The 144,179-nt window shown below is 40.7% G+C and overlaps 1 protein-coding gene across 1 annotated transcript; it reads right to left on the bottom strand.

The window, feature by feature from the left end:
- Nucleotides 1–70,841: 70,841 nt before the first annotated feature.
- Nucleotides 70,842–143,246, bottom strand: LOC124605191 (aspartate aminotransferase, cytoplasmic). Its single transcript, XM_047136707.1, has 8 exons — nt 143,068–143,246; nt 137,971–138,152; nt 137,768–137,876; nt 116,822–117,039; nt 97,845–97,995; nt 88,725–88,890; nt 86,430–86,572; nt 70,842–73,547 (listed from the first exon to the last, which is right to left on the bottom strand). The coding sequence occupies exons 1-8, from the start codon at nt 143,177–143,179 to the stop codon at nt 73,396–73,398; spliced, it is 1,233 nt and encodes a 410-aa protein (XP_046992663.1). The 5' UTR covers nt 143,180–143,246; the 3' UTR covers nt 70,842–73,395.
- Nucleotides 143,247–144,179: the final 933 nt, after the last annotated feature.

Genomic DNA, 144,179 nt, shown 5'->3' with positions numbered 1-144,179 from the left:
AAACAGGCAGTGTTTGTATGTTCCTATTCATCAATATAAACTTAGGAAAAGATTCCGATTATTCATTCTTTTGATTACTTGTGTGGGTATTAAGAACATTCAGAATCCTACCAAAATGGAAAATACCCTTCGTACACGTTTTTGGAAAGTATTTTATTGACTCCAATTGATCGTTTATCCCCTTCCTACTTATTATCAACTGAAGCATCTAAAGCGATCGACAACAGATGTAAACAACTGTTCTCACAGCAAGTATGTTGGGAGCTGCTCTCAGTGTCACACAACCGCGATCTTTCTCAAAAAATAAACTAGCCAACGCACTTTTTTAAAACAGGTTCAGCAAATAAAAAAAAAAACAGTTTTAAAACAGCTATTTTTGTCTGTAATTAGTCACATCACGAAATTTCTCAATTAAATATGAAATAAAAAATCAGACATATCTCTCATAGACACGACGTGTACCCGTTCAATCCACAGGATTCTTTTTCCTTGAGCGTAATTGTTCAGCCACCACTACGAATCGGGTTGCTGTCAGTCAGTCGTGTTGTATATGATGAACCCGTAGTATTCAACCTGCTGTATTATTCTTGTTATAGTTAGGATCCCAAACTAACCAGACTTGGAAAAGTTCCAACAAAAAAATGTTACTAACAAGTATTCCCATTCATTATTATATTACTCCTTTCGCACAGTCCATTAACTAAACAACAAATGACAGCCAAAAAGCTAAGCACGATAAAGCAAAGAGTCGATGGTTTGTAATACGTGAGCTTTGGTTTTTGTTTCGCCTGAGAAGGTGTACAAAATATCTTCTGTTGAGGCGCGTAGGTTTGAAATTTAGCTCAAAGTTACCCATAACCTTCCTTTGTAACCGAGTATGAAAGCGTAATGCCTTGTTACGTCACCCTCAGACTCGGCGACGCTTCAAACATCAAGGTGTCGACACATACGAGAAAAAGACCAGAGCTCAGACGTTCACGTGAGGTGTAATGTGGTTAATGACGTAACATTGGTACCAAATTGCACCATAGTTGTGCCCAACCCCACCACAGACGTGCCACATAATGGGAAGGTCGTCACATCCCGTTTTACCCATACCTCACCCCTTACCCTGACGCCTCTGCAATTGAGGTCCGAAACGCGATGCCCAGCTTTGAAATCACGCGGTTTCCTACTGAGTGGAAGAGGAAAACATTTCAGACTCACTGCTCAGCACCAAACGAAAAGGCCTCAGGAGACTGACATTAAGGACGCCAGTCTGTCAAACAGGGCGGAACCACTACGGACCGTTCAAAACCATTCGACGAGATCCGAAAGTGATCCGAAAGGTATTTATGCTTTTCCAGCCCTCCTATTTCGCGCCCTCCTGTGGCGTGATCAAGTGTGGGAAGAGGCAACATTGACACATGAGTGAATAAAATGGCAAAGGGTCCGAGTGAAACCGCCCAATACGGTAACACCCTCACCGCCAACCCTCAATGGCACCTGTATACTTTTGTTGCTCACTTAGCCACCAATTCACCTGCACTATGTGATAAAAAGTATCCGGACACCCCAAAAAACACACGTTTCTATATTACGTGCATTGTGCTGCCACCTACTGCGAGGTACTCGACATCACCGACCTCAGTAGTCGTTAGACATCGTGAGAGAGCAGAATGGGGAGCTCCGCGGACCTCACGGACTTGGAACGTGGTCAGGTGATTGGGTGTCGCTTGTGTCATACGTCTGTACGTGAGATTTCCACACTCTAACACATCCCTTGGTCCACTGTTTCCGTAGTGATAGTGAAGTGGAAACGTGAAGGGACACGTACAGTACAAAAGCGCACAGACCGACCTCGTCTGTTGACTGGCAGAGACCGCCAACAGTTGAAGAGGGTCGTAATGTGAAATAGGCAGACATCTATCCAGACCATCACACGAGAGTTCCAAACTGCATCAAGATCCACTGAAAGTACAATCACAGTTAGGCGGGAGGTGAAAATGGTTCAAATGGCTCTGAGCACTATGGGACTTAACATCTGAGGTCATCAGTCCCCTAGAACTTAGAACTACTTAAACGTAACTAACCTAATGACATCACATACATCCATGACCGAGGCAGGTTTAGAACCTGCGACCGTGGCGGTCGTGCGATTCCAGAATGAAGCTCCTAGAACCGCTCGGCCACAACGGCCGGCACGGGAGGTCAGAAAACTTGGATTTCATGGCCGAGCGGCTGCTCATAAGCCACACATAACGCCGGTAAATTCCGAACGACGCCTCGCTTTGTGTAAGGAGAGTAAACATTGGACGATCGAACAATGGAAAAACGTTGTGTGGAGTGACGATTCACAGTACACAATATGGCGATCCGACGGCAGGGTGTGGGTATGGCGAAAGCCCTGTGAGCGTCATCTGCCAGCGTGTGTAGCGCCAACAGTAAAATTTGGAGGCGGTGGTGTTATGGGGTGGTCGTGTTTCTCATTTCGGGACCTTGCACCTTTTGTTGTTATGCGTGGCCCTATTACAGCACAGGCCTACATTGATGTTTTAAGCACCTGCTTGCTTGCCACTGTTAAAGAGCAATTCGGGGATGGCGATTGCATCTTTCAACATGATCGAGCACCTGTTCATAATGCACGACCTGTAGCGGAGTGGTTACATGATAATAACATTCCTGTAATGGATTGGCCTGCCAGAGCCCTGACCTGAATCCAACAGAACACTTTAGGGACGTTTTGGAACGCCGACTTCGTTCCAGGTCTCATCGACCGACATCGATAACTCGCCTCAGAGCAGTACTCCGTGAAAAATGGACTGCCATTCCCCAAGAAAACTTCCAGCACCTAATTGAACGTATGCCTGCGAGAGTTAAAGCTGTCATTAAGGCTAAGGGTGGACCAACACCATATGTTGTTGAAGAATGAGATTTTCACTCTGCAGCGGAGTGTGCGCGGTTATAAAACTTCCTGGCAGATTAAAAGTGTGTGCCTGACCGAGACTCGAACTCGGGACCTTTGCCTTTCGCGGGCAAGTGCTCTTCCATCTGAGCTACCGAAGCACGACTCACGCCCGGTCCTCACAGCTTTACTTCTGCCAGTATCTCGTCTCTTACCTACCAAACTTTACGGTATGTTATTGTTGTTGTTGTTGTGGTCTTCAGTCCTGAGACTGGTTTGATGCAGCTCTCCATGCTAATCTATCCTGTGCAAGCTCCTTCATCTCCCAGTACCTACTGCAACCTACATCTTTGGTCTCCCTCTACGATTTTTACCCTCCACGCTGCCCTCCAATGCTAAATTTGTGATCCCTTGATGCCTCAGGATATGTCCTACCAACCGATCCCTTCTTCTAGTCAAGATGTGCCACAAACTTCTCTTCTCCCCAATCCTATTCAATACCTCCACATTAGTAACGTGATCTACCCATCTAGTCTTCAACATTCTTCTGTAGCACCACATTTCGAAAGCTTCTATTCTCTTCTTGTTCAAACTATTTATTGCCCATGTTTCACTTCCATACATGGCTACACTCCATACAAATACTTTCAGAAACGACTTCCTGACACTTAAATCTATACTCGATGTTAACAAATTTCTCTTCTTCAGAAACGCTTTCCTTGCCATTGCCAGTCTACATTTTATGTCCTCTCTACTTCGACCATCATCAGTTATTTTGCTCCCCAAATAGCAAAATTCCTTTACTACTTTAAGTGTCTCATTTCCTAATCTAATTCCCTCAGCATCACCCGACTTAATTCGACTACATTCCATTATCCTCTTTTTGAGTTTGTTGATGTTCATCTTATATCAATCTTTCAAGACACTGTCCCTTATATCATCCTTTCAAGACACTGTCCATTCCGTTCAACTGCTCTTCCAAGTGATTGGTGTCTCTGACAGAATTACAATGTCATCGGCGAACCTCAAAGTTTTTATTTCTTCTCCCTGGATTTTAATACCTACTCCGAATTTTTTCCTTAATCTTCCTTCTAAGATAAGTCGTAAGGTCAGTATTGCCTCACGTGTTCCAACATTTTTACGGAATCCAAACTGATCTTCCCCGAGGTCGGCTTCTACCAGTTTTTTCATTCGTCTGTAAATAATTCGCGTTAGTATTTTGCAGCCGTGGCTCATTAAATTGATAGTTCGGTAATTTTCACATCTGTCAACACCTGCTTTCTTTGGGATTGGAATTACTATATTCTTCTTGAAGTCTAAGGGTATTTCGCCTGTCTCGTACATCTTGCTCACCAGATGGTAGAGTTTTGTCAGGACTGGCTCTCCCAAGGCCGTCAGTAGTTCTAATGGAGTGTTGTCTACTCCCGGGGCCTTGTTTTGACTCAGGTCTTTCAGTACTCTGTCAAACTCTTCACGCAGTATCGTATCTCCCATTTGATCTTCATCTACATCCTCTTCCATTTCCATAATATTGCCTTCAAGTACATCGCCCTTGTATAGACTCTCTATATACTCCTTCCACCTTTCTGCTTTCCCCTCTTTGCTTAGAACTGGGTTTCCATCTGAGCTCTTGATATTCATACAAGTGGCTCTCTTTTCTCCAAAGGTCTCTTTAATTTTCCTGTAGGCTGTATCTATCTTACCCCTAGTGAGATAAGCCTCTACATCCTTACATTTGTCCTCTAGCCATGCCTGCTTACCCATTTTGCACTTCCTTTCGATCTCATTTTTGAGACGTTTGTATTCCTCTTTGGTTGCTTCATTTACTGCATTTTTATATTTTCTCCTTTCATCAATTAAATTGAATATTTCTTCTGTTACCCAAAGATTTCTACTAGCCCTTGTCTTTTTACCTACTTGATCCTCTGCTGCCTTCACTACTTCATCCCTTAGAGCTACCCATTCATCTTCTACTGCATTTCTTTCGCCCATTCCTGTCAATTGTTCCCTTATGCTCTCCCTGAAACTTTGTACAACCTCTGGTTTAGTCAGTTTATCCAGGTCCCATCTCCTTAATTTTCCACCTTTTTGCGATTTCTTCAGTTTTAATCTACACTTCATAACCAATAGATTGTGGTCAGAGTCCACACCTACCCCTGGAAATGTCTTACAATTTAAAACCTGGTTCCTAAATCTCTGTCTTACCATTATATAATCTGTCTGATACCTCTTAGTATCTCCAGGATTCTTCCATGTATACAACCTTTTTCATGATTCTTGAACCAAGTGTTCGCTATGATTAAGTTATGCTCTGTGCAAAATTCTACCAGACGGCTTCCTCTTTTATTTCTTAGCCCCAATCCATATTCACCTGCTATGTTTCCTTCTCTCCCTTTTCCTACTGTCGAATTCCAGTCACCCATGACTATTAAATTTTCGTCTCCCTTCACTACCTGAATAATTTCTTTTATCTCATCATACATTTCTTCAATTTCTTCGTCATCTGCAGAGCTAGTTGGCACATAAACTTGTACTACTGTAGTAGGCATGGGCTTCGTGTCTATCTTGGCCACTATAATACGTTCACTATGCTGTTTGTAGTCGCTTACCCTCACCCCTATTTTTTTATTCATTATTAAACCTACCCCTGCATTAGCCCTATTTGATTTTGTATTTATAACCCTGTGTTCCACTTGACCAGAAGTCTTGTTCCTCCTGCTACCGACTTCACTAATTCCCACTATATCTAACTTCAACCTATCCATTTCCCTTTTTAAATTTTCTAACCTACCTGCCCGATTAAGGGATCTGACATTCCACGCTCCGATCCGTAGAATGCCAGTTTTCTTTCTCCTGATAACGACGTCCTCCTGAGTAGTCCCCGCCCGGAGATCCGAATGGGGGACTATTTTACCTCCGGAATATTTTACCCAAGAGGACGCCATCATCCTTTAACCATACAGTAAAGCTGCATGCCCTTGGGAAAAATTACGGCTGTAGTTTCCCCTTGCTTTCAACCGTTCGCAGTACCAGCACAGCAAGGCCGTTTTGGTTAATGTTACAAGGCCAGATCAGTCAATCATCCAGACTGTTGCCCCTGCAACTACGGAAAAGGCTGCTGCCCCTCTTCGGGAACCACATGTTTGTCTGGCCTCTCAACAGATACCCCTCCGTTGTGGTTGCACCTACGGTACTGCCATCTGTATCACTGAGGCACGCAAGCCTCCTCACCAATGGCAAGGTCCATGGTTCATGGGAGGGGGGGGGGGGGGGGGAACACCATATTGAATTCCAGAATTACCGATGGAGGGCGCCACGAACTTCAGTCAGGTGTCCAGACACTTTTGATCATGTAGTGTAAGTGGTGCTACAGTGCTGCTCTGGCGCCCGAGAGCAGCCATGCGTAATCTAAGGGGTATCAAAGGGGTTGCCTGCCTTTCAGGCGAAGTGCCCCTCAGGTGAGCGAGTGCAAAATCTATGTACAGGTACCGCTTTAAACTGTGCAGGTGGCATCGACGGTGTTACCAGACTGGGAGTCTTGTGAGACAATTTTCCGTTTAATTCTTAATTCACACTTGTGTCAATGTTGCACCCCGTCCTCCACCGTTATCGTGCCCCAAGAGGGCTTGAAACAGGAGCTCTGAAAAATCATCAGCACCCTTTGCTGCTTCGGATTTCGTTTAGATTTGTCGAATGGTTTGGAATGGTCCCTGGTGGTTTCACCCTGTTTACCTGCCTAAAATCTATGGTCTTTTACATTTCCAGAGGGGTCAGATTACGCTGAATGTGGTTGCAGTGTCACAATGTCTTTACAGAAGGATTGATGGTTTGGGCGAGGGGGATGGTGGGGGGCGTATCAGCATTGTCAAACGTTGTCAAGAACGTCGTCCTCTTCCCATCACAATGCAAACAGTCGTTTCCGACTGCGAAATATGTAGGAATCAACGCACCAAGGCAAGGTGTGGTTTCACTGACGATCTTTATGCCACCTCCTGGGACCTTTTTGTGTTGATTCTGAGCGGCGGTATGTCTAAAATGTTTTTCTGTGCCACTCATAAAAAAACCATCTGATTTCAAAGTGAATGCCACGGTTCTGACCTCCAGAGGCAACAAAAGAAAGAGTCAAATGTGGGTAAGAGGAAGTGTAACGACCTTCCCATTGTCTGACACGTCCACCGTTGCATTGGGCAGAATTTTGGTGAAATTTGGCGCCAGTGTAATATCAATAACCCACCTTGCACCTCACATGAACTTCTGAGCTCCGGCCTTTCTTTTTTTCGCATCTGCCGACACCTTGCCGAGCCCGAGGTTGACGTCGCTGGACGCCACGCTTTTGAACCAGTACATACGAGGGCTGTAGACACCTTTCAACCAAATTTGAAACTTATGCGTCTCAATAGAAGACAATTACGGGGTTTCGAACAAGGTGATTCTTTAATTCCGTTGCCCAGTGGACATACACTTTACCTTCCACAGTTATTTTAGTCATTGTAAGATGAGTGATACAAGTTAGACTGTATGTTAACTCTAATTCATAAGTTATTTTACTCTTCCATGCATCATGTTCACCATATCTCGCTAGCATGTGCAACATATCGTTTCTAAGCTCGCATGTCGGTGAAATATTAATAAAAATACCCTCCAGACATGGAAATTCTGGAATTTCATTGTGATGGCGTTTTATCAAGGTTTTCACGAGTGAACAGTTTCTGTCCCCGTCTGTGTAGCTGCCAACGACGGCCTGTTGCCTGCAATGGGAGCTCACAAGGAGACTGTACGAACTTCCTCTCGCCGATTTTAATCCTATTCACATGGTGTGCAGGACACGAGTAGGACCTCAACAAATTACATATTACGTAAACAGGAAGACGCTGCTCTCGATCGTTTTCGAGAAAATCGAGTTGGAAAATTGTATTCTTGAACAATCGCTAGTATTCAAGAAGTCTGAAGCCGCTTGAATAAGCGCCTAGTTTCATAAGCACGAGATCTCTGGACTGATTCTCGTTGCTAGTACTGTTTTTCATTACCACATAAGTCTAAAGAGAGATTTATTATGACTGTGCAAATTATCAGTGTCTAACGAATCATGTATTATGTTCATTATCTTATTTCGTAAGGAGACTGGAAATAAATAGATGATACAGAAGAATTTACAGCAAAATCGGTATAGTAATTTTATTTATATTATTGTATCTACGTTTGTGACAAATATGATGTGTAGTCTACGGAGTACTGCACGAATCAGAAGGACACTGGTTGTAAGAACATGGAAAAAATAATTATTGCGACTTCAGCACATGAAATGAACGCCGAACTGTGGCATGTGCGTAGCTTTTCAATGCGTCTCTTGCAAAAGAAACTTGGCTTACATTCATAAAACGTTCTCGTCCATCACACAGTTTCTTGGCGTACCATGCCTATCGAAGCATATCAGCGAATATTAGTGCAGACAGCTGATGGTGTATCAGTGAATATTAGTGCAGTCTTCACTACAAATTCTCTCTTTATTCTGTTCAATGGTTTGTTTTGTAGTCATTTTATAAGGTTGATAACCTGCGTGTAAAGATTAACGTCGCAAGGCCGCACCATAGGTGTACTTTTTGGAGGAATTGCTTTCATACTGTACGTTGGAAGACCATCTCCATCTTGAAAACTTTACGTGGGGATGGTAAGCAAAAACACTACCGACGGCGAGATTCGAATCAAGAATCTCACGCGTATGAAACTAGGCGCTTACTCGCACGGCTACGGACTCTTTGAATACCAGCGACCATACAAAGTATATAAGCACGCCTAAAAGTTACAAACTACATTTTCCGAAAACTATTGAGAGTTGCGTCTTCCAGTTTACATATGGCGATGTGCCAGTCTTGCCCTACGCACCTGTCAATATGAATCAAATCAGGGAGGAGAGTTTCGAACCGTCTCCTTGTCAGCCTTTAACCTCTCTGCAATTCACTTCACTGCATGATGCGTTGTCGTCCACGCCATCCTGGCGTATGTAAATGTCAAACAACGCCGTGAAAATCTCACTGTACCAGAAAGTCCTTTTAGCAAATTCATTTCAATTTTTACAGTCTCAGCTCTTTCATCTTCAGTACATGAGTCCTATTCCTTCTATATCATACAATCGTTAGTCATTCCTTCAAGGCCCTCGTCCAGTGACCGAGGCTTCGCATTTTAAAGGCGTTCATTTTTCATTTTCCTCAACTGAAAACAGAGTACGCAATACCCGTGTCAGGCTGTCTGTGGTAGGAAGGATAGGGCCAAAGGGGGATTGAACATCATATGTGTTGTGAACATTCTCTTCATTTTAACAGAACGTACTAAGTCAGATTTATTAAACGTTTATTGGAAAAACATCTCCGGTGGTACTGACTACTAAGAAACAGAATAATTTACAATCACAATACTGTACCAGGCTGATTAACAGCAGTCAGGTTAAATATAATAATAAAAACTGTAGCAGCACATAGTATAATCCGCAAGTAAGCACCATATAAGAAAATCACTATACCACCATATAGCAGAGGTGCGAAAGACACGCAAGAAAAATAACCACACGAAATTGATGTTAAATATTGCGTCCAGAATGACACATATAGTCAGTGGGAGCCTTCATGAAATTAACATACCTTAAATCTCCCAGTGTTTGGCCAGTTCAAAAACCAACAGTGCATACAAGGAGTAAGACTGGTAACCATTCAGTTGGCAGAACAACACTTGCATAAACAAATTCAAGTAGATAAATCTAGTAATTACTCAATCAGCAAATTAGCTGGTTAACATTTCAACAATTTACATGAGCTAGAAATTAAAAAAAAATGAAAAGGAGAGCTGCAGTAGGCGCGCAATGATTAAGACGCAAACAAACATTATGAAGTGCTGCACAGCCCTATCTTCTCAAGGCGTAGTGGGCTTTGAAAGATTAAATGGTGCACGACCTCCCGCAACTGGCTGGCCGTTCGATCGAGCACGGACTTCGCTCCGCTTTCGGAGGCTGCCCCTGCTCTATCAGCCAGGCAGATTTCAGCGAAGTTGCACCAAAATAAACGCAAATGGTAGTTAAATTAACAGAGAAATACAGAATTTTGTACAGGAATTGGGCCAAGCCTCTACTATAGACCAAACGCCGCCGCACGACACTCAAAATTACAGCAAAAAGAAAAACAAGTAAATAATTTTTCAATGAGTTAACGGAGTCAAATCAATGAAATATGTAGGGTAGCCTAAATCTAAAAGCAGTTTCAAATACAGTTACCGAGCGGGAAGTTCGATAGACAACCACAAATTATACCAAATTTACGCCACGTGGGCGAGGGTTATCAAGTAACCGCCACGCGGAGCAGAACACTAAACCACAATCTAACGATTTTGGCTAGCAAACGAACACCTGACTAACATCAGATGAAAAATAACGTATTGAATAGCATTACAGCCGCGTATGAGATAGTAGTAACAAACGAAAAATATAGTCCTTACTGAGAGAGAGACTTAATAATTAAGTGGCCCCTACTTAAAAACAATTAAAAAAACGCAGTCAAACTTGGTAGTATAAACACCAGTAAGAAAACAGATGAACTTGTGCGCTACAGTAATAGTACATGCAGAGAGTGGCACATGAAATGAACCCACTTAATATATAAATGTGGGCCGCCACAAATCCGACGTCTTACACCAACCAACTAGGAAGTTGAGACCGAACTTCGCAAATAACAGTCAGATTGGAGCATTAAAGAGAGAAACACATTCATCTGTTTTATAGGAGTGCACAAGCAACTTTCCTGCCTAGAGACAGAAGAGGGATCAATAACCAATAGTCCGATACGGAACCGGACGTGAACCTCGGATAGACAACCATAAAACTTCCGCACTTAACAGTTTCAGTACTGGTACAGGGAAAGGCAGTTATAATTATGGTTACTGTCGAAGCTCGGCTCACGCGCATCCGATAAACCTAACCGGAAGCTCACCAATCATTCCCGTACAAGGGTCCAGGAAGGACGGCTTGGAGCAGACACACAGCATCAACACGGCAACGGTCCGCCGTCCGCTTGCAGGTCCGGTCGGTCGCTGAAGCACGCAGCACGCCCCCTCCCTCGGTATACGTTCTACACGTCCAGTGATTTGCAGCCAGCGGCAAACGAGGTAACAATGGTTCGCAATCCAGGAACCCCCCTGAGTGTCTCTTCCTGATATCGAAGCTACGCTTAGAGCAGATGACTATTAACTGCCAAACCTGTACTAGGCCTCAACTGCTGGCACGCTACTCGCCTCGCAGCCAAGTTCCAACTCGGCCGCCTCACCCCGAGAGAATGTTTCACCTGCCTTGTCTCACTGCCACTGCCCTCGCGCCTCCGATCTCCTCGCGAACCACGCCCTCCTAAGGCAAAGATTTTCTAGCGGAGACCGTGGTGCTACCTATCGATTGCATAACTGTTCAAACAGCTTGCCTAAAACTAGTACTGCAAAATCAATTAAATTATTCATCACTGGAATACACTCTTTGAAATTCTGAAGTTATCAGAAATAAAATGTAGCAAATGACAGGCTAGTTACAACTTATACAGAAACTAGACTGCAGTCACAAGAATTAATAAAATTTTCTCGGGCTTCCAGCCGCGTCAGGTGGCTAAAATCTCACGAGCTTTCGACCGAGCTCTCCTCAGTCATTGTCAGTTGGTAAGACTGACTGCTGTGTCGCCGTGGCCGCGTCTTTATATAGCCCCACTGCTGGCTGTGACGTCACTGGTGCTCTCTTCCTCACCATATATGGTAATGTTTTCATCCCGCGTCCGTCGCGCCCGTTTTAACCTCGCGATGGCCGGGTCCCAGGCTGTACTGAGCTGCAAACCGTCGTCCTTGTTGATGGTGTTTTCAGAGGTTTTTATTTCAATAGCTTCTTTTATGACGCTATCCCAAAATCCCTTCGTCCTCATAACGACAGACGTTTCGTCGAATAGAAAAATGTGTGAAATCTCATGGGACTTAACTGCTAAGGTCATCAGTCCCTAAGCTTACACACTACTTAACCTAAATTATCCTAAGGACAAACATAGACACCCGTGCCCGAGGGAGGACTCGAACCTCCGCCGGGACCAACCGCACAGTCCACGACTGGAACGCCATAGATCGCTCGGCTAATCCCGCGCGGCTCGTCGAACAGAATTCGGTGTCCATTTTCTAAGGCGTGTCCTGCCACGGTTGATTTTTCTGGATAGCGAAGGCGTAAGCACCTCTCGTGTGCTTACCACTTGACAATGACTGAGGAGACCTCGGTCGAAAGCGCGTGGGATTTTAACCACCTGATGCGGTTGGAAGCCCGAGAAAATTTTATTAATTCATATCGCCGCGAAACCATCCATTCATACATGCAGTCACAAGAATTAACGAAAGTGACACGGGGGCACTAGTTGGGAACGGAGTGAGACAGGGTTGGAGCATATCCTCCATGTTATTCAATCTGTGCAAAAATGGAAGAAGAAAAGGAAACCAAGGGGAAGGAATTAAAGTTGTGGAAGGGGTAATAAGAATTTAAAGTTTGCCGATGACATTGCACTTCTGTCAGAGAGGGCAAAGGTCTTGGAATTGCTAGTTTCTTGAAAAATGAGTATAAATCAAAGAAAAACAATAAGAACAAAACAAGGTAAGGAAGTGGAAAATGGACGATAAACAGTACGGATATGCGGTACCACAGAAGAATGCTGAGGATTAGATTGGATAAGAGGGACGTCCAAAAGGGTATCATCATTGGCTTTCGGGTAACGGGTGGAAGCATTTTCAAAAAGTTTGTAAACTGTTCGCGTGTCGCTGTGTTCAAAGGATACCGTGCGTGGCAAAATGGCGCTCTCCAAAACCGGCGCCGAGGCTACTGTGGTGCACCACGAGCCATAGATAACTGGAGTGAACAACGGCTGCGGGGATGTGTACGGGCGAATGGAAGTGCAGCTGTCGAGCAACTGAGCGCCCAGATGGTCCAAGGAGCTACCAACAGTGTTTCCTCAACGACTCTTCAGCGAAAGTTGCTGTCTGTGGGCCTCCGCAGCAGGCGCCTGGTTCAAGCACCCATGCTGACTGCCGTTCAGCAGCGGCGAAGGCTGGAATTTGCATTCCAGTAACACACTATACGACCACAGGGTGGCGACATGTACCCTTTCGAGATGAATCACATTTTAAACTCCATCGGAGAGATGGCCGTTGACGTGTACGGCGTGAAACGTCTAAAACCAAACATCCTACAACAATCGTTGGAAGGATCCAGGTTGAAGTAGGGGGGTTATGGTCTGGCGAAGGTTTTCATGGCATTCCCTGGGTGATCTCATTCCGAAAGACACAATGGATCAACATAAGTATACTTCTATCCTTGGGGACTATGTCCACCCCTACATGCTGTTTGTTTTTCCTCGGCATGATGGATCTACCAGCAGGACAATGTGAAGTGTCTTGCAGATCGCAGGGAACGAGCGTGGTTCGAAGGGCACCAGTATGAGTGTAGCGTACTCCGCTGACCACCAAATTCCCCGGATTTTAACCGAATCAAAAATCTGTGGTACAACCTCGATCGGGCTGTTATCGCCATGGACCCTCAATCGACAAACCTAGCGCAGCTGGTTATTGACGCTTTTGACAGGTGCTCACATTAATGCACACACTGTAGCTGTTAGGGCGTTATCGCTGCATCAAGAGGCTATGAACTTTTTGTGGTAGTACTGCAGAGATAAAAGTACTTCCCTGGGATAGACTAGCGTGAAGAGTTATATCACACTAGCCTTCATGCTGAAGACCACAACAACATCAAATAATTTGTCAAAACTCTCAGTATCAAGGGTTATCGACAAAAGGATAAGTGTGCATTCTGGAAGGTGAATGATGCAAAGCTAGTGAATTTAGCGAAGACCTCGAACCAGCTGGCTGCATGTGCAGCTTTGAGGAAGAGGCAGTGGTGCCGTCCAGTCAGTAAGAGGAAAGGACACAGCAGGAAGAGCTTAACATCAGAAGAGGAGGAATGTGTGGCAGTTATATAGATGACGGAATCAAGCACGAATCCCAGACGAGCCAGCTGCAGCAAACGCGCCGGATGTTGAGGTCGCCAGTCAGACGTGAAGGGCCACACAGGAAGCATGACGTAGGGGCGCGCCTGCCGCAGCTCTCGGCAGAGTTGTGGCGTCTCAGCGTATGTGAGGGAGTGATGGACGTTAGAATGGTACTGGTTGGGTTTAAGGGCATCAGTCTGTGTTTTCTTGGGTTCAAAGACTGGGATTTGGTCCACAGTCTGGCGCTGTAGGCGTTTTTGGGTATTCTTGACAGTAGATGGCGATTGTGAGGCTGTAGGTGGGAGACTGTGTTGGTCCTGTGTCTGTGTAGTTGGGTGGTTCTTGGCTGGTGAAGTTGCCTACAGGACCGCTGTTGCTGCACATGCTGTTTCTCGAGGTAGTGGCAATGGATGTGGATTCATACGAAGCATTTATGGCTCCTAGTCCACTGATATTGCTGATGTTGGTGTGGATCAGGGAGGAGCAGGGACCCTATGAACTCTTTAGGGAGGAGGGATAGTACCTTGTCACAAAATGTGGACTGTTGTGGTCTTCAGTACAAAGATTGGTCTGATGCAGCTGTCCGCAATAATTTATCCTGTGGAAGCCTCTTCAACTCTTTGTGACTACTGCTCCTACATCTATCTGAACGCACCTACAGTATTCAAGTCTTGATGTCCCTCTGTGATTTTTACCCCCCACACTTCCCTCCGCTACCAACGATCCCCTGACGCTTCGGAGGCCAGAAAGGTATATAATCAACATAGACTATTTACGAGTTACAATGCTCTGGGTGGCAGCAACAAACAAGTCTGGCCGCCGTATTTTGTACGAGGGATATTCAATATGTAAGAACACTTTTTTATGAAACTAGGTTGGTTTTATTCAGGATCCAGTACATCGTATTATTCCCCACTCTTTTGCCTACAGAACCCTATTTTCAACATAATCTCCGTTCAATGAGGCTGCCTTGCGCCACCTTACTGGGAGGACCTGTATGCTCTACTGGTCGACGTCAGAACCTACGTCTTGCTGCTTGAATAACATCATCCGCGTACAGCTTCCCGCAAAGTGCATCCTTCGCCAAGCAGATGGAAGTCGGAAGATGCGAGATCCAGGGAGTAGGGTGGATGAAGAAGAACGATTCAATGGTTTTTCGTGAGCTTTTCTCTGGTGAGCAGACTTGTGTGAGGCCTTGCGTTGTCATGGAGAAGGAAAGTCTGTTTGCATTTTTCTGGCGACGATCACCTCGAATGAGAGTGTACGAACATTCTAACATTGCTGGATCCTTAGCCGTTTTCCGCTGGCCGGTACACGGGAGGCCGGGCAGGTTTGTGCAACTTTGTTGCAATGATGACTGACGCCTCACCCAACGACTCACCGTGCTTTTGTTCACTGCCAGTTCTCCGTTGACATTCTGCAAGCGCCTGTAATACTAGTGACGCTCTGGTTTTCCGCCAAAAATAATTCAACGACAGGTCTCTGCTTGGAACGCACCTTCGTTACAAACGCCATTTGAAGGTTACGGTTAGCACCGCTACCTTATCGGAACTTCAAGAGACTGTAGAGGCTAAAGCAGGAATGTTGCGCGATGTCCAACGAAATTGTCAGAGTAAAAAATATGTTACGTTAATTATTGCACGTCTCTCTCAGCATCGGACACATCAAATATTTAAGTTGAGCAGGTCCAACATATGCTGGAAAATCAAATGCTTTTGTGATCGAAATATAATATTGACCACAAATCAAGACCATTGTATGTTCTGTGTACAACTGTATTAATCGTAGTAACGGAAGTGCAGCAGTGTTGTACTTTATCTAAGTATCGGTATATTTTCACTTCTAACATTTCTTGTACGTATCTGTCGTATTTGCTAAATTTCTGCATCGTATTTTCTGGATCCTCGTGGTTATTTGGGATTTCAGGCAGATGACTTTAGTAAAGTGCACATCTCTATTGCATTTAATGTGCCTCAATGTATCGACAATACATCCGTTTGTCCGAAGTAAAATTACATGTTAAACAATAACTAGAATAGGCATATAGACTATGTACATATATATATACTCTAATGAGTTTAATCTTTATTTTTAGGGTACCGTATCTCAGTCGGTAAAAACAGAATCCTTATAGGTCTGTGCCGCTGAGGTTTATAGCCCATTGTCGGTGTAACAAAAATTAAGCTTTAAGTCAATACGGTCAAAAGATGTGACCACTTATGTCATACATTTTGACACTAGCAAACTTACTCGTCAAAACGTACAGGGCACTCCCGTTCGCCTAGAATCATGAAACTTGGCAAGAAGCAAGGTTTCACAGTACAAATAAAGAAAAAAAATCCGAAAATTAACAACTTGTAACTATACCACACTAACAAAACAATTTTTGTCATTTGTTATCCGTCTGCCGTCCGTCCATCTATTAAGACCCCTTTCTCGAGCCATCGGGCAGGCGAATGGGGTTTAAATTTATGTCACATACTAAAGTCTTCGTCCCTTGGCTATGCAAAAAGTTTAAGCTTCTGCGTCAATTCAGTCAAAAGATCCGGCCGTTTATGTGACATATTTTGATATCTTCCCAGTACCGATATCGATAGAAGGCATAAATTGTAGAAATTCTCGATTTCCGAGGTGGATGAGCTATCTGTATACATGGTTAAGTTTGTACGGACCCCTCGGTGCACGAGTGTTATTCGCATTTATCCATGCTTTTTTGTACAGAATTCCTTTGAAAAACAGTGAGCTATTATAAAGATGGGTAACCACTGTAAGTCAGGAGCAAGTGGCGGCAACCTCAGGATAATTATGCATACTCCTGTCTTGGCGGTTTTGGTACTTTCATTTTTCCGAGAAACAAATATCCTAACGTAATTTGACATGAAATTTGACTGTCCTATATTCCAGTAGAACCGTCGAAAGCCACACAAAAATCATTACGTTAGATCAAAAAACAATAGGCCATTTATCTGGAATTCTAGACAAAAGCAACGATAATTAGGCGTTTGATCACGCTTTACAATATTTATTTTTATCTACCGTCATTTGCATTCTCAGTAAGTACCAGCGACCCATATAAATATACTTATTTGATAAATATGTAAGATAGAACTTCCTAGCGTGAAACATGCGAAACGTCATTCACGTCGAAGGTGTAATAGCTGGAAGTAAAAGTTATAAACAAATTCGTCATTAGCTACCGAGGAAGATAAATCGGTAAATACACATATGGGCACTATTCCGTTGTAGTAAACTCCCCAGTACCAGAATAATGCAGCAGCTCGCACATCGCAAACATCACGCTCGAGAAGCCAAAGTACACGAAAAACGCATTTCATATTGAGAATTATTTCCCGAAACGACTAGTACCGGCAATGAATAAAGAAAAATCGCGAGTAAAGGCAAAAGAAATGTTGTTCTGGAACAAACAGAACCTTATGATTCCGCGCCACCACACGATCAGTATCAGTCTACTACAAGACATTGCAAAACCCGGCGGCCAATTTCCACCTTGCGTGAAACATGGCGGCGCCTTGGCTAGTCTATGTTGTTTACGTTAGTCGTTGTATCACCTGATCCCTTCATTTAGCCACATTGAGCCACAAATTCGTTTTTTCTCCAGCTCGAGTTAGAACTTCCTCATTAATTATTCGACCTTCCCATCTAACCTTAACTATGTGACTCATGTTTTTCCCGCCTCGCCAAACCTGGAAATGAGAACAAATAATACGTATTTTATAGTTTTAAAAATTTGTATGAAGCCTAATAACGGGTTTTTTGCTTTGCTTTCTTATGTTTCATGTCTACTGAACGAGATTGCTTCCTGCGTATTTAAGAGATAGTGGACGGAGTTGGTCTTTGTATGAAGGCGCAGTAGCAGTTTGCAATCACAAGAAGGTCGACTTCCGCCAACTATGTCGTCAGAGGATATTATTAATTCATTGTTGCGAAAATGAAATTCAGTGGGTCTTTTGTACTCATAACCGTTTTCGGTAGAGTTGCTTTTCAGTAGTGATACAAGCAAGTTAAGTTGTATTTCAGATTGTTACATTTAGCTATTATAACCAATGCTGAAAGATTATTCATTAAAAGTGATTTGTTATTTATTGAAAGTGTGAATGCAAAATAAAATATTTTGAAAAATTGTATATATAGAAGAAACTCTTGTACCTTGGTACGCTTTTCAAACTTTTGCCTCTACCCAACCCTGTAACAGAAGTTTAATATATTTTCTTATTTGATTTTTAAATGATGGTGTTCACTTTTTACGTGCTGCAGTTTTTTCCTGAAATTACAAAAACTACTCTGGAAAATTAAAGTTTCTCTAAATCTTGAAATCATATTCCAAGGTACATCATGATTATGTATCTAGAAATAAATATTCGACTGAAATTTTAAAGCGTTGCAGCCGTGAAAATCTTGTCGTTATTGTATTTAATAATCTACCTATTACATTATTCTTTTACTATACACAAATGATCAGTAAGTGAAATAAAATATAGTGAAGACAGAGACGGGTAGGCCCAAAAAGAAAGAGGAACAGAGAGCTCTAAAAATAAATGAGACATTGATAACAAGTGCACGTAATGTTGCAAACCACGTAAACAAGTACTTTGTTTTTGTTCCTGACAGCTTGGGGTCATCAGGTTCAGTAAACAGTGCAATGGAGTATCTGAGACCAGTCTTTACAAATAGCTTCAGTAAAATGGAAATGACACTCACGTCTTCCAAAGAAGTAACATTTAAATATTCTGGTTGTTATGATAACTTATCAACGAAGTTGATCAAAGAGTACTCATGCAAGTTGAGGTCTGTCTTAAGTTATTTGTGTAATCAATCTCATATCAGAGGAACATTTCCAGACTGGCTAAAATACGCTGCAGTTAAGCCTCTGTACAAGAACAGGGATAAAGAGATGCCATCAAACTATCGACCAGTTTCAACTTTGCCGCCTTTCTCAAAAATATTTGGAAAGACTGTGTTCAAGCGTCTCCTTAAGCACTTTACTGCAAATAATATACTGTCAGAAGTAATAGTTTGGGTTTATTAAGGGTTCTGATATAGAGAAAGCCATTTATACCGCCAATGAGAATGTACTTCATTCATTAGATAAGAAATTAGAGGCTACTGGCATTTTCTGTATCCTGTCAAAAGGTGAATCACAGCATTCTCTTAAGTGAATTAGAATATTAAGATGTCACCGGCAGTGCTGCGAAATGGTTTGAGTCTTATCTAAGAAAAAGGAAACAAAGGGTGTCTTCGCTAAATACATGTGCAGTGAGCAGTCAGTCTTCATCTGGCTGGGAACTGATTAAAAAAAATGGTTCAAATGGCTCTGAGCACTATGCGACTTAACTTCTGAGGTCATCAGTCGCCTAGAACTTAGAACTAATTAAACCTAACTAACCTAAGGACATCACACACATCCATGCCCGAGGCAGGATTCGAACCTGCGACCGTAGCGGTCGCTCGGCTCCAGATTGTAGCGCCCAGAACCGCACGGCCACTCCGGCCGGCGGGAACTGATTACATGTGGTGCTCCCCCATGTTCAATCTCGTGTCCGTTCCTTTTTCTTGTATACGTTATTGACCTCTCGTCTGTTACATTGCTGGATGCACAGTTTGTTTTGTTTGCATGTGAAGCAAACATTGCAATAAATAACGAGTCAAGTACACGTTTAGAAATGGCTGCTAATCAAATTTTCACTGACATTAACAAATGGTTTAAAGTTAAACATTGAAAAGACTCACTATATGCAGTTCAGAACCTGTAAAAGATTTCCTTCCAGCATGTGTATAACATGTGAAGACATGTAGATCGAAGAGGTTGACAGTGTTAAATTTCTGGGATTACAAAAATTCAAATGGCTCGGAGCACTATGGGACTCAACTGCTGAGGTCATTAGTCCCCTAGAACTTAGAACTACTTAAACCTAACTAACCTAAGGACATCACAAACATCCATGCCCGAGGCAGGAGTCGAACCTGCGACCGTAGCGGTCTTGCGGTTCCAGACTGCAGCGCCTTTAACCGCACGGCCACTTCGGCCGGCTCTGGGATTACAACTCGATAATAAATGCAGTTGGGAAGGGCATACCAAAGAATTGCTGAAGCGCCTAAACAAGTCTGTATTTGCAGTGAGAATGATGTCAGAGGTAGGAGATATAAATATTAAAAAACGTGCATACTTTGGTTACATTCATCCTATTATGTCATACGGGATCATATTCTGGGGTAACTCGTCAAACCGGGCAAAAGGTATTAGCGTGCAAGAACGTGTGATAAAAATCATTTATGGTGTAAATTCGAAAACACCATGTTGAAACCTGTTCAAGAAACTTTGTATTCTAACCACTGCTTCTCAGTAAATTTATTCCTTAATGAAATTTGTTGCAAGTACATATCTCTATTTCCAACAAATATCAATATTAGGAATAATAAAAACAATCTACATAGGGACCTAAAACGGGTCCAATATTCAGGAAAACACGTTTTCAAGAAATTGTCAGCAACCATTAAAAACTTGGTTACAGATAAGCACCGTTTAGACGGAGTTTGAAGGACTTTTTGATAGGTAACTCTTTCTTCTCTGTAGATGAACGGCCTTGCAGGAACTGTTAGACCAGCTTAACACTAAAAATTTTCAGTTTTGGTAGCACTTGGTCACAACAGTCAAGATAACGTATTTTATGCGTGATAAATTTATTAAAAGTTCATAACTATGTTTCATTCTGATAGTGTATTAATTCTGTAAATATTGGCAGTTCCAGTTTACTGTAATGTATTCAGATATTTTGACGATCTCCAGACAAACGATGAGGGTAGTGAGTATTGTATTCAAATTTTTTTATGTTTTTTGTGTTTTACTTTCTGACTTCTTCTACACCCATCTCGGTTTTGGTTTATGGAACGAAAACTGAATATAAGCTAATCTAAAATTTAGCAGAAGTGCATCAAAAACAAGTCACAAGTTAAATACATTTTGAAACAGAAGCTATGGTGGATCCATTTTCGAGCCAGGTAAAAGACTTTCTTCTGTTTCTGATTACCTGTCCACATGTTATACAAATAGTTCTAAAAGCATATAACATTTTACTCACCACATAATTCTGACCCTGAAGAATTAACAATGTATGACAAATAGCTTTAATATATTATATAACACTTAAATGTTTAGAAAGCGAAATACTCACAAATGCTGTGTAAAATACAACAACAAATACTGTAGAAAATTACGGTAACTACTTACGGTAGTCTCTAATCCGCATTTCTTTATGTGATTCTAAAATCAGTTACTAGACTGAAGTATCGGCCAACAAACATCGTGTGTTCCCAGGTACGCTATCCTCTAGGTACAACACTCTCCTTTACAGTTTCAAGAAGAAGTTTATCTGTTTCAAGATATAGATTCACAATGATCTTGAAGCTATAATTTTTTAAATGATGAAGCGAAAACACAACGGCAGAGATACTGCAAAATGTTCGTCGTCGTTTAACCAGCAATAAGCGCTAAAAAACATACCCTATTAGAATAGTGATGACTTCGTACTCTGTAGAAGTGCGCGCTATCGAATGTGGTCGATTAATTAAATTAATTTGGAAATTTTAATCTTAAAAGAATAGTCGACGGATAAGTACTTATCATTACCAACGGTATCACACAGCTTTATAGAGAATCCCTGAAAGAGAGAAACCACAGTGTAATTTTTGTGAGACATGCAAGTGCAATGTTTCAGTATCGAAGAAAATTTTTACCTCTTTGAAGCTAGAACGAAATGAATACTTAACAGTTTTTAATGAATTCGTTGCGGGTTACCAGCCTAAAGCAGTCTTATAACATTGTTTACACATAGCTTCGGAATAAAGGTATAACAAATGCACTGCACATGGTTTGTTATACTACTACAGGACCAATACTTCTACTGGCTGCCTGAAATTAATATTTTATGTTAAGACAATATCCCAGCGTAACTCAGCAGTAGGTATGTGGTAATACCGGTCTGAAAGTCTTGAAGGTGAGGAGGATTGGTGCCCTCTATGGGAGGAAAGTAAGGTGCGTGTTATGTTCAAAAAATGTTCAAATGTGTGTGAAATCTTAACTGCTAAGGTCATCAGTCCCTAAGCTTACACACTACTTAACCTAAATTATCCTAAGGACAAACACACACACCCATGCCCGAGGGAGGACCCGAACCTCCGCCGGGACCAGCCGCACAGTCTACGACTGCAGCGCCTTAGACCGCTCGGCTAATCCCGCGCGGTGTGTTATGTTAAACTTAGTGTAGATTACGGGTGCAGATGACGGAACAGTATATGCAGTAGTAATGGCATTCGGAAGATCTGTTCACGAGACTAAAAGGGAAATATGTTGGACATCAGTAGTGTAATAGCAGTTAGATGTAACCGTGTAGGTAGGTATGACCTGGTAACTACAGCAAGGCAGAAAGACGTCTGAAGGCCTGCTACGACAATAACGACAACTAACGTACTTCCTTAGGAATGCAGGTGACGATGTCAATGATGAAAGAGACGGACATGCTCGAAAAAGTATGGAACGTGTTTGATATCATCGAGATGTTTGTCGTGAGTCTCATGGAGCGCACATTGAAATTTGTGGGAAATAAATTAAAATTGTTGTCCTACGCGTAATTTTAAAAAAGTATCTCAATGTTGTACGTGCATACATGTGTAACGGTAATTTTAGAATTAAAATTGTGTGATGCTTTGTGTACGCTAAAACTCGCCACAAGTTTCTATCTTCATCCATGTAGAAGATATAGTGTTGTGAAATCGAATGAATCTTTTGAAACAGACTATTTTTCTGTAGTGAAACGTGGACGATGAACAGTGAAGACGAGAAGACAGTAGGTAAAGTCATGTGGCATGAGTGAGTGGGAGACCACGAAGAGCAGGTTTAGCCACCTGAATTGGAAAGATCTTTTCTACCATCCGCACCCGTGAGCGAGTTCTGTTTCTAAGTGTAACTGTGAAGTGTGGGTGACCGCAACGGGTGCGTGCCTAGTGCGGTGTCATGTATGTGTTGAATTATGATGAGAGTAGAGAGAGGATGGAACTCGTTGCCGGCACATAGCCTTCTCCTCTCGCGTAGCAGCAAGGGGACCGCCGAGTTTGACGTCCCCAACCCACGGACGGATGACCTTCACTTCATGGGGCGCTGCGGAGGGGTTAAGAAGCTAATCCGGAACATTAGCGCTAAGTCTGGTGATCATAGAGCTTTCCAAATGTGGTGCTAAAGAATAATTCTTAAGATTAGATGGGTAGGTCAAATAACCTATGAAGAGCTCCTGCAACAGAGTCTACAACAGCTCCAGTAGCAGCCCCTGTGTCTGTAAACAGTGTTTATTTCTAATCTTCATTTTACGTGTTCCTGTGAAGATTTAAATAGTAACTGTTCATTTATGTGTCTTGAGTTGCGGTTATTAACTTTCAATAAGCGTCTGCGTATTTTTTCGAGCATTAGCATTTGCATGAGTAGCTTCTCGTCACTATAAGCGCTGCTGTCGCCCGAATCACTTTGAATTTTGCGACCGCTGAGACGGTTGAAAAATTTAAGTTCACAACCATTGGGATGTGGCCATTGCGGGCATGTGATGAAGGAATTGCCCATTGTCCACCAGCTCCATCTGACTGCTACAGATTTGGCTGGTGATGTAGTGGCAGAGCAGCCTCACATTGAGAAGGCGCGGTGGGAACACCAGATTCTTTTTTGCTGTAATGGTTCGCAGAAAACCTCGGTCTGGTACCAAGAGGCAACTTGATAGAGGCTGGTGGAAAGCGTTTCATATGGAAGAGTGATACCGCGTTCCTTGACTGCAGGAAGGCATTTGACACCGTCCCGAACTGCCGTTTAGTGAAAAAAATATGAGTTTATCGAGTATCGGAGCAGATTTGCGACTGGACTCAAGACTTCCTCGCGGATAGAACTCAACATGTCGCTCTTAAAGGAACAAAATCGACGGATGTAAAGGTGATTTCCGGAATACCCCAAGGAAGTGTGATAGGACCATTACTGTTTGTAATATACATAAATTATCTAGTAGGAAGCGTCGGATGCTTTTCAATGCTGGTCGCAAATGATGCAGTTGTCTGTAACAAAGTAGCAACGCCAGAAGATGGCAACTATTTGAAAAATTACCTCGAGAAACGATGATGGTGCAGACTCTGGCAGTTGACACTGAACGTAAATGAATGTAACATATTGTGCATGCATAGGAAAAGAAATCCACTACTGCACAGCTACACCATTGATGACAAATCGCTAGAAACAGTATCTGCCTCAAAACATCTAGGAGTAACTATCCAGAACGACCTTAAGTGGAATGACCACATAAAATAGATGGTGGGAAAAGCAGATACCAGACTCAGATTCAAAGGAAGAATCTTAAGGAAATGTAACTAATCCACGAAGGAAATGGTTTATATAGCGCTCCCTCGACCGATTCTTGAGTATTTTTCATCTATCTGGGATCCCTACCATGTAGGACTGGTAGAAGAGATGGAGCAGATCCAACGAAGATCGGCGCGTCTCGTCATGGGCTTGTTTAGCTGGCGCGAGAGCGTTGAGGATATGCCCAACAAACTTCGTTGGCAGACGTTACAAGAGAGACGTTGCGCATCACGGGAGGTTTACTATTGAAATTTCGAGGGATCACTTTCCGGGAAAAGTCGGACAACATATTACTTCCTCCACACACGTCTCATGTAATGACCATGAGGAGAAAATTCGAGAAGAGGCTGACCGACAATCACTCTTTCTATGCACTATTCGCGAATAGAACAGGACTGGAGGGCTCAGTTAGTGGTACGAAAAAGTATCCTCCACCACGCACCATTAGAGGCCTCGCGGAGTATGACGTAGATGTTGATGTTGTATCTGGCTAATGGTGACAGTCTAACCCCACACCTCTAACGAATAGGTTCGAGGCATTACTTCCCGCTCTTAGTGTGGTAGAGACAGTGGGCGTTGTCTCTCATACCTTCCCCTCCTGCATTATCTCTCCTGTTAGTGCAGCGTTCTCTTCTCTGTTGCAGTCAGTGTATCCACAGAAAGGAAACAAGAGGTCGTTAGTGGCAGTCACTTTCAATGTTAGGTGCGTGATGGGTCCTCTGAGGCGAATAACATCAATAGAGGGAAACAAACCAAATGTGTACTCAGGAGAGAAATTGATCTCCAGGTTGAAGAGGGCACCCCCGAGCAATTGACAGCACAAGTTGCAGTCAGCTGCAGGTCGTCATCCACGTCGTCACCAACGAAGCCTATTGTCAGAGATCTGAGACAATTCTCGGCTCTTTCTGGAGACTGACAGACGTGGTGAAGACAGCTACTCTCAATCGTGAGGTGTCTGTCAGCTGTCGATTTGCAGCATTGTTCTCAGGACTAACAAGGACCCTCCAGTCTCGAGCTGAGAGGAAGGCCTAAACCAGAAGATTCATGTGCTCTGCGACGAGATTGACGTAGACTCCTCAAAGTGCGCTATATAGCGAAGATTTGTTAAGTCGTGGTGTGCACTATGCACTGGAAACGGCCAATCAGGTGGCAGAGTTGGTATGGAATATATATATATATATATATATATATATATATATATATATATATATATATATATATATATATATATATATTAATTTATTTATTTAATTAGAGCGAGGCAGAGGTTTAGAAATGAGAGTGTAAGATGCCCAGTAATATGACAGTGTTGGAATGCCTGATTTTAAATTCTGTACTGGAGTTCCCCCTTAATACTGCACTATCCTCACGAAGCACTGCTTTGATATCACGCAACGGATTATGTAATGCTAAGTAATCTGAATCGGTCATGGCAGCTGGTGTAGAGTTGAGACCTTGTCATAAATTAATAAACAATCAATAATATTCCACAATAATTTGATTAAAAAATTACTAAGTAAAATGAGGTAAGGCTGGTCCTGAAATAATAGAGTATTTCAATATCACAAATAGTTTTCTTTAACTAGAAACACTGGTATGAACTGCTGTTGAAACATAGGTATACTAAGACACAAATTGAATGAGTGGCTATCAATAATTGAAGATCAGTAGAATGGTAAATTGGCAATATTGCACTAAAGGCCTACTTTTTGACTACGCTACACTGTGCCACCTACTGTGGACAAGACGTTAACACTATCTAACTGCTTTATTATCATTTCTCGAGACAGTGAATGAGTACGAGAAGAGCGTATTACTATGGTGCATGCAAAGAAAGATCTTCTGCTGCCACTAAGCGCATAACGGGACGCACTCAGTCCTTGCACTCAGACGAACTGAGGAGCTACTTGATTGAGTAGTAGCAGCTCCGGTCTCGTAAACTGACATACGGCCGGGAGAGCGGTGTGCTGACCAAATGCCCGTCTACATCTGCTTCCAGTGACGCCTGTGGGCTAAGGATGACACGGCGACTGGTCGGTACCGTTTAGCCTTCCAAGGCCGGTTCGGACGGACTTCAGTTTTACCAAACGCATGAATATACTATTGAGGGTGGAGGACGAATTCGACAAAGTTCCCTATACGTCAGATCTTCCTGTATATTACCATATACAGATGTTGTCATGTGTGGACCTCACAGATAGCGCTGAGTAAATCTGGAAGTTGGTGGTCGGATCGGCTGGCCTGTCTCGAATAACAGACTCTGGCTGAAGTCTGCACTAGAATCTCATCTCAAAAAAATAAACTAAGTTGTCTGTCCAGTGATCTGGATCGCAATACTCTGACCTACTGGTCCGGTGGTCTGGACTGGAATACTATAATACTAAATCTCGCGTTCTGAACACAACATCCAAAACTTACACCACGACCTGTCAGCCAAAATTCAAAACGATCAATAGCCGACGGAAGGATTTTTTGTCAGCAATCGTATGAACAAACCACCGTGCAGTTCCTCCTCCCAAAAGATGGGCAAAATGCACTTCCCCAATTGGGCAGCTGGTTGCCAAAAATTAGTGGTATCTCGCTACGTCAACTGACGTCGCAGTCTGATCTCCGACAAGAATGCATGCGTGGGCGCACTGCTACATCCCTCCTCTCTTCCACAGGGCAGGCACCACAGGTGTCGGTGCGCGATGTAGGAGGACTACACCGGCTGGATCGCTGCTTGCGGAAGGTCGAAATGGGCGAGGAAGCCACCGAATCCGCTCAGGTGATCCGACGACCATGACAGTGGTGAAAGCAGCAGCGTAATGGCAGCTGCACAGCGGCAGCGTTGGCTTCCGTCGGTTCATCAGCATCCGAAGAGGGGTCACCCTCGCAGAGATTGGCCCTCAGCTGTCTTCAGCTCAGCAGGGTGTATGAGTGAAAGTGGTCCGGACGATGGTGTGCTGGCCGTTGTGATGGTCCCACACATGGGGACTCTGTGGACATGTGGTGGCAAGAGGCAAGGGAACGTCCGCCGATGTTCTGATAAGTGGGCGGCATCTTATAAGCCCCGTCAGACACTAGCTGAGGTCTGGGGAGGCAGTGGCTCCATCTGCATGTCGTCGACACTCACAAGCGCATCCAGGGAAGGAGCATCCATGGCGCCTAGCCCCTGGGAGGGGGCTGCTCCTGCAGGAGGACCCGCCAACGATGCCTGCTGTGGCTGCGGTCGGTCGTTGCCCCACCAAGGGCGTAGATAACACCGATGACGGGAGAATGACGCCCCGCCAGCGTCCAATGTGAACATTCGCCGGCCGTGCATCTCTTGTGCAGCGCCCATCCCGGCCGCTGACTGAAGCTGCACGTCCTGTGTGGATCATCCACAGCATATTGTGAAGGATGTGGCTGCGCCAAAGGGTGTTGCACAGGATGGAGCAGGTGTAGCAGCGTCGAGATTTTCAGCCATGGAGAAACTCTGCCAGGCTGTGGCCATTCAGCAGGATGATCCTGGAGATTCTTAGGAACACAGGCAAGCGAGTCTGCCAAGCACTTCAATCTATGCAACATATGTTGCACATCACCATTCAGTTGGGGGCGAATTGGTGTGGATGTGAGGTAAGCAACACCATTCCAGATGCAGAAATTGCAAAACAATGCAGAAGCAGTCTGTGGGCCTTTACCTGAGACGACAGTATGTGGCAACCCTTTTATCACAAAAATATGCCAAGATGGGGCGCATGTGCGTGGCATGTGGGTAATTTGACGGTGCATCCGCCATTGCTAACCACATGAAATGACAGAAAGGACCCGCAAAATCGATGTGGACATTGTCCCACGGCCACAGAGCTGAAGTTCATGGTGGGGCTGCCTGATGCTCGGCACACTGTTTACACCCACAGACTAGGTTCTCAATCGCTGAATCAATGCTAGACAAGTAAACAAAACGCCTCGCTAGCAGTTTGATGATGGTTATGGCCTGATGGCCACAGTGCAGAAGCACAATAATCCGGAACCCCAGGACCAGCGAGACGACAATGTGGACTTCCTCCAAATTCATACTAAGGAGGAGTGTTCCATCAACCACCGCCAGCCAATTACAAAGAAGAAAAAACTGCTAAGTGGGACTGACTTCTTAGTGGCAGCCATTTGGGCCAACCTTTCAACATAAAATGAGACACCTGACGGATCACCAGATCTTGCTGAGTGGCTTTCTCTGTGCACTTTGCTGTAACTGAAAGCCTAGCCAACTCCTGCTTCATAATATCATCGGTTTGGAAAAAACAACTTTCGTTTTTCGAATTCTGGGTCAGGAGCAATGGGTAAGCGCAACAGCGTATCTCTGTTGGCATGACTAGCAGTGGGACGATAATGAACCTCTTGCTGATTCGCGCTCAGAAATCAGGCCCACAGCTGAAGTTTTTGTGCAGTCCTGTCAGGAAGAACGGTGGCCGAAAAGCACCACTAGTGGTTTCTGGTGAGTGATGAGATGGAATTTGTTTACATAAAAGAAAACGTGGAAATTGTAGACCAAGTAGACGATATACGGCACTTCCTTTCCTATTTTTGAATATTTAAATTGGGCCGCTTTCACTGTCCTTGAGGCATATACCAGAGGTTGTCCAGATCCATCAGCTTCCTTCTGAGACAGAACCGTCCCATATCCATACTGGGACGTTTCTGTGGCAAGAACCAGCTGTTAACCCAGTGTAAAGTTATGGAGACACGGGAAAAACTTAAGCAATGGCTTGATGTGGGCGAACCAAACAAAAGAACACCTTTCTTCCACAAGTTGTTTGAGGGATGAATGACATCCACCGGATTGAGGGTAAATCTTGAACAGTTACTGACTGCTTTGAGTTCTTTCGGGCTTCGTGGCTAGAGAAGGTTGACAATAGCAACTAGATGATGCTGTCTGGGACAGACTTTATCCTACAAAAGAAGATGAGCCAAATATTCTACTTTAGTCTGAAAAAACCTTGACTTCCGCAGGTTGCACTTAACGCCTGCCTCTTGCAGTTTAATGAAAAAAGTCTGAAGGTTGTCAAGATGTTCTTGCCATTAGGACCCTGGTGACGATAATGTCGTCTAGTTAGTTTACACAGCATGGGACATCACGTATTAACTGCTCTAACACGCACTGAAAATAGCAGGCGGGGCATTCACAATGCCAAGAGATGAGAGCTTGAAACGGTTTGACCTGAACGGGATGTTGATAACCATAACCTGTTGGGAAGTGGAATCCAGACAAACTTGTAAATACGCCACCGCCAAATCAATTTTTGAAAAAATGTTCACCATGATCCAGTGCCGCCAGAAATTCGTCGGTCCATGGAAGAATCCACTGCCAGCTGAGTGTTAATGGTGTATTTGGAATCTCCACATAAACGAAGCGCCCCTGAAGGTTTGCGAATGACACCCTATGGTCGCGTCCATTGGCTATAGGTGACCAGTTCAATGATAACCACGCCCTGCAACTTATCAAGTTCCTCCTTGACTGCCGGTCTCAGGGCGAAGTGGAGAGGCCGAACACGACAAAATTTAGAGATAGCCATTGGTTTGGGCGTGATATATGCCTCGAAATCCTTTGAGACCACCAAACCTGTCGAAAACAGGAGAAGAAAGTCATGGGAGAGGTCGCCCAGTTTCTGGAACGGAATACATATACAGTGTCTCGAATCTGAAACTCAAAGACAATAAATGCACCGAGACCAAAAATGTTCTGCAACGTCCTCCGACATCGCACTGTCTACTGTCAAAAACGTAATCGCCATCGTGACGAGCTGACACTCGACGTCAATCGTGGACCTTCAATTAACAAGAATGGGCTGATTTCTATAAACAAGCAAACGACGATTTGTGGAGAAGAGAGCAGACCGACCCTGACGATGATATAGACACAGAAGACACGGTGTCGACCTGGAAACGGAACGGTCGTTGCTGAATCAACAGCATGATGTAAATCTTGCTCGCGGCCAAGGACTGGCGAAGCACCATGCACTTCCGTGAACTCCACATCCGCTTCCGAGGCTCGGCTGTGCTGGGAGTTACAACAGACCGCGGTCGCATGGCCTTGTTTACGGCACACGGCACACACCGCTCGCTTATGTGGACTGCGAAGCCGAGAGTGTACACGGAAACAGTCGGGACATGACCGAAAACAGCGGTGGAAAACAGCAAAAAAAATGGCTCTGAGCACTATGGGACTTAACTTCTGCGGTCATCAGTCCCCTAGAACTTAGAACTACTTAAACCTAACTAACCTAAGGACGTCACACACATCCACGCCCGAGGCAGGATTCGAACCTGCGACCGTAGCGGTCGCACGGTTCCAGACTGTAGCGCCTAGAACCGCTCGGCCACTCCGGCCGGCAAAAACAGCAATTTCCGATTTCAACCCGAATGAATTAGAGGAGGAAATCAAGGAAGTCGCCAGAGAATGCTGCAAATGAGCCAACAAAGGCACTGACTCAACGTCCATGACCTCCATAAAGTGTTCAGCTGGAGCTTGTGCCACTTCGAAAGCCTTGGCGACAGCCAAAACCTCGTGAACCGTTGGATCGGCTAAAGATAACGCCTCCCGACGGACCTCTCCGTCCGGGATAGAACGAACAACGTAGTCACAAATCAGACAATCGGTATAGGAATGTCGGCAGTGAACACAGACAAATTGACACTTCCTACTTAGCCCACGGAAGTCAGCTACCCACGCTTGATAGGACCGGCCTATTTCCTGTTGCTGCTGGTGGAATTCCATATGGGAAACAAATGGAAATTTGTGGTAAGCACTATGGGACCAAACTGCTGAGGTCATCGGTCTCTTGGCTTACGCACTACTTAATCTAACATAAACTAATTTACGCTAAGGACAACACAAACACCCATGCCCGAGGGAGGGCGCGAAACCGTGACAAGACGCCCAAGGCCGCACGGCTACAACGCGCGGCTATGGGCAACAATAACGTGAGTTTATTTAAGATAGTAAGCACTAAGCAAGTCACACATTTCAGAAAATGACAACGCTGATGGCTCTTTCAATAGGGTAAGTTTTCCATGCAAATGAGATGTTTCAGCCGCAATCCACGGCAAGAAAAAACCTGTTGAATGACCAATTGAACATGCCAAGCAATTCATTATTTACACTAATAGATAAAATAATAGAATAACGTTCGCAAAAAGTGTTAATATAATAATACTATCCAATATAATAATAATAGAACACAACATCTTTACACTCACTCATCCATGAACCCCTGCACAGATTGGCAACAAATAGATAAACATACCAAAGAAGATCAAACACGTAATGCAGTCGCAATATTCATGCAGTGTACGACGAAATAGTTGTATCGAGTGACAAAAGAACAATAGTCCACTACAACTACAAAAAAGAGTGAGAAACATGGTGAACAGTGTGTGGAAGGCGGGAACACAAAGATGTGGTTATATGGCAGTGATAAAAGTGTTTCGCGTCCGTCGGTCGTCGTAATTTAATATATTATTATTATTATGTTGATTGTTGCCGACTTACGTGGTGGGCCTTAATAAAAATAATATTTCATTTTATTTTGATTTACAATTAAATGCTTTTGTGAAGTTCTCTTTCTTTAACAATTTAATCTTCAGTATAATTTTTTTTTTTTTTTACGTTAATGAACGTTAGGCTCACTGAATCTTAAAGCATGAACATGTAAGTTCGATAATGGAATAAACTTTTCATATTAATTTCCTCGGCTAGTCAGCACACTTTAAAGCAAAAAATCTTTAGTTATTAATTACAATTGCGACCACACACGCGCGAGAGTATTTCTTCTTACCTTCGTTAACCATTGCATTGTAGTCGGAGTCCTGTCTCTGGCTCTCGGCTGTTGTACTGATAATAAGAATCTTAAAGCTACGTATTTTCTGTAACGTCGGGCGGCTGTGGAGAAAAATGTATATTATGTTAATAGCGGGCGAGTTTTTCGCTTTGCGCTAATTTTTTATAAGTTAATATCGCCACATAATGGCGTTGTTGGCTGCATCGGCCGCTGCGATTGTTGAACTGTAAATTACTCGAACGCGGGTTAGTTCAAGGAAGGCGGACATGAAATCGGGATCACCTCTTACAAATTAAAAGTGAACAATGATATTAAATCAATATATTATCTGCTTAATTAGTACAAATATGCTTACATTTGCCAGCACTCGCAAGATGTCCGTCTACACACAACCAAGACAAGAGAAGAAGTGAAGACGACTAAAAAATTAACAAAAGAGCGTATTTTGTCTTCTCTTTAGATCATTTTGTTATATTTCTTTGCACTCGAAACTTACACAAGGAAATTACTATCTTGCGGGTACATGATAAAAATATATATTATTCAATTTTTAAATGTCTCTTCTTTATAAATACTGTTTTCTAAGTCTTTTCGTATTATTTCAGTGGGGACGCTATAAGTGGTAGTGCGACCTCCAGACGAGATGTGAGAAAACGCAGATCAGCAATCCGTAAGTAATTTGTACAACAAAACTGTGTCATTGTAGATCCTACTGATGATGCCTTAGAACGGGAGAAGGCGAAACGCGTATGGGATAAATAAAGTAACTAGCAGCAGGAAAAGGCAGTTTTATTTACAAAATAAGTATTTATATGCTTGCTGCGGAGGATGGCCACACAAACAAACTTGTTAAGAAAAAAAACCTTTTTGGGACGGTGGATCCTCTACCTGAAATGCTGCTGCTGCAGACGTCGTACGTATGTGTCCCAACTTTCCCTTGCTTCTTAGAATGGTGGAAGAACTTCGGCGGGCAGGGGTGGGGGGGTCGGGGAGCGGATACTTCAGTAAGTGGAAGTGGCTGTGGGACCGGTACTCCCAGCGAATAACTCTGCTAGTGTTGTTCAAATTGTTGCTGATGTAACAATTGAGCCAACACCGGACCCACTTCACTCGCGATAGACACGAACTACCTCGTCGCCAAAATTGCTGTATCTACACTCTTTATTAACAACCACTACATACACACACATTGATGTTGTTGTTGTTGTTGTTGTTGTGGTCTTCAGTACTGAGACTGGTTTGATGCAGCTCTCCATGCTACTCTATCCTGTGCAAGATTCTTCATCTCCTAGTACCTACTGCAACCTACATCCTTCTGAATCTGCTTAGTGTATTCATCTCTTGGTCTCCTTCTACGATTTTTGCCCTCCACGCTGCCCTCCAATACTAAATGGGTGATCCCTTGATGCCTCATAACATGTCCTACCAACAGATCCCTTTTTCTAGTCAAGTTGTGCCACAAACTTCCCTTCTCCCCAATCCTATTCAGTACTCCTCATTAGTTATCTGATCTACCTATCTAATCCTCAGCATTCTTCTGTAGCACCACATTTCGAAAGCTTCTATTCTCTTCTTGTCCAAACTATTTATCGTCCATGTTTCACATCCATACATGGCTACACTCCATACAAATACTTTCAGAAACGACTTCCTGACACTTAAATCAATACTCGATGTTAACAAATTTCTCTCGTTCAGAAACACTTTCCTTGCCATTGCCAGTCTACATTTTATATCCTCTCTACTTCGACCATCATCAGTTATTTTGCTCCCCAAATAGCAAAACTCCTTTACTACTTTAAGTGTTTCATTTCCTAATCTAATTCCCTCAGCATCACCCGACTTAATTCGACTACATTCCATAATCCTCGTTTTGCTTTTGTTGATGTTCATCTTATATCCTCCCTTCAAGACACTATTCATTCCGTTCAACTGCTCTTCCAAGTCCTTTGCTGTCTCTGACAGAATTACAATGTCACCGGCAAACCTCAAAGTTTTTGTTTCTTCTCCATGGATTTTAATACCTACTACGAATTTTTCTTTTGTTTCCTTCACTGCTTGCTCAATATACAGATTGAATAACATCGGGGAAAGGCTACAACCCTGTCTCACTCCCTTCCCAACCACTGCTTCCCTTTCATGTCCCTCGACTCTTATAACTGCCATCTGGTTTCTGTACAAATTGTAAATAGCCTTTCGCTCCCTGTATTTTACCCCTGCCACCTTCAGAATTTGAAAGAGAGTATTCCAGTCAACATTGTCAAAAGCCTTCACTAAGTCTACAAATGCAAGAAACGTAGGTTTGCCTTTCCTTAATCTAGCTTCTAAGATACGTCGTAGGGTCAGTATTGCATCTACATCTACATCTACATTTATACTCCCCTAGCCACCCAACGGTGTGTGGCGGAGGGCACTTTACGTGCCACTGTCATTACCTCCCTTTCCTGTTCCAGTCGCATATGGTTCACGGGAAGAACGACTGTCTGAAAGCCTCCGTGAGCGCTCGAATCTCTCTAATTTTACATTCGTGATCTCCTCGGGAGGTATAAGTAGGGGGAAGCAATATATTCGACACCTCATCCAGAAACGCACCCTCTCGCAACTTGGCGAGCAAGCTACACCGCGATGCAGAGCGCCTCTGTTGCAGAGTCTGCCACTTGAGTTTGCTAAACATCTCCGTAACGCTATCACGGTTACCAAATAACACTGTAACGAAACGCGCCGCTCTTCTTTGGATCTTCTCTATCTCCTCCGTCAATCCGATCTGGTACGGATCCCACACTGATGAGCAATACTCAAGTATAGGTCGAACGAGTGTTTTGTAAGCCACTTCCTTTGTTGATGGACTACATTTTCTAAGGACCCTCCCAATGAATCTCAACCTGGTACCCGCCTTACCAACAATTAATTTTATATGATCATTCCACTTCAAATAGTTCCGCACGCATACTCCCAGATATTTTACAGAAGTAACTGCTACCAGTGTTTGGTCCGCTATCATATAATCATACAATAAAGGATCCTTCTTCCTATGTATTCGCAATACATTACATTTGTCTATGTTAAGGGTCAGTTGCCACTCCCTGCACCAAGTACCTATCCGCTGCAGATCTTCCTGCATTTCGCTACAATTTTCTGATGCTGCAATTTCTCTTTATACTACAGCATCATCCGCGAAAAGCCGCATGGAACTTCCGACACTATCTACTAGGTCATTTATATATATTGTGAAAAGCAATGGTCCCATAACACTCCACTGTGGCACACCAGAGGCTACTTTAACGTCTGTAGACGTCTCTCCATTGATTACAACATGCTGTGTCCTGTTTGCTAAAAACTCTTCAATCCAGCCACACAGCTGATCTGATATTCCGTAGGCTCTTACTTTGTTTATCAGGCGACAGTGCGGAACTGTATCGAACGCCTTCCGGAAGTCAAGGAAAATAGCATCTACCTGGGAGCCTGTATCTAATATTTTCTGGGTCTCATGAACAAATAAAGCGAGTTGGGTCTCACACGATCGCTGTTTCCGGAATCCATGTTGATCCCTTCAGAGTAGATTCTGGGTTTCCAAAAACGACATGATACTCGAGCAAAAACATGTTCTACAATTCTACAACAGATCGACGTCAGAGATATAGGTCTATAGTTTTGCGCATCTGCTCGACGACCCTTCTTGAAGACTGGGACTACCTGTGCTCTTTTCCAATCATTTGGAACCTTCCGCTCCTCTGTTAGAAGGGTGGGGGGTGGGGCAAGTTCTTTTGCGTACTCTGTGTAGAATCGAATTGGTATCCCGTCATGTCCAGTGCACTTTCCTCTGTTGAGTGATTCCAGTTGCTTTTCTATTCCTTGGACACTTATTTCGATGTCAGCCATTTTTTCGTTTGTGCGAGGATTTAGAGAAGGAACTGCAGTGCGGTCTTCCTCTGTGAAACAGCTTTGGAAAAAGGTGTTTAGTATTTCAGCTTTACGCGTGTCATCCTCTGTTTCAATGCCATCATCATCCCGGAGTGTCTGGATATGCTGTTTCGAGCCACTTACTGATTTAACGTAAGACCAGAACTTCCTAGGATTTTCTGTCAAGTCAGTACATAGAATTTTACTTTCGAATTCACTGAACGCTTCACGCATAGCCCTCCTTACGCTAACTTTGACATCGTTTAGCTTCTGTTTGTCTGAGAGGTTTTGGCTGCGTTTAAACTTGGAGTGAAGCTCTCTTTGCTTTCGCAGTAGTTTCCTAACTTTGTTGTTGAACCACGGTGGGTTTTTCCCGTCCCTCACAGTTTTACTCGGCACGTACCTGTCTAAAACGCATTTTACGATTGCCTTAAACTTTTTCCATAAACACTCAACATTGTCAGTGTCTGAACAGAAATCTTCGTTTTGATCTGTTAGATAGTCTGAAATCTGCCTTCTATTACTCTTGCTAAACAGATAAACCTTCCTCCCTTTTTTTATATTCCTATTAACTTCCATATTCAGGGATGCTGCAACGGCCTTATGATCACTGATTCCCTGTTCTGCACTTACAGAGTCGAAAAGTTCAGGTCTGTTTGTTGTCAGTAGGTCCAAGATGTTATCTCCACGAGTCGGTTCTCTGTTTAATTGCTCGAGGTAATTTTCGGATAGTGCATTCAGCATAATGTCACTCGATGCTCTGTCCCTACCACCCGTCCTAAACATCTGAATGTCCCAGTCTACATCTGGTAAATTGAAATCTCCACCTAAGACTATAACATGCTGAGAAAATTTATGTGAAATGTATTCCAAATTTTCTCTCAGTTGTTCTGCCACTAACGCTGCTGAGTCGGGAGGTCGGTAAAAGGAGCCAATTATTAACCTAGCTCGGTTGTTGAGTGTAACCTCCACCCACAATAATTCACAGGAACTATCCACTTCTACTTCACTACAGGATAAACTACTACTAACAGTGACAAACACGCCACCACCGGTTGCATGCAATCTATCCTTTCTAAACACCGTCTGTGCCTTTGTAAAAATTTCGGCAGAATTTATCTCTGGCTTCAGCCAGCTTTCTGTACCTATAACGATTTCAGCTTCGGTGCTTTCTATCAGCGTTTGAAGTTCCGGTACTTTACCAATGCAGCTTCGACGGTTTACAATTACAATACCGATTGCTGCTTGGTCCCCGCATGTCCTGACTTTGCCCCTCACCCTTTGAGGCTGTTGCCCTTTCTGTACTTGCTCGAGGGCATCTAACCTAAAAAAACCGCCCAGTCCACGCCACACAACCCCTGCTAATCGTGTAGCCGCTTGCTGCGTGTAGTGACTCCTGACCTCACGTGTTCCAATATTTCTTCGGAATCCAAACTGATCGTCCCCGAGGTCGGCTTCTACTAGTTTTTCCATTCGTCTGTAAAGAATTCGCGTTAGTATTTTGCAGCTGTGGCTTATTAAACTGATTGTTCTGTAATTTTCACATCTGTCAACACCTGCTTTCTTTGGGATTGGAACTATTATATTCTTCTTGAAGTCTGAGGATACTTCACCTGTCTCATACATCTTCCTCACCAGACGGTAGAGTTTTGTCAGGACTGGCTCTCCCAAGGCCGTCAGTAGTTCCAATGGAATGTTGTCTACTCCGGGGGCCTTGTTTCGACTCAGGTCTTTCAGTGCTCTGTCAAACTCTTCACGCAGTATCGTATCTTCCATTTCATCTTCATCTACATCCTCTTCCATTTCCATAATATTGCCCTCAAGTACATCGCCCTTGTATAGACCCTCTATATACTCCTTCCACCTTTCTGCTTTCCCTTCTTTGCTTAGAACTGGGTTTCCATCTGAGCTCTTGATATTCATACAAGTCGTTCTCTTTTCTCCAAAGGTCTCTTCAATTTTCCTGTTGGCTGTATCTATCTTACCCCTAGTGAGATAAGCCTCTACATCCTTACATTTGTCCTCTAGCCATCCCTGCTTAGCCATTTTGCACTTCCTGTCGATCTCATTTTTGAGACGTTTGTATTCCTTTTTGCCTGCTTCATTTACTGCATTTTTATTTTTTTCTCCTTTCATCAATTAAATTGAATATTTCTTCTGTTACCCAAGGATTTCTACTAGCCCTCGTCTTTTTACCTACTTGATCCTCTGCTACCTTCACTACTTCATCTCTCAAAGCTACCCATTCTTCTTCTACTGTATTTCTGTCCCCCATTCTTGTCAATTCTTCCCTTATGCTCTCCCTGAAACTCTGTACAACCTCTGGTTTAGTCAGTTTATCCAGGTCCCACATTATGTAGGCTAATTATGTAGGCTAATAACTGCACGCCAAATAATGTCAAGGTTTTCTCCTTTTTTTCCCTGAGTGATCAGTCATCTGACGGGTTTGATGCGGCCCTCGCCGTTAGAGGCGCTATGTCACCGATTGCGCTGCCCCTCCCGCCGGATGATCGAGTCCTCCCTCCGGCATGGGCGTGTGTATTGTTCTTAGTGTATGTTAGTGTAAGCTGGATTAAGTAGTGTGTTAGCTTAGGGATCGATGACCTCAGAAGTTTGATCCCTTAGGAATTCACACATCTTTGAACATTTTGATGCAACCCGCGACGAATTCCTCTCCTGTTCCAACATCTTCATCTCAGAGTAGCACTTGCAACCTGCGTCCTCAATTATTTGCTTGATGTATTCCAATCTCTGTCTTCCTCTACAATTTTTCCCTTCTGCAGCTCCCTCTAGTACCATGGAAGTCATTCCCTGATGTCTTAACCCATGTCCTCTCATCCTATCCCTTCTCCTTGTCTGTGGTTTCCATCTATTCCTTTCCCCTCCTATTCTGCGCAGAACCTCCTTATCAGTCCACATAATTTTCAACATTCGTCTGTAGCATCACACCTCAAACGCTTCGATTCTCTTCAGTTCCGGTTTTCCCACAGCCCATGTTTCACTACCATACAATGCTGTGCTCCAAACGTACATTCTCAGAAATTTCTTACTCAAATTACGGCCTATGTTAGATACTAGTAGACTTATCTTGGCCAGGCACGCCCTTTTTGCCAGTGCTAGTCTGCTTTTGATGTTCTCCTTGCTGCATCCGTCAATGGTTATTCTGCTGTCTAGGTAGTGGAACTCCGTAACTTCATCTACTTCGTGACCATCAATCCTGATGTTAAATTTGTAGCTGTTCTCATTTCTGCTACATTTCATTACTTTAGTTTTTCTACGATTTACTGGCAATCCATATTCTGAACTTAATAAACTGTTCATTCCATTCAGCAGATCATGTAATTCTTCTTTACTTTCACTCAGGATAGCAATGTCATCAGCGAATCGTATCACTGATACCGTTTCACCTTGAATTTTAATCCTACTCCTCAACCTATTTCTGTCATTGCTTCTTCGACGTGTAACGCCGGAAATGCATATCCTCCTATTTCCATCTATTGTACTATTATTTTTTTTTCCTTGTTTTGTTACCTCAAGATATGACATTTCTGTCTCTTTATATATTGTAACTGTTTTACTGTTTGTATATATATATTTATGCACTTATGTCGATGTAGAATTGGTTTGTTTCGTAAATATTATTTGTATTTTTACGCTGGGTCTTGCCTAGGGAAAACTGCTATCGAACGATTACATCGATAGGTCGTGTGAAGAATCAAAGTGTGTAGGATTTTTGGTAGTGTTAACTCTGCCGCGTGGAGCGCGGGCGGAGCATGAGGGAGTCTGGCTGGAGTAGCGAGTGGAGCAGGTATGTTGTGTGACGCTCCCGCGTGTTGCCGCGCTTTCGGGATTTGGCAGCATGTAATTGCGCTTGACTTGCGATGATAGTTTCTGACATGGTGTCGCGGACGGGAAGCATTAGCTGGCGCACATCAAGAGCCCGTTTGTCTGGTGACCGTGTCGAGAAGAAGGCGCGCCAACATCCAGCTTCTGCAACAGCGACGGCCGACAATGAGTGACTGTCGCCACCTCCTCGATCGACGACTTCAAACCTTCAATCAACCAACAAGGAAGACTAAAAGCACGTAAAGTTTCAGAACTGTATGGCAGACCTCAGCTTTTCAAACTGTTCCATTTGCCTCGCAAAATTACAGCAACTTAGCATGAACTTTTGTTGCTCATTGTCCCAATTGCATTACCAAGCAGGGTCCCTTCCTTTTCCGAAATGAACCCGAGTGTCGTTGAAATTCAAACGCCAGCATTAAAATAATATAATTATATTTCACTGCTTTAATTTCAAAGTTCAGTTCAAGTATTCATAGCTGGCTACAATATTTAGAGTACACGAGCACAAATTAAGAGTGCGAGTTTTGTTAGCATATTTTAGCTTACCTGTGGCTGCAGCTCAGCTTGGTACGTACTAAATTTTACTATTGTTAATTGTTCAGAATCATTTAATTCAAGTTCAAAGTTAAATCTCTTGTTTCTAAATTGCGTAGAGTCAAGTTGCTTTTGAAATGATTGTTGAGGTAGTCCAAGTCTAACCGTATTTTACTGAATTTCGATGTGCTTAAGAAAGAAAGCTTCTTATTAATTTCAGTCACTAAATTAACTTTCGATTTTCCGGTTGTATTAATTCTTTTGCTAAATTAAGTCAGAGTGTAGCGAGATTTATTACTTCTGACAAACTTTCAGTTTTCACACTACACGTGTCAACCTTCAGTTGCCACGCTTCTAGTGCTAATTATATGTGTAATAACCTTTCTTTTTCAGTTACTATAGTAATTGTCCTTAGGACTGGCGACCGTAATTTCCCCCAAATCTCAAATATCTAATTACCGCTAGTTAATTGTTAACGTAACGGCCGCACATTTTCTTCCTTTATTAACTTTACCCCTTTTCAAAATTAATTTCCACCAGTTTCATTTGCATTTTTCCTTTCAATTAGATGTAACCCTTTCCTCCCTCTTTACCGACAGATTAACTTCGGTGACGATTGCTTTTCCCAAATTTCCATTAGGTACACGCGGTTTAATTTTTCACTGTCATTAAGGTCGATAAGTGAGGGGGAGGTTACAGATGTACAGACTGAACAGTAGGGGACAAAAGACTACATCCCTGTCTTACACCCTTTTTAACCTGAGCGCTTAGTTCTTGGTCGTCCACTCTTATTATTCCCTCTTGTTTCTTGAACATACTGTATATTGCCCATATCTCGCTTTAGCTTTCCCCTATTTTTCTCAGAATTTCGAACATCTTGCGCCATTTTACACTGTCGAACGCTTTTTCCAGGTCGACAAATACTATGAACGTGTCTTGACGTTTCTTTGGTTTTGCTTCCATTATCAACCCCAATGTCAGAATTGCCTATCTGGTGCCTTTACATTGCCTAAACCCAAACTGATCGTCATCTTACACATCCTAAATTCTCTTTTCCATTCTTCTATATATTATTCTTGTCAGACACTTGGATGCATGAACTGTTAAGCTGATTGTGCCGTAATTCTCGCAGTTGTCAGCTCTTGGGGTCTTCGGAGTTGTGTGGATAATATTTCTCCGAAAGTCAGATGGTATGTCGTCTGACTCATACATTCTACACACCAACGTGAAAAGTCGTTTTGTTGTCACTTCCCCCAATGATTTTAGAAATACTGATGGAATATTATCTATGCCTTCTGCATCTTAAGCCCTCCAATGCTCTTTTAAATTCTGATTCTACTGCTGCATTCCTTCTCTCCTCTAAATCAGACAAATCTTCTGCCTCATAGAGGCCTTCAATGTACTCTTTCCACCTATCCGTTCTCTCCTCTGCATTTAACAGTGGAATTCCTGCTGCACTCTTAATGTTAACGCCTTTGCTTTTAATTTCACCGTAGGTTATTTTGACTTTCCTATATGCTGAGTCAGTCCTTCCGACAATCATTTCTTTTTCGACTTCTTCCTATTTTTCATGCAGCTATTTCATCTTAGCTTCCCTGCAATCCCTATTTATTTCATTCCTTAGCGACTTTGTATTTTGGTATTCCTGAATTTCCCTGGACATTTTTGTACTTCCTTATTTCGTCGAACAACTGAATTATTTCTTCTATTACCCATAATTTCTTTGGAATTACCTTCCTTGTACCTGTGTTTTTCTTTCCAGCTTCTGTGAGTGCCCTTTTTAGAGATATCCATTCCTCTTCAACTGTGCTGCCTACTGAGCTATTCCTTATTGCTGTATCTACAGCCTTAGAGAATTTCAATTGTATCCCGTCTTTCCTTAGTACTTCCACATCCCACTTCTTTTTGTATTGATTCTTCCTGACTGATCTCTTAAACTTCAGCCTACTCTTCATCACTACTATGTTGTGATCCGAGTCTATATCTGTTCCTGGGTAAGCCTTAAGCCTAAGCATCTCTGTCTGACCATGATGTAATCTAACTGAAATCTTCGCGTATCACCCGGCCTTTCCCAAGTATATCTCCTCCTCTTGTGATTCTTGAACGGAGTATTTGCTATTACTAGCTGAAATTTATAACAGAACTCAATTAGTCTTTCTCCTCTCTCATTCCCTGTCCCAAAACCATATTCTCATGTAACCTTTTCTTCCGCTCCTTCCCCTACGACTGCACTCCAGTCCGCCATGACAATTAGATTTTCGTCTCCCTTTAAGTACTGCATTACCCTTTCAATATCCTCATATAATTTCTCTATCTCTTTATCTTCAACTTGCAACGTCGCCATGTGTAACTGAACTATCGTTGTCAGTGTTGGTTTGCAGTCGAGTCTGATAAGAACAACCCTATCACTGAAATGTTCACAACAACAGAAATATTAACACAACTACACTCATGCTCATAAATTAAGGATAATGCTGATACATGGTGAAACAACGCTCTGGTGGGCGGTTTGCTGGTTTAAATCACCTCGGGGTATGGTCATGCGGTGCATTTGACCTGCGGTCGTCGTACGGTGGCGCTGGCAGTGGTCCACATACGCAGAGGTGCGTTGGTGCATGTCAGAGCACGGTGCAGCGAGTAAGTGTGCAGACGTTTTCAGACGTGCTAATGGTGTTTGTTGAAAATGGCTCAAAGAATACATATTGATGACGTTACGAGGGGTAGAATACTAGGGAGACTGGAGGCTGGTCAAACACAGCAGGTCGTAGCGGGGGCCCTCCGTGTGCCACAAAGTGTGATCTCAAGATTATGGCAACGATTCCAGCTGACAGGAAACGTGTCCAGGCGCTACAGTACTGGACGTCCACAGTGCACAACACAACAAGATGACCGATATCCCACCATCAGTACCCGCAGACGGCCACGGAGTACTGCAGGTAGCCTTATTCGGGACCTAACCGCAGCCACTGGAACAGTTGTCTCCAGACACACACTCTACAGACGACTGAACAGACATGGTTTATCCGCCTGGAGACATGCAAGTTGCATTCCACTGACCCCTGGTCACAGGAGAACCCGTAAAGCCTGGTGTCAAGAACACAGAACATGGTCATTGGAACAGTAGTCCTCGGTTATGTTCACGGACGAGTCCAGGTATAGACAACAGTGATTCTCACCGGGTTTTCATGTGGCGTGAACCAGGAACCAGATAACAATCCCTCAATATCCTTGAACGCGACCTGTATGGAGGTCGTGGTTTGATAGTGTGGGGTGGGATGATGGTTGGTGCACGTACACCCCTGCATGTCTTTGACAGAGGAACTGTAACAGGTCAGGTGTTTCGGGACGTCATTTTGCACCAGTATGTCCGCCTTTTCAGGGTTGCAGTGGGTCCCACCTTCCTCCTGATGGATGATAACGCACGGCCCCACCGAGCTGCCATCATGGAGGAGTACCTTGAAACAGAAGATATCAGGTGAATGGAATGGCCTGCCTGTTCTCCAGACCTAAACCCCATCGAGCACGTCCGGGGTGCTCTCGGTCGACGTATCGCTGCACGTCTTCACACCCCTAGTACACTTCAGGAGGTCCGGCAGGCACAGGTGCAAGATTGGGAGGCTATACCCCAGCAGCTGCTCGACGACCTGATCCAGAGTGTGCCAACCCGTTGTGCGGTCTGTGTACGTGTGCACGGTGATCATATCCCATATTGATGTTGGGGTACATAGGCAGGAAACAGTGGCGTTTTGTAGCACATGTGTTTCGGGACGGTTTTCTCAACTTCTCACCAATACCATGGACTTACAGATCTGTGTCCTGTGTGTTCCCTATGTGCCTATGCTATTAGCGCCAGTTTTGTGTAGTGCCAAGTTGTGTGGCACCACATTCCTTAATTTATGAGCATGAGTGTATTAACAGTCCAACCCGTCAGGATAGTCGAGAGCGCTAACGCGCTGCTTCCTGGACTGTGGTAGGCGCGCCGGCCCCGAATCGAATCCGCCCGGCGGATTAACGACGACGGCCGGCGTGCAGGCCAGCCTGGATGTGGTTTTTAGGCTGTTTTCCACATCCTAATAGGTGAATACCGGGCTCGTCCCCACGTCCCGCCTTAGTTACACGACTCGCAGACATCTGAAACACAATCGCACTATTTCGCGATTTACACTAGACGCAGACAGCTGGGGTACAGTAATTCCGTCCCGAGGGGTATGGGTTGGGGCAGAAAGGGCATCCGGCCACCCATTGAACTTAACTGTGACAAGTCCGTCCTTAACCCTGCCGACGCTGCGCATAATGTGGGATAAGGCAGTAGCAAAAGAAAGAAAGTGTATTAACAGTCCAAGTACAGTTTCCTATCACTGACAATTGAATGCACGCTGGCACGGAGGTGGTCTGACTCGAGAACATTTGCGTAAGGCGGAGGAGATGGAAGTGGAAGAGGGCCTGTTGGCAGCGGCCAGACGTGCTCGTATTTGCCGGCCCGGGCGCTGGCAGCGCGCGATGGTTGTACGCTTGCTTCACCCGGCAGCCGCTGGTGCCGGATGCAAACGCTTCGACGGAGGATTGCGCAGACCCGCCGCCGAAGAAACAAGCTGCCTGCATGGGCTCAGTTTGATGGCGCCCGGCTGCGCTAGGTGTGCTCTTCCTCGGAAGAGGAACATTCTCAGTGCCTACAGACACGGAGCTCAAAGAACAGGTACCCCGCCATTCAACCAGCAAACTCCAACAGGCGTCCAAAACACTACTCCCCCGCCGTAAAGCGATTCAGGAGGCGCTTCCCTGATGTGGGCCACTGTGACATTAAAGTACGAAAAATGGCGTGGCCAGTGAACAAAAGTGCCGGCCCGGCATTAGCCGGGAGGAGGGGGGGGGGGGGGAGGGGGGGGGACTCCAGTCCAGCGACATCTCGGTGTTCTTCCTTTGAGTCTACTAAAGTCAGAGCCTCGCTTCCTACTTGTCCCGCTCACTGTAAGAATTCGCCCAGCAGTCCAGCCCAGTGAAAACACCCCTCCGTAACGTACGTCCTCGGCAAAAGCTGGCTATAAAGAGACCGCAGAAAAACACAGAGAAATGAAGGAACGATCCATCAGTTAAGTATAACCAGAGCAACAAGTTGTCGAGGCTCTCAGTATCGTCACTGACATTTCACAATATTAACCGGCACACAATCAACAGATACAGATGGCTGTAATATCGCGTACACAAGGTTTATAGGGGCAGCGCGTTGGCGGAGCTGTCATTTGTACTCACGTGATTCATTGTGAAACGGTTTCCGACGTGATTGACGTGATTATGGCCGCATGAAAGGAATTAACAGACTCTGAATCCGGAATGGTAGTTGGAGCTAGATGCATGGGACATTCCAATCCGGAAATCGTTAGGGAATTCAATATAACGAGATCCACATTATAACGAGAGTGCCGAGAATACCGAATTTTAGGCAGTACCTCTCTCCTCGGGCAACGCTGTGGTCGATTGCCTTCACTTAACGACCGAGAGCAGTGGCGTTTTCTTAGAGTTGTCAGTGCTAACAGACACGCAACACTGCGCGAAATAACAGCAGAAATCAATGTGGAGCGCACGACGAAAGTATCGGGTAGGACAGTGCAGCGAAATTTGGCGTTAATGCACTATGGCAGCAAACGACCGACATGTGTGCCTTTGCTCATGACCAAATCGATTGGACTCTAGACAACTGGAGAACTGCGGCCTGGTCAGATGATACCAAATTTCAGTTGGTAAGAGCTGACGGTAGGGTTCGAGTCCGGTGCAGACCCCACGAAGCCATTGCTCCAAGTTGTCAACAAGGCACTGTGCAAGATATTGGTGGCTTCATAATAGTGTGGGCTGTGTTTATGTGAAATGTACTGGGTTCTCGTATTGTTCGTCTACTTGGATACCATTTGCAGCCATTCGTGGACTGAACGTTCCCAAAAAAAAAACGATGGAATTTTTACGATGACAGTGCTCCATGTCACCGGCTCACGATCGTTCACGGTCGGTTTGAAGAACATTGTGGTCAATTCGAGTGAACGATTTGGCCACTCAAATCACCGACATGATTTTTTCCGCCTTGTACCAACTCTAGGGAAAGATCGATGAGAGGATTTGGAACAAGAGAAGGCTGATGAACTTGCCTGTATTTCCGGAAAGGCATGATTTTCATGCTGGAGACCATTTATTCAGTCATACATTGTTACAGAGAATGCGGTCTAATACGCGCTGTGCCTTGCAGCCACAGTTACAGTATGTGCTGAAAATGATTTCCATGTGCCTCAACGCATGCATGTACGCGCCGTAGCACGTTCTGTCTCACACGTTCACAATGGTCAGGTAGATTCCGAACAGTGTCAAAGGCAGCATGAATACGCTGCTCCAGAGTCTCCACATCTGGAATGGGCTGTGCATATATGATACTTTTGATACGATCCATAACTAGAAATCGGACGGATTGAGATCCGGTGAATGAGCAGGCCAAACAACTGGACCCCCCTCGTCAGATCCATTGACAAGGGAAGACACGATTGAGATGCGTCCGGACGTTAAAGGCGAAGTGGGCTGGAGCACCATCGTGTAGCAGCCACATAACCCTTCGAATCATTAATGGCACTTCTTCCAGTAGGGGAGGCAAAGTCACCCACAAGAAACACCGATAGTTCCGGCCTATTAGGCGACGTGGAAGGAAGACTGGTCCCAAAATAGAGTCGCCAATTATTCCGGCCCACACAAATCGGCTGCGCCGATGCTGGTGATTCGCTGTCACCATACCATGGGAGTTCTGCGTACTATCCCACAGATGACCGTTATGAAAGTGGAAGGTACCACTCCGCGTAAAGGTGACGTCACCTGTGAATAGGATGGATGACAAATCCCAGAATCGTTGTTACCTGGTGAAGAAATCAATGACAAAACTGGTCCCGATATGGAAAGTCTGTCGCTAGTAAGCCCTGCACACGCTGCTAGTGATAATGGTGGTAACAATTGTCAAGGAGAGTGTTCCACACGGTCGTCTGGATCACCCTGTACTCGCAGGCCAACTGCCTGATACTAACACGGCGGTCGCCTTTCACAGTGTTGATAACATTTTCCTCCAAGTCAGGTGTACGAACATTTCTGGTACATCCTTCATGATTTCCTGCTTCCTGAAACGACACTGTCTCTGACAAACGGCGAAAAACTGTTGCTAACATTGATCGCTGTGGTTGTTGTCGGCGGGGATAGGTCTCCTGATACAACCTTGCTGCCCGCCACCCGTTGCCATTTGCCTTTCCGTAAGTGAACACGGTGTCGGTAAGCTCTCGATTCGAATATAGAACCGTTGTGTTCAACTCTGTATCACATGCACTACAAGGTGAGTCAGCAAGAGAAGTGAATCAGACAAAACATTACTAATGACTACGGCAGGAGAGAGCCCTAGGGTACGACGTGTGAGGAACAGTACAACCCTCTAGGAGGAAACCATGCGTACTGTAACTGTGGATGCATGGTACAGCGCGCAGTAGGTCGCAGTCTCGGTAACAAAGTGTGATTGAATAAATGATCTTTAGCCTGGCAACCATTAGATCTTTTTTGTTCTATATCCTCTCATCGACCAATCCCTACGGTGGAAAAAATCACCCTGTGTATGAGACATAATCGAGAGGTCAGTTCGCACTCAAAATCCTGCACCGGCAAAACCTTCGCAGTTATGGACGGATACAGAAGCAGCACGGCTCGGTACTTCTGCAGGGGGCTCCCAACGACTTGTTGAGTCTATGCCACGTCGAGTTGCTGCACTAAACCGGGCAAAAGGAGGTCCGGTACGATATTAGGAGGCATCTCATGACCTTTTCCGCATCAATGTAAACATCACACTCGCAATGAAAGTCAAAGGATGGCAAACCGAAAGGCTAAAAGGGCTTGACAGCTTTCAAGAGATTCTGTTATGAGCACCCTCTCTACTGAATACCGTTTAATACTACTTAAAGTGAAAAAGCTACCAGGCCATGATGGAACTGCAGTTACATTTTATGTTGACTGTGCTGCAGAATTACCTCCTTTCCCATCTCATATTCATCGAGAATCTCTTGTGCAACGCATAATCCCATTCGTAGGGAAAAGTGTGTTAATCACTCATGTTTACACAAGATGCATAGAATTATATATCAATAACGCAGACTTCGCTCTATTGCAGGATGCTAGAGTATATTCTAAGCTTAAACATTGTGACTTTCCTGGAGGAAAACAAGATTCTCTCAAAGAATTGCAACCAGTTGAGGAAAACTACTTTTCACAAACATGTGACTGGTTCGAGGAATACTTGTCTGATAGAACCCAGTGTTCTACAGAAACGAAAGTAATATCTGGTGTGTCCCAAGGACATGCACTGGAACCTCTGGTGTTTTTAGCACACACGAGCGATTTACTAGACAGCACTATAAGATTATGCACTCACGATGTACAAAACCGTATTTTCCTTGGACGATCTTATGAATTTGATCAAAATTTCCATTTTGGTTATGAATACCTCTTCTCCTTAAAGGTAGATAAGGATCAGATAACGTCTGTAACGCAGATAAAGGTCCCATTAGTATCTTATTACAGCGTTGACGGTGAACATAATTGAGAACGTCAGGTCCTGTAAGTATTTAGGGGTGAAAGACTACATCCCTGATGTAGTCTTTCGCCCCTACTGTTCAATCTGTACATCGAAGAAGCAATGGTGGAAATAAAAGAAAGATTCAGGAGCGGAATTAAAATTCAAGGTGAAAGGATATCAATGATACGATTCGCTGATGACATTGCTATTCTGAGTGAAGGTGAAGAAGAATTACGTGATCTGCTAATAGAACGAGCAGTGCAATGTGTACAGAATATGATCGAGAGTAAATCAAAGAAAGACGAAAGTAACGAGAAGTAGCAGAAATGAGAACAACAAGAAACTTAACTTCAGGACTGTTGGTCACGAAGTAGATGAATTCAAGGAATTCTGCTACCTATGCAGCAAAACAACCAATGACGGACGGATCAAGGATGACATCAAAAGCACACTAGTACTGGCAAAAAGGGCATTTCAGGCCAACAGAAGTCTACTTGGATCAAACAAAGGCCTTAGTCTGCGGAAGAAATTTCTGAGAAATGTACGTTTTGAGCACAGCATTGTATGGTAGGGAAACATGGACTGTGGGAAAACCGGAACAGAAGAGAGTCGAAGCATTCGATATGTGGTGTTACAGACAAATGTTGAAAATTATGTGGACTGATAAGGTAAGGAATGAGAATGTTCTGCACACAATCGGAGAGAAAAGGAATATGTGGAAAACACAAGGAGAAGGGACAGGATGATAGGACACCTGTTAAGACATCAAGGAATGACTTCCATGATATTAGAGGGAGCTGTAGAGGGGCAAAAACTGTAGAGGAAGACAGGGATTGGAATACATCCAGCAAATACTTGAGGACGTAGATTGCAAGTGCTACTTTGAGATGAAGATGCTGGCACAGGAGAGGAATTCGTGGCGGGCTGCATCAAACAAGTCAGAAGACTGATGACTCAAAAAAATAAATAAATAAAATGTGTCCAATATTATGTAAGTCAGCAGCCTTTCGTGGCTGTTTTCATTGAAGGTAAAATCTTATAGGAAATTAGACCTCATAATATTCCTCTTCAATGTCTTCTACACAATCGACGTTTCGACCCTTCTGCTGGGATCTTATTCAAGATCTTCTGGTACTCACAGTTTCCTGAACAGCTAACCGTGAACATCGAAAGAGCCAGCAGAGGGGTTGAAAGGTCGATCGTGTAGAAGAAACTGAAGAGGAACATGACCGGGCCTAATTTCCTATAAGATTTTATCTCCAATGTGCAGTTTTTATTGGTTACAGAGATACGACTGTTTAGGGAGATACGTTTTCATTTCCCGCGTTGGTATTCCAGTTGCTATGTGTTAATTTAGCGACTTTTATATTTGTTTTGAAATTCAAACTTTAAAAGTGTGCTTGTGTTTACAAAACTAATTTTTTTAGTCGTACCTGTGATTTTTTTGACCCTACCGCATGTATTTACAAATGCTGAGTATGCCGGTATGCTATTTATGAACGGGTTTTGTAAAACTACTCCTAATGACTGTAAAGAGTACGGGAGGTGATTTCCTAACCACAGTGGACCAGATTAGACAGTATTTAGCTAGTCGTGTCCTCACTAAACTGTGCGAGACTAATGTAGTGCCCAGCAGTAATACTTTATCTGAACGTGAATGAACTAGAAGACATTGTTCGGATGGTAGTGCCTAGTCCTTCAAAAAGCAAACGCAGAATTTCTACCCGTTTCGTTCGATATTACGAATGTACGGCCTCTATACTTGTCATTCACAGCGGATTCAGTACTTTCGAGGAGGACAATGATGTAGACAATCGGAATTTTGTCGTTGCCTAGTTGAAAATCGCCGAACAAACCTATTAAAAAATATTTGGCGATGAAGGCACTTTCACACGCGACGGTATCAGTAACACTCGTAATTCACACCAGTTGTCCGACGAAAACACACTTGTTTTGTGGCGACGGATTTTGCAGAACGCTTCTCTGTAAATGTGTGATGTGGCTTGAGAAGCAATCAGTTGGCTGGGGTGGTTGTGCTACAGCACACATAAATGATTTGGTAACTTTCACTCTCGTAGGCATACGTTCAATCAGGTGCTGAATGTTTCTTGGGGCATGGCAGTCCATTCTTCACGGAGTGCTGCACTGAGGAGAGAGATCGATGTCGGTCGTTGGCGCTTGGCGCGAAGTCGGCGTTCCAAAACATCCCAAAAGTGTTCTATAGGATTCAGGTGCAGACTCTGTGCAGGCCAGTCCATTACAGGGATGTTATTGTCGTGTAACCACATCGCCACAGGCCGTGCATTATGAACAAGTGCTCGGCCGTGTTGAAACATGCAATCGCCATTTCCGAATTGCTCTTCAACAGTGGGAAGCAAGAAGGTGCTTAAAACATCAATGTAGGCCTGTGCTGTGATAGTGCGACGCAAAACAAGGGGTGCAAGCCCCCTCCATGAGAAACACGAACACCAACGCCTCCGAATTTTACTGTCGGCACTACACACGCTGGCAGATGACTTTCACCGGGCATTCGCCTTACCCACAACCTGCCATTGGATCGCCACATTGCGTACAGTGATTCGTCACTCCACATAACGTTTTTCCACTGTTCAATCGTCTATTGTTTACTCCTTACACCAAGTGAGGCGTCGTTCGGCATTTACCGGGGTGATGTGTGGCTTATGAGCAGCCGCTCAACCATGAAATCCAAGTTTTCTCACCTCCCGCCTAACTGTCATGGTACTTGCAGTGGATTCTGATGCAGTTTGAAATTCCTGTGTGATGGTCTGGATAGATGTCTGCCTATTACACGTTACAACCCTCTTCAACTGTTAGCAGTCTCTGTCAGTCAACAGACGAGGTGGGCTTGCACGCTATTGTGTTGTATGTGTCCCTTCACGTTTCCACTTCACTATCACCAGTGGACCTGGGGATGTTTAGGAGTGTGGAAATCTGGCGTACTGACGTATGACAGAAGTGACATCCAATCACCTGATCACGTTCGAAGTCCGTGAGTCCGCGGAGCTCCCCATTCTGCTCTCTCATGAAGTCTAATGATTACTGAGGTCGCTGATGCTGAGTACCTGGCAGTAGGTGGCAGCACAATGCATCTAATATGAAAAACGAATGTTTTGGGAGGTGTCCGGATACATTTGATCACATAGTGTAGATGTAGATCTAAAGAGCTCCGTTAACTAAGACTTTCTTGATAGAGAGTTTCCAGTGTTGTTGGACGAGGTTCCTCTGGCTGCAAGAATGCATATGTTCTGATCGTCAGATAACTCGCCAGCTGAGCCTAACAATATCTGAAAGGCGGATCAGACTTTATCCCTTTAGAATTTTGCCTGTGTGGGGTGGTTGAAAGGGAAGTCTACAACGATAAGGAAATGCAAGAGAGAAATTGTCGTTTCTATTACGAGTAGTAATGTCCTTATAAAAAAAAGACAAGGCGACCTGAGAAGAGCTATATGTGGTGTTGTCAACAGAATCCTAAAGTGCACTGAAGTCGAAGGTGGAATTTGTGAAAATTGACTTTCAACTTAATCGTTTGCCTTTGCTTAACGTCTACATTTATTATAGGCGTTTTGACGGTAATAAAAGCTTCTGTACAGATGCACATTACGTCCAAACTCTTGTGGGAATCAGGTAAAGCAGCGAGCAATGAGGACTGTGGATGTTACGTGTGTAGTGTGCTACAAGTTGAGAATCTTGGTTGGAAGTTACTTAGTTGGTTAGTTAGTTGCATGTTCCATAGACCATTTGAACGATTCTTTTGTTGAAATGATGTGGAACGAGTAGGTTACATTAATGAATGCATTATCGTTTTATTCCTACTTATGCAACTACACTTTTTGTCTGTCTACAAGTTTTTACGTAGAAATTCGTCAATGGAATAGAAAAAGTTGTCCAGCAGAAATGATTTTAAATTAGATTCAAAATTTTTCACTGTGTGTCAGACGTGTTATGTCATTGGCCAAATCATCAGAAATTTTTATTGCTGCATAGAACGAACTACTCTCTGAGCCTCTGACAGCTTTAACAATGGGTAATAAAAGTCATTTTTCTCTCTTGTGTTGTAAGTCTATCATATTACTGTTCGTCTCAAATTGTTACGGATTATTTATAACAACTTTCATACGCGAAAACATATAGTGATCGTTTAATTCAGTACCCAATTGCGGCTGATGTCTGTATCTCTCTTCAATACTCTTTATTTGTTTGGATCATATTCTAACGGCTGTTATCTTTGTAACCAATAAAACTGGACAGATGTTGCATCTTATATGGAATGTTTTATTGTCGTCTACCGCCACCTAAAGTATTTTTTGTTCCGCCTGATACCCAGTATACGTATACGTAGATGAAGAATCGAATCTGGTAAAAAAAAATTATGGCACAGTTTTACTAAAAGAACGAACTGGCTGATAGGACAGACACATCTTGATGCTTCAAGGAATAGTTTCTTTAATAAAATAGGTAAATACGTGTGCGGGAGGAGAGGGAAGGGAGGAATGGAGGGGGGGGGGGGGGGTACAAACTGTAAGGCAGACCAACAGCGTTGACTATAGCAAGCAGACTCAAGTGTAAGTAGGTTGTTTAATAGTTATACAGAGAGGAAGAGATCCGTGAAGGATAGACTAACATGAAGAGCTGCATGAAACTAGTCTGTGAACTGAACTACGACGACATTACTCTGAAAGCCTTTGTGTGACCGCTAACGACAGCAGAGCATTGTAGTCGTTAAACCGCAGCTCGTAGACTTCTTCCGTTTCTGGAAAGCAGTGGTTGGCCTTGCTTATTGCGTAACTACCGGCTAAGCGTTGCCCCTACTTGTATACAATACGTCAGCGACTGGAGTTCTCGAGCGGGAACATTCTCTTCTCAGAAAGGACAAGAGCGCTGCCGCACCACGGACAAGAGCGAGGGGCAGCCCCGCGCTCGCTGCAACGCAAGAGACGTCACTTCCGGTCGACACCGTGAGTGTAGTCCCATGCTGCCAAAGCGCCTAAGTTGCGTTACTCACTTTGAGTAACTGAGCGTTAGAAATACGCGGTAGTTTTCCAGCTTTTGACAAGTGAGTGATAGCCAGGAGCAGCGTAACACCAATGTTTGGACCGTATTTAGCGACTGCTGGGGTTAGTAGTGTATCTCTTATTGTACACGGTCCTATCACATTAATGTGACCACCTCCTATGTTCGACATCAACTTGAAATAACCACTCACAGACAGCAGGTGGAAACACTATGAGTGAAGGGTATATAAAGTGGAGGGTATATAAAGCGTGTCGACGGGACCTACAAAACAGTGCAGTCATTGTCGTAATGCACAAGTAGTGCGATTTGCCTTATGTCCAAAACAACACGATCATTGGCTTTCGGGCCAAGGGTGGAAACATTCTCGAAACGGCAAAGTCTGTAAACTGTTCACGAGCCGCCATTGGTAAAGTATACCATGCATTGCAAAATGGCACTACTCAAAACTGGTGCCAAGGCAACAGTGTGCACCACGAGCGGTAGATGGCAGGGGTCATCGATTGTTGCGGAGATGTCCTCGGGCAGACTGACATGCAACTGTCGAGCAACTGACCAGCCAGAAGATCCAAGGGGCAACCATCAGCGTCTCGTCAATGACCGTTCAGCGAACGTTCCTGCGTATGGGCCTGCACAGGAGTCATCTGGTTCATGCATTCATGCTGACTGCTGTTCACTGGCGACAAAGACTGGAATTTGCATGCCAATACCGCAACTAGACGTCCACCGAGTGGCGACAGGTGGCCTTTTCGGATGAATTACGTCCTGTGTTCCATCGAACAGATTGCCATTGGTGTGTACAGTGTGAACAGTCTGAAAGCAAAAACCCTGCAACAATTTTTAGAAGGTCCAGGTTGGAGGAGGAAGCTGTATTGTCTGGTAAATGTTTCCAGGCATCCCTGGGTGATCTTGTCATTCTGTAAGTCACAATGGATAAGTATGCATGTATCCTCGAGGAGAATGTACATTCCTACATGCAATTTGTTTTTTCTCAGCACAATGACATCTACCAGCAGGACCATGCAATGTGTCACACAGCTCACAGTGTATCCGCCTGGTTCAAAGAGCACCAGGATGCGTGCAGTAAGATAGTCAGTGAGCTTTCGGAAAGTACCGACAGGGATGTGGAGTCATGCTGACTACAGGTTTCTTATTTGCGTATCCATGTCTGAACAGCCTAATCGATGTTGTCCCACAGATTCTCGACTGGGAATCTGGTGGCCAGGGGAGTATGGTAAACGCATCCTGGTGCCAGAATGAGATTTTCACTCTGCAGCGGAGTGTGCGCTGATATGAAACTTCCTGGCAGATTAAAACTGTGTGCCGGACCAAAACTCGACTTAGTTCTAAGTTCTAGGCGACTGATGACCTCAGAAGTTAAGTCGCATGTGCTCAGAGCCATTTTTTTGTGTGTGCACATGTGTGTGTGTGGGGGGGGGGTGGGGGGGGGGGTGGGCAGGCGAGCGTGTGAGGGGGGGTCTGTGTGGGGGGGCTGTGGGGGGGGCTGTGGGGGGGGCTGTGTGGGGGGGCTGTGTGGGAGGGGCTGTGGGGGGAGGGCTGTGTGGGGTGGGGCTGTGTGGGGGGGGCTGTGTTGGGTGGGGCTGTGTGGGGGGGGGCTGTGTTGGGGGGGCTGTGGTGGAGGGGGGGATGTGGGGGTGGGGCTGTGGGAGGGGCTGTGGGGGGGCCTGTGGGGGGAGGGGGGTGCATGTGCTGTATATTCTGAAGAAGGTCTGTTTGCCCAAAAGCTGTTTGACAGTCATTTTGTTGTGTCTATCTGTGACTCAGCATCTCCACTATACAGTGAGCAGTAACTATCCTTTTCATAATATTGTAAATAATGTATAAGCCTTCTTCCACCACTGATCCCAATGCTACAGTTTCACCTGACAAGCTGCCCACAGAAGATATCGGAGATATTGTGATGAGCAACGTTTTCATCGTCATCCACCAAGAACCTTCAGAAGGATATACCACGACGACACATCCAGGGTCTTACCTAGAGCCTTATACTGCAAAGAAATGGGGGCATAATATGATATTGCATTCTCAGTCACAGATCATGTACTGTTCAGTAAGCCCTTTTATAAGTGTGTTATCATGAATCTCAACTGAGTATACAGTTCATTTCAGTCAACTGCATAACTCCTAATGTAAGAGGTACACAGAAGTGCAGTCCTTAAGCACTCTTACAAAGTTATGTGCCACAACAATCCAGTTAAATTAAATAGTAATTATACTACCACTAAAATTGGTAGACTGAAAGAAAGGGTTTGAGGAAGCATAAAAAAGTGGTTAAATAAATATACCTCTATTCAAAGGAAAGCAATAATATTTTTGACTCTAGAAATTATGAGCTTGAAAAAGTCTCTCTTTTCCCCAAGAAATTGTTGGTACAAAAAAAACAAATTTGTTATCTGTTTCACACATTTTGTGACACCACCTGAAATAAAGTGCAAATTTGCCTTTTTATGCACAAACTTGGTGCTCTCATCCAAAATATGGCATGCAGGTGAATTTATATTATATAAACCAAACACTTGTGATTCACTGTCAAAGACAGTAGTTCCCAAACAGTAAGGTAACTGGACTGTCATTTTTACAAAAACAGAATGGGTTTAAAATTCTGACAGATGAAAATTTACCTATACTATGTGATCAAAAGTATCCAGACACCTGGCTGAAAATGACTTACAAGTTTGTGGTGCCTTGATGACACCTTCCACTCTCTCTCTCTCTCTCTCTCTCTCTCTCTCTCTCTCTCTCTCACTCACTCACACTCACACACACACACACACACACACACACACACACGTTCAATCACATCCCGGAAGGTTTCTTAGGGAATGGCAGCCCATTCTTCACAGAGTGCAGGAATCAGGAGAGGTATCGATGTCGGTCGGTGAGACCTGGCAGGAAGTCGGCATTCAAAAAGATTCCAAAGATTTTCTATACGATTCAGGTCAGGACTCTGTGCAGGCCAGTCCATTACAGGGATGAGATTGTCATGTAACCACTCTGGAACAGGTGCCAGATCGTGTTGAAAGATGCAGTCGCCATGCCCAAATTGCTCTTCAACAGTGAGAAGCAAGAAGGTGCTTAAAACATCAATGTAGGGCCGTGCTGTGATAGTGTCATGCAAAACAACAAGCGGTGCTGGCCCCCTCCATGAAAAACACAACCACACCATAACACCACCACCTCCAAATTTTACTATTGGCAGGTGACGTTCACCAGGCATTCGCCATACCCATACCCTGCCATCGGCTGGCCACACTGTGTACCATGATTCGTCACTCCACACAATGTTTATCCACTGTTCAATCGTCCAACATTTACGCTGCTTATGCCAAGCGAAGCGTCGTTTGACATTTACCTGCATGATGTGTGGCGTATGAAAAGCTGCTCGACCATGAAATCCAAGTTTTCCCACCTTCCGCCTAAGTGTCATAGTACATGGATTCCTGTGTGATGATGTGGATAATTGTCTGCCTATTACACATTACAAACCCCTTCAACTGTCGGTGGTCTCTGTCAGTCAACTTCACTATCACATCAGAAACAGTGGACCTAGGGATGTTTAGGAATGTGGAAATCTCGTGTACAGATGTACCACACAGTTGACACCCAACCACCTGACCATGTTCAAAGTCCGTGAGTTCCACGGAGCACCCCATTCTGCTATATCACGATGTCTCATGACTACTGAAGTCGCTGATATGGTGTACCTGGCAGTAGGTGGCAGTACAATGCACCTAATATGAAAAACATATGTTTTGTGAGGGGGTTCGGATACTTTTATGGGAATTAATGATGTATTATTTTTATAATATTACATCTAAGGAGAAAAGCCCCCCCCCCCCCTCCATCCCCCATGAACCATGGACCTTGCCGTCGGTGGGGAGGCTTGCGTGCCTCAGTGATACAGATAGCTGTAACGTAGGTCCAACCAGAATGGAGGGGTATCTGTTGAGAGGCCACAGAAACGTGTGGTTTCTGAAGAGGGGCAACAGCCTTTTCAGTAGTTGCAGGGGCAACAGTCTGGATAATTGACTGATCTGACCTTGTAACACTAACCGAAACAGCCTTGCTGTGCTGGTACTGCGAACGGCTGAAACTACAGCCGTAATTTTTCCCGAGGGCATGCAGCTGAATGGTTAAAGGATGATGGTGTCCTCTTGGGTAAAATATTCCGGAGGTAAAATAGTCCCCCATTTGGATCTCCGGGCGGGGACTACTCAGGAGGACGTTGTTATCAGGAGAAAGAAAACTGCCGTTCTACGTGTTGGAGCATGGAATGTCAAATCCCTTAATCGGGCAGGTCGGTTAGAAAATTTAAAAAGGGAAATGGATAGGTTAAAGTTAGATATAGTGAGAATTAGTAAAGTTCGGTGGCAGGATGAACAAGACTTTTCTGGTCAGGTGAATACAGGGTTATAAATACAAAATCAAATAGGGGTAATGCAGGAGTAGGTTTAATAATGAATTAAAAAGTAGGAATGCGGGTAAGCTACTACAAACAGCTTAGTGAACACATTAATGTGGCCAAGATAGACATGAAGCCCGTGCCTACCACAGTAGTACAAGTTTATATGCCAACTAGCTCCGCAGATGACGAAGAGATAGATGAAATGTATGATGAGATAAAAGAAATTATTCAGATAGTGAAGGGAGACGAAAATTTAATAGTCTTGGGTGACTGGAATTCGATAGTAGGAAAAGGAAGAGAAGGAAACGTAGTAGGTGAATATGGAATGGGGTTAAGGAATGTCAGAAGAAGCCGCCTGGTAGAATTTTGCACAGAGCATAACTTAATCATAGCTAACACTTGGTTCAAGAACCATAAAAGAAGGTTGTATACATGGAAGAAGCTTGGAGATACTGGATGGTGTCAGAGTAAATAATGGTAAGACAGAGATTTAGGAACCAGGTTTTAAATTGTAAGACATTTCCAGGGGCAGATGTGGAATCTGACCACAATCTATTGGTTATGAACTGTAGATTAAAACTGAAGAAACTGCAAAAAGGTGGGAATTTAAGGAGATGGGACCTGGATAAACTGACTAAACCAGAGGTTGTACAGAGTTTCATGGAGAGCATAAGGGAACAATTGACAGGAATGTGGGAAGAAAAACAGTAGAAGAAGAATGGGTAGCTTTGAGGAATGAAATAGTGAATGCAGCAGAGGATCAAGTAGGTAAAAAGACGAGGGCTAGTAGAAATCCTTGGGTAACAGAAGAGATATTGAATTTAATTGATGAAAGGAGAAAATACAAAAATGCAGTAAATGAAACAGGCAAAAAGGAATACAAATGTCTCAAAAATGAAATCGACATAAAGTGCAAAATGGCTAAGCAGGGTTGGCTAGAGGACAAATGTAAGGATGTAGAAACATGTATCACTAGGGGTAAGATAGATACTGCCTACAGGAAATTTAAAGAGACATATGGAGAAATAAGAACCACTTGCATGAATATCAAGAGCTAAGATGGAAATCCAGTTCTAAGCAAAAGGGAAAGCAGAAAGGTGGAAGAAGTATATAGAGGGTCTATACAAGGATGATGTTCTTGAGGACAGTATTATGAAAATGCAAGAGGAGGTAGAAGAAGATGAAATGGGAGAGATGACACTGCGTGAAGAGTTTGGCAGAGCACTGAAAGACCTAAGTCGAAACAAGGCCCCGGGAGTAGACAACATTCCATTAGAACTACTGATAGCCTTGGGAGAGCCAGCCCTGACAAAACTCTACCATCTGGTGAGGAAGATGTACGAGACAGGCGAAATACCCTCAGACTTCAAGAAGAATATAATAATTCCAATCCCAAAGAAAGCAGGTGTTGACAGATGTGAAAATTACCAAACTATCAGTTTAATAAGCCAAGGCTGCAAAATACTAACAAATTCTGTACAGATGAATGGAAAAACTGGTAGAAGCCGACCTCGGGGAAGATCAGTTTGGATTCCGTAGAAATATTGGAACACATGAGGCAATACTGACCCTACGACTTATCTTAGAAAATAGATTAAGGAAAGGCAAGCCTACGTTTCTAGCATTTGTAGACTTAGAGAAAGCTTTTGACAATGTTGACTGGAATACTCTCTTTCAAATTCTGAAGGTGGCAGGGGTAAAATACAAGAAGCAAAAGGCTATTTACAATTTGTACAGAAATCAGATGGCAGTTATAAGAGTCAAGGGGTATGAAAGGGAAGCAGTGGTGTGGAAGGGAGTGAGACAGGGTTGTAGCCTATCCTCGATGTTATTCAGTCTGTATATTGAGCAAGCAGTAAAGGAAACAAAAGAAAATTTGGAGTAGGAAATAAAATCCATGGAGAAGAAGCAAAAACTTTGAGGTTCACCGATGACATTGTAATTCTGTCAGAGACAGCAAAGGATCTGGAAGAGCAGCTGAACGGAATGGACAGTGTCTTGAAAGGAGGATATCAGATGAACATCAACAAAAGCAAAACGAGGATAATAGAATGTAGTCAAATTAAATCGGGTGATGCTGAGGGAATTAGATTAGGAAATGAGACGCTTAAAGCAGTAAATGAGTTTTGTTATTTGGGGAGCAAAATAACTCATGATGGTCGAAGTAGAGAGGATATAAAATGTAGACTGGCAATGGCAAGGAAAGCGTTTCTGAAGAAGAGAAATTTGTTAACATCGAGTATAGATTTAAGTGTCAGGAAGTCGTTTCTGAAAGTATTTGTATGGAGTGTAGCCATGTATGGAAGTGAAACATGGATGATAACTAGTTTGGACAAGAAGAGAATAGAAGCTTTCGAAATGTGGTGCTACAGAAGAATGCTGAAGATTAGATGGGTAGATCACGTAACTAATGAGGAGGTATTGAATAGAATTAGGGAGAAGAGGAATTTGTGGCACAACTTGACTAGAAGAAGGGATCGGTTGGTAGGACATGTTCTGAGGCATCAAGGGATCACCAATTTAGTATTGGAGGGCAGCGTGGAGGGTAAAAAATCGTATAGGGAGACCAAGAGACGAATTCACTTAACAGATTCAGAAGGATGTAGGTTGCAGTAGGTACTGGGAGATGAAGAAGCTTGCACAGGATAGAGTAGCATGGAGAGCTGCATCAAACCAGTCTCAGGACTAAAGACGACGACGACGACGACGACGACAACAACAACAACAACAACAGGAGAAAAGCAACTATACAAAACCTTTATTGCTTTTCCTCCTACATTACTCAGCTGTTGTTTTTATCCACTGCTTCATACTAAGCACTTGTGTAATTTTACTTGTTTCAAATAGCATCTTGAAACTGGAAAAATTTTAACCTACTTAGAATGTAAACTCCAGTAAACACTAACATTTAATATCAGAGTGCAAATATTTTGGCAAGTTGTAGGAGTAGTTAATGAAGGAAGTATTCATTTACTTTGTATAGTTTTTTAGACCAGAATATAAAACTTCAAAGCCGAAACTGCAGTCAACTGGGGTGAAACATCACAGCAGGTGGCATGGGCATCATGATTAATGAGGAAGGCAGTGAGAGGGTGGGTTTGTAAAGGACAGCTGACAGCTGATTGAGGGAGGCAGCAAATGCAGTGAACAGGAATGTAACCACAATGAGCTCACTCCACAGCTACAGACAGCAGGATAAAGGGGGAGGGGGGGAGAGGGAGAGAGGGGAGAGCGAGAGAGAGAGAGAGAGAGAGAGAGAGAGAGAGAGAGAGAGAGAGAGAGAGACTGGTGCAGTGCTCAGTGCTCACTGGTGCATAGTGTAGATTGGGAGGGAGAAACAGAACAGAGCAAGGTGGAGGTTGTGGAGAAGAGGGTGTGACTGCAGGAGCAGTGAAATTAGGGTCATAAGGCACATGTGGAGGTTCAGGCAAGGCATGTGTTGCAGAGATTGAGGCAGGAGGATTACAGGATCGAAAGCTGTTTTGCAAGGACAACTAACATGTAAATAATTCAGGAAAACTGGTGTTGGGGGAAGGCTCTAGATGGCACAGGTTGTGAAGCAACTGCAGAAATCAAGAATGGTAAGCTCAGCAGCATATTGTACCATTGGGTGGTGAACTCTCCACTTGGGCACAGTTTTGCAGTGGCCTTCCATTCAGGAGGACAGTTGGTTGGTGGTCACGGCCACATAAAATGCCGTGCAGAGCTTTTATAGCAGAACTGCTATATGGTGTTCATGGGCCACAATGCAGAGGCATCTCTCCATCCCATTTGGGGAGATAAGTAGAACTGTCATGCACAAGTCTGTGGCTCTCTCCATTTATTGATTGATTTACTACCTTCACTATTAAAAGATTCAGCTTTTTTGCACGGACTCAAATTTGCATTTGCATTAACACTTTGGCCGAGTAGTCCAATGACAAACACATGGATTTTGAACAGTATTATCAAGCACTTCCTTTTTTCTAGCTGGTTAATTCAATGGGTTATAAAGACATAGTGAAACAAAATTATTGTCTTGAATGATTCTGGGACCTTGGACATGCCTAAACTGCCTGGTTCCTTTACTAGCCATTTCAATTCATAGTTTGCATCGACAAAAGTAAACAAACACTGAAAATGTGCTTCTAATTGAAACAGCTGCTTCCACTGCTGTTCAGGTGATGCAGAATCATTTGTCTACCATCTGAAGACCCCCACACACTGTGTGAAATTCCACCTCACTTCAGTATCTCTCCTGACATCCAACCACTCTCCTCAAGAGTTTAGAGACTGAAGGCAAACAAAAATTAAACTAAAATATCCACGTACTTTTGATAAAATGTTTTCTCACTGCTCATCAAACACATACATGAGCATATTCAGAAAATTACACATATTCATATACCCTGGGACTATTGACTGTAAATGTTAACCATGAAATAAGTGTTTGATTTTCCAGATAATGAAAAGTTATGTGGTCATGAACTTACTTCACTGTAACTTTCCTGAGACTCTGTCAGAACCTGGCAAACGTCTGGGGCAATAGATTTCTATGCATTAGATATCTGGAACTGGAACTTTAAACTGCAGTAACTGTTCCCAGGAGCAAAACTTTGGAGTGTCAGATTTATCCTTGTTGCAACTGGTATACTGTCCCTGTATACAGTATTTTCTTTCATTGTCAATTGTCAGACATAGTAGAGGGAGAAGAGCAAGTAATGGTATGTAAATGTCAGAGAGGTATGTAAGCATGGAGAAATTTAATGATCTTTGCCTTATGTGTTGTCATCTTTCTATTAAACAATCTGTGGTCTATGAGTGCATACAGTAAGTTAGTCGCTGGGGAGTAATTTGTCTAGAGAATTTGTGTATGGCAGCAGGTGGTCAAGGTTGGATGAATGTTGCCAATTAAGTCTAAATAACAATGCTCAAAAGTATATTTCCCTAATTGTGAACCACAAGGAAAAGTGTTATTTAAATTTGTGAAACGATTTCAAGAATATATCAACAACGTGAAAACTGAAATGTTTTCATTGTTTTGATTACAACTGATACAATAAGATAAAACCCATTAACTCCTGCAAATCCAAATATTTTGCCAATATTTTACAAGGAAACGATAAAGGAGACCCCCGACGTGAACCACAAGAAACAAAATGTTCAAATGTATGTGAAATCTTATGGGACTTAACTTCACACTACTTAATCTAAATTATCCTAAGGACAAACACACACACCCATGCCCAAGGGAGGACTTGAACCTCCGCCAGGACCAGCTGCACAGTCCGTGACTGCAGTGCCTTAGACCGCTAGGTTAATCCCACACAGCCACAAGAAACAATAAGGAAGAATTTTAACAGCGACGTAACAGTCTTTTTGATCAATCAACATTTTTTTTTATCTTTCCACCCTGTTTGTTCAGTGTGCTGTTACGAAGGACGAAGTGTATGTCCTGAAAAATCAGCAGAGACAGAATTTAAATAATTAATTTGAATCAATAATTATAGGGTGGGGGATTAGAAAAAGGGGATTAGTCCAGGATGAAGTACAAATTACATATCTGTGAATAATCACAGATATGTGATTGTTGCTGTTCTTTCTGGATAATACCAGAAAAAATGTAAGTTATTCCAACTTGAAAGAAGATTTAATTTAAAGGACAAAAACCAAGAAGGATGAACCAGAATTAACAGTCATCAGCAATGTCAGAGAATACAACAGCAAGCTGAGCATGAAAGTGAATTTATTTTAATTTTTTTATCTTTTTTGCTTTGTGATGAACAGAAGTGAAAATGACCATTTTAGGCCCAAAAGAAAATTCAGAATGTGTATAACAATGGGAACAGAGAAATGTTTAATTACAGGGACCTAAATGCAACAGCAAAGGACAAAAATATTTATCATTTGTGGAACCTGACTTTGCTGAGAAAGACAGTAGTAGTAAGATAGCCCAATTAAATCAATTAATTGTAGACACAGGCAAGTCATTAAAACTAAACAATTAAAAGATGGACCATAAAAATGATCAATTAAATCAAAAGTTAGACCAAATATCTGCTAAACTGAACACAGTTGAGGTATCGGTGGGTGTCCTTGAGACATGAGTGGAGAAGTTAACAAGGGCCTTGTTTAAATAAAATTGAACAATAAACAGACAAACTTGCAAGATATAGGGGGAAAATGAAAGTGCCTTTGATGAAGTAAACTTGAAAATCACTACTATTAATGAAAATCTAGAGAAAAATATTAACATTGTTGAGGAAAATATAAATGTGAAGCTAGCTACTATTACTAGTAGCCTAGAACAGAAAGTAAAATCCGTAGGGTGAAAAGTTGAACTTAAACATTGTAATCAGCAAAAATGACAATTTTTCTGACCTAGCTAAAAAAGTAAAAAAACCTCAACACAGACACTGTCAAAAGAAACCTAATTAATAATACTGGTATGATGGTAATACACCAGAGAAAAACTTTTCTGATGAAGGTTAGATTTTATGTGACTTTGTAAAGGTAATTTTGCGCAAAACATGACAGACTGCATGAAAATTAAGTTCGTTAAAATTTTTTTAGATGTTGAAGCAATGTCATGTGCAAACCAAAATTTTTGTACTTATATGTCATCTGAAGCTTTCAAAAAGAAGTTTTTAGAAAAATTGTGGTTGGAAACAGCATGCACAGGTCAGAAGTGAATTTTTGAATGGAGCAAGTTACAGGGAGGGGAGAGACAGTATGAAACAATTTTACAGAAAACAGATATGCAACTTAGCACACATCAGTAAACCTTTTGACAAACTCACAATGACTGATGCTTTAAGATATGGATTACCAGCTGAAATTCATTGGGATCTAGTTTATGGATAGATGACACACTTCAATGGTTTCAGACATTTGCTGACAAGTTGGATAGCACTTTTGAAAGAATAGAAAAACAGCACCATAGTTACCACAGTTTTGCAAAATTGGGGATATAGTAATTACCACTAAAAAGTAACACAGACTATCACCACCACAACTTTCCACCACAGAATCACAGTAGTCATTGTGAAAATAATCAGTATCAGCAGAACAGGTATCACACCACAGTTTGGCAAAGGAACGACATTAAAAATTTCGGACACAGAAACAGACATTGGCAAGATCATCACAATTCCAAAGAATACCAAAATGAAACTGTACATGAAGGAAGGAGCGGGGGAAGGGGTGGGGCAACTAAGTAGCACTCTATTGTCGGTCCACAAGTCAGGAGCAGAGAAATGTAATAGCACATGGACCAATCAACCTAATTATCCATGGCAAACAAAGTCAGCTAATGTAATAAATAATTATAATAATTATTTTAAGGAAGCGTGTTATCCACTACACACCATTACGGTAGAGAAGAATTAATGCCACACACCAAAACACAAAGAAGCAACAGACAACACACGATAAGATTGAACATGATGTAGAAGTGAATTTAGCAGATTTTTATGAATGGGCAGAAAACAATACTTTGTCAGAAGAGTTAACTCAAGCCTGTAATGATTTTGGGATGTCAATTTATGGAGAAACCAGGTAAGTCGGAAGCACACATTGTGTTATGTGAAAATGACTCGTGAATTTGGATATGAAAATGAGGCTGTGTTTAAGAGTGATTTGAAAGGTAATGATTCTTGTAGTGTTGTTTGTGTTTGCAAATGTGATGATGATGATGATCATCATCATCATATCATCATCATCATCATCATCATCATCATCATCATCATCATCATCATCATCATCTTGTAGGGTGAAAGTGAGGAATATAAGTATTTTGTATGTTTCAAGAAAGAAGTTGAGATATATGGTGATAAGGAGGAGAATGACGTTCATAATAGTATTTTAGAAATATCCAAAAACATAGTTGAGAAAATTAATAATTGTAATGATAGTGTTAAAGCTACTATGACCCTCTTGGTATAGACATAACTGAGGCAGAGTTTGAAGAACTTATTAACACTAAAGTAGGACAAGCTGGTGGGCTCAGTGAACATCAAAAGCAGGAATTAAGGACTTTACTTTGGAAGTACAGTGATGTCTTCAATAATGTGCCAGGAAGTGTAAAAGGTTACCAGTGTACTTTACAATTGAAGCCTCACAAGACCTCCTAGTGTACCAATAGCCAGAAGACTAGCAGAAGATAAAGAATTATACAAAATGGAAGTATGTAATGTTATTGAAAGAAGTACTTGTCTTTGCAATAAGCAACTCCTTGTAGCTTTGGAGAAAGATGAAAGAGTGAGATTGGTGCTGACGAGTTAAATTTTTAAACAGGGAAACGCACCATCCTGAAAATATTGATCAGCTTTTACAAAAATTTAGGAACACACAATTTGTGTCAAGTATCGATGTGACCTAAGGATTTCACGTTACCTTTAGCAAAAGATTCAAGAAAGTATACTGCTTTTTTATATAATGGTCATGGTTATCAATACTGTCCTGTACCATTTGGTTTGATTTCATCTGTTGCTTAATTTATTGGAACTTTGGATCATGCACTTGGTAGAGAAAATGTACCACAACTGACAATCTATAGATGACATTTTGGTAACTGGGCATGATTGGAATGAACACTCAAGTTTTGAAACAAGTATGCAATAAACTTACACAAGGGCAAATAACACTTAAATTAGAGAAATGCAAATCTACTGTACTAGAACTTCCATTTTTATGTTATGTTACTACTAAAGATGGGTTTCTTGCTGACCCTGAGAAAACGGAAGCCATTTCCAGCACCACATTACAGAAAGCAGTTAATGTCATTTTTTGGCTTATATGGATCTTATCAAAAGTTTGTTAGTAATAAGTTTGAATGCACCATGTTTGAGAAATTGAGTTAAGAAGAATACTGTTTGGATTTGGGGCAATGCGTTTGATGTTCCATACTTTGTTCCTTTCCTTTCTGCTACTGTTAAAGCAAATTCATAGAATTTAGCGAGCAATGAATTAAACTACCATCATTTGTCTTGAAGTTATATTAGTATCAGTTGCCTTACACAGTTTATTCTTTTCATGTTTAATAATGCTAAACAGTCTTTGCTTTGATTTGCAATTCGTTTTTGTGTATAGAGTCTTGGTTTCTGATGATAGTTAATTTGCAACATTACTTATACTTTGCTTTCTGTCTTCATCAAAGTTAATCTTTTGCATTAAATGGAGCCCTCCTCCTGGTACAAGACACTCTTATTGTAAATGTTAATCACTCTGTGTCTTGGCATACAGCTAAAGGAAAGCTGGATTCCTAGTGTTGTAAGAATATTTTTAGGAAAGAACTGAATTTTCACCTACTTTGTTCCCTTAACCCCTTATTGGCCATTGGCCCCTTTTTGGGACGCATATATTTTACTTATTTCTACATAAGCAATGGAGCTTTCAGCCTTTATTGTTGCACCTGTAGTTTCAACTAACTGCTATAATGCCTGTAAACGTAAAATAAATAACTTTTTTTCTTAGTATTTCACGTCAGGAAAATTATAAACTAGCCGATTTTTTGTTCTCGCACTTGGCAGCACTGTATGTCTGCTGGTAGTTCCTGGACGAAAATGAGCTGTGATTTAGTTGTCGGTGTGTTTGTTATTATCATATGGATGTCCGTGTAAGATTAAGTATACTGCAGGTTTTTTTCAAGTAAATGCAATATCGATGTATTTTATGCGTCCCAATAACGGGACAATGGCATGTTACACTATCATTTATTGTTGATGTGCCCTATTCTTGTATACACGTATTATACAGAGAAGAATTGCGTTTGACATTCTTTATATCTGCTTTTTTTTCATATTCTATTCGAATTTTACGATTCCAACAGGATAAAAAGATGCCGCGTGGACTTACACTTGACAAAATTCTAGCAGAACTAGAGAACCATCAAGAGAGTGACGATGAAGATGATGACGTAGAATTGGTGGTTATTCCACCCGCTGCAGATGTAATAACAGATGAAGAAGACATTGACAAAAATGTACTGAACAATGAGTCTGTTGTACAAGATGTAGCCAGTACTTTAGAGCTCATAACCAACTGAGATGAAGCTAATGCTACAGATGCACCTCCAGAAACCAAAAGAAGGAAAGCGTTAGGAGATGGAGCAGAAAGTGGTATGTTATCTAAAAAAGAAAAAAAAAAAAAAAAAAAAAAAAAGAATGTAAGTGGTATAAATGTCAACCAACGTACACAAACACTAGTGAACCAGGGAAGAGCAACGAACATTAGTTGCGGAATTTCTAGCAAATAAGACAGTGCCCGAGGTGTTTGAGGATTTTTTTCTGAGAAACTAATGGATACTATTATTGAACAAAGCGAAATCTATGCTTGCCAACATAACAAAATAAATTTTCTGCTAACCAAAGAAGAACTAAAATCATTTATTGGCATACTACTTCTGACTGGTTATCATAAGCTTCCCCATGAGAATATGTACTGGGAACAGGCTCCCGATGTCGGTGTTCCTTTAGTCTTCAACTCCATGTCAAGAAATAGGTTTTGGGAAATAAAGAGATTCATGCATCTCAATGACAACTCCAAAACAGACAGAAACGACAAGATGTACAAACTGAGGTTGTACTTTGAAATGCTAAAAAACGAATTTGGTAAATTTGGCGTATTTCATTCAGACCTCTCAATTGATGAAATGATGGTACGTTATTATGGCAAACATTCAGCTAAAATGTTTCTGAGGGGAAAGCCTATCAAATTTGGATATAAAATGGCTTTCTTTATAATTTTTCGCCATACTAAGGCAAGACTGACAATAAAAAGGAGCCTTTAGGTGCAAGGGTAATGGACTAGCCAGCATGATTCTAGAATCAGAGTGTCCGAATTATAAGCTTTTCTTTGACAATTTTTTCACCAGTGTTGGCACACTGACCACACTCGGAAAGAGTAAAATGAAAGCTACAGGAACAATAAGAGAGATCCAAACTAATGCATGTCCTTTGATTGACTCGAAAAGAATGGCAAAAGAAAAGGAACGAGTATTCTATGACCACATGTTTGATAAAGAGAATGAAGTTTCGGTTGTGAAGTGGACTGACAACAAACCAGTATGTGTAGTGACAAATTACAGTACTATTACTCCTCTGAGTTCTACTAAAAGATACTCACGGGCAAAGAAAAAGGAAATATGTTACAATGCCTCACCTCATTGAAGAATACAATGCCCATATGGCTGGCGTATATCTACTGGACAAACAGAAATCACTTTGTAGGACGAGGATAAGGTCAAAGAAATGGTTTGTGGCCATTATTCACACAGATGATAGATATCTGCGTAGTAAACACATGGCGTGCATACCAAATTGCTAACTCTAATGAGAAGCTCTCACTTTTGGATGTCCGATGGACATCAAAGAAAACAGGATCAGTACCAAAACGCAGAGGACCACAAGGAAGCAAATTGATGGGAGGACGGGTGAGCACAGATGTACGACTAGATCCAGGAAATCATTTCATTGTGCCAAGTAAAACACAGAAGAGATCTGCTTACTGCAAGAAAAAAACAACAAAAATTTGTGATAGGTGCAATTTTTGCGTACACAACAAGTGTTTTGCTTCATTTCATACTGAATAGACATTCAATAATATTAAAACATTCTTTATTTATGGTTTGTGTTGTTTCTTACAATATTATGCATGGGGAATAAGGTTGTGAATTTGGATAGCGCATTTGGCCAATGTCCCAAAAATGGGACGGTCTGTAGTTTTTGTTCTAATAAATTGAAAATTTTCAAAACAACTTTTTATTCAGTTAATCACTCAGTGTAACGTATTTATGTATAAAAGTTTGCAAAAAAATGATCCGATAAAGTTTTGGGCAGTAATGGGTTAATAAACTGATTCCAGCTGCCTGGCCTGTAAATTATTCCTGAATAGTGAGGCTGAACCAGTATTTTTCCTCTCTTAGCTAAACCAAATTGATAACTAACTGCTGCTGTTTAACCATCATAGACAATTTATTATGGGGGTCCACATCTGTTTAGAGGAGAACAGTTGTATTTAGATATCAACTAACAAATGTTCTTGCACTATGCTTCCTACTCACATCGGTATTGTTATATTAAGGACCAAACCAAAGCTGGACATCAATTCAAGGCTCCTTTGATATGTTCTATCTGAATTGAAAGCAGTTTTTAAATCATCAGATAACATACTTTCCAAATTATTTTTAGCAATCACTTCTTTATCAGTACCCTGTCTAACTGCCATATGAAGCTGAAACTTTTCGTTTACGGGATCTGACATGAGGGAAACTAGTACTAAAATTTACAATACTTACCCAGACAAACTTTTTAACTGAGGCATTTAACTGTAAAGGTAGAAGTGCTGACTCATACTTCACAAAAATGACTTCCTTGTAAATAATACATAGTCAGGTCACATACGGCCGTAAAATATTACAAAACAAGATAAATCTTACAACTTTATTTTTTTCTGTCAACATGCTATTGAACAAAAGACAACTCAACAAAAAAATCAACACTGAATAAATATTTTTTTATAATTTTAATTGTTGTTTATATTTTGCTAACTGCAAAATCACACTTTGTACTTCCCTAAATTTGTTATATCAGGAACTACATAACTAAATCACTCTCATAGGTAATACATGATTCCAATACAGGGAAAAACACTTTGATAAATTAGTTTTCATTCAAATATTACTGAAAGACTTCACTAGTCGTGTTAAAGGCAACAGTACCACAACTTGAACAAAGGAACAAATATTTGAAATTATATGACATAGCTGCCTTGTCATACAATTACAGTGGTTTAACGATATGACCAAATGTACTGAACATCATCTGAACCCATGTACATTGCCCACACCCTAAAATCTAGTAGGAGGCATGAGTGGATGCAGATTAAATCTCAAAAGTAATACTCTTCAAACGGCTGTTAAACATTAGCTGTTGGCTATAGCAATACCTTACGATCTTACAAAGTAAGTGTATCTTACTATCTCATGCCAAACAACTTCGTATGCAACCAAAGGACAATAAGATGACAACAGTTGTATTGATGTTACTTGATACATTTTGTTTTCCTATCTTATTAACAATGTTCAGCTTACAGCCATTTAAAGTCAACACATTCAACTAACACCATGGAGTATGATTTTATGTGAATAATACAGAAAGATGGGTAGCAGGTCTGGGAGCCTTCAACTAAATGCAAAATAAATTCATTTTTTACCAACTTTGGTAAAACCAAATTATATGAAAATAGATCTCCAAATATCTCTGCAAGCATTGTTAGGAGAAGTTAGGTACATAGCAAAATTCTTGATTCCAACATCAGTGAAAGCTTTGAAATATCCTTGGGGGGTAAGAGTGGAATATGGCTCTGGGGAAAATATAATTAGGTATCTGATTTTACAGTTTTGTATACCTAATATTTGACATGCAAGTTGCCGAAGTGGTGTCTATTCGATGGGAGGCCCTAGCCAAATCATCATCATGCATATAACATGATAATGCAATGAATGATTAGTGGCTGTCTCAGGTCTTGTGTAAGTAATATTAGTTAATGACCGTTGTTCTCTAAGAGAACAAATTTTTTGAAGGCTATGGAGTTATTTTTTGTTTACTGTAAATACAAGTTTTTCTGCAAGGGCACGGCTAAAAGATGTTCTCCAGGAAAAATAAAAGTTATCTAATGAAATTAATGTTTTAACATACAAGGGGCGTTCTGGAAATAACTGTCACTGAGGTTAACTATTTACAGTCTTGCTGTCATTCAATAATTTGAACAACACTAATAGGTGGTTTGAAGGTTTTCTATAGTACTATACAGAAGAAACATTTAATTGTGAAATGGGAAAACTTTCTTCATAGTAAAATGGTACAAAATACTGTAACAGGCTGGCAGTAAAAATGGTGTAATGATAAAAAAAATGCAGAAAGTCAAAACATAATTTGAGACCATGTAACAGAAAGCATAAAAATTGCAGTTGTGATCAAATGCAGAGTCCTCAGTTACAATCTTAAAATTAATTGCTGTTATCACTTATATTTTCACAGTGAACAAGGTTATTTTTTCAATATTTTGCAAATATTGCAATATTAGGCTTATACGTAGCTTATCTCAAATTAATAATTAAATTCATCAGTGTGACTTTAAGAAAAATTGAATGTGCTAAATAACTTTATAGGCATAATGCAAACATATCATAATGACTGCTGCAGAATACCACTAAAACGTTCCAAATGAAAATATATGTAATACAGCACAAATAAATATTTCAGAACTGCAATAAACTGGTAATGTTCTATACAGCAGCAAGCTTCTATATTATAAAATGCAAAAAAAAAATCACATAACACTGATTTCTATACCTGTCTCAATATGTTTTTGCATAATGTCATTTTTTTGTCAGCCATAAACTTATAATACCAATTTTCTCAATTATTTCATAAATCTATATAATGTTGAACTACATTCAAAGTATAAAAATATTTACTTTTTCAACAACCAAAATTCCCCCTTTTTAGAGTGCAATTCCATCTACCACATTATTCTAATTAAAAGTTGTTTCTATTTCATAAACTCGATTAAAGAATAAATTTGATACAGTAAAATAATTAAATGTATTTTCCCTGAGAGCAAACAATGTTCATAAAACCACATTCCACAATGTTTAGTGTACTTACACAATATTTCCTTTTTCCTTCCAACACACACACACACACACACACACACACACACACACACACACACACACACACAAAGTATAAAATTGGGCCCTAAGATCAGCGTAAGACTTTATATATACTTGGTGTTTTAAGAAACTCAGCTGTCTACGTACTGCAATGGCTACTCAAAACTGTTGCCACTGCAGAAGTTAAAACTATCCAGTACAACTGCACGCATTCGCCAAGACTACAAAACCCACAAATCCTCAACAAATCTGGTTGGCTGCAGACAACCAAAGTATGTCACATATTAATACTGAATAAATTTATCATATTTTGCTTTCAGGCAACAGTAGGATTGTATCATGGATTGCTTTGGCAATATAATCTATGTTATGCGTAGTGACACCACACATATTAATACGTCCACTCTTCAGGAGATAGATGTGGTATTCACTCATGAGATGTTCACACTGACGAGCTGCAAAGAGAAAAAAAGATAAAGGTGATATTAGATAAATGAGTTAGGAACTTATAAAGATACAACAACCTAGTTGAAGTGCAATATATCAAATGCCACAAAATATAATAAATAATTACTTTTAAAACTGCCGAATTCTCAGTCCTAAATGGGCATAATTAAATGGAATTTGTGGGTTTGAAACATAGCAAGGTGAAATAAGTCCATATTCTGCATATTTAAAGACATCAATACTCATTTCTTCACTCTCTTCCATTTAAATTATTTGTGTGCAGTCTACATAAAATACCATAATGTTGTTATAAACTGTTTTTTATAACCTTCATTGTTCAGTCTGTACTTTTTCATGACAATGGTTTATATTGCTTCTCATCGCATAGGAGAGACACTGAGTCACACACAGGCACAATGAAGAACACTGCTACCAACTGCCTCTGAGCGCTCAACCATGTGCAGGTGTGCGCTTTTTCTTTTGTTGTTGTTGTTGTTTTTTCCATTCCCCTTCCTGTTTCTGAAGAAGGAGCTTGCGTCAAAGCTTAATTATTTTAGCACTCTTCGGCATTGCTCCGGCCTGCGACTCAATACCTCTTCGTTGTGCTGAGTAGCAATCTATCTTTTCTACATGTTATTCCTATGCCTTTTGGCATAAATATTTCATAGAGAAACGTTTTATTGAAGGGAATAATTGAAATTTAAAATCTGGATAAACCAAGTGCACCTTAGAATCTCTTCTTGCTAGTAACTATTTGTTTGAGAGCCACATTTCCCATTATGTAAGGAACATCTTGTCTTGTTCTAAATGTAAGACATATTATTATTCAAAGCTGCTATTGTATAACCATATTAAAAATCCAGCTATGCTGTAGCCCTATTTTTTCTGTATTCAAAAGCCCATACTTTTGCTAGATAAACATGTTAGTTGATGGAAATTTCATGAATCTGAAATTTGGATTTCTATAGAAATCTTGGACACAAAAAATTTTGCTAGAAAAAAGTGCACTCCTAAAAATATGCTCATCAAAATAGAACCTAGTATTAATGCGGAAGAATACATGGTTTACAGTTAAAAGAAATAACTTTGTCAGCAGATATGAATAATTGTTATTTATTATTCATGCCATCTACGTTATTTATTGCATATGTACCAGTAAAGTGAACAGCAATCACAGATTAGGCCTTACAACTGTTCTGACTGGTCAACTGAACCTACAAGACAGTATAGGGAGTGATCTATGATGGTGCGACAAGCCATTATTGCCAGTAGATCAGCTCCTAATTTGGCATCACAAGGGCTGAGTGCACCCCATACCAGACCTCCCTACCTCAGAAAAAATCCAATGAATGGAACCCGTGTCCTTTTGCACTGAAGGCAGCGACACTAACTGTTCGGCTATGGAGAGTGTCATATAGTATGTAATTGCTCTGTATTTTGATATTTTATAAAAAAAAAATATTCCAATGCCATTGACGGTCAATCTTCAATGAGTAATATTCCATGAAGTCAGTCTCCATGAATTTCATCACACGTATATTTACAAACTACCATTCAATTAACTGGACTCCTTGAAACTGTTTAGATAATTGAACTATTTTTTAATAACTGGCACTATGATCACAATTTATTAAGATAAAGGCACTATGGTCAGTAAACCTATGGGCTCTAATCCTTCTATACCATTTTGTTTTGCTGAGTAGTGATAACAGATAACCCCAAGTCTACTGTATTATTTGAGCAACCTTCATACAAATTCTGTACCAGGCTGCAGGTGTATGATAAACTCTTCAGCGGAAATTCCAAGATGGAATAACAACAACATTATGATAGGAATAGACAGCTGCTCACCATATAGAGGAGACCATCCCTAATGAGGATTATACTTCATGCACGTGTAACTTAACCTGAAAGGCAGTAGTTCAACATGGAGCAAAATGCTGCAACTGCACAAAGTAGGAATAACACTAGGTTTGTTAATTTTATAAATAATGAAAGATTGCACCAACAGAGTACTATTAATTAGGTTCTGTAACTAACATTTTTATATCGTATCACCTTCAGAGTAAATGTAGCTACTACTTGGGGAAACAAAAATGAAAAATATCATGTCACAGGGATAGGATGAATCAGAGATATTTGAAGCACTGATCTGGTCCTCTAAAATCTGTGTACTAGCTGAAGATGATAAAACAGAAGCCAAAGTTTTAAACTTCACATTTAAGAAATCATTCACAAAGGAGAATCACATAAGCATACCACTGTCTAACCACTGAACAGACTCCTGTATGGATGACATAGTAGTAAGCATCACTGGTGTAGAGAAACAACTGAATGAGTTGGAAACAAGTAAGTCAGCAGGTCCAGACAAAACCCCAATTTCGATTTTCAAAGAATGCTCCATGGCATTGGTCCCTTATTTAGTGGCATTTATCATGAATCTTTCGCCCAGCACTAAATCCCACGCAACTGTAAAAATTTGCAGGTGACTCCTGTCTACAAGAAAGGCAGAAGACCAGACTCGCAAAATTACAGACCAATATCCCTAACATCAGTTTGGTGCAGTATCCTTAAACATATTTTCAGTTTGAATATGACAAATTTTCTTGCGAACAAGAAGCTTATGTTCACGAATCAGCATGGTTTTACAAAGCATTGCTCACGCAAAACTAAACTTGCCATTTTCTCACATGATATATTGCAAATTACGGATGAAGGGCAACAGGCAGACTCCATATTTCTAGATTTCCGGAATGCGTTTGAATGGTGCTTGGAAGGTATGAGCATATCAAGTAGATTCACAGATATGTGAATAGCTGAACACTTCTTAAGTTATAGAACCCAGTACGTCGTCATCAATGGCGAGTGTTTATCACAGACAAGGTTATTGTCACAAGCGCACCAGGGAAGTGTGATAGGAATGCTATTAGTCTCTATATACATAAATGATTTGTCGGACAGGGTGTGCAGCAATCTGCAGTTCTTTGCTGATCATGGTGTGGTGTATGGCAAGGTGTCAAAGTTGGGTGACTAGGAGGATACAAGTTGACAGACAAAATTTCTAATTTGTGATATGAATGGAAGTTTGCTCTAAATGTAGAATAATGTAAGTTAAGGTGGATGAATAGGAAAAATAAAACTGGGCCACACAGAGGTCACTGGTGCCCACTCAGCCTCTCAACCAGTTTTGATTCTACAGGAAACAATATAGTTTGCACAAATGACTTGCATGTACTAAAAAGAACATAATGTCAAACAATGTGTTCTCTGAACAGTAATAGCTGTGGATGTGGAACATAATGAGAAGCAAAGAACAAAATGCATAATTTTTGTGAATAGATCATTGTCTGGTGTAATAAAGACCTCTTTGTTCAATACATATCCATATTCCTTCCCTGTGAAGGGAATTTTTCCTGTCTGTTACTACCTTTTCTTTTACTTGTAGTTAGTAGCAGAAAAGCATCTCCCTCGTATCACACCAAAGCATACCACATCAAAACACAGTACAGCACAGTGCTACAAGCACACATTTTGCTTTGACATATTACATATATTTACCTTTACACTGTCCATATTACCCAAAATGCATCGATATATGTTGGTTCTTATACGTGCAGAATCAAAATTTGAATTCCATATAGTGCCAATAAGATACAAAACGGCTGAAGTGGGAACCAGTTTATATTATTTCTAGAAAATTAAATTAGAGGCCTTAGGGGCAATGGAGTATAGGAGAGAAAGGAAAAGAAAGAAAGCAAGCTTGGATACAAAGATAGAAAGCAGAAGACAGGCACCATCCAGTGGTTTCAAGGAAAGAATGTGAAAGAACCAAGGGAAAGAACAGGAGATTGGACCATCAAAGGAAGAATGAACTGCAAGTGTAAGTCCTTAGAATACCCAGAAGGAAAAAGAAAAACCAGTTTACTTGTATGTCATTTCTGTGACCAGCAGTATTCATCAACATAAGGTAGTAAAATATTAAATGCTGTACTCGTAATGTATTATTATAAAGCTATGTCACTATAATGAAATTGAAGAAAATATTTTCTTAATTTACTGTGACAAATCGAAGGTTATTTGCACTATCCTGTTAAAACATACACGGCCCAATTCAGAACACAGCTCTTATGTTTCTCTTCAAGTATTTCTTCATTGTTTATTTTGTCCTTGTGATACGGTCATTTATTCATTTACTTACTTCAACTGATCTGATTAGCACCATCAGACCATGGTTTCACAAGTACAGTACCTTTTTTTTACATTTTATTTATCTACAAAATAATTTTAATAATAAATATTAAAAGGATACGAATGCCTTCATTGGCAACATGAGTAAATAATACTAACTCTGAACTAATAAAGTTAATACTGGCAGTACTTTTAATACAAGTATGGCTGCTGCTGCTGCTGCCACAAACAACAATAACAACAACAATAATAACGACGACAACCATAGTAGCAATACACATGTTATTGTGCATGATGTCTATCAACATAGTATTGATTTCAGCGTAGCAAAGTACTAATGACCACTGCTATACCTTCACTGAAATTATTTATCTTTTGACATTTGTCAGATGGTATTACAGGAGGGCTTTACAGCAAACACATTCCACGAGTACAAAGTGAGCACATGCCTGCAAGCAGTGAATACCGTATCCCTTTCATCACTTCAGGGGATACGGTGGGGAACCGTTTACAGATTTTGGAAACAAGAAAATCCATCCTGACGAAAATCCTTTGAAAAATCTAGAATAGAGTCATTCCACATCAACTCATCCAGGCCTCCTGCTCAACCATCACAGATTTCGATGAAATTTTATGTGAACATTTGACTACTTCCCAGTGAATGCTGGTAAAGTTTAATGTCTGTCAAGACAATACCTGTTTAGATACAGTTACTTGTTTGACTCCATGCATGAAATTCCAGAGAGTGAATGTGAATTTACAGTTACATTGAGCTGTTATGTCTCAGGCAATATTTTGTTGAAAGAAATGAAATTTGGCCATCTTGTACAATTCCATGCATTCCCTTAAGAATTATAATCAAAAGAATTTTATGAGCCACATTTAGTCAGAAAATTTTAGACACAATGGCCCGAAAAAATTTCAAAGTTTGGCTTCTTATAATTTGGGGACTGAACACATGACTAACATGAAAGTTGGCATGTGGTAACCTAACGACACATAGTTCTCAGATACAAAGTTTCATTTTTTCCAGTACTGAATGAATGATGTATAAAATTGAAGATTTTGTAAATAAGGAACAATGTGGTATTTTCAGCCTAAATTATATTCTATAAAATTTTCCAAACTGGGGTCATTAGCAAGACCATGGTTTTAACTGTTAATTTTTGTTTTTTCTTCTTCATTATCCAATGCGGGCTGACAATGCTAGACAATTTGAATCAAGTGAGGCGCAATGATCACATCATGAAAGAAACGTTAACTTCAGATTCTTATATGTCATAGAATAAATGCCTGCTGAACACGAAACTTAACATGCATTATGTTGGTAGCACAAGGACTGGAATACAAAATTTCGTTCAATTACTATTTTGCAATAATCTACAAATTATGATGATTTTTTGGGAAAGTGAAAATAGGGTATATTAGACACTTTTTACAAATGCCATTTTTTATTAAAGTTTCAAAACCAGGAACATGACATAAGAATCTGAAGTCTACATTTCTTTCGTGCCAAAATGTTTGCGCCTGACTGACTGAAATCATGTAGCATTTAAATCGTCTAGCATTGCTAGCCCCAATACACTTTGTTTACTGGCTAAAACCAGAATCTTTGTAATCAGCCCAGTTTGGATAATTTTACAGAACACAATTTTTGCAAAATCAGGTTGAAAATACCCTTTTTTATTGCAATTTTACACTTCATTCATTCAGTATTAGAAAGTGGTACATAAATGAAACTTTATATCTCACAACTTTGAGTCATTAGATTACTACATCCCAACTTTCATGTTCATAATGCATTTAGTCCACAGGAAGTAAGAAGCCAAACTACGAAATGTTTTTGAGTGCTAATTTTTTCAGGCAACTTTGTCTAAAATTTTCTGGCTGAATATAGCTCGTACAACTCATTTCCTTATTATTCTTCAGAAAATGCACAAAGTTGTACAAGATGGCCAATTTCATTTCCTCCAAGAAGGAGGAGGAGGAGGAGGAGGAGGAGGAGGAGATTAGTGTTTAACGTTCCGTCGACAACGAGGTCATTAGAGACGAAGCGCAAGCTCGGGTGAGGGAAGGATGGGGAAGGAAATCGGCCGTGCCCTTTCAAAGGAACCATCCCGGCATTTGCCTGAAGCGATTTAGGGAAATCACGGAAAACCTAAATCAGGATGGCCGGAGACGGGATTGAACCGTCATCCTCCCGAATGCGAGTCCAGTGTGCTAACCACTGCGCCACCTCGCTCGGTCATTTCCTCCAACAAAATATTGCCCGAAATATAACAGTTCAAAGCAACCACAGTGACTATATCTCGGCCAGTATTGTTGTAACAAATGTTAAATTTTACCAATGTTCATTGGGCACATGGGTGAATGTTGACATAAAATTGTCAAAATCCATGATGTTCAAGCATTAAATTGTTTGAAACTTATGTAATTTGACGTGAAATGACCCAATATCTCTATATTCCCTATCAAACTTCAAATCAATTACTTCAAGCTACAGATAAGCATAAACTGGATACTGGAAGCTTTTGAATTTCAGTTGCACTATGAATCCCGATTATTTCCAAACGTGACTCATGCTTCATCCGTAAACACACAAACTAATAAATTCTGTAATAAACCTACATCTTCTACAACTTCTTTCGCACTGCTAAGAATGTCACCTCCAGCTGTATGCCTGTGTTGTATGCCATAACCTACGTGGGACGTACTGAATATAATGTTTGGTAGCAGCACCACACCAAACTGCTCTACATGGACATAATGTGCTGAAAGCTTTGGACCAAGGCAACCAGGTAGATGCAGTATTTTTTTATTTCTGAAAAGCATTTGACTGTGCCACACCTATGCTTACTATGAAAAGTACAATCACACGGGTTATTACGTGAAATTTGTGACTGAATTGAGGACTTTTTGGTAGGGATGATGGAACATGTTATCTTGGATGGACAGAGTATCAGATGTACAAGTAACTTCGGGTGTGCCCCAGGGAATTGTATTGTGATCCTTGCTGTTCATGTTGTACATTTACAACCTTGCGGACAATACTAACAGTAACCTCAAACTTTTTCAGATGATGCAGCTACCTCTAATGAAGTATTATTTGAAGAAAGCTGCATAAATATTCAGACAGGTCTTGGTAAGATTTCAAAGTGGTGCAAAGATTGGCAACGTGCTTTAAATGTTCAGAAATGTAAAATTGTGCACTTCACAAAACGAAAAAATGTGTTAGCCTACAACTGTAATATCAATGAGTCACTCTTGGAATTGGCCAACTCAAATGATTACCTGCTTGTAACACTTTTTAGGGATATGAAGTGGAATGATCACATTGGCAGTCATGGGTAAAGCAGGAGGTAGACTTCAGATTATTGGTACAATACTCGGGAAGTGCAACCAGTGCAAGGAGATCGCTTATAAATCACTTGTGCGACCAGTTCTAGAACATTGCTCAAGTGAAAGGGATCCATGCCAAACAGGACCAACAGGGGATACTGAACATGTACAGAAAAGGGCAGCACAAATGTTCACGTGTTTGACTGATCCTTGGGAGAGTGTCACAGAGATACTGAAGGAACTGAACTGGAATACTCTTGAAGATGAAGGTAAACTAGCCCAAGAAAGTCTATAACCAAGTTTCAAGAAAGGGTTTTAAATGATTACTCTAGAAATATACTGCAAATCCCCTAAATATCACTCACATGGAGATATTGACGGTAAGATTAGAATTACTTCATGCACAGAGGCATTCAAACAATCATTCTCCCTGTGCTCCATACATGAATGGAACAGGAAAAAACCCTAATAAGTGGTACAGTGGGACGTAACCTCTGCCATGCATCTTAGGGTGGTTTGTGGAGTACAGTAGACAGTTGCAACTACCAAGTATGACACAGCACTTTACTGAAAGTTGCACAACTTTGTAGCTCACCCAAACTGCAGGCTCACTCCCTCTTCAGAGAGCTTCCTTTTAAGTTTAAAAACCTCTGCTATGTGCTCAGGTCATCCACATTTTCCATTTTTGTATACTTTATCACTATAAGGTAAGTAGAGAGTCTTGGTAACTTTAATTCCTGAACATATTCAATTTCTTAAGAAACACTGAACATTTTTTGAGAGCCAATCTTTCCAAGTGACAAGCTACAATTCCTCATACTGCGGACTGAAATGCAAAAAAATTGTCAGTGTTACACAATGCTGACTCAACTACTGCTTGATTGGCGACTCCATGTTGTCTTGTGCACTACGACCAGGTAACAGGTATACTTGAAAAAAGAGACAGCATTGGTCGTATATTTTTTACCATTGCAAAATCGATTTTCTGTCACTGAGTGACCATCTTCAGTGCTATATTGTATAACTTAAATTGGGATGCACTGTTGTCACTAAGCTTACGGCATAGCACTGAAGATGGTCACTCAGTGACAGAAAATCGATTTTGCAATAGTAAAAAATATACGACCAATGCTGTCTCTTTTTTCAAGTCAACTACTGCTGTTATCTGGCACTGCTCACTGTCAAAACTGACCCTTCCCCATTTCACAGCTGGTGCTTCCCTTGTGCGCGCGCACGCACTTGTGTCCCCACCCCGCAGCCACACTATGTTTGTACAGTGTGTATATGCGGACAAGGAAAAAATATTCCCGGATATTCCGTTTAAAAAATATACTTTTTCCTGGGCGAAAATACACTTATTCCATACTAAGTGACAGTAGGTTTTCTGTAGATTTTTCCCTCAGAACTGTAAAACTTATAAATCCTTTTGAATGGTTAACTTTTATACACTGGCGTAAAACTTCCCGGAAAAAAAAACGTGAGAGAGAAGTTTTGGAAAGACTTTTGATGATAAAAAAGGATAGAAGTTTTGGAAAGACCTCTGATGTGCAGCAACATATATGCTGCATATTTTCATATTACAAAAGTATAAATTCGAATTGCACCAAGCACAGCACGTAAGTTTCCGGAGATTTGAAATTGAGATTGTGATTGTGATGTCCTTTTGTAAGCCAGTCATATCTTATGCCACATGATTTCACCAGCCGATAACAGCAGATATTCAGAGCACAGGACACATGTTACAGTCAGCCAATAGCAAGATCACTGTTACATAGTGCAATCACACAAAGAGGAGAAGTTAATGGTTTACATTAATATACATAATATAGCTACAAGGGAAGCTAAGCTTTCACATGTAATATTGATCTTTTTTGCGTGTGTTATACTTTAAGATACACCACGCGAATGTGACAGTAAATTTAAAATAATGACAAATGTTTGGTCTTCTAGGCTTGAAATTCTTGTACAGGCTGGTCCTCACAGTGCTCAGTTTTAAATGCTCTGTGATTTAAGAAATTCATCCCACTTTCTCACATGTAACAATTCATCTTGCGTAAAAAGAAATTTACTTTGCGAATAACACTTTTCGAACCACCGTTCACAATACTATTCCAAGACTATTATAAATAGGTTCAATTTAGCATTTGCCAGAAAGCGCCAGAAAACAGGCATTATTGTGTGTGTGTGCAGCTGTAGTGGTGTAGGAAGCCCGCATGTTCATATGTATAAAGCACCAAGAGAGCTTACATTACACCATAAAAGAAACAGGACGTCAGAGGATACTCCAAGAGCATCGAAATTTTGTAAACCATACTAAAATGCATAATTTGGCTTGAAGTACACATCGGCTTTCTCCAGATTCACAATGGAGTAACTGACAAAAGTAACTTCATTGTTCTGCAAGGCGATTAATGCTCGACTGCTTATAACTTAGAAATAAAATAAAATCAGAAAACTGAAACTAATAATACATTTTTGTCCTCTGTAATTATGTGACTACTTTAATTCACTTGATAGTCCCGGGCACAGACATCCGTTTTGTTTTCATTTGACATGGGAGCTGTAAACGAAACAGTAAAATCACTTAACGCAAACACGGGTCACATGGAGACTAACCCCCTCCCCACTACACCTCAGTCAACTCTATGCATGTGCGAATCTGGCAGCTAGGGTACGCGAGAAAAATTTCTCTTGTTAGCATCTGGCTGCTTGCTGCTACTGCCTATACAGCGAACACCCACACTTCAAGTAGCGGGAAGTGGGAGAGGGTACTGTTCATACGCGAATCAACTGCGCATTAGCCCGCTGGCAACTGGTCAAACGAACCTAATGTAAACATTCGTGACGTCACATTTATAGAAAGCAGTTTATTGTTACAAAGTATTGCAAAGTCTACACCCTAAGGCTTTTGACATATTTTTGCTGTTTGCAAACGCTTGTGCATGCATGGTGCTTTGTTGTTGTAAATGGCGCATTTTTATTTTTTGTCTCATTTATATTTTATTGCTGCAGTATCATTCTCCAGTAGCAGGATACAGTAACATTATTTGCTAGAGAATCAATTCTTACCAGTCAAAATTACAAAAATTTAACTGAATGCTATAACAATGAAAAATTCCCAGAATTGCGAAAAATTCCTGGGTTTTTCCCTGTTTTCTCCCAGACGAAAAAATTCCCAGGTTTTTCCCAGATTTCCCAGTTGTCCTGGGTCGTATACACCCTGTTGCATGTAACAGCCCAAGTAGTCACGAATGCTTACATTCAAAATTGTTGGCCCCTAATACAAAGCTGTCACACTGACCGTCCACTATATTGTTAAGGCTTAACAGGAATCGGGCTGCTAAAATCAGTAGAAAGTGTTGCAGTTAAATGAACTACCAGCAGTGCCCAATAATTATGCACATATGGTGCATGCCCTGAAAATTGCCTGTGAACTTATGTTTTGTTGTGGTGCATTGCAATACCAGAATGTATGACACTCAAAGCACTGATTGTAGGAAAAGTTTCAAGGTGGGGAGTCAACTACCAAGTAATTTTGGTTAGACTATTAATGTTACTTTGAAGCTAATTTTTAAGCTCATTTTATTCTTTAGAAGGTATATATATTTCACTCAAGTGTAGTACACACAAAAACTTGTTATAGATAGTAAGGAATCTACCCTTTTAAGCATATAGGGTGGAATAAGTTCTACTTGAACCTCGTTCCTAATTTTCACCAAAATCCCAACTTTTTTCTTGGTAGTACAACTAAGTGACAACTTTTGCATGAGATGAAAGATAGCTGTTTTATAGCGTTGGTCTCTGGTACATGGCTTACAAAACAGTTATTTCTATCAAAATGCAGAAATGAGAGATTTCACATGCTCATGTATGAAAAAGGACTCATGGTTAATTCCAATGGTTGAATACTGATATTAAACACAAGCATGTGATTGCACTATGTTTAGGATCTCCTTCCTACTACATACTAGCAACATGCAAGCAAAACTAAGTCAAATGCCCATATACATCCTCTGACAAATTCCTGTGAATAACACTGTAACATTAATGTAGATGAACTGCGAACTACAGTTACCTTGCTGTCCTTCGAAACTGTCACCTCCCATAACTAAGCACCACTGAGCTCCGTGATACATGTCCTGGAAACTTTGCGCGAAGTCTTCCTTCGGGATGGTATTCAAAAGCCGCATCACATTTCATTGGATGTCAGGAGTATCGTCAAATCTCTTTTCTGCCAAAGTGAGTTTGAGTCAAGGGAATAAGAAGTAGTCTGGAGGTTTGAGTTCCAGTGAGTATGGTGGATGTTCAAGTTTCAACACCCTTTATTTGCCAGGAAATTTTTGATGATATTGGCTGTGTGAGGTTGAGAGTTGTCGCGAAGAAAAAACCACAAACCTCGTTGTGCGTACTGGGGTCATACCCTGCATAGACATTGCATCAAACAGGTCAAAATTTGAACATACCGTGCAGCATTCAACGTCGTTCCCTCAGGTAGAAATGCCTTGTGGATAATGCCTTGACTATCGAAAAAGGTGAAACATCATTTTGATGCGTAATTTTTCAGCTCTGACCTTTTCCCAATGATGTCAGATCACCATTCCATGCTTTGCCATTTCGTTTCAGGATCATACCAGAGACATCAGTTTTCATCCTCTGTGACAATATGGTTCCAGAAATTGGGTGTCACATCCACTGTTTTCACAAAATCCTGTAGAGCCTCAAAATGTGCCTGCTTCTGATCATCAGTCAAGCGATGTGGCACAAGATGACAACACCTTTTCCTCTTCCATAACTCCTGGATAAGGATTTGTCGCACAGAATCACGGTTCATCTGCAGTTCATCCACTATCATGCACACAATTAATCGACGGTTGCTCATGATTAATGTCCTCACTTTCTCAACATTTTCGTCACTGATGGCAGTCACCAGTCATCCACTATGGAGATTGTCAGAAACACTTTCCCTGCCCCCTCAGAAACAGGTGTACCACTTGTACACACACTTCATGGACAGTGCTTGAACCTCTTAAGCACTTACCAGCTTTGCATGCGTTTCTTTCAGTGACTTGCCAAGCTTAAAACAAAACTTTAAATTGAGCCTTTGCTTGTTCATTGTCCTGTTCTCAGTTCAGAACCAACACACTACACATGCACTTTGTCCAACAGGTGTAACACACACGACGCTCAACTGAACTACGGTGGGGACAGATTGTCAACACCAGCAGCTACACAGGTGCAGCATTGTGAGACACCAGTGTTGCCTGCCCGATCGACTGTTCTGACTTCATTCACCGAACTTTGTCAGAGGCTGTAAAATGTGTTTTCATGCTTTAACAAGAAAAAAGTTTTAAGAGGATACTCACGTGATAGCCCTGTGTAAGAGAACATTCCAATCTGTTGTGTGATGTGGTCCCATGTACCAGGAGTACCCAGTCGTTGAAGTCGCTCCTGTAAACCTTGCCTCATTTCCTTGATACGAGATGACATGGTAACAATGCAATCTTTCCTAGAATTCAAACACAATGCCAAAAGTACATAACACCTCAGTGGGAAGAGTGAAGTGAAATCAAAACAAAAAGTTTGTACTCATAACAACAGCTGAGAGAGAGAGAGAGAGAGAGAGAGAGAGATAATGATATCAATTATTGATTAGGTCATCTATAGTACATCACTGCATTACTAGTCTATTCTGTAAACTCATTTTCCCATTCAGTTCTTAGGGAGCAACACCAGGCACACTCCCAACTATTTCACAATATATGTGTGTGTGTGGGGGGGGGGGGGGGGGGGGGGGCACACACACACACATGCACACACTCAAGCTCATTAAAGGATATTCCACAAACTACAAAGTTTTCACTCTTTTTTGTGTTCCTATCAATAATTCCAAACTTCTATTATTTGGCGAGTGGCCTCCTTTATGCCAAGCAACATGTTTTATTAACAAAAAGCTTATCATTTACTGAAATTTAATCCTACTTCAGTTCTGCTCATAATCAAGCCTGTTTAAGTATTTTCATACTTGTCTACAAGCTTAATAATTTCCATGTAGTACATGGCCACTGTCAGTTATTCACTGCATTCTTAGCCTCATCATCATTTTTGAAATATTTCCCACTTATCAACTGTCAGAGCTTTGTGAAACTGAAAACTGTTAAGAGAAAGATATGAAATGTAATGTAGATGTTTAAAATTTTCTCATCCAAATAAGCCTCTGGTTGCAGCAACATTGTAAGAGCACACACTTTCATGAACGAGCAGAATACCATGTTGAAGCATTTTGGATTGCTTATTATAGTTTTCAGGTGATGTCACACTGTCGATAAGGACTACCAACAGATATAAATAAAAATCCACTTCAGCTGCTAGTAATTTTCTTAATTTATTCTACAACTGGTTTTGAAGCTTAAAGTTCATCTTCAGGTGCAACAAAATAATTATGAAAACAAGAATGTGTGGCAGTCAGGTCAATCAGCCATTGGTGATCCCACCCGTGTCAAACAAATGCATTGGAGCGCAGGTGCAGCAATCGCAGTGTCTGCCTGTGCCTGGACAACATCTGCTGTCATGGATGTTCACCTGATCAAATATTTTGCAACAAAAAAACACCTTTACAATTAAAAAAAAAGAATTAAAAATAAAAATCACTAAACTTCCACATCAACAGAGTTAGTCTGAATTTTCATGGATTTTGGGTAAAAAGGGACGACATCATTTAAGTGACTGGCATGTGGGGGAAGTAAAATACTTGTCTCACTGCCAGTAAACATCTTAATCCAGAGAGGTATTACATCTTCATTGCACTGTGTCGGTAATGGCAGTACTGTGGCAATTTACTGTGTTTTGTGTTGGCCACTCAGTTGCCAGGGAACCCATTAGACACAAATTTTGCTATACCCAACATGTTTGAACACAATTTCACCACAAAAAGAATGAGAAATATTTGAAAAAGGCATATGTAACTCGTCTTGTGTTCCGTGTCTGTGCTACATGATTTCATTCCTCATTTCATTCTACAAAATGTCTAATGAGTAACAGTTGTTCAGATCAAGTTTAGTCATGCACAGTTATTCCCTCATTGCTGAACATTTCGTACAACACTCCCACATGTCATTTGTTCACTGGTACCACTTGACACTTTCTGCCAGTTTCAGTTTCCAAGCATTCAAAAAATTAAACAAATTCGCTGGGCTCACACTTCACAGGGCTTTGTCATTCAGTTCATTTTAATGAATCACAAAATGGAGAACAATGGCAGCTAATTTCAAATGGTACTCAGAGCACAGACAAGATGATGAAACCTCAACCTTGCATAGAAGCCTTTAATTAATCTGCGCAGAGGGAATATGCAAAATGTCATTACTTCCTAGATGACCCTTATACATATACATGGTGAGAGCACATGATAAAATTATGTCAATTACAGCTAACAAGTTTCTTTGAGTTTGAAGTTTCAGTATTGAATCGAACTTCATTTACAACTTGACAATATTTTTTTAAATGTAACATATGTGGGAGTGTGCTTAGTACTATAAATTAATGGCAAATGATCATTTGCCCACAATGTGCTCAGGCTTTCAAGCATAAAAAAGTTTTAGATCAATCTTCATTGGTTTAAGAGAAAACTTAAGTCAGAATTTTTTACAGTGCAAACCTACCATTCTTGGCACAAATGTTCATTATTGAGAACAGTGCTGACAATCTTTGCTCCATGATTAGGTGGATTAGAGTACATTCCTCTCACAGTAAGAGTAAGCTGTGATTTAACATTTATAATCTCATCGTTGCTGTTGAGTACCACTGTCAGATTTCCTACTCGTTCATCTGAAAAAGAATAAAATATATATATATATCTGTAACGTAAGTGCCAATAGTACATAACTACTGACTAGGCTATTGCATCCTTTATCTCACATCTTTCAAAAGATGTTACAATGCACCAATGGGAAGAAATATTATCTTTTAGAAATCTTCCGCAGACAGCATAAAATACAAAACAAATGGTAGCGAAGTAATAAATGTAAAGCACACATTATGGTCAACAAAATGCCCCCAAACATGTGGTTTTAATGAGGTTAAGTGAACTACACACTCAATTTTACAATTTTGTATTTTATTCTTTAAAGCAGTCTGTACGACACATGGCATTATGACAGGCCAGTTGAAATGTAGTTGATGCACACTAACAATACTTTATAATCTCCTGATGGGATATTTAGCAACTCTCTGCTTACCTTCCCAGCTCTCACCACCAGTTTTTGGGTTATACATAAGAATCTGTATGTGCAATACAGAAAGAAGGATATACTGAGATGTATCAGCAGCCTGGCTTTGGCATAAATCAACTATTTTAGAACCATTTCCACTTTTAAATGAAATATTCAATGATGAATAGTAACATGAGGATGACATTGTATATGAAGCTATCAGACTCTTACTACTTTGAAATTAGAAGAACTTGGTGATATGCAATGACTAATTTCTCTTTCACACCCTCAAGCACACACTTGAACCACATTCACACTACTGTAGGAGAAGATGTACATCCATATAAATATGTATCTAACAACTGGTTTCGCCATAACGTCTCTCCACAAATGACTGAACAGTTTTTCCTACGCAACTGGATCACTTCTTCTTGGACACTATGTATGAGTTTGTCTAATAACTGTCAGCTACTTCTTTCCAAGTCAACTGTTTTCCAGAAATGTTTAAAGAAATTTATCCATTTCAGCTTCAATCTCAGCTGGCTAAAGAGTACTTACAGCTATTGTCAACTTAGATATTTGGATACTGGGGGAATATTTTCACAAAGAACAACTTTTTGAAGAGATCCTCTGCATTCTTACAGGAACTGAAGCAATTCTGTTGTCTTAATGTTTTTATGTAGGTTCAATTCCTGCAAATACGAAATCCAAAGGAAATGAGCATTGCGAGAAGTATATTACTGGAATTTTCAATATCTTCTGTGTTACTGAAGCAGCAATATTTAACATTCCATAAACTTATTGTCAAAAGTACAATCATATTGGCTATCAAGGGAAATTTGTGACTGAATTGAGGACTTTTTGGAAGGGAGGACACAGCATGTTATCCTGGATGGAACAGAAGTAACTTCAGGGGTGCCCCAGGGACATTTGCTGGGACACTTGCTGTTCATGCTGTGTATCAATGACCTTGCAGACAATATTAGCAGTAACGTCAGACTTTCTGCAGGTGATGCAGTTATCTATGATGAAAGACTGTCTGAAAGAAACTGCATAAATATTCAGTCAGATCTTGATAAGATTTCAAAGTGGTGCAAAGATTGGCAACTTGCTTTAAATGTTCAAAAACATCGAACTGTGCATTTCTCAAAACAAAAAAGCATAGTACCCTATGATTATAATAGGAATGAGTTACTGTTGGAATCAGCCATCTCTCACAAATACCTGTGGGAACGGTATGATCATACAGACTCAATTATGGCTGAAGCAGGTGGACGACTTCAGTTTATTGATAGAATACTGGGAAAGTGCAGTTAGTCTGCAAAGAACATTGCTTACAAATTACTCATGGGACTGGTTCTAGAATATTGCTGAAGTGTGTGGAACTCATATCAAATAGAACTAACAGGGGATATTGAACATATACAGAGAAGGGCAGCACAAATGGTCACATGTTTGTTTGATCCATAGGAAAGTGTCACAGAGATACTCAAGAAAATGAACAGCAAGATTCTAAGACAGACTTAAGCTATCCCAAGAAAGTCCATTAACAAAGTTTTAAGAATTTCCTTTAAACTATGATTCTAGGAATATTCTACAACCCTCTATCACTCACATAGGGATCATTAGGATTACAATAATTACTGCATGCACAGAGGCATTCTAACAATCATTCTTCTCACACTTTATATGTGAATGGAACAGGAAGACACTTCAAAAACTGGTACAATGGGACTCTGCCATGCACCACAGTGGTTTGCAGAGTATTGACGTAGCTGCAGATTTAGATTTCATGGCTTAACAGCAATTCTTTTGCATTTTTCAAAATCCACAGCAGTGCTTAAAGTTGCAATGGAAATAATGTGAAGCATTGGACTGATATTCTCAAATGAATGCTTCCATGTTGAATGTGAACCAGCATGTAACAACTAATTGTTGAAAAAACTACTGTATAGCTCCACAATGTGGATTCAAGTTTTTTCTCTTTCTGTTTTTTAGTGTATTTCTCAAAAAAGTGGAAACTTTGCACGACATGTGGAATGGTAAATAACATTGCACAACCAATTTTCTGAAATAACATGGTGCATTTTAAATTAGAAAGTAATCAGAATTACAGATGCAGTGCAAAATACCTAAGATAATTAAGGCAGCAAGAGTATGTTTATTTAGTATCATTAGCCAGGCAGAAAAAATAAAAATATCCCTTTAAAACTTACCCATCATGTCAAATTAGAAGTTCTTCCTGTTGTAACGCTATAGTGTGAGCACAGACAATCAAACAGTGCATGAAACAAATGCCTCCAAGGCCAGCCTAGAGAAGTCACCTCACTACCTGGACACACGACACAGCAAGCTCTGTGCCGTTTGCTCAACAGACCAATGTAAGCCCAGTGTGCTGAGTCTTCGGCATCACTTTTATTTACTTGCTTATCATATGCTACCTACAAGACTATATACTGATGTGTTCTACAGCTAGGATACTTTGTACTATTCTATACTTCATTCAGTGTTATTGTGGATCTCTTCGTGTGAAAGCAGAATAGAACTTGATTGGTGTTACTTCTGGTATTGTGTCTGTACAACATACTTGGCAATGAGTGCGATATTCCACTCTGCGTGTTTCGTTTCCTTGGTTCGATATACAGCGAACATGTCAGTAGAAGAAGTTCTTCAATCTCTTGTTGAACAACAGTGAACCCTCACCGACCAGCAGCAGGCTCTCACTATGGCACCAAACAATTTAGCAGCCTTGCTGACGTACCATGTCCCACCACCATTGACGCGACACACACTGTTTCCTCCATATCATGATTCTGCAGAAGATTGGGACACACATGAAAAATTCCTTCAGCAACATTTTCAAGCTCTTTGTGCTGCAGACCCCAACTCGTATAGGGCTTTATTTCATTCACAGATTTCTCCTCATGTTTATCACCTTTTGAGTCAGCTATCTCTTCTTCAGCAATGTGCCAGTCTTTTTTGATGAAGTGTGTCAGTTGCTCTATTATCATCACTGCAAATGTAGTTATGTCATTGCTACTCGCACTGAATTCTACTGTTGTCACAAGCAGCCGCAACAGTCTCACAGAGCTTAGGTAGCAAAATTTCTTGAACTTCTGCATCGTTGCCAGTTCATTACTGAGGCTCACAGCTTCATGATGCTGTAATATACCTGGCCTGATAGGGAAGTTTTGGTGAATGTGCTTTACAATGTGAAAATCCCTCCCTTGCAGATGTTCTGAACAGTGCTCAGTCTTTTGAAGTATCTAGGGCAGCAGGAAATCAGATAGAAGCATGGTGTGAAGTAGCTGCTTCTCTTACTCAGCCGCCATCAGTTAGCTCATGGGGGAAGAAGACGTTGCGGTCATGCAACAGCGGCCTCTACAGCACATGGGGCAGCCCCATGCTAAGCAGCAGCAGACAAATCACAACAGTGGTCATGTGCTCTTCTTCCATTGTGCCCTTATTATTTCAATCAACATGAGTGGGTCAGGTGCCCAAAACATTAGGCAACATACTGCTATTGTAAAAGTGGGTGGGGGTGGGGGGGGGGGGTGGGGGAGACACTGTGTGCAACATTCAAAGTCCTTCACCAGATATGAACATGGCTGTGAATCATGTTTCCCAAGTAAAGGTAGCCCCTAACAAACTCTACATTAAAGTACATGTGATGGACAAGATGTTAAAAATTCAAGTGCACATGGGTGCAGCAGTGACTTTGCTAAATTCTCAAAGCTATGTGAATATGGATCACACACATTGTCCCTGTTCTTATCGGTTGGGGAGTTACAACAAACTACAAATATCTATACTGGGGTAGTTTTAGACTTACTTAGTGTAAAAAGCAGTTCTTCAGCCTTTAACCTTTCTATTCGTGGATGATGTCAACACTGAAGACATATTTGGGTTAGATACCTTCAAAAATTTTGGCTTCTGTATTTTTGACAAAGTGCATCGGGTGTCAGATCAAGCTTCATGCCAATAACTGGACGTGCTCTGCTTGGAATATTCCTCCCTGTTTTCGAAAAGTTTTCAGTGTGCTGCCAATTTCAACACTCACAACACACTGAAACTGACAGCAAGTCCCGTTTCTTTCATCCTCGCCCAGTCCCAGTAGATTTACAGGAACCAAGTCAGATTTGAACTACATCGACTTACATCTTTGGGCATTATCATGCCTGTCTCCTCTAGTGGATCACCTACTCCATGGGTAAGTGTCAAAAAAACCTAATGGTAGTCTTTGGCTCTGTGGTGATTTTGAAGTCTCATAGCCTATTATTGATACCTATCCTTTACCCAATCTAAAAGGACTCTTAGCACAGCTTTCTGGGGCTAATATTTTCCAAAATAGACTTGTCAGAAGCCTGCTTACAATTGCCTCTGGGAGGTGATCTCAAACATGTCCTCGTAGTGAATACCCCCGTCAGGTTATATCAATACCAGCAGCTGCCATTTGATGTGGCTAGCAATCCTACCATTTTACAATGATTTTTGGAGCAACTGAGGGCGTCCATGTCAGGGTGTGTCAACTACCTGGATGATTCTGTTGTCTCAAGTTCTCCAACAGATGAACATTTGCAAAACCTTTGCGCCTTGTTCACAGTGCTACAGGTCACCAGTTTGAAATGTAACTTGCACAAATCACAATTTTTTTCAGCCCTTTATCATCTATTTCGGTTTTGAAGTATCATGTGCTGGGCTCAAGCCTTTATGCCAGCACGTTGAGACCATTACAGCTTTGTAGTGTCCAACAACATCAAAGATTTGTGAGCATTTCTCAGGAAGACTATGAACTACAATAAATTTCTTACTGGTACAGCAGCAATGGCCCAGCCACTTCATACAGTCTTACATAAAGATGTTTGTTTTCACACGTCGCCCACCTGCAAGTAAGCCTTTCCCCTCTTAAGATCAAAATTATACTGAGCACCTTGCTTGGTTGCCTTCCAGACAGCCTGTTCTCATGCAAAAGTGTGCAGACGGTTCTGAACACACTATTGCTTGTGCTTCCAAAACTCTGATCAAATGTAACAGCAGTACCCACAGATAGGAAAAGAAGCCGTTGCTATTGGGTACGCACTCAAAAATTTCATGTTTTATATGGTTCCAAGGTTTGATTGATTGCTTATCAAACTTCTGGTTTCTCCTCTCAGTTCTTCAGCATCTTTAGTGGATAATGTGAAACATCGCCTGCAATGCTGGACTCTGTTTTTGTCATGTTATAACTGTGAGATACATTCCAAACCAAAGCACAATATACTAATGTGGATGCTCTTTCTCAATTCTCAAATGGCCCCGATCCAGTATTTGATCAGGATGAACTGTTGTGTTTCCATTTAGAGATCGAAGCCCAAAACAACATGGATAGTTTTCCTATTACTAGTTCTTAGATTTCGGTTGCTGTCACGGAATATAGACTTTGCTGCCTCTTTGGTTTGTGATGCCTATAGCAAATACCCTTTTGTTATTCCAATATATTCGATGAATGCTGCCAGCACCATGAAGGTACTTGCTTCTGTATTTTCTCTCCAAGGCTTGACACAAAGAATTGTTTCTGACAATGGACCTCAATTTTCTTCAAAGGAATTCACACAATTTTTCAAACAAAATGGAATACAGCATGTCTGCACAACACCATTCTCATCATAGTCTAATGGAAAGTTTTTGTCGAACATTCAAGCCACAAATGTCGAAACTTCAAGCTTCACATTCACTTTAAAATGGCTCACTGATGTTTTTGAGTTCATATCAAACTTTGCCTACTCCTGACATTCGCTGGCAGTACGTTTGCATGGGAGATGCCACTGGTTTTGCTGCATTTGCTTCATACTTACCACTCTCGTCCAGCTTCCAGCCTCACTATGAAGTTTCACCCAAACGTCGGAGTTCAATATCATGTGACAAGAAGCCACATTATGGGAATCAGGTGCTGTTTTTAGATGAGCTGGTAGAGTGCAGTATACTATTCACAGCAGTGCAGGCATGCACCAACACCACTAAAATCAGCTATGGCTCCATGAATTCAGTGATCCTGCCATAGGTCAAACTGTTTCAGATTTCTTCATTGCACAATGTTCGGCTGCCGTGACGCAGCCATGTCTGGCCGTCACAATGCAGCCATGTTTGGTTGTCACAACACAGCTTCCTAGACAGCTTACCGAGCCATCTCACCAATGGGTGTTGATGCCGGCCCACCTGCGATACAGTTGCCATCGACACCCCAGGTCACCTCTCCCTTGGACATCGACGTCGTTGCCATCAGCCAATCACCAGCACCCTCTACGATCCCACCTGTGCCTTCAGATGTATCTTGTGCCTGGTTTTCTGGGGCAGTTTCCCTGGCACTCACAAGGCACGATACTGGGACGCAGGTTGATCTCTCTGCAGCCAGCCAAGCAACCAGCCTCATGATTTTCCATGGCACTGGCCTCCCCCCATACCATACCCACAAAGTTAGGCAGGGAGGGTGCGGTAACATCCGCCATTCGGAGTGTCACACTTTAAAACATGCACACCGCAAGTCATGCCGCTGCAATTCCTGCAGCAGCCATGGCGGTATGACGGCACTACCTGCCGGAAATGACTGAGCTACTAACGAAGATTGTAAGCATCCCCTATCTGGAGCTCCAGTGGCAGGTCTATTTAAGCTCAAATATCAATGCACAGAGCCCTCATTTTGAGTTTCTGCCACTTAGTAACATTTACAGACAGGGCGTGTCATCTACGGAGTAGTCATCAAACTGCAAATCTTTATATCCGTATATATATCAACATTCAAACCTAATGTTAGCAACTGATGTTGCAACTACTGTATTATTTTTACTATTTGATATTAGATGTAAATAAATTAATATCTGAATTCTCTGCCAACGAACTGCATCTGTTCCTCACTCCTGTATTTGCTAAAGAACCATTAAGCATGGAAAGGAAGTTACAACAAAACAAAAACAGGGAAAAAGAAGGGATCCAACATTCACAGTCAAAACTTGCAACTCTGGTTTTTTGCCTGTTTGAGAGCTCTACCTTTCAAATGAATTCCAAATGCCTGAATTAAATTACCGAATGCTGTTCATGTAATATGTGACGAATAGAGGAGTGAAGCTTATATTATTCATAATTATTTACCTGTTCTCCATTTACCTTTATCATGATAAAATGTTTAAAAATTCTTTAAGCTGAATACGTACCCTTGGGCCTAAGTAAACTGCTAAGTTTACACAACTTCCAAAACCTACACAACATGTGCTCTTTCTTTACCACATGCAGTTTCAGAGAGAGGTTGGTTGATTCAGCCAGCATAAGGAAGTGACATGCTTCACTATCACAGAATTTCACTTTCATGATGAAGATGACAGTAGGGAAGTAAAATGAGCACAAGAAAAGCAATGTTTCACTATTTTAGATATCATGAAAGTTCACAACATTGTTTAGAGAAATAAAATTTGTAAAAGTGATCTAGTGAAACAATGCCCATTCGATTAAATGCCAGTTGCTCCATCTAATGACACTCAGATGAGAAGAGAGAACAGTGATTTAATTAAGGGCCAAAACCATAGCTTTTTTAATCTCCTTTATAGAATTGAATTAAATCCAACAACTTGTCAAAAGTAAAAATGATGGTTGGATTTGGAGAGAGACTGAAAGCAGTGAAAGAATCTGCCATTTGAAGTCAACTGTATCTAGGCCAGATATCAATTACAAAACTTCACATCACTGGAGACAACACTTTCCTGCAGCATGTACTTGACAAACACTCTAGTCCTATGACTAAGTCAGAAAGAAATATGATGAAGTCAGACAAAAGCACAGCCTAATTAATTTCTGTGCACAGTTCAAATGGTAAATTTGAGAAACTGCACTTCCCAAAGAAAACTAATGGCAAAACAAAATCGGTGAAAAATCAATAAATAATCCACAACAACACACAATTTGAAGGAAAAACAACAGTACAATGAAGTGGTTTCATGTGGACAAACGGCAATGCATCTCGCAAACAACACACCAACACAAGATGCAGGACGTAGTAACAAAATCATGACTGGAATATTTAAGATAAGTAATGCACAAAAGGAGAACTAGGCAAAAAGATATAGACTAGGGAAAACAGGGTGTTGAGAAACAAAGGGAAACTCATAGTTCAAAACTGACGACAAATACAGAAAATGCCAAAAATGTGTGATGAACAACAACAACAACAACAACAGTCTTGCTATTGACATTTAGGTTAAATGCTTCTCTTGTTCTCAATGATGGTAGCTCAATCAATAAGCAACACATACTTCAAAGATACATACACATGCAACACTTCAAACGAAAAAAAAATCTACCATACTTAGTAAATAATGTGTGCACACACTGACGTGACAAATAACCACAGATCAAGATACAAAATGAAAAAATAAGCAGATGCATGGCAAACAAATGAACTAAAAGGAACTTAGTCACAATAATCAAGAAGAAGTACATGACAAAAACTGATTTTTAATTTAAAAGTTCACAATTTTAAATACAAGCAATACCATTCAATGTGAATTAAAAACAAACATTAAATAAAGTATACTTTATACTCACTATACAGGCCAAAGTTTTTGGCAAATGACTGGGCACACACAAATTCAAAGCCTTGCTGAGCAAAGTAACGAACAGCCCATGCATCTTTATCAGGATCTCCAGAAGCAAAGCCTTGGTACGCAGAGTCAAAAAATGGAAAAAGTTTCTTTTCCTGCAATAACAAAAAAAGATCATCATCTTTATAAATTACTTAGAGAGGAAGAGTTTTTAAGTTGTTTGTTAAAAAATTACAGCTGACAAAAACTGTACAGAATTAATAATGCAACTAATTTTTTGAAAGACTGCATTTTGAACATCTGAATAGTGAACACGGAGCTACACAAACAAATAAAAATGAAATATAAATGAAAGACTGGCAGAAAAGGCAGTAGGATTAAGATTTATCTGTCATTTCAGAAAAAGTCATAAAAACTATATTGCTAGTGATATGCAATGGAGAATGTGAAATTATCGATGGCAGAACTAGTAGAGTAGTAAAGGAAAGTAAGTGAAGGGAAGAGCATAGATTTATAAAATATAATTCAAAACAGTGGGTAAGAATTTAAAACAGAAGCTATTTGATATAGAGGCACACTAAATGCAATTAAAACCAAATGAAGATAGAACAGATACTTGGGGGCATTAACCAACAGACACAGAACGTAAGGAGGCACAAATGACAGTTTTCATAACTAGTAGATACTTACTTAATCTGGAAAGATAACAAATGGTTTTAAGAAAGAGGACAATTTGGGAATTAAATAAAAAATTGTCGAAGAAGCCTACTTCAAAGACATTGCATGGTTGCTCTTTGTGTGGCTGGGAGAGAGAAAAGATGGCGATAGTGGCCAGTAGGGGGTGGATTAACAGTAAGATGCATAACTGCACATTGCTGCCAAGTTTTTCATGTTTTTTGTGATGTGTATGATTTAAGTGCTCCTTGACTATTAAACTCTTGCACAAATCTTTCTAGCACTGAACGTTACATGTGCCTGTTGCGTGCAAAGAACCTTGATAGTAGAGTGCAACTGGATATGCCACAACATTCTTGCATCTCATCACTTTCCCTACACTATTGTGTGACAAAACCTTCATGGTATGAACCAAAGAACACAAAACAAAGAAACAGGTTTAGGAAAACTACTTTTACATGCCACATTATAAACTAAATTGAAACATTATTTACATGATGTTAGAGGCAATGAATTTATTTTTTGGGGGGGGGGGGGTGGAGTGGAGGGGGGGAGGGTCGTTAGCCAATTACATAGTTCTGCTACCATTTATCTGCAACATGCTCATTAAAGCAACTTATTTGACATTTGTCATGTACTGCTACAGTGCTGTTCCACTGGTTGTTAGCCGTGTATCTGTTAAAAAAAATTTTCAGGCAACTGTCATCAGCATTGATATACTCTGAGAAACGCATGGTAAACACTGTGCTGCCTTACAATACATTTATTCACAACCAGTTTCAATCGATCATCTTCACAGTGCTGGCACGAAAATGGGAACAAAGTGAGAACTGTGAATATCAACACCAATTACATTTTCATGAGAATTATTAGTCAGAAAAATTACTTATGAACATGATGTGCACTAATAAAAAATAATGTGACAACTTCCATGTCACACATGCTATTTATCCAGGTAAGGTGCCATAGCTGACTTGAAAACATCAGAAAACGACACTTCATGCCATAATACCGGCTCAAGCAAACAGAAAACATTGAAAAATGAAACCATGTGTCAGCAGTAAGTGCAAAGCACCAGTGCTCAGGCACAATATGCAGTAGGTCAACACACAAGTGTTGATCAAAGAAGCTACAAGCCAGAGTCTAAGAACAAGTACCAAAACGTGTACCCTACACTATAGTCACAGAAAAATATACATGCACTACAATTATAATAAAAGGAAAACAATAAAAACAGATATAAATGTATTTTTAATCCTATTTTTCTTTTTTCACTTTATTTCAAAACAATAGCAGGTAATTATACATAGTTGCATACAATAATATGCAATAAAACAGACACGTGATGCTATTGCAATGCCACACATGGTTAAAAACTAACTGACCATTAAGTAAGACCTATACCATGCAAAATTCTACATACGTATACAATGTTGCAAAAAATTATATCAGGCAATACAACTACCACAAATCATTCAAACTGGCAGCAGCCAGAGGTCTGAGGATACAAATAGTGTTAACAAAATGAGGAGCTGCATACTGCACAAAATTTGCATAGATATATAATGTTAAACACAATGAGAATCAGTAACCACTAAAAGCAGAGAGCATAAAAACCAAACAGCAAATAAAACAATTCCAGTGTCAAGTCCATATCAGAAGTCGAGGATTAAACATAGTGTTTGTTGTTGTTGTGGTCTTCAGACCTGAGACTGGTTTGATGCAGCTCTCCATACTACTCTATCCTGTGCAAGCTGCTTCATCTCCCAGTACCTACTGCAACCTACATCCTTCTGAATCTGCTTAGTGTATTCATCTCTTCGTCTCCCTCTACGATTTTTACTCTCCACGCTGCCCTCCAATGCTAAATTTGTGATCCCTTGATGATGCCTCAAAACATGTCCTACCAACCGGTCCCTTCTTTTTGTCAAGTAGTGCCACAAACTCCTATTCTCCCCAATTCTATTCAATACCTCCTCGTTAGTTATGTGATCTACCCATCTAATCTTCAGCATTCTTCTATAGCACCACATTTTGAAAGCTTCTATTCTCTTCTTGTCCAAACTATTTATCATCCATGTTTCACTTCCATACATAGCTACACTCCATTCAAATACTTTCAGAAACAACTTCATGATACTTAGATCTATACTCGATGTTAAATTTCTCTTCTTCAGAAACGCTTTCCTTGCCATTGCCAGTCTACATTTTATATCCTCTCTACTTCGACAATCATCAGTTATTTTGCTCCCCAAATAGCAAAACTCCTTTACTACTTTAAGTGTCTCATTTCCTAATCTAATTCCCTCAGCATCACCCGATTTAATTTGACTACATTCCATTATCCTCGTTTTGCTTTTGTTGATGTTCATCTTATACCCTCCTTTTAAGACACTGTCCATTCCATTCAACTGCTCTTCCAAGTCCTTTACTGCCTCTGACAGAATTACTATGTCATCGGTGAACTTCAAAGTTTTTATTTCTTCTCCATGAATTTTAATACCTACTCTGAATTTTTCTTTTGTTTCCTTTACTGCTTGCTCAATACACAGATTGAATAACATCGGGGAGAGGCTACAACCCTGTCTCACTCCCTTCCCAACCACTGCTTCCCTTTCATGTCCCTCGACTCTTATAACTGCCATCCGGTTTCTGTACAAATTGTAAATAGTCTTTCGCTCCCTGTATTTTACCTCTGCCACCCTCAGAATTTGAAAGAGAGTATTGCAGTTAACATTGTCAAAAGCTTTCTCTAGGTCCACAAATGCTAGAAATGTAGGTTTGCCTTTCCTTAATCTATTTTCTAAGATAAGTCGTAGGGTCAGGATTGCCTCACATGTTCCAACATTTCTACGGAATCCAAACTGATCTTCCCCGAGGTCCGCATCTACCAGTTTTTCCATTCGTCTGTAAAGAATTCGTGTTAGTATTTTGCAGCTGTGACTTATTAAACTGATATTTCAGTAATTTTCACATCTGTCAACACCTGCTTTCTTTGGGACTGGAATTATTATATTCTTCTTGAAGTCTGAGGGTATTTCACCTGTCTCATACATCTTGCTCACCAGATGGTAGAGTTTTGTCAGGACTGGCTCTCCCAAGCCCGTCAGTAGTTCTAATGGAATGTTGTCTACTTCCGGGGGCTTGTTTTGACTCAGGTCTTTCAGTGCTCTGTCAAACTCTTCACGCAGTATCGTATCTCCCATTTCGTCTTCATCTACATCCTCTTCCATTTCCATAATATTGTCCTCAAGTACATCGCCCTTGTATAAACCCTCTATATACTCCTTCCACCTTTCTGCCTTCCCTTCTTTGCTTAGAGCTGGGTTTCCATCTGAGCTCTTTATGTTCATACAAGTAGTTCTCTTCTCTCCAAAGGTCTCCTGTAGGCAGTATCTATCTTACCCCTAGTGAGATAAGCCTCTACATCCTTACATTTGTCCTCTAGCTATCCCTGCTTAGCCATTTTGCACTTCTTGTCGATCTCATTTTTGAGACGTTTGTATTCCTTTTTGCCTGCTTCATTAACTGCATTTTTATATTTTCTCCTTCCATCAATTAAATTCAATATTTCTTCTGTTACCCAAGGATTTCTATTAGCACTCATCTTTTTACCTACTTGATCCTCTGCTGCCTTCACTACTTCATCCCTCAGAGCTACCCATTCTTCTTCTACTGTATTTCTTTCCCCCATTCCTGTCACTTGTTCCCTTATGCTCTCCCTGAAACTCTGTACAACCTCTGGTTTAGTCAGTTTATCCAGGTCCCATCTCCTTAAATTTCCACCTTTTTGCAATTTCTTCATTTTTAATCTACACTTCATAACCAATAGATTGTGGTCAGAGTCCACATCTGCCCCTGGAAATGTCTTACAATTTAAAACCTGGTTCCTAAATCTCTGTCTTACCATTATATAATCTATCTGATACCTTTTCATATCTCCAGGATTCTTCCATGTATATAACCATATTTTTTTATTCATTATTAAACCTACTCCTGCATTACCCCTATTTGATTTTGTATTTATAACCCTGTATTCACCTGACCGAAAGTCTTGTTCCTCCTGCCACCGAACTTCACTAATTCCCACTATATCTAACTTTAACCTATCCATTTCCCTTTTTAAATTTTCTAACCTACCTGCCCGATTAAGGGATCTGACATTCCACGCTCCGATCTGTAGAACGCCAGTTTTCTTTCTCCTGATAACGACGTCCTCTTGAGTAGTCCCCATCCGGAGATCCGAATGGGGAACTGAAACACTAAGGCTAAAATCGCTTCTCGGAGTGTCCTACAGAAACTTTAATTATTCATATATTACAACATGTGTGACACTACTGTCCATCCCTAAACAACTTTATTAAACTAATTTACCAGTCATCTGAACATGGAATCTGACAATGACTTTAACTATCACAAAACACACCCATCTCTCATCATATACCAATAAGCCAGCTGTGAAGTAAAAGTCAGAGTTTAAAAAGAAAGAAAAGGGAGGGGGGAGTGTAGAGAAATCTGAGTAAAATTTGCTCTATGTCTCCATGACCTATCATATGGCGCACGCATGCGCGTGCGCTCACGTGCGTGTGTGCGCGCGCCTACAAGATGTGCAACTATGAACCCCAAACATTATTCTAACGACTTTCTTTTGAGCAGTGAATACTTTTTGTTTAAATGTCAAGTTACCCCAAAATATTGTTCTGTTTGACACCAGAGAGTGCAAGTATGCAAAGTATGTTAGCATACTAATTTCTATATCCTCAAAATTGGCAATAATTCTGATTGCAAAAGTTGCTGAACCTAGTCCCTTCAGAAGATCCAAAATATGAATTTTCCAATTAAGATTCTCATCTATATGTACACCCAAAAACTTAATATGCTCTACCCCGTCCACTTACTTCTGTTGATGTATTATATTTATTGAAGGAACTGTACTTTTTACAGCAGAAAATTGGATGTACTGTGGTTTTTCACAGTTTAGAGCAAGCCCATTTGCACAAAATCAATTAATGACTTATCCAAAGACCTTATTTGTATCATTTTCAATTAGAGTTTCTTTTACTGGATTAATAAATATGCTTGTATCATCAGCAAACAGTGTCAGTTCAGCTTCCTGTTTCAGATAGGAAGGGAGGCCGTTCACATATATCAAGAACAGAAGGGGACACATGATTGAAACCTGTGGAACACCTAATGTCATTTCACCCCAGGTAGATGAAGTGGCAAACTTATTTAACTCACTTGACCCATATAAGGAAACTTTTTGCTTCCTGTTCTGTAGGTATGACAAACCATTCATATGCTATTCCATTGATACCATGGAATTGAAATTTCTGTAACAATGTCATGGTTCACACAAACAAATGCTTTGGACAAGTCACAGAAAATTCCTATTGGTAACATTTTACTATCTAAAGAGTATTACGTGGACAGTGAAATTGTACAGGGTTATTACAAATGATTGAAGCGATTTCACAGCTCTACAATAACTTTATTATTTGAGATATTTTCACAATGCTTTGCACACACATACAAAAACTCAAAGTTTTTTTTAGGCATTCACAAATGTTCGATATTTGCCCCTTTAGTGATTTGGCAGACATCAAGCCGATAATCAAGTTCCTCCCACACTCGGCGCAGCATGTCCCCATCAATGAGTTCAAAGGCATCGTCGATGCGAGCTCGCAGTTCTGGCACGTTTCTTGGTAGAGGAGGTTTAAACACTGAATCTTTCACATAACCCCACAGAAAGAAATCGCATGGGGTTAAGTCGGGAGAGCGTGGAGGCCATGACATGAATTGCTGATCATGATCTCCACCACGACCGATCCATCGGTTTTCCAATCTCCTGTTTAAGAAATGCCTAACATCATGATGGAAGTGCGGTGGAGCACCATCCTGTTGAAAGATGAAAATAGCTCCCTGCTTGCTTTATTCGTCGACTTCCGCGGGCTACGCGTGAAACTTGCCCGCACACGTTCAACCGTTTCTTCGCTCACTGCAGGCCGACCCGTTGATTTCCCCTTACAGAGGCATCTAGAAGCTTTAAACTGCGCGTACCATCGCCGAATGGAGTTAGCAGTTGGTTGATCTTTGTTGAACTTCGTCCTGAAGTGTCGTTGCACTGTTATGACTGACTGATGTGAGTGCATTTCAAGCACGACATACGCTTTCTCGGTTCCTGTCGTCATTTTGTCTCACTGCGCTCTCGAGCGCTCTGGCGGCAGAAACCTGAAGTGCGGCTTCAGCCGAACAAAACTTTATGAGTTTTTCTACGTATCTGTAGTGTGTCGTGACCACATGTCTATGAATGGAGCTACAGTGAATTTATGAAATCGCTTCAATCATTTGTAATAGCCCTGTATATTGCTCTCTCTGTAGAACAGCATTTTTGAAATCCGAACTGTGAGTTACTAAGTATCCCATTACTGTTGAGATGGTTAACCATTCTTGAGTACATTACTCTCTCGAAGATATTTGAAAATGCTGTAAGCAAGCATTCTGGCTGATAATTATTGACATCTGTGGTGTCCCCCATTTTGCAGAGGGGCCCAACAATGGCATATTTTAACCTGTCTGGGAAAATATCTTGAGTTAGTGATGCATTACATATGTGACTCAGAACATCAGCTGTAATTGCTCCACATCATTTTAATAATTTATTAGAGATGTCGCCTACTCCAACAGAACATTTATTTTTCAAAGATGTAATAATTTTACTTATTTCACAGGAGGTTGTTAGGTGAAAGTTAGTCTGACTAAATTTTTTCAAAACAGACTCTTCCATGTACTGCCTGGCTTTTTCTTTTGAACTGTGCTCACCAATTTCTTCTCCTACACTTAAGAAATGGTTGTTGAATACATTAGCTACTTGTGTACTGTTCGTTAGAATGGTCTTGTTCTCTTTAATAGTAATACTACCTACCCCAATGGTTACTTTTCCTGTATCCCTCCTAACAACATTCCATACTGATTTTATTTTATTGCTGGAGTTGTTTATTTCTTCTCTAACATACATCTTTCTAGATTTCCTTACAACTTTTCTCAGTATGTTACAATAATTTTTATAGTGTAAAACTACTTCTGGCTCTTTACTAGTTCTTGCTGTCTCAGAGTTTTCTTTTCCTTTCTGAAGACACTTTAATGCCTGTAGTAATCCAAAGTTTCTTTGAAAAGTGTGTGGTGTTGCATTTAGTAATTTTCTTTGGGAAACAATGTTCAAAAAGGGATATAAATTTATCAAGAAATATGTTGCATTCATCATTAGCATTTTGGCTCATTATATACATCTCCCCAATTAACATTTCTTAAGCTTTCTCTGAAAAGCTCTATAGATACCAGGTTGAGTGACCTCACACTTTTACTTAATGGTTTCTGAACTGCACACATGTAATACATGAATAATTACAGTTTCTGTATGACACTATTGTAACTGATTTTAGTCTTGATATCTCAATTGGTTACACTACTTTTAATCCTGAACTTCTGATATGGACTTGACATTGGAATTATTTTGGTTACTGATTGGTTTTCATGCTCTCTGATTTTAGTGGTTATTGTTTCTCATAGTGTTTTAACATTACTTATCTATGCACATTTTTTATTATGGTGGTGTTCTCACCAAATCTTTGGCTTCAATTTTTTAACAGTATCATGTGATTATTATATGACATAATACTGTATGCAGCTCCTCATTTTGTTACACTATTTGTATCCTCAAACCTCTGGCTGCTGCCAGTTTGAATGATTTATGGTAGCTGGATTGCCTAATATATTTTTTTCAGCATTGCATACCTATGTACAGTTTCCTATGATGTAGGTCTTACTTAATGGTGAGTTAGCTTTTATCTTGAGACATTGCAATAGCACCACATGTGTGTTTTATTGCATATTATTGTAGATGACTAAGTATATTTTTGCTGCGATGGTTTTCACCAAATGGTTAGCATCATGTGGCTATTGTAATACTTACTATACTTTATTGAAATAAAGTGAAAAAGAAAAATAGGAATACAAATACATTTATATCTGTTTTTATTGTATTCCTTTGTTGTGATTGTAGTGCATGTGTATTTTTCTGTGACTGTACTATAGTATACCCATGTTTTGGTACTTGTTCTTTGACCTTTTTCTCCGACTCTGGCTTGTAGCTTCTTTGATCGACACTTGTGTGTTAACCTCTTGGATATTGTTGTGCCTGAGCACTGGTGCTTTGCATTTACTGTTGAGACATGGTTTCATTTTTCAATGTTTTCTGTTTGCTTGAGACAATATTATGGCATGGAGTAATGTTTTCTGATGTTTGCAAAGGCATCTTTCCTGGTTAAATAGCACATATGACGTGTGAAGTTGTCACAATACATTTCGTAAGTACACATAATTTTTCTGACTAACAATTCTCATGAAAATGTAATTTTTGTTGATATTCACAATTTTCACTTTGTGCCCATTTTTGTGCCAGCACTGTGGAGATCATCAATGATCGAAACTGGTTATGAGTAAATATACTGTAAGACAGCACAGTGTTTACCATGCATTTCTCATAGTATATTGGTTAAAGCTCGTAAAATGGAGAGTGGACTGCCAATGTGAGCAGAGTTCATTCTTGCTCACTGTCCAACATTGAATACACATGTAAATCACACAGCTTTAATACTTCAAGTCAGCTGGTGCTCTGTTAAGGCAAGTTAGCAACAGTGGTGGGTGACAGTGAGAGCTCTGATTGGAGAAACTGAGTATGCTGTGTTCTAAAAAGAAATTTTAATCAAAGCTAAGTGCATACCCCACTTACACATGAATAATTGAAGTACTTCATCCTCCTCAAAGGTAAGTTAATCACACAAATGCTCATCTAAGACGCTGCATAGTTCATGATGATGATGATTATGATGATGAAGAAGAAGAAGAAGTGTATTCTGCCCTCATAATAATAGTAGTACTGTTTTATTGGTTGTGTTATGGATTTTCAGCCTTCTTCAATTGGCTAATTCTAAGTTTATGTTGAATACAATTTGTATGCTGCAACTGCCTTTTATTCTGTAACTGGCAGCTTACTGTTTTTGCATTAATATACATAGAACACACACTTTTAGCTCTGCTGATGATTGCTATTCAATTCTGATTTTCCATAGCTTAGCACCCACTGTCCTGCTTGCACGGTCTCCACAGATCATCATCATCATCATCATCATCATCATCATCATCATCATCATCATCATCATCATTTCTCTTTCCTGTCTCAGATGTTATGTCTGGTTAAAAATGGAAAGTGACGTGGACCTTGATCACGCATGACTTCCTTTTAACTGTACGGTATATGTTACATTGCATTTAGGAACTTTCGGGTAATTGAACATGTATCAATAATTACAGATTTCTGTAGTTGTACATATAAGTTTGGATGTAGCTGTATTGCGTTTATGTACTGGTGGATATTGTGTTGTATGACTCCTGTAGTTGATAGTATAATTGGTGTAATGTCAACTTTATCCTGATGCCACATGCCCTTGACTTCCTCAGCCAGTTGGATGTATTTTTCAATTTTTTCTCCTGTTTTCTTCTGTATATTTGTTGTATTGGGTATGGATATTTCGATTCGTTGTGTTAATTTCTTCTTTTTATTGGTGAGTATGATGTCAGGTTTGTTATGTGATGTTGTTTTATCTGTTATAATGGTTCTGTTCCAGTATAATTTGTATTCATCATTCTCCAGTACATTTTGTGGTGCGTACTTGTATGTGGGAACATTTTGTTTTATTAGTTTATGTTGTATGGCAAGTTGTTATTGTATTATTTTTGCTGCATTGTCATGTCTTCTGGGGTATTCTGTATTTGCTAGTATTGTACATCCACTTGTGATGTGATCTACTGTTTCTATTTGTTGTTTGCAAAGTCTGCATTTATCTTTTGTGGTATTGGGATCTTTAATAATATGCTTGCTGTAATATCTGGTGTTTATTGTTTGATCCTGTATTGCAATCATGAATCCTTCTGTCTCACTGTATATATTGCCTTTTCTTAGCAATGTGTTGGATGCGTCTTGATCGATGTGTGGCTGTGTTAGATGATACGGGTGCTTGCCATGTAGTGTTTTCTTTTTCCAATATACTTTCTTCGTATCTGTTGATGTTATGTGATCTAAAGGGTTGTAGAAGTGGTTATGAAATTGCAGTGGTGTAGCCGATGTATTCATATGAGTGATTGCTTTGTATATTTTGCTAGTTTCTGCTCGTTCTATAAAGAATTTTCTTAAATTGTCTACCTGTCCATAATGTAGGTTTTTTATGTCGATAAATCCCCTTCCTCCTTCCTTTCTGCTTAATGTGAATTTTTCAGTTGCTGAATGTATGTGATGTATTCTATATTTGTGGCATTGTGATCGTGTAAGTGTATTGAGTGCTTCTAGATCTGTGTTACTCCATTTCACTACTCCAAATGAGTAGGTCAATATTGGTATAGCATAAGTATTTATAGCTTTTGTCTTTTTTCTTGCTGTCAATTCTGTTTTCAGTATTTTTGTTAGTCTTCATCTATATTTTTCTTTTAGTTCTTCTTTAATATTTGTATTATCTATTCCTATTTTTTGTCTGTATCCTAGATATTTATAGGCATCTGTTTCTTCCATCGCTTCTATGCAGTCGCTGTGGTTATCCAATATGTAATCTTCTTGTTTAGTCTGTTTTCCCTTGACTATGCTATTTTTCTTACATTTGTCTGTTCCAAAAGCCATATTTATATCATTGCTGAATACGTCTGTTATCTTTAGTAATTGGTTGAGTTGTTGATTTGTTGCTACCAGTAGTTTTAGATCATCCATGTATAGCAAATGTGTGATTTTGTGTGGGTATGTTCCAGTAATATTGTATCCATAATTTGTATTATTTAGCATGTTGGATAGTGGGTTCAGAGCAAGGCAGAACCAGAAAGGACTTAATGAGTCTCCTTGGTATATTCCACACTTAAACTGTATTGGCTGTGATGTGATATTATTTGAATTTGTTTGGATATTAAGTGTGGTTTTCCAATTTTTCATTACTATGTTTAGGAACTGTATCAATTTAGGATCTACTTTGTATATTTCCAATATTTGTAGTAACCATGAGTGGGGTACACTATCAAAAGCTTTTTGGTAATCAATGTATGCATAGTGTAGCGACCTTTATTTAGTTTTAGCTTGATATGTCACCTCTGCATCTATTATCAGTTGCTCTTTACATCCTCGTGCTCCTTTGCAACAGCCTTTTTGTTCTGCATTTATAATTTTGTTCTGTGTTGTATGTGTCATTAGTTTCTGTGTAATGACTGAAGTTAATATTTTGTATATTGTTGGTAGGCATGTTATGGGGCAATATTTAGCTGGGTTTGCTGAGTCTGCTTGATCTTTAGGTTTCAGATAAGTTATTCCATGTGTAAGTGTATCAGGAAATGTGTATGGGTCTGCAATAAAACTGTTAAATAATTTAGTTAGATGTGAATGTGTTGAGATGAATTTCTTTAGCCAGAAATTTGCTATTTTATCTTTTCCAGGGGCTTTCCAATTGTGAGTAGAATTAATTGCTTGGGTGACTTCATGTTGCAAAATTATCACTTCAGGCATTTGTGGTATCATCTTGTATGTATATGTTTCTGCTTGTATCGACCGTGCATGCCTGTTATGTTGTACCGGGTTTGACCATATGTTGCTCCAGCCGTGTTCTATGTCTGTTATGTTTGGTGGATTGTCTATTTTAATGTGTGTGTTATCTATTGTCTGGTAAAATTTCTTTTGGTTTGTGTTGAATGTTTGGTTTTGTTTCCTCCTATTTTCACTTTTTTTGTATCTTCTAAGTCGTTTGGCCAATGCTTGTAATTTCCGCTTCTTTTCATCTAGTTGCTCTATCGCTTCTTGTTGTGAAATTTTACCTAACCTTCTTCGTTTTTTTTCTGACATTTCATTTCTTATAAACTGCGTTAGCTGTCCGATGTCTTTTCTCAGTTTTTCTATTCTGATCTGTAGCCTGTGTTGCCATGCTAGTTTTGTGGGTTTCTTCCGTGTGTTGGTTGGTTCTGATCTCTGCCTAGTGTGTATATTTAGTGTAGTGAGTGCTCCTATATAAACCAGTAGTTTTAACTCTTCCATAGTTGTGTTTTCATTTATTTTGTTGTGTATGATTGTGTTGATAATTTTTATTGTTGTTTCGACTTGTGGGTTATTTGGCGGTCTATGCAAGAATGGTCTAATGTCTGTATTTGTGTCTTTGTATTCTATATATGTCAGCTGAAATTTTTCTTCTATATCTAACATGTGTGTCACTTCGTGTTCTATTTGTGCTTGTTCTGGTGGCTGTCTTAAGATTTCGTTTTCCTCTGACTGTTTAATCGATGCATGTTGTTCTTTGTTTGTTTGCTCTGGGATGTTTGAGTCCATTACTGTATTTTCTTCTTTTTCTGATTGCACATTATTTTGTTCCAGTATTTGTTGTACTTGTTGTTTGATGTTTTCTAATTCTGACTGGGGTATCCCGTTATCTTTGATTATTACACGGATCTGATCAGCTAGTCGTCGTTCTGTTAAAAATTTTAAGTCTGGGTATCTGGTAATAAATGTTGTGTATACTTGTGATCTGTATCCAGTTGTGTTGGTTCCTAGGTTTGTTGCTTGGTAATAACAGAACATGAGGTGTCTATTAACTTCATCTGACCATCTCATCCTCTGTCTTTGTTTTCCTTCTAGGGTGGCTGCAGGAAGCATATCCTGCAAAACACCTCTATTTGGATTTGAATCATTTTCCAGTTGGAAAATCCCCTATTTCACATCGTTTCTGGATGAATTCCAAAAACAGCGAAACATTTCTTTAATTTCTAACACAGAAACCAAATAAAATTTTCATATATGCTTTCATAATTAAATAACTTCACACAACTTTTGGTATAGAATTTCCAAAAACAAAAACATTTTTTTTTATTTCTAACCAAGAAAGCAAATACCAATTTTCATATGTGTAACTTTAAAAATACTTTGATGGTTCTTAAATAAATAATTATTCTCAAAATAATTTTTTTATCCACTATTTCACCCCCAAAGGGATTAAATTTCCAAAACTGCTGAGTCACATATTTCTTTATTTCTGACCTAAAAACAATTTTTGTTGGACTAGCTTCAAAATTGCTTTAATAATGACATATTTTCAAAAAGCCTTTCATCCCTTATTTCACCCCCTTAGGGGTGGAATTTTGAAACTGATGCCGGTAGGGTAAGGTCAACACCCTCTTCAAATTTCAAGTTTCTATCCTTAGCAGCTTCGGCTGGGCAGCTATGACTCACTCTGTCAGTACATTGCCCTTTATATATACTGAGGCTACAAAAGTCATGAGTTACCTCCTAATATCGTGTCGAAAATCCTTTTGGCCTGTGGAGTGCAGCAACTCAATGTGGCAAGATTTAACATGTCATTGGAAGTCCCCTGCAGAAATATTGAGTCATGCTGCCTTTAAAGCCATCCATAATTGCTTATGTGTTGGCAATGCAGGATTTTGTGCATGAACTGACCTCTCAATTACGTCCCATAAATATTTGATGGGATTTAAAAAAATTCTATTACAGTACATGCTTCACTAAGTAATTAGGCCATTAATTAAGAATTGGCTAAAATTTGTATAAATACTTATAAATCTAAATAAGGCATCTGTTCTTGTAAATGAGTTATTCCCAAAGTAGATACATAACCTGGTTCCTTGGTTTTTCGTATTTTCTTACACCTCTAAATATTTTGTGAATGAGATCATTGTTGTAAAATACAATCCATGTGAATTAGCAAAATCTAATCTAGTCATTTTTTAGTTGCTTGTAGTAAACACTTTATATTGTATACTTGTTTTGCTCCGTTCAAAATCCTGCAAATTCTGCCTGAGATGCAGGAAATGGCAGACTCGAATGAAAGTGTCCACTCTAACAGAGGGTGACTTTCGCACTATTAATGGCTGAATACGACACCATCTACATAAGTTGAGTAATTTGTTGTCAACTTCATTTACTCTCCTGTGAGTAGCCTCATTTCTCATTGTGAAATTCTGGTCATTAACCATTTTCTGTTTGCTGCAAGCTTGAGCCTTGATATGATTTTAAGTCATCAGTCTTCTGACTGTTTTATGTGGGCTACCACGAATTCGTCTCCTGTGCCAACCTTTTCGTCTCGGAGTAGCTACTGCAATCAACATCTTCCATTATTTGCTCAATGTATTCCAATCTCTGTCTTCATCTAGAGTTTTTACACTCTACAGCTCCCACTAGTACCATGGAAGTTATTCTCTGATGTATTAACAGATGTCCTTTCTTGTAGTCAGCTTTTTCATATATTCCTTTCCTCAATGATTTTGGAGAGAACCATCTCACTGCTTGCTTGTAAGTCCACTTAATTTTCAACATTCATCTGTAGCACCACATTAAAAATGGTTTTATTATCTCCTGTTCCAGTTTCCCCACAGTCTATGTCTCACCACCATACAATGCTGCAATCCAAACATACGTTCTCAGAAATTTCTTCCTCAAATTAAGGCCTATGTTCGATACTAATAGACTTCTCTTGGCCAGGAATGTCCTTTTTGCCAGTGCTCATCTGCTTTTCATGTCCTCCTTGGTCTGTCCATCACGAGTTCTTTTGCTGCCTAGGTACGAGGGCTATCCACAAAGTACATTAAGTTTTGGAATTAAAAATAAATAAAGTATTGGAATTTTTTTTTTTATTATATACAGATGAAAGCCACACTTAAATACTACTTTTCTACATAGTTGCCATTTAAATTAAGGCACTTTTTGTAGCGATGGACGAGCTTCGAAATTCCTTCATCGTAAAATTCTGCTGCCTGCGCCTTCAACCATGTGGTTACCTTTTCTTTTGGGACAGAAAAGGTGTGATTTTTGTGGATTTCCTGGAAAGAGGCACTACAATAAACTCTCAAAGGTATTGCCAAACTCTGCTCAACCTCAGAAGAGCAATACAAAACAAGCGCTGGGGAAAGTTGGGCTCAAAGATCTTGCTGATTCACGACAACGCCCGGGCCCACATGGCAAATGCCACTCGTTAAGTTCTCGAATCTTTTAAGTGGGACCTGTTTCCTCATCCGCCGTACAGTCCCGACCTGGCACCGAGCGACTTCCACTTATTCCCAGCAATGTTATCAATGGAGAGACGTCTACAGACGTTAAAGTAACCTCTGGCGTGCCACAGGGGAGTGTTATGGGACCATTGCTTTTCACAATATATATAAATGACTTAGTAGATAGTGTCGGAAGTTCCATGCGGCTTTTCGTGGATGATGCTGTAGTATACAGAGAAGTTGCAGCATTAGAAAATTGTAGCGAAATGCAGGAAGATCTGCAGCGGTTAGGCACTTGGTGCAGGGAGTGGCAACTGACCCTTAACATAGACAAATGTAATGTATTGCGACTACATAGAAAGAAGGATCCTTTATTGTATGATTATATGATAGCGGAACAAACACTGGTAGCAGTTACTTCTGTAAAATATCTGGAAGTATGCGTGCGGAACGATTTGAAGTGGAATGATCATATAAAATTAATTGTTGGTAAGGCGGTTACCAGGTTGAGATTCATTGGGAGAGTGCTTAGAAAATGTAGTCCATCAACAAAGGAGGTGGCTTACAAAACACTCGTTCGACCTATACTTGAGTATTGCTCATCAGTGTGGGATCCGTACCAGATCGGTCTGACGGAGGAGATAGAGAAGATCCAAAGAAGAGCGGCGCGTTTCGTCACAGGGTTATTTGGTAACCGTGATAGCGTTACGGAGATGTTTAATAAACTCAAGTGGCAGACTCTGCAAGAGAGGCGCTCTGCATCGCGGTGTAGCTTGCTCGCCAGGTTTCGAGAGGGTGCGTTTCTGGATGAGGTATCGAATATATTGCTTCCCCCTACTTATACCTCCCGAGGAGATCACGAATGTAAAATTAGAGAGATTAGAGCGCGCACAGAGGCTTTCAGACAGTCGTTCTTCCCGCGAACCATACGCGACTGGAACAGTAAAGGGAGGTAATGACAGTGGCACGTAAAGTGCCCTCCGCCACACACCGTTGGGTGGCTTGCGGAGTATCAATGTAGATGTAGAATAAAGAAGTGGTTGACTATGCAGCGTTTTGATGACGACGCACAGCTTCAAGAAGAGGTAACCATGTGGTTGAAGGCGCAGGCGGCCGAATTTTATGACTAAGGAATTTCCAAACTCGTCCAACGCTACGATAAGTGCCTTAATTTAAATGTCTACTATGTAGAAAAGTAGTATTTAAGTGTGGCTTTCATCTGTATATAATTAAAAAAAATTCCAATACTTTATTTATTTTTAATTCCAAAACTTAATGTACTTTGTGGGTAACCCTCGTAGCAGAACTCCTTAACTTCATCTACTTCATTATCTTCAATTCTGATGTTATGTTTTTTGCTCTTCTCATGTCTGCTACTTCTCATAAATTTCATTTTTCTTCAATTTACTCTCAATCCATATTCTGTACTCCTCATTAGACTGTTCATTCAGTTCAACATATCTTCTAATTCGCCTTCACTTTCACTGAGGATAGCAATGTCATCAGTGAATCTTATTTACATCCTTTCACCTTTCTTTTATTTCCGCCACTGCTTCTTCAATGTACAGATTGAACAGTAGGGGTGAAAGACTATGTCCTTGTCTTACAACCATTTTTAATCCAAGCACTTATTTCCACTCTTATTGTTCCTTCTTGGTTCTCACAAATATGCAATTTCTAACATTTTGCACCATTTTATTGTCAAACGCCTTTTTTCAGGTTGACAAATCCTATGAACATGTCTTGCTTTCCAACAGTCTTGCTTTCATTATCAACTGCAACATCAGAACAGTGTCTCTGGTGCCTCTACCTTTCCTAAAGCCAAACTAATCGTCATACACCAGAGCCTCAATTTTCTTTTCCATTCTTCTGCATATTTTTCTTGTCAACAACTTGGATGCATAAGATGCTAATTTGATTGTGCAGCAATTTTTGCACTTGTTGGCTCTTGATCTCTTTGGAATACTGTGGATGATGTTTCACTAAAAATCTGATAGTGCATCACCAGTCTCACACATGCCATACATCAATGAGAATAGCTGTTTTGTTGCTATTTCCCCCAATGATTTCAGATATTCTGATGGCATTGTACCTATCCCTTCTGCCTTATTTGATCTAAGTCTTCCAAAGGTATTTTAAATTCAGATTGCAATACTGTATTCCTTAGTTTTTCCCTATCGACTTCTGTTTCATCTTCCATCACGCCATCAGACCAGTCTTCTCCGTAACAGAGGACTTCAATGTACTCTTTCCAACTATCTGCTCTATCCTGTGCATTTAACAGTGGAATTCCCATGACACAATGTTACCACCATTACTTTTAATTTTGCTGAGTCAATCCTTCTGACAATCTTTCTTTTTTTCCCTGTAGCCATTTCACCTTTAACTTTCCTGCACTTACTATTTATTTCATTCTAGCATTTGTTGTAACTGTTCGTCTGGAACATGGCCTGTAAGAGCTGCATTTCGCCTGCTAGGCTGTTACAGTTTGAGATTTTGTGTGCTCTGTGCACTACCGTGCTTGCAACACCTCATTATGAAGGTGCACAAGAGCTCAACCCTGCAAATACAAATCTGGAAGGAAGAAGTGTGCTAGTATTGCAAGGTTCACTGGAGAACTTCTGTGAAGTTTGGAAGGTAGGAGATGAGGTACTGGCAGAAATAAAGTGGTGAGAACAGGTCATGAGTCGTGCTTGGGTAACTCAGTTGGTAGGGCACTTGTCCACAGAAGGCAAAGATTGCAAGTTCGAGTGACGGTCTAGCACACAGTTTTATCTGTCAAGAAGCCTCATATCAGCGCACACTCTACTGTGGAATGAAAATCTCGTTCTAGGAACTGGTCAGTTGTTGGAATAAAAATCTGAAGACTCACAGACAAATGATTTTATACGTGTAGTTCCATCTGCAACTTTTGAAGTTTTAAAAATTCAGTAGGAGGAAGAGAAAACTACAGACACTGAAGAGAAAGAAAATAATTACAGTTTCATCGGGAGTTCTTTTCAAGAGTGCTTGTATGCCAACCATCAATTCAGTGTTACGCCACACAATGATAAACAAAATGTTTGCCAATAAACGTTAATTATGAAATCATCATACACTAATTTTCAGTTACCTTTAAATCCCAGTATGTATATTAGCATACCTTCAAATGGGACCAGCGAAAGAGGGTAATTTAATCAACTGGTCTACAACAAATTCTGATGCTAGATTACGGTATATATGTTAGCATACCTTCATTACATCTGCAATTTTTATCCATTGCTCTTGTGTTGGGTCACTCCCTGTAGGATTATGGGCACAAGCATGTAATATAATAACAGAATTTTCAGGTGCGTCCCGCAGGTCAGCAATCAATCCGTCGAAGTCTATTGCCCTCTTATGTGGATCCCAGTACCGATATTCCCTTGGATCAGTGAAGCCAGCATTTGTAAAAACCAAGCGATGATTTTCTGTAAAAATATTACAGTTTGAATAAAATCCATTATGAAGTCAACAGTTTATGGACTAATCAACAACAAGAGAAATAACAATCCATTCTGCAACTCAAAGACTGTAACAAGTAACAAAAGGTAAATCAGCTTACTAACACTGGAAAAAGTGTCCTTGGTTGAGGGAATTACACATAAAACTTATCTCAAGAGACATTCTTTGCAGCTGCACACTGAGAAACTGATGAGTCGAGAAATTACTGATGTAAGTTATAGGACTGGAACCGATAATTCCATCATAATTATTGTGACATTATTATGTTAGTCATATATTATTATGCCAGTAGTTACAGCTCGCATGTTGCTCTGAGGGTAACTTAAGAGTACAAAAATTATTGTAGACTCAAAGTCTCCTGTTTACAAGAGATAACACAAATACTTTAAACATGATTTAATCTGAAAGAAATTCATCATCATTGTGATACCATTTTCACTGTGTGTACAACTGCTTATATGAAATAAAAGATTATATTATTCGGCATGAAGTTTGAAGAAAACCACATCTAAGTACCTTCACTCCACAGCAATGGGTAAAAGATTCCTCAAATTAAAAACCTGGTGGAAGATGACTTAAATGTCATTTAACGGACCAGAAGAAATCGTGCATATGACATCAGCTATACTGCAAACTTTACGTACTGGCCACTTGCATGTCACAGTGAAGCACTCTGACTATTACATATGAACAAGAAGTGGTTGTTTCACTGATGGCTTTACACACTGTAAACATTAAAACGAAGTAATGTGGGAGTGTGAAATGGGAGAATAAAAAGTTGGCAAAAGACTGTACAAGTGACTTTCCCATGTGCAAAACTATGGTAATTTTGTTAAAGAGATAAGACCACTAGTTTGTTATGCTTGTAAAGAAGCATAGCCTAACAATATAGAAATTTGACAAGCTCCACTTAAACCACAAAATAAAATGAGGTGAAAAACTGGGTTGGCTTCAGAATTCACATCCAGTAGTTGTAATGCAACAAAACATTTATTGTTAAAGAGCATCATGACATCATTTTGGATCAAATAATTTTGGGTTTTGGGCCGCATCATTGTAAACAGTTAAAATAACTAAACTGCCAACATTTCAACCGAATTGCTGCCGTCCTCTTCAGGACAGTTCACTGCTGTACAGTGGTGAATGTCTTCCTTTATATACTGTCATTTTCAGTTATCTTTGATTACCAACATCACATATCTGAGATGCCGTCAGACAATCTGAAGAGGTTGTTATGAAGAAGGTGGCTCTACGGTACGCTACTACCTGTGCTACCCTGGTGGCTGATTGAAAGGCAACTCAGATAGGTGTTTGGTAGAAGGTGTTGTATCAGCTGTCTGCTGCCTTTGCCATTCTGATGAGTGATTAGTAGCCAATCTCACAGTGACTGGAAGACAATAGCAAATCAGCAGCTTGTATCCAGGGGGTATTGTTTTCCTACAGCAAAACAGTAAGGATGCATAGGAGTTCTCTCAGAGTCTTGTTTGTACTGTCAAACCTTGATCAGGTGGTGCTGCTGGCTGGCAAACACACATGGTCCACCGGGCTGGAATAGCTCGAGTCCAGGTCATAGGTAACATGTTGCCATACTCCCTGTTCATACTGTTGGGCATCCAATTACTTCAATAGCCTATCTCATTTTCTGTTGCTGCATTCCCTGGCTACCAAGCAAGTACACAAAGTTTTTGAAAACTCATATGATGGCCACATTTCTGGTGGTATTCTGCTATGTCTAACTTTTTTCATCCCAGTACATAATGTTCACACTCAAAAATGCTAATGCTAATGCTAATGGGTCTCCCGGTTTCACCAACTAAGATTTCACCACATGCACATCGAAGTTCATAGATACTGTAACGTTATGTGTATTTAGGTGAGTTAATCGGTGGCAAAGTAGTGGTACGAGATAAGATGAAACTGTTGTACAGCTGAATGCTAGTAGGCCCAAGAGCTCAAGCGGGCCTGAGGGCTCAGGGCACAATGCGGCAGGTCTGGCTAGGTGCAGATGCAGAGACAAGCAGCATGTGGCCGGTAATGGGAAAATCCAGGTACAGGGAATTTTGACACTTAAAGAGGTCTAACAATGCTGCATGAAATAACGGAGTATCTGGCAAGCTGAAAGACTGCTTCTTACAGCTCTTTGAGGGTCTACAAAAATTTACAATCTAATATTAATGCAAATCTGAATGCTTCAGTGACCCCAGAAAAACAATGTGCATCCCATGACAACAATATTTTACTATCTGTAAAACTACAGAAGTTAATATTTTACAGCAAACAAACATTTTCATAATGAACCTCCGAATTAACAACTTTTAAACGCTTCATGTGATTTCAACATACAATATCTCAGATGATAATATTGCAGTATTGTTATCTGTGAAAGCTTCTTACCTGTATCTATTTTATTTCTTGATTTATTACATCTTTTATATCTTGTGTTTTTATTTAATGAATAGTTTACTATTTTGCCTGTAACATTTTTTAAATGTTGACTGCAAGTGCTATTAAAAAACTGTGCTAATTTAAAAGTGGTTAATCGCCTGTGTTAGTGAGCACCACAACTGCAAGTCAAGAAGCCATAAATAATTCTGTAAGCAATATTTAAGGACAATCTGTTATTTATTGAGAACACACTTACATCAAAATGGTGGCTTATTTATTTGTGAAACAACTATACCTCATATTTATTGCAAATGATCTGAGTGCAATGAAATGTTTATGACACTTCTTTATTTAAGAATTGTTCAATATATGAGTTCAGTCCTGCAGGTGGCCAAGATGAGTCATGTCATGTCATGTCATGTCATGTCATGTCCATGGAGCTTAAGAAAAATGATTTTTGGTGGGGATGGCCTTCAGCCAATGGAGGTGATCGATTCCGGGTGGAGAATGGCTGCTACAATACTTAAACCTTTGAAGCGATTCTAGGTCACTAGAGATCTGTATGTGTCCCAGAGTAGTGCTCTCAATTTTTTCCGCTTGTATTAAGAACTGAGAAGTGATGGAGTATGAGTTACTACTATTTATTACCTTTGATAATTTGTAAATCATAATGTTGAACCCTGAAATGTTGACAAATATTTTGTATATTGTGATTACAAAATGGACTTAGTTTTTGTGTATTTGATGACCATTTAGTTTGGGGATTTTGATACACTAGTAACTTGGAAGTAGATGTCCTCAGAGTAGTGAATCAATTTGAATCATTTAATAAAAGCAAGTCTTCCAATCCAAACTGTTTACCAATTAGCTTCCATTCAGAGTATGCCGACGCAATAGCTCCATACTTAACAACCATATACAACCGTTCACTGAACAAAAGATCTGTACCCAAATACTGCAAAGTTACACATGTCACACCAATATTTGAGAAAGGCAATAGGAGTAATCCACTAAATTACAGGCCCATATAATTAATGTAGATACACAGTAGGATTTTGGAAGATATATTGATCATAATAAAATAAGGGAAATCAGAACTCACATGGAAAGGATAGGCATTTGCTTTTTCCACACACTGTTCAAGATTGGAAGAATAAAGAATTAGTGTGAAGGTGGTTCATTGAACTCCAAGAAAGGCACTTCCGTGTGATTTGCAGAGTATTCTTGTAGATGTAGATGAAGATTCTTGTAAGGCTCTCAACACAACTTTACTACATTTGATATGAACATTTTCTGTCTATATTTAATGGAATATTGCAGGACGATTTCCTGTTTGTTTGAGATGTCCTTTCTTGAACAAACATTATTCAGCATAAGTCTCTGTTTTCTACATCCATTACAGGCATTACAATAGAACCCATGTTATTAAATTATTCATTTAACTTTTATTTTGTATTTCTGTGCGTTTTATTAACTCACAATTCTAGCCAATGTATAGACTGACTGCAGGATCACAGCTACAGGTTGTAATTTTCAGTGAATCATCTGCAGGGAATGAAAGCAGATGTGCACAGATTGACCCTAAGATTACATCAAGCTCTTGTCTTTAAGCAGAGTCATGCATAGCCCAAGTACCTAAAGGACAAGTAACTGCAGGTAAAGAAGCAACTGGTTTGCTCATATGAGATGCTGTTTACAACAGCAATTACACTAGCTGTAACTGTTTAAACAACTGCAGTGTGGAGAAGTTTCACAGGATCCTTAGTGAATGGCAACAAATCTCTCATCTTGCAAGCACTCTTGAATGTAAATCTGATACCTGTGCAATGCAGAAACTTGCCTACATGATCACTGACACCACTTGTGTAAGGAATGTGAGCAACATGAAGAGTATCTTTGCTTTGTCTTAGCTGCACCTCACAGCTTGTTGTATGTCTCAATTGTATCCATTTGCATAGAATGTTGTCTTGAGCTCATTCAGTGTCTGCTTTATGTGGATGGCATCACTAGTTCAATAAGCTTTGGCTGTCAGCATACATAGCACAGCACTAGGTTAGATTAGATTAGATTAGATTAAATTAATACTAGTTCCATGGATCATGAATACGATATTTCGTAATGATGTGGAACGAGTCGAATTTTCCAATGCATGACATAATTAGGTTAATTTAACAACATACTTAAGTTAATATAACAACTTTATTTTTTTGTGTTTTTTTGTTTTTCTTTATTTTTTTATTTTTATTTTTTTATTTTATTTTTTTTATTTTTTTAATATTTTTGTTTTTTTTTTTCTTTTTTTTCTTAATTTATATCTAAAAATTCCTCTATGGAGTAGAAGGAGTTGTCATTCAGAAATTCTTTTAATTTCTTCTTAAATACTTGTTGGTTATCTGTCAGACTTTTGATACTATTTGGTAAGTGACCAAAGACTTTAGTGCCAGTATAATTCACCCCTTTCTGTGCCAAAGTTAGATTTAATCTTGAATAGTGAAGATCGTCCTTTCTCCTAGTATTGTAGTTATGCACACTGCTATTACTTTTGAATTGGGGTTGGTTGTTAATAACAAATTTCATAAGAGAGTATATATACTGAGAAGCTACTGTGAATATCCCTAGATCCTTAAATAAATGTCTGCAGGAAGATCTTGGGTGGACTCCAGCTATTATTCTGATTACACGCTTTTGTGCAATAAATACTTTATTCCTCAGTGATGAATTACCCCAAAATATTATGCCATATGAAAGCAATGAGTGAAAATAGGCGTAGTAAGCTAATTTACTAAGATGTTTATCACCAAAATTTGCAATGACCCTTATTGCATAAGTAGCTGAACTCAAACGTTTCAGCAGATCATCAATGTGTTTCTTCCAATTTAATCTCTCATCAATGGACATACCTAAAAATTTGGAATATTCTACCTTAGCTATATGCTTCTGATTAAGGTCTATATTTATTAATGGCGTCATACCATTCACTGTACGGAACTGTATGTACTGTGTCTTATCAAAATTCAGAGAGAGTCCGTTTACAAGGAACCACTTAGTAATTTTCTGAAAGACAGTATTGGCAATTTCATCAGTTAATTCTTGTTTCTCAGGTGTGATTACTATACTTGTATCATCAGCGAAGAGAACTAACTTTGCCTCTTCATGAATATAGAATGGCAAGTCATTAATATATAATAAGAACAACAAAGGACCCAAGACTGACCCTTGTGGAACCCCATTCTTGATAGTCCCCCAGTTTGAGGAATGTGCTTATCTTTGCGTGTTATGAGAACTACTTATTTCAACTTTCTGCACTCTTCCAGTTAGGTACGAATTAAACCATTTGTGCACTGTCCCACTCATGCCACAATACTTGAGCTTGTCTAGCAGAATTTCATGATTTACACAATCAAAAGCCTTTGAGAGATCACAAAAAATCCCAATGGGTGGTGTTCGGTTATTCAGATCATTCAAAATTTGACTGGTGAAAGCATATATGGCATTTTCTGTTGAAAAACCTTTCTTGTGCTGGATGACGGTCCAAATCCGCATGTAGGTACCTGTTGGTGTGCGTTGTCTTCCTGTAGACTTTATGGCCTTGTTTGCCACTAGATGTTCTTTAGACCTCCACATCCAGAAAAGGAAATACTCTGTTTTCCATTTTTAGTGAGAACTGTACATTCTTATGTAAGCCTTTGAGGTGCTCAAAAAATATGCGTAGTCCTGCTACTTTCTCTTTCTGCCAGGTGACAAACGTGTTTCCCACATACTTTAGCATGCAGTGTGAATGCAATGGCATGTAAATTAGCACTGTTTGGCTTCCATGAATATATCAGCTGTTGCAGGTGAGAGGGGGGGGGGGGGGGGGGTTAGTCACTCAATTTGTTTGCTCATATAATTTGCCCCGCTAAGTAAAATATGTCGATGACAAGCACAATTGCACTCGGTCACAGATGTCTGGTGGTATTTGTATCTGTTGGATGGCACAGTACTGTCAGCCCCTCAATAACTGTCTCTTCAAACTGTCCAATGACACCTCAGATATGTGATGTCAGTAGCCACCAGATAACTGAAAATGACACTATATAAAGGAATAGATAAAAAATCTACTCACCAAGCGGTGGCAGGAGAACACACATACAAAAGGATTTAACTTTTACAAGTTTTTGGATCCAGTGGTTCCTTCAGGCAGAAGAGTTGAAGGGGAAGGAAGAGATGTAAAGGAAAAGGATTGGAGAGGTTTAGGGAAAGGGGTACAGCTTTAAGTCACCCAGAACCTCTGGCCAGGGAAGACTTAGTCTTTCCTTCTCATCCCGTCTGGTAAGTCTCCCTGACCCAGGGTTCTGGGCGACTTTTCTAAACTGTACCCCTTTCACTAAACCTCTGAAGTCCCTTTAGTCTTTCTTTCTCATCCTGTCCAGTAAGTCTTCCCTGAGCTGAGGTTCTCTGTGACTTTTCTAAACTTTACCCATTTCCTCAAACCTCTGCAGTATTTTCCCTTTACCCCTCTTCCTTCCCCTTAACTCTTCTGCCAGAAGAAGGAGCCATTGGCTCCAAAAGCTTGTAAAAGTTAAATCCTTTTGTGTGTGTGATCCCCTCCCACCACTTGGTGAGTAGATTTTTTACCTATTCATTCACATTATATCATCAATATTGATTATTTTCATTAGCATATAAAGGAAGATATTCACCAGTATATAGCAGTGAATTGCCCTGAAGAGGACCACGCAAAGTCAACCGAAACAACACCAATTTAATTGCTTTAGTAATTTACAATGAAGCAGCCCAAAACCCAAAGTTATTTTATTAAAAATGACACTGACCATGGAAGCCTACGAACTTCTATCATAATATCAGTTTAACATGCTGACTGTTACAAAACTTTCATCCAAGTTTGAGAAACATTTTTACTAAACTTCTCTTCAATACATATACAGACACTAATGGAAAGCCAAAATTCACTTAGCTTACTCACACTATCAGATTTTGCACTGAAGCACTTATTTAAATAAGTTGAAAAATCAAGTTTGATTTACATACATGAAACAGTGTGATCCTACTTCATGATAGTAATGGCGATTCTCAGAAGAAGCTGCATGTTATCAAAACAAACTTTTTTTTCAGGTGCCTTAATTTCATCCAGCTCTTTCATGTCAGCACAAAATACTTTTTTTCCACAGCAATGAAGTATGTATGCAGCACATGCATAAAAATTTTTAAGAGTCATCCAAACAAGGAAGTTCAGCATACCTCACCAGCAGATGTTCTCTATTTGGAATACTCCACACTATTCTGATTGTGATCCTTTCCACACTATTATTAACAGCACCTGTTTAGTATTATAGCTTACAAAGTTGTAGTAATTTTTAATTCATTTAGTATATATTTGTTTGAGTGATTATATCTACATCTACATTCTTGCTCCACAAGCCACCATATGGCACATGGCAGAGGGTACACTGTACCACAAACAGTTGTTTCCTTTCCTATTTTATTTGCAGATACAGCAAGGGAAAAGTGAGTATCTCTATGCCTCTGCATGAGCCCCAATTTCTTGTATCTTATCTTTGTGGCCCCTACGCAAAATGTATGTTGACAGCAGTAGGACAGTTATGCAGTCAGCTTCAAATGCCGATTCTCTAAACTTTCTCAGTAGTGTGCTTCAAAATGAATGTCTTCTTCCATCCAGGGACTCCCCCCCTCAGCTCCTCAAGCATATCTGTAACATTCACATGCTGACTGAGCTTACCAGTAACAAATCTAGCAGCTTGCCCCTAAACTGCTTCAATCTTCCTTCAATCTGCTCTGGTATGGATCCCAAACACTCAAGCAGCACTGAAGAATAGGTCACACTAGCACCCTACATGCAGTCTCCATTACAGGTGAACCACACTTTCTTAAAATTCTCTCAATAAACCAAAATCAACCATTTGCCTTCCCTACCACACTCCTCACATGCTCACTCCATTTCATATCCCTTCACAACGTTATGCCCAGGTATTTAAACAACGTGACTGCGTCAAGCAGGAGACTACTAATGCTAGATCTGAACATTAGAGTGTTTTTCCTACTCATCCACGCTAAATTACATTTTTCTACATTTAGAGCTAGCTGCCATTCATTACACCAGCTATAAATTTTATCTAGGTCATCTTGTACCAACCTACAGACATTTATCTTTTACATCTTTCAGCACACCATAGCATCATCAGCGAACAACTGCAGATTGCTGTCCATCCAGTCTGCCAGATCATTTATGTATATAGAAAATAGCAATGGTCCTATCTCATTTCCCTGGCACGCTCCTGGTTTCACCCCTGTCGCTGATGAACACTCACCAGCGAGGAGAACATACCAGGCTCTATTACTTAGGAGGTCTTTGAGCCAGTCGTATCTGGGAGCCTAGCCTGTATGCACGGACCTTCGTTAACAGTCTGCAGGGTACTGTATCAAATCCTGTTCAGAAATCTAGAAATATAGAACAACCTGTTGCCCTATATCCACAGTTCACAGTACATCTTCTGAGAAACGAGCATGCTGGGTTTCGCACAAGCGATGCTCTCTAAAGCTGTGCTGATTCGTGGACAAAGGCTTTTCGATCTCTAGGAAATTTATTATATTCTAACTCAAAATATGCTCTAGGATTCTGCAGGAAACGAATGTTAAGGATTTCGGTCTGTAATTCTGTGGGTCTGTTCTTTTACCCTTCTTATATATAGAAGTCATCTGCACTTTTTTTCATCACTTGGCACATTGTACAAACTAAGTAAAAAGCCAATGATTTAGAGTACTCTTTGTAAAACCGAATTGTGATTCCATCTGGACCTGGCGACTTATTTGTTTTCAACTCTTTCAGTTGTTTCTCTACACCAGGGATCTTTATGACCACGTCATCCAAGCAAGATGGTCAAATGACAATACGTTTGTACGATTCTCCTGTGTGAACAATTTCTTACATGTGGAATTTAAAACTTTCCACTTCCTTCCTTTAGCTATCTTCTACTGCCAAACCAGCCAGGTCAATGAGTGACTGAATTAAAGCCTTAAAAACCTGTTAGTGATTTTACATAGGATCTGCCAAATACCTGTGTACATTCCATTACACATCCAGCTCTTTGATAGCTAACAGATCAACAAAAATAATTTCTGAAAATATAATTGGACCGATAAAAAAAATTGGTTCATCAAGCAGTGGCAAGAGAAAACACATACAAAGGTTAAAGAAATGTGCAAGCTTTTAGAGCCAGTGGCTCCTTCTTCCAGCAGAAAGGCTGAAGGAGAAGGAAGAGGTATGAAGGGAAAGGACTGGCAAGCTTTAGGAAATGGGGAGAGTTTGGCAATGTTGCCCATGACCCTGGATCAGGGGAGAGATTTACCAGACAGGATCAGAAAGAAAGATTGGCTATTGGGGACTGCACCAAATGAGTATATTACATGTGGTAATAGTGGTGGGGAGGGAGGGGGTGGTGTATCAGACAGGTCAGAAAAAAAAGGTAAAGAAAACTAAAAGGGAATGAATAAATAAATAGTTACTGAGAAGAAATGCTAATACAAAGGAAATTAAAGAAAGTAATTGATGTAAATTAAGGCCAGGTGGGTGGCAAAAGACAAGACCATGTTTTAATATCAGTTTCCACCTGTACAGTTCTGTGAAAGTAGTGCCTAGGGAAAAATTCTGATATCAGGTGAGGTGAAACAGGTCACGACTGTCATGTTGCGGTCACAACTGTCACATTGTGGAGCATGCTCTGTAACAAGATAGTGAGTGTTGACAATATACACCCTTCATCTATGCCCATTCATCCTAACTGGTAACCTGATGATAGTTATATTAATCTAGAAGGCCGAACAGTATTTCCATAATAGCTGGTACATGACATGTCATTTCATTTCATAGGTTGTTCTCCCTCTGACAGTGTATGTTATGCTGGTTACAGGGATGGTATAGGTGGTGGTAGAAGTGTGCACAGGCCATGCCTTACAGCAGGGACGTTTACAGGGACAGGAATCATAGGGTAGAGAAATTGGTGCAGAACCAGCACAGGATCTGACCAGGATATTGTGGAGACTGAGGGAGCAGCAAAAAGCTGTTCTAGGTATGGTGGGCCAAATGTCAGAGACTGGGACTCACTTTAGGACAAAGTTTTATGAAGTCACAGCCTTGTCAAAGTAGCTGATTAATACATTTGAGATCTGACTAATACTGAGAGACGAGAGTTGTACTCCTAAGCTGTTTTTTGAAGCGATAAACAATACCTGGATTAGATGTTACAGCGAGGGAAATCTGCTTCTGAACTAGGTTCGTGGAGTAATTATGTCCAGCGAAGGTTGAGGTGAGACTGGTGGTGTGTTGCTGTAAAAAGTCTGCATCTGAACAAATATGTTTGCCTTAAATGCCACAGCTGTATGGGAGGGAACTTCTGACATGAACAGGACGGTAACTGTTGAAATGCAAGGAATGTTGTTTGGTAGTAGGTTTAATGTAAACAGCAGCCTGTAGCTGCCCCTCAGTGAGAATGAAGTCAGTATCAAGGAAAGTGGCATGGGATTCAGAATAGGATCATGTGAAATTTAATTGGGAGAAAGTATTACGAGTTTCCAAAAATTTTAACAGGTTAGCCTCACCGTGACTCCATATGAAAAAGATGTCATCAATGTATCTAAATAAAAGCAGGTGCTGAAGTCTAATGTCAATGAAATGGTTGGCATACAGTAGGAAGGAGCTATCCTGGTTCCCATGGCCGTGCCCCTGATCTGTTTGCATGTCTGCCCCTCAATGGTAAAGTAATTGTTGGGAAGTATAAAGCTGATTAAAGTGAGCAAGAAGCATGTCATAAGATTGGAATGAGGAGGGCAGTGATTGAGGAAATGTTCAGCAGCAGACAGACCACATACATAGGGGTATTTGGTATAATGGGAGGTGGCATTCATGGTGACAAGCGAGGAGTGTGATACGAGAGCAACAGGCGCAGATTTCACACAATCGAGGAAACTATTAACCTATAGTAGAATTGATGACAACATACTTTTGTACAGGTTATTATAAAAACCTTGTGCCAGATGCACACAAAATCTTTCCATTAAACTCCCATATGCACACCATATGACAAGAGTAATGCGCTGGCACGCCAAAAATAAATGCTAAAAAAGTTCATAATTTATATCTGTGTAATGAAATGAGTGAGCTTTCGTAGCATTGTGATTCCTCACATTTTCTATTTTATTCAGTATTATTTGGTTACAGACATCCATAGTCTCAATCTAAGAACAGGCTGTAACCATGTTTGTCCGCTTTCTGTTGGCATGCCAGGTAGTAATTATGGCCAATATACACAATCACATTGCCTAATCTTTCCGTTCTGTAAACATGATGTGTTGCACTATAATAGTATAATATTAAGATTAGTTGCGCTAGCTCTAGACTTTGGACTGAACACCACTGCATGTTAATAATTTCCTAAAAGTTTTTTTTATCATTCAGTTTACCTTCCTTTTATAATGTTTAAAATAATTAATTTTCTTTAGTATTTATGCTGGTGCTTTCTTAGCTGCGCTCTCATAAAGGTACTTGCAGTTTTGTGATGATAGAATGTGTTTATCGTAAATATGATGTATAGCATGTCTGAACTATGTTTTGTCACGAAAAAATCATTAATAAGGTTTTCTTTCAGAACTTTTATATTTGGCTCAAATGGCTCTGAGCACTATGGGACTTAACATCTGAGGTCATCAGTCCCCTAGAACTTAGAACTACTTAAACCTAACTAACCTAAGGACATCACACACATCCATGCCCGAGGCAGCATTTGAGCCTGCGACCATAGCGGTCACGCGGTTCCAGACTGAAACGCCTAGAACCGCTCGGCCACACCGGCCGGTTTTTATATTTCGGGTCATGGTTGGTTTTAAATTACGTATTTAACTTTTAATGGCAGAAACTATGCACTGCAGCGATGCCTGTCGTACTTGTCAGTTCATATCATGCATTGACTGTTGACAGTCAGTCTTGTGGCACCCTAGTAGGCAATTTTAGCTTTTACTTTTGACGTTCCAGCATATCATTCATTCATATGCTGTGCATCTGGGGATTTAATGGAAAGATTGTGTGTCTGGCACAAGATTTTTATAACAACCTGTATGAGGGTATGTTGTCACCAATTCCTCTATGGGTTAGTCTGGCATTATTTGTTAAACAGTTTGTAGCACCTTTTGTAATGTTATTACAGATCTGATGGTGGTAACATAGTTTACCAAAACCAGCTATCCCAAATACAGTGTTATATTGCGATCTGGGCTAAGAAGTTTTTCTTCTATTGAGAAAATAAATACAGATTGCCCCTCATATTCAGTGTGAGTAAACTAAAAACTAACCACATTCATTCGAACATTACCTACAATACAGGGCAGATCTGTCAGCAAACCTGCCGCAGCCCGTCGGTCACAAAATAAAACACAGTCCAGTAAAGCATGGCACACAGTTATCTGTACGCCAGAAGCACCACACATTGGAGGGCCCTCTCTCTGGAACAAGAAACCATGCATCATAGGGCTGTAGCCTATGTGAAGATGAGTGAGGAGGACCAAGTCCCATCAGCACAGCTGGAAGGAGGTATGCCACGGTTGCGTTGTGGGGTTTACTAGATGGAGATTATTGTCTGTCACTTCCAGCCAGTCATCCTCCCCCTGAAGCAAGACTCTTGAGCTCAACAGCGAGGCTATAGCATGTAGGGGGATGGCATACTGAAACAGCTGAGGATCACGACATGCCTCCTTGACTGCTAAATCCACCATTTTGTTCCCTGCAATACCTGTAAGCCTTGGAACCCAACAAAAAGACAACTCCTTCCCCAGTCATTTTAGTTGGAAGAGGGCATCCTGGATATTTTGGACTACTACATCTGCTAGGTACAAGTGATGGAGAGAGTGAAGGACACACTGAGAATAAGAACAGACTAGAAAATCACCACCGAATGAATGTCTAATATGCTCCAATGCCCGCAAGATTGCGTATACACTGTGTCATCAAAAGTATCCGTACACCTGGCTGAAAATAAATTACAAGTTCAGGGTGCCCTCCACCGGTAATGTTGGAATTCAATATGGTGTTGGCCCACCTTTAGCCTTGATTGTTTTGTTTTTCTTTAGGGCGCAAAAAATAAATCGGGTCATACATGCCCAAGTTAAAACTATAGAACACAAACACTGAAAGGAGTTCAACTACTATACGTCAGTCCCATTTGACAGAAGAGAAGATAGCTAAAAATAGGCATGTGGAAAAAGAACTGAAAGAGACACCATACAGAAACAGAGGGCCAAAACTAAAAATTAAATGGCCTTCGCCATGTTGCTTCGTCGGATAAAAAGTAAAATGCAGTCGACAGTCTGCACGTCATTCGCTAAAACAGCTGATAAATCAGACAGCAAACCCAAGCTGGAACATAAATGGTAGGAAGAAGGGCATTTCATGAGGAGGTGCCAGACAAAATTTGAGCACAATGTGTACAAAGTGGTGGGGTGGCACCACTTAGCAAATGACAATGGCTAAAAAGCCAATGCCCAATACGCAACAAGGAGGTCGTCCAAGGCACTGGGAGAGGCCTTATAAGCCAAAGCTTATTCCCGTGAAGGTAGGACCATTGGCGATGCCAAGGGGACACCACCTCCTGACAGGCAGCAATGCAGAAATAATCAGAGGTACGAGGACTGCAGCCTTGGCAGCAGTGTCAGCAGCCTTGTTTCCTGGCAGACCGACATGCCCAGAAACCCACAGAAACATCACACTAGCTCCACCAAGAGTGAGCAAGTGACAGTCTTCCTGCACCTGCTGCACTAATGGATGAGCAGTGTACAGCATGTGTAGACTTTGAAGGGCACTGAGTGAGTCTGAGCAGAGGACACCATTGAAAAGCCTGTGTCACCAGATGCACTCCGTAACCTGATACAGGGCAAAGAGCTCAGTTGTAAATACGGAGGAGTGTGCCGGAAGCCGACATCAAAAGACAGGGGTGCCAATAACGAAGGCACACCCAACCCCAAAGTCAGTTCGAGAGCCACCAGGGTATACAAAGGTACTATTGCGAAGTTCCATGCAAAGGTTGTGAAACTGAAGGCGATATACCAAGGCTAGAGTAGCGTCCTTAGGAAGCAAACTAAGGCCAAGGTTAAAATGGGCTGCTTCACGAAGCCAACATGGTGAAGGGTTCACACCCACTGGGAAGTTGCAGGTAGTGTGAAGTTAAGCCACCTTAGCAAGTGCCAAAAGTGGACTCCAGGAGGTACCAGAGAAGAGGGACGAGACCCATACTGATGATCAAAGGAATCATCAAAGAAGGCGGCATACGAGGAGTGGCCACGCAAGGCAGGCAAACAGCTGCTGAGTAGAAAGTCAGGGCAGTAGGACAATGGTAACTCAGCAGCTTCAGCATACAGACACTCTACCAGGCTAGTGTAAAAGGCACCCGTGGCCAAACGGATGCCACAATGGTGGATAGTGCTGAGGCGGCGTAAGAGGGATGGGTGTGCGGACGCATAAACAAAGCACCCATAGTCAAGTTTCGAACGGACAAGGGATCGGTACAAATGGAGGAGGGTATTTCAAGCAGCACCCAAGGAAGTACCATCAAACACACAGGACATTGGAGAACTGTGTACAGCAGGCTGACAGGTAAGATACATGCAAGGACCAGGAGTGTTTCCTATCGAGCATGAGCCCCAGAAATTTCGTGGTTTCAATGAAAGGAAGGGTAACAGGCCCAAAATGTAAAGATGGTGGGAGAAACCATTTGCGCCACCAGAAATTCACACAGACGGTTTTGTCAGAGGAAAAGCGAAAGCCATTGTTGATGCTCCAGGAGAGAAGACGATCACGACAGCACTGAAGATGCCATTCAGTGTGATATGTCCATGGAGAACTGCAATTGATAGCAAAATCATCTACAAAAAGGCAGCCGGGGATGCCAGATGGGAGACAGGCCATTATAGGGTTAAAGGCAATAGCGAAGAGGACAATGCTCCGGACAGAACTCTGAGGCACAATATTTTCCTGGATGAACGACAAGGCAGAACCCACGCGCACCTTGAAAACTCGGTCTTGTAAAAATGCCCGAAGAAAACAGGGCAGGTGCTCACAGAAGCCCCACGTGTAAAGAGTACAGAGGATACCTGGGTGTCCACAAGACGATGACACCGGTAGCAGCGCATCGGGTTTGGAATGTTCAGGTGGACGGTGATAATTTCATAGCCTGCTTTGAGCTTTTTCATTAGACGATGGACAGCAGTGACGCCCTGTTCAGAGAGATATGATTGAATTTCGGCCTCGGTTAGACTATTGAGCAGCATGGTGTAAATTACACCACGGGAAGAATTCAAAGTTATATGCGCCCCAACACGAACAGGGTAACCACGGAGAATCAAGGCAGCAAGCAGTTGTTGTGCTTGAGAATCAGAAGTGGTCTGCGAAAGTAAAATGCCATTCTGTAAACGAGAGCAGGACTTCAGTGCCCACAACTGCATCTACACCTTTCTGAATAATAAACGCATTTACCGTGGCAAAGGACTGACCGTCTGCAGTATGTGAGACCACGAGGAATTGTGGTGCAGCAGGAAGGATGTTTGAATCATTAGCCTCATTACGTTTATGTTTTGTAGATACTGAGGGTGAAGTGGATTGACTCATCGTGAGGAAATCCCTCACGATTGCCAGCATCTCCAATGGCGCACTCCTTCCAACTGTGGGACCCCTTCACACAGGGGTGCACACACCTTAGGTGATTGTTCACACGTCAGTTCACGCCTCCCGAACAACCTGACAGGTGGAACAATTGGCAATTTGGGAAAGTTACAGCTCAGGCAACCCCAAGGGAGGGGAAAAAGAATAGCAAGAGGATAGACATGCAGCACAGAAGGGAAAAAATGCTGCAAAGGCTGGCGCCCCATGGTAAACATGCACAAACCGGCCAAAAAGTGGCAAGCCTCCTGGGGGGCTTAGCCTTGATGACAGCTTCCATTCTCGCACGCATAAGTTCAATCAGGTGCTGGAAAGTTATTTGGGGAATGGCAGCTATTTCTTCATGGAGTGCTGCACTGAGCAGAGGTATCGATGTCGGTCGGTGAGGCCTGGCACAAAGTTGCCATTCCAAAACATTCCAAAGATGTTCTATAGGATTCAGGTCAAGACTCTATGCAGGCCAGTCCATTACAGGTATGTTATTGTCGTGTAACCACTCCGCCACAGACCGTGCATTATGAACAGGTACTGAATCATGTTGAAAGATGCAATCACCATCCACGAACTGCTCTTCAACAGTGGGAAGCAAGAAGGTGCTTAAAACATCAATGTAGGTCTGTGCTGTGATAATGCTATGCAAAACAAGGGGGTGCAAGCCCTCCATAAAAAACACGATCACACTATAACACCACTGCCTCCAAATTTTGCTGCTGGCACTACACACGCTGGCAGATGACATTCGCCATACGCACACCCTGCCACTGGATCGCCACTTTGTGTACCGTGATTCATCACTCCACACAATGTTTTTCTACTATTCAATCGTCCAATGTTTACGTTCCTTACACCAAGTGAAGCGTCGTTTGGAATTTACCAGCATTATGTGTGGCTTATGAGCAGCCACTCAACCATGTGATCCAAGTTTTCTCACCTCCCACCTAACTGTCACAGTACTTGCAGTGGATCCTGATGCGGTTTGGAATTCCTGTGTGATGGTCTGGATAGATGTCTGCCTATTACACATTATGACCCTATTCAACTGTCAGCAATCTCTGTCAGTCAACAGATGATGATGTTGGCCTGTACGCTTTTGTGCTGTACGTATCACTTCACGTTTCCACTTCACTATCACAACAGAAACAGTGGATCTGGGGATATTTAGGAGTATGGAAATCTCGCTTACAGATGTATGACCCAAGTGACACCCAATCACAGAACCACATTCAAAGTCCACGAGTTCTGCAGAGTGCCCCACTCTGCTCTCTCACGATTTCTAATGACTACTGAAAGGTGGCAGCACAATGCACCGAATACAAGAAACATGTTTTTGGGGAGCCCGGATACTTTTGATCATATAGTGTAATTCTGCGTCTAAGACAGTATTGTCTTGAGGCAGTCAGACCTTAAGGACACAATTCTGGGTAACAGAGCAACCAATTGATGTCCCCTCACTAGACCCATCCATAAAGACAGCTACATATTAGTGGCTCATACAAAATGACAGAGAATGTCGCATGAAAAACGGAAGCAGAAGTGCAGTCTTTCCTATTCTGCACAAAATCTAAAATTATGCTAGGCCTCTGTAGTCACCGGGACGACAGACAGCTAAAACCAAGCATCTGGGGTTGTACATGGTCCACACCAAATGAATGCAGCACAGGCTGCACATGGATCCCAAATGGCATTGTGGCTCGTGGACGGTTTGCGAAAGGTGTTCCAGAGGTGAAAGAGCAACAGTACAATATCCAGGTGAAGTCATAGCTGCAAGGAACTTACACACCTGATGCACCAAAGAGTTCTGGCTTTCAGGTCAACCATGACAATTTGGAGTCAGAAATGAGACCCAGAAACTTCACTGAGCCTCTCAATTATAGGATCATGTCCCTCATATTCAAGTCAGGTAAATTAAAAAATATGAGGAGAGAAACACACACACACACACACACACACACACACACACACACACACACACACGTGATGTCGTCAAAAAAGTCATACGACCATACCGCCGCCTGAGAGATCAATCCACCGGATGTGATTCTCTCGATAAATGGAACGGAAGAACAGCTGTGTTAGCCAAAGAGTACACAGCCAGTTGCAGTACTTACGCTCACTGTGAGGCGCCACTAGGCCACTTCATGTGCAGCAGGAGAGTAGTGCAGTTGTGCCAGTCTACAGTTCATAGCCGCGCTCAGTGGTCAGCCAGCGCCGATGTTATCGTCTGCAGCTCAGTCACTGCTGCCATCAAGTCTTTGTAGCTCCGTTCCAAGTTAGTCTTCAAATTCACCGGATTCGACATTCAAGATTACGAGAGATTAATTCGTCACTGCAAGATTTGTGACTTGTAAATTATGTCATTCTACAGACACTTAGTCTAGTCGCATCTTCTATAATTGTCAACCTACTGATCATGGACTATAGCAAAGTAATAAATACTTTCTTATTTTGTACTCCTGCTAATTAACTGTTTCCCTGTTGTAGCTACCAAGCACTCTTGGCATCGTAGAAACCACGTTTCCACCTCCTTGGCTACCTCATATTTGCCACCTCATGTTGATGGACTCAATTATGGTGGAAGATCGAGAGCCATGAACACACACACTGCAGAAAACTGAAAACTCACGCATTGGGTTAGGAAAATAAGGCCACATGCTGAGGCAGAGGCAACAGGACTTAATGTGCTCTGAAAGTTTCATGCTGGTGAAAGTTAGTACAAGAGAGTCCAATTTCACAAGGTCGCCATCCACCCATTTCATTAGGTTCTGTGCATCATGACACCTTCCTGAAACCACTCAGCTTTCAGTTCTTTTCAGGAATGTCAAACAGATCCCAGCAAGTCAATATCTTTGCTATAGTTCAAGGTGTTGTGCAGTTCACTTTCTATTGCATACTCCCTGAGCCACTGAGTTTTCTGGATGTTCTTCACTTGTTGGGAATCTGATGTTTCTAGCAACAGGATCCTGTTTCACAAGCACTTAATAGATTTTAAACTTCCAGTGATTTCCTCTAAACCTCTTTGTATATAGAAAGGTGAAACTTTCTCAGAGTTCCCTCTTTCCATTTAATTATAAGAAACACATTTTGGCCACCAGCATGTGTTCTGTTACTCGATACTGGAAACGTCTGTGTAATCAGCAGGTCTAAAGGCCTGCCTGCACAAGCCCTCTTGTTTGTGTTTTGTAACATACCAGCAACCATCCTTTCCACTGAGAGGAGGAAGAGAAGATTTTGAAGGATCCACACTGGCCCTCGAGCAGCTAGGGAAACAGAAGTCTTCCTAGACATAGCCCTGCTTGCCTAGGTAAACCTCGTACAACTGAGATGCAGCAGGTTCCCCAGAGGTTGCCTTCTGACAACTATTACACCTCTACAGCCACACATCTCATCAACATGTGGCACTCCTTGTGAATGAGGGTTTTTAAGTTGAGGTTCTTACCGTTCCCGCGGTCTGGGCGGCAAGCCAAGATCCCCGTTCCCTCCGACACAATACTCCACCACTGTGCCACACATTGGTCAATGAAGCGTGCCCCGAGCTTATGGTGATAGAAGACTGATGGCACTTACCAATCCCCAACTCAGCAACCCCTGGATCACCAAACCATACTCAGAAAATGAATGATGAGCCCCTGAGAGGCTCTGTACTATCGACTGCAGATGTTACAAACTAAGGCAGATATACATTCAGTAGGTGCTTTGAAGCCAGCAACTATGGGATGGGACACCCAAGGCAACTGGATTTGTCGGTCTTTGGAAGAAGGTAAAAAGAAGGAAAAAAGGGGGGGAGGGGAATAAGATGTTCTATGGACTGAGGTGTTAGTCCGTATGAGGGGAATGAGATTTTAAGGAGGATCTGTGGATCAGTTTGTATCACAGGGGTGGTATCTTGATGGCAGATGCTGTATGCAGAAAGCTGGCATAGACCCTCACTTACTCCCTTTGGTCAAGTACCAAAATGATAGATCCCTCGTCCACTGGAAGATAATGATGGAGTCATAAGTTTTTTATGGAACAAAAAGACTGGAGTTCTTATGAGGACTGGTTAGGGTTCTCTTGTAAGGACCTGAGAAAGGGTTGTGAAGCAATGCTGGATGTTATGAATTCTCATAAGGCTCGCAAGGGGTGATCCTGAAGTAGTAATAGTGATGGTGGATCAAGTTGGGATCGTGACTGGAAATGTTCAAGGCAGACATCAATATCTGGTTTCCTGTTTGAAAGGTTTTGGGGTTGCAAAGTGATATTTCCAGTTGACATTACACGTGAAGGAAAGTAGGTCCTTTACCAAAGCAGCATGATTAAATGCAGATCCAGAGGTGAAAGTGAAACCCTTGGATAATATAGATAATTCAGGAGGGGAGAACACTGTATTGTTGTGGCTGGCTGTTGTGACCATGAGTTACCATTATGAGTTATTTCTATTGAGGACCAACAACATTTCTTCACATCAGAGAGAAAGTTACATTATATTAATTTCAGTCAATGTTCTTTTAAATGGAAAACCACAGCAGGATTCAGTCAGTAAGAGCACAATTTATATTTCAAATGTAGTACTAAGTCTCTCTATAATGCATAGAATTTTTCTAAATTTACATTACCCCATGTTGGTTTTGAGTAATAGAATGTGGTGTAGTGTAGGTGCCTGTTTAGGAACTCAGCACCGACTCTCAATGCGCCTGTACCACTCAATGTCTGGACGCCAAAAGCCTGAGAGCACACAACACTAAGATACAGGACTCTGAATAAGTTAAAAATTTGAAAGTTATCATCAGGAACAACATCTGGTACGAGCTTTACTTACCCGTCCTTGAACTACAGCACTCGAGTCATGCCCAAGTAACATCTTTGTTGCCGCAGATGTGAAAGATTCCATTCCCAGCACTGGCAAGTACTCATGGTTGCTTGTGTTGTCCTCTGCCATATGTTTCTCTGTTTTTCTGACAACTGGCAGCACCCATGGCTTCCCTTCATTTGTGCGGTATGCTGATAAAAGCAAATAATCTTCAGTGGAGAAAATATAATCCATAAATACACTAGTAATAACACATACTTTTTAAAAGGTTTTTGTGATACTTATTTGACATTCAGTGGTGCATTATCATAATATAAATGGGAACATTACTAGATTTAGAAAGAGTAAACAAATTGCCACCATGAAACAAAAACTTTTCTGTATAAAAATAGCATACATTCAGGTTCACTAATGTTTACATTGATGTACATATATTTTTAGTGCTCAAGTATGAGTTAAGAAACCAAATGAATTACTCAACATGTCAGTCACGACAAATTGTTCCTTGCATCAAAACAAATAACCAACCTGGATAAGCCTTGGAAAGTGTTTATGGTACAATGTGAACTGAGCTTGAGTATTCTGTGCTACATTAGTTTTATTAATTTTTCTCGGATGTTTCTGAAGGAGTGTTATGTACTACACCCTCTTATGCACGGAGCTGTATTCTTTGACAATGGCAAATAAAGCAAACATCAAAAGAATAATCTTCTTCAAACAATGACTGTACACAGCTCAATATTGAAACAACAACAACAACAACAACAACCACCCCCAAGACAACATCAACAAAAACAGGGTATTTTAACTCATCTTCAATTAATTTACGTAAGTTTAGGAAGCCCATGTGAATCTGAAGGTCTGAATGACTGTCACACCCTAATCACTATGCATGATTTCCAGTTATGTCTATGGATTTCTTAGGAACACCATTCACCCCTTATGCGAGTTAGTCACAATTTTTGCAACAATATTGGAAACCTAACAATCACAAGAAAGCAATGTGCGCACCAAAATATAGATCATTGATCAGATTTTCTACTGATTACTCAAAGCTAGAGGAGAACGACAGGGACTTCTTAGCAAACTTTTGGAATGTATGTTGTCCATCTGTTGGCCACTCTTACAATTTAGAAATCTGCCTCCCTTTTCCAGTTACCTGCATATATTCATCATATTTTATGCCCGTTTTTTATGTTTCCCCTCTGCCTTTACCACATATCAGGTACTCCGGGTCCCAAGCGATGACTAGGTACACTGTGATTGGTCTGCTTCCTTGACACTACATTACAATACAAAAACTACCTCATGTTTTTTTTAATTGATTTTATTCATTTTTATTTATTCTCATTTTTCATTTGATTGTCAGTGGATGTATGTGTAACTTTTTTTACAATGTGCTAAATGTAAGTTATTTTGTTTTGCCACCCAAAATCTATTCCTGTGGATCTCCTAGCAATTTGCCGATCTTTATTCTGACAATGTTTTCATTTTGTGATACCACGCACTGCTCATTTTTTGAGGCTCCTATCTCCAATAAGCTGGTAACATTGACAGCTTTGGACGCTGTATTCACTGTTTACCTTTTCCAAGAAGTACGCTTTCGAGTTCAAACCTTCCATTTTGTGGCAACATGTAACACTGATGATTATCATCACCATTTTACAAAGGCTGCAGTGATTTACATGTTGCCCTCAGCCATGTTATTCAATCAGTTATTACCAGTACACTTCCCGAGAAAACTGAGCACATCTGAATATTACCAATTTAGGCCATTACTAAGAACAAACTTTTACAGGAATAACATATGCATATCGAGTTAGAAAGTCATATTTACTCAAAATAATGTGAGAAGGCTCACAGTTCAAATGTCTCCCTTGCAAACTCATTTTAGGCAAATTACCTGATGCTAATGATAAGATGATTTCTTCAGTGATGCTATGCCTAACTGTTTACCCTCGTTTCTCCTCCATATAAGCTTACACCCTGTCTCTCATGATTCCACCAGTGATAAGATGTCTAATCAAATTTTTTTCTTCCCATTCCAACAGGAAAACACCCTAAACAAAAATTCCCGTGAACACAGAAGCAGTCTTTATACCAAATATCAGGATGGATAGACTGCTGATTAATTATATGCCCCACTTTTTTCATCCTTTCAGACAGACTGCAATATTGCAGCTTGGGGATGTAATACAAAATGTAAGGTTCCTTGGAACAATGCTCCTCTAGTACCACACACAGTACACTCAGTTCCTGCAACACAGTACAGTTAAGACAATTTTTAGTTTCACATAAGAGTGAGCTACAACCCAAGATGAAACTTTTATTATCTTCCAACAAAGATAAACTCTCAAAGAGCATTACAGCCAAGAAACCTTTCACAGGCAGAGTGCTGTCATCATTAGAATCGCAACTAGCGAGGATGAACAGTTCAAAGACCTCGTGGTTTTTCATTGTGCAGTGGCCTATACCCTACATACCAGGCTAAAAAGGACAGGTTAAAACTATCAGCACTCTAATATGGGATCAAGCTTTAATCACATAACACACACTCACAGAGGCATCCAGCATGGTTAGGTCTGATGACCGGTAATACCACTTATGTGGCAATGCCTTTCTTATACTTCCCAGACAGTAGAAGACATAGAAAGAAGTTGTCTTTGCTGATGACAGCAACATCATAGTCACTGGTAAAACATCTCACCAGTACATTTTGGTCTTAAGGTTCTGGCATCAGTTTGTAACAGCCAATGCCTTGTTGTGAGATACAATGTTATTATAAATGATTGCAGTGACTTCATAAATTCACTGCAGCTACATTGACATTGTCATAAAACTCACCAATCATATAGAACAACTCTGAAAGTTTTGTAATGTTGTAGCCACACTTCAGGTTTCTGCCACAAGAGCTTAGCAGTGAACAGTTAGGCAAGATGGCAGCAAGGGCACCAAGAAAGTTTATGTTGTGCTTTAAATGCTCCTGATATAATCCAATGTCTTTTTTTGTGTGGGATTACGTAAAAGATTCAATGTTTACCTACCAGAACTGCGCACTCACGTCAACAGTGCTTTTGAAAAGATTGAAAGAGGCATGCCGTGCTGAATGGGGACATGCAGACATGGTAAGGGTGATGCAGGAGGGGGGGGGGGGGGGGGGGGGGGGGGGGGGCACATGTGGAGCATTTACAATATGTCCAAAAACTTTATTGGGTTTTTCTACGTGTGTGCATGCAAACCCCTGTGACAATATGTCAAAGGGCTAATATAGCTACAGCAAATCTGCGAAATAATTTCAATCATTTATAATGATGCTGTACTGTTCCTACCTGCACTTATTTCTTAGCTATGGGAATCTTTTATGGGGATTGAAGGCACAAAACAAAGACATAACTTTTAAAAGGAGGAAAGGGCCATAAGAATAAAACTGCAAGCAGTGGTCAGGCCCAACGTGAAAAACTGTTAAAAAATCTGCATCCTTAATGTTCCAATCTGTTGTACATTTCAGGGAAAACATTACTAAGTATTTCATTAATAGTTCTGTACATCCAGGTAGACTGGAGAGAGCATATGGATATGCGCATAACATGCGGCAGCACGTTTTGAGCCCAGAGTCAGTTTTCCGGATAGACAAAGGCAACCCAAGTGGCATAGCAGCATGTTCATGGTCCTTGAGTCACCAGAAGGTGTCGTGGTGTGGGAAGTCAGTGTAGAGAGATGCAAAGGAACAGTGTAGAACTGTTTTCATACAAGATCATCATACATATGGGACCAACTGAATGAGGGAGTGCAGCTGTTAAGGAGGATGGAGGTTTTTAACTGTTTGGCTACCCTGATTCAGTTTTTCCGTGGTTTTCCTTTTATTTCAGGCCACTGCTGGGATGGGGCCTTCATCAAGGTCATGGCTGACCACCTGACTATTCCCATAACACTGACATCTCTATTTTATCTGTATGTACAATTGAGCCACTTATTTCATTTTATTATCAGGACAAACCCAATAACATTGTAAAATGATTACTGCATGAATAAATAAAGGAAATGAAATGACCTGCCATCCTCTGTTAGAAACCCAAAATATTCATATTACAGAAGAAAGCCATTCAAATTATACTGAAAAAGAAGCAAGAATAACTTTGAAGAAATTGTATCAAGACCTTAATATTTAGACACTTCCACCACTGCATATAGAGAAGACCATTGTGACTGCATAATGAAACCCCACGAAACTAGAGAACAGGGTACTGTTCCTCCCCATTAACCCAAGAAACGGCAAACAACTGCAGTGCATTTCACACAAACATGTAAATACTCTGGTATCAAGTTAACACACCCTCTATCAAGAGAATTACAAAATCTCAAAACTGAGACCCCCCCCCCCCCCTAAAAAAAATTTCTAATCTAAGAAGAATTCTATAGTAAGGCTGAGTACATGTGTTGACAGTGGGCAGAAGTTCACCCTGTAAGTGGCAAGTTTTATTCATCACATTAAGAGACACCAGAAACAGAAACTAGTCTTACAGAGTAAACTAGAATTATAACCACTCATGTATAATATATGATGATAATGCATCACAAAATAGCACTTTTTCAACTCTGGGTAGTCGAAGACATATTATGATGAACTCTGGAAATTTTAGAAGTGTTATCTCTGTGATATGTACTTTAACAAGCATTATGTCATTGGAAATCTTTCCCCTATGCTGTAGTGGTGAAGAAACGTAGTTTTCCGTCGGTTTATTTGCACGGTATTCCCTGACGATACAGGCACCCTTGCCTCGAGTAGGCACAATTATAACAACTGCAACAGTAAACTCTTGTTGTGCATACGGTTGTTCTCAGTAGGAAAAGCCCGTATCAAACTAGTAATAGCAACTAACACAAATTCATTACTGCTACCTTCGAAACTTCAACGAATTAATTTTTTCATATTTAACAAAAGTGCAGGTTACAATCTCAATCATTTCTATAACTGGCTCACAAGTTTATTACGCCTCACTGCTGAAAAATATTTCTGTCACACACGTTCGTCTAGAAAGATAGACACGCACAAACTGGTGTATCTGACGTTTTTCATGCCACACGGAAATACACAACGACACTTACCTCCTATAGTTAAATTAGCTTTATTAGGATGAGAATCATCTAAATATGCTTTATTTAATTGAAAAACTTCAATGGGAGGTCCAAGCTTTACGCCAGAAAATCTGGATGACATTCTGCTGCTGCCAGCCGATAGACCACAGTACCCCACCTTCCACACTTTTTGCTTGACTGACCTTACTACGACCTCCAACCAAAGCATTTGAGACGAAGAAAACATGTTCTGTCGCGACTATGTAAACAAGATTCCTGTCAAAACAATCATTTCTACAGACTTGCAGGGAATCGTCGTCAGAACATAGGAACCCGCAACTTAACAGTGCTCCTTTCTGTTTCCAATAATGTGAATATTTTTCACAGAATAAATATTCTATTCTATTCATTGTACAGTGCTAGTATTTTCACATTGCTTGTGAGAGGAAACAGTGATTTAAGAGTTATCGGTCTGATCCGAACTGTCGCGGATCAAGGAATAGGGACAACGCAACAATCAATTTAAATAATCACACAACAGAACGATCATGGAAGAGTTTCTTGTGAAGACGGTCAGACAATTTAAGTTTCTAAAACACACAGACTGCCAAGCTGTATACTTTGGACAGAATCAAGAATTTTTATTCACCATTGATCATTTTACCATGAAATTGGCTTCGGCGTTTTAGTACAATACAGGCTTTAGTAACGCATAGAAGAAGATAATAAAATAATGCCAGTTAACTATAGTAGCCTATACATATTAAGCACAGCAGTAATAAAACACACTACAGGATAATATTTAAGAATTTGCATCAATAAGTTATGCTATAAAATAGTATGGTATAAAGCCTTTGCATAATAAAGGGGTACAGTACATATACATGACGTAATTATACAAAACATCACATAACTATACAAACAACCATAGCACATAATAATACAACAAACTGTAGGAGAATTTGTTAAATGCTAATATCCTCCTCAGGCATCTCAAAGAAGTCTTTAATATGGTAAAATGAGTGATCTGATAGCCAGCTGTACCCCATAATTTTTAAGAAAATTTAGATCCATAGATCTAACAGAAATTGGTAATTTGTTGAAAATTTTGTGTGGGTTCACTTAGTGAGAATTTCCAGTTC

Source organism: Schistocerca americana, chromosome 3 (genome assembly GCF_021461395.2).
Source record: "Schistocerca americana isolate TAMUIC-IGC-003095 chromosome 3, iqSchAmer2.1, whole genome shotgun sequence".
Taxonomy (NCBI): domain Eukaryota; kingdom Metazoa; phylum Arthropoda; class Insecta; order Orthoptera; family Acrididae; genus Schistocerca; species Schistocerca americana.
Note: the sequence above shows the minus strand (reverse complement) of the source record. Positions and strands in the feature narration are given on the sequence as shown.

Excerpts from the sequence above, each read along its gene's own strand:
- LOC124605191 (XM_047136707.1), bottom strand. The coding sequence starts at position 143,179 with ATGTCATCCAGATTTTCTGGCGTAAAGCTTGGACCTCCCATTGAAGTT. Across the intron at positions 138,153-143,067 it reads AGCTAATTTAACTATAGGAG|CATACCGCACAAATGAAGGG; the intron begins GTAAGTGTCGTT and ends TGCTTTTATCAG. Across the intron at positions 86,573-88,724 it reads GAACATTTGTGCCAAGAATG|GAAAGATTGCATTGTTACCA; the intron begins GTAGGTTTGCAC and ends TTTGAATTCTAG.